The sequence below is a fragment of the Pleurodeles waltl genome, chromosome 8 (assembly GCF_031143425.1).
Source record: "Pleurodeles waltl isolate 20211129_DDA chromosome 8, aPleWal1.hap1.20221129, whole genome shotgun sequence".
NCBI classification, from domain to species: Eukaryota; Metazoa; Chordata; class Amphibia; order Caudata; family Salamandridae; genus Pleurodeles; species Pleurodeles waltl.
In genome coordinates, this window is record NC_090447.1 from 946,639,767 (window position 1) to 946,783,945 (window position 144,179).

The window sequence follows — 144,179 nt, forward strand, 5'->3', positions numbered from 1 at the left end:
TGAGTATGATCATAGTCCAAAGCTCTTGCCATCTCTTGGTTCTGAGGTCGTAGTTTATTCTTGTTCCATGATTCAAAGAAGGGGCTTTGCCCTCATTTCAAAAGGAGTCTCCATCTGATATATCGGAGACACATTTAGTCAAGAGCCTATTGATGAGGTATGAATGAGTAAATGCATATTTGTTCTAACCTTTTCTTTTCAGATCCCTCCCCCTGCTGTTCCCTGCCCTAATTCCCTTCCCCGACTGGCTTCATCATAACTCTGTGCGTGCTTTAATAGCTTTCTGACTTGTTGATGCTGGAACGTGAGCCTTTTTTTCAGCAACGTGCGGATCCCGAGGAAAGGACATTGTGACAAAAGAAGAACAAAAAGATGCATCCAGTGATCAACCTCAAAGTCTTCAATACTTTTGTAGTCTATCGACATTTCAAAACGGAAATAATTCTTCATCTCAGAGAGGCCCTTCTCTAAAACAATTGGATGGTTCATTTGGATTTGCAAGATGCATATCTCACTGTTCCTATTCATTCAGATTACAGGACATTCCTACAATTTCAGTGGTTAAACCAATTGTTCCACTTTCCCTTTTTTCCTTTTGGTCTTTCTTCAGCCCCACAGTGCTTAGCAAATTAATTAAACCAGTGGCAGCTCTTCTCACAGCTCAAGGAGGTAGACTGATAATCTACCTAGACAATATCCTTATAATGAACCAGAGTCCTCTTTTCCTTCAATCTCACATTTCCCTAGCAGGCTCACTCTTATCAGACCTAGGATTCATTCTCAACAAAGAGAAATCCTTTTTGTTTCTAACCCAGCAAAACAAATTTTTGGGTTTCGAGATAAATTCTGAATCGGCCACTCTTCGTCTCCCATTGGCAAAAGTCAAATCAATAAAATCAGACATTTTTCAAATTCTACGCAGTTCTTTGATTTCTCTAAGATCGCCAGCTCAAATAGTAGGACCTTCTCTCCTCCTCCATCCAAGCCATCTTCCCGGGTCCTCTGCACTAACGGGCACTGCAAAGACTAAAGATCCAACATTTACGAAAAGGTCCTCTGTATTCAGACACTATTTCTCTAGATCAGGACTCTTGTGTAGAACTTCAATGGTGGATAGACCATTTAGATGCCTGGAACGGCAAAACTATCTTTGCATCATCCCCAGATCTTGTATTAGTATCAGATGCAATCCGCAGGGGCTGTGGGGCCCGCTGTGGTCCAATATTGGCTGGAGGTACATGGTCAATAGAGAAGTCCATATTGCATATCAATTGTTTAGAGATGCTTGCCGGCTCCTTTACAATCAGAAGCTTCACAAAAAACAGGATATACTGTGCTATTCTTCTCAGAATGGACAACATTTCAGCAGTAAGGTATATAAACCACTTAGGAGGTACAAAATCCAAACCCTTAGCGGAACTAGCAAAATGCCTTTGGAAATGTTGCCTTTAAAACAAAATTTCGGTTAATGCACACTATCTTCCATACGATCTCAATTCCGTAGTGAATTGGCACTCTCGTCATCTTCGAGATTCAAGCAACTGGAAACTTCATCCCTCGATTTTCCAGTCAATTCAGAACAAGTGGGGCCCTTTGATAATAGATCTTTTCGCTTCTTGTCTCAACTCCCAACTTCCTCAGTTTTACAACTGGTGCCCAGATCCATTAGTGTTAGCTTCAGGTGCCTTTTTACAGGATTGGTCAACTTCTCTGGATTACGCCTTTCCTCCTTTCATCATGATCAGGTTACATGCTCAGGTGAGGCGGCAACTAGCTACCCTGGTACTCATAGCTCCATTCTGGCAATCCCAGGTATGGCTTCCAACCCTTCTTGAACTGTCCACAGACTCCCTTTCTTCTTCCTGCTTTTCCAAACCTTCTGTTGGACCCTCGAATCATCCTCACATCCTAATTTTAGACTATATTTGTACTTTTTCTGTTTGGAAAATTTCGGGAATCCTCAACCTTTCCCACTCATTTTGTCAGAGGCTTCAGAATATATAAAACAATCCTGGGCCCCAGCAACTATAAAAGCTTACAAGTCAGCTTGGTCTTTATGGCACAGCTGGTGCTTCAGAAGAGACATTAATCCCCTTTCAGCAGATGTAGTCTTCATTTTAAACTTCCTAGCGGCAGAGGCTAGCAAAGGTAAATCTTATCGTATTATCTACGTTTAAAGGTCAGCAGTTTCTTCTAACCATCCCCACATCAATGGGAAACCAGTGGGAGAACATCCTTTCGTCTGACGGCTTTTGAAGGGAGTAAAATTCTGTAATCCTCCTCTCCCTAAATACAGTCAATTAAGGATGTAAACATTGTTTTAAATCTGTTTTGTCTTGGCCCGAAAATTCTATGCTCTCTCTAAAAATGTTATCTGCAAAATTAACAATGTTGCTGTGCCTCATTTCTATTAAAAGACTGTCGGATGTTAGAGCATTAGATGTTTCTACTTGTCAATTTACTCCTACAAGTGTTTTGTTGACAGTGGTTCAACATAACAAAACTAACCTCACATTGTTTTCTTACACTTATTTTCCTGATAGTCCCAAACTGTGTGTTGCACAATTTTTAAAGATTTGCGCACAGAAAACGGCCGATCTAAGAACGTCCTCTGTGTCTCAACTTCTTATCTCCTTTAAAAAACCATACAAACCAGTGTCTTCCCCTACTCTGGCTCGCTGGGTAAAATGGATCATGTCCATAGCTGGTATTGATAATTCAATATTTGGGGCCCATTCTTCCAGAGAAGCTATGGCTTCTAAAGCTTTCTGGGCTGGTTCCTGTTTGGAGGACATTCTTAGATCAGCTGATTGGTCTAATGACGTGTTTAAAGTATTTTATTGTAAACCTGTTGGCAATGCTTCTGCAACTGTGATTAATTTGCTTTAAGCAAGAATAATAGGAGCCTCCAGTCTTGACATGAAATGCAAATTTTCCAAGTTATTTATGAAGGAAAGTCTTAATTTTATTATTATCCCACCACAATGAATGACCTATTGTTTTTTTTGCCATCCTGACAGCAATTCCGACTACTTCGCAATCAGTCTCATAACCCTGCTGGCAATTTTGTCAATTCCTAATGCAATGCTTCTTATTCAAGTCTGTCTGGGTATCCTGTTGCTTCTGTTTCTCCAGACAACCTACAGTTTCCTGGATTTATGGACTTTTGTCACAAACGTCTTTCTCTCATTATGGCTCTACTAATTTTACTGTCTATTTTGCCATTATTTCTTTCATATTAGCTTCTCGAGCAAGAAAAGAGGCCTGTTTTCAGTCAAGTGATGTCATTATACCATGAATTATGTTCTGGTTACTATTCTTGTTCTATGTTTCTCTTCCCATTGGCTTATAACGTTTGCCTTCTGGGATTTGTAGTTTATCTGTTGTTCTTGGCTGCTGCTAATAAATTTAAGCAAGAAAAGTAAAAACATAAGAAAAGCATAATACTCGCCTCTTTGTCTTCAATAAAATTAAGACTTTCCTTTATAAATAACTATGAAAATCTACATTTAGCACTCACAAATACAATATATTTGTATGAAACGTATTATAAACTCAAATAAGAATAGAGACTATCATATTAAGCTCAGAAAATAGTCTAGACATATTAACACTAATTATTGTTTCTCAGACAAAACACATAATTGTTATTTTCCCTCATTGAGTGTAGGCTCTAGTACGTGAGATGCATTCAATCTCACGGTTTCACTAGTTCAGCTGGTTAACTCATCAACACTGAATAATACTTTACTGAAATAGAGCAGAAGCTAAAGTCATGAGACTCTACAATACAAACTGATTACTGTGATAGCTTAGAAAATCAATACGTGTCTGACGACCAGTTTAAGAAATGCTGATGTCAAACGCTAAAGCAATTTGCGCAGAAAGGGCGAATTTGAAAATAGCCAGTGGGCAGGAAACAATTGCATCAAAAAAAATGTGCATTTTGGAGTGAATGGCGGTGATTGTTTTTTTCTCCCGCCTTAGTCTGAACTGGCTCAACAAAATCTTGTATAATGGCGTGTGCATGATTGGGTAGTCAACACGTTTGTGGAATACAGCGACCGCAGATGTTGTTTTGTCTTGCTTGCTTTTGTCACCCAGGCTGTCATGCTTTTCAGCAGCTTTTCTAAATGATGAATTATTTTTTATCTTGCTAGAGACTTGTTACTGTTCATGGCAGTATATAGAGCTGTTGCGTGCACATCTCTGTGCCAGCCGTGACAAGAGAGCTGCACGTACTTGAAGGTTAGGCGCGGCTTCATTTCGTGTAATACAGAAATACTTATTTAGGAATAAATACAATTGGCATCGCTTTTTGATTCAAACAGAGCTGAAAGACGTCATAGTTTTATCAAGGCGGCAAGGACAGCGAAAATCCCTCATTTACTGTTTTTTTCAATAACTGGGGGGTAGGATATGAATAGTGCAGCAGGTGCATTGGCACTGCGACTCAAAAGTGTGAAGAGCTGCGGGGCTCCAATTATGGCTCTCCATTACTACCAAGGTGTAAGCGGAAGGGTGCATTTTCCCTGACACCCTTTCTATGCTGCTGACAATATCCCCACATTGCTATACCTATGTTTGATGAGGACAAGGTATTCCTGTTTTGCTCCTTATTAGAAACTATAGGGCTTATTTATGGCAATTTGGTGTAGGGCAGAACCGCAAGTCTTCTTGCTGAGCTGCCCTATGCCAATGTGAAAGGGCACAAATGCACTGATTTAAGCAATACAGGACACTCCTGTCCTTTCTACCTGTGCTGGTGCACAATTGGCTGCCTACTGCCAATGCAGGCACACTCGCACCATGGTTCAGGGGTGTCTGCATTGTATGCAGGATTGCTTTTGTGCAGAAAGTGGCACCTTCCCGCACATAAACAATCCTGACAGGTGAAATAACAATATTTCTAAATGTTCCGCCTAACCTGGGAGGCATAAGGTTTAGGCACGTCACCAGGTTTGTGTGATTAAATAAATGTATGGCAGCATCAAAATACATGGGTGTTGCATTGGAAAATCCACAGCAACACATAAGGAATGCCTCCATGGCACAGTTGAAGGCAAAGCAGCATTTTGCACTGCTTTGTCTTACAACATATCTATGAGGCCATTCAAAGCCACACAAAGTTGCTTTGCTTGGCCTCATAGATGTGGTTAGAGGTTTGCAATGCCTGATCATCAGAGAAAGTGATGCTATAGTGGCACAAGCATCCCATAAATATCCTCCTGGGTTTCTGTTTGGCAGCACACTAAAATAATCCACACCAAGTTAGAAGAATATATCTCTATTTAATGAAAAAATACAAGACCAAATCAACAAAAATCAAATAAGCAGATCTTGAGTTAAGAATTATTAAAGAATATCTGCCATTGTAGTGCTTACAAACTTCAAGTGCCAGTGGGCTATCTGGACGTGCTAGAGAAGGATACATCCAAAGATCAGGCCAACTGCAACGGGGCACGAGTCAGCTACAGGGATCAACATTGTCCCTCTGAAACAGTACCAAGTGTGTAGGGCTGTATCTACGTCAAAGATCCGATGCGAAGAGCAGGCAAGACTATGCAAAGGCGATACTTCAGTTCTGACCCGCGCAGTCAGGGGATGCATCATCATCAAGCCACACAGTCGCCGATCTTCGAGCAGGGATGCAGCATCAAACCCCTTTGTGATGAATGCAGTGTGTTGTCATTGAATCATGCAGCCGCGATGCAAAGGTGATGTGTGAGGGCGGATGGTGATGCGTCAGTCCTGAGCCACACAATTGGTGATGCAAAGTTCTCATCCTTAGCCGCAGCAGCTATGTATCAGCGTCAAGGGGAGATGCAGCATTTCCGAACGGTGCAGTGACAGCTATGCATGGATTTTCTCAGAATGCAGCTCCAGAACCAACTTCCAAGAGCTCAGGACTGGATTGACATGAATTGGCAGGCTAGGACTCACAGTTAGCAGAGTCCAGAAGCTGTAGCAGAAGTCACTTTGGTTCTGGGGATGAACAGATTCAGGTCCAGTCATTCTCACTCCCTTGCAAGGAGGGCAGCAGATAGCAGGGCAGGCACAGCAAAGCAGGAGTCCAGCAAAGTCCAGCAGAGTGACAGTTCCTCTAGAAGCACAGCAGTCCTTCTTCCTGGCAGAATGTTCTCAGGCCCAGAAGTGTAATGATTTGGTGGGTTTGGGGTTCACTACTTATACCCAGTTGTGCATTTGAAGTGGGGGAGGCTTCAAAGAGATGCATTTGAAGTGCACAAAGTCTCTGTCCTTCCCACCCTGACTCCATAAAAACTATATAGGATTATGCAGCTCTTTGTGTAGGGACAGGCACAGTCCTATTCAGGTGCAAGTGTCAGCTACCCCCTCCCATCCTGCCCAGGAAGACTCATCAGCCTAGCGATTGGCCATCAGGATGTAAATGGCATATCTCTGCTCCCTTTGTGTGTGACTATCTAGGGAAAATACACAAAAGCCAAGCTGTCACTTACCTAGACGTATATTCAGAGACAGGCAGAGCCACAGTATGGTTAAGGTAAGAACACTTTCCAAAAGTGGCATTTTCAGACCTTGAACTTAAAAGCCAACTTCAACATCAGTTTTGATTTTAAATTGTGAGTATAGAGACACTAAACTCAATATATCTACCTTATCCCAATTGGAAATTACACTTATAAACTGCAATTGGGCAATCCCAATCTTAACCCAAGGGAGAAAAAGGCCTTGTAGTAGTGGAAAATGAATGTAAGAGTTTTTCGTTACCTGGACATAGAGAATTTAACATAACATGTCCAACTGTTTAAATACATTGCACCCTGTATTGAGGCTGTCCAGGGACTACCTTAGGAGTGACATACATGTATTAAAAAGGAAGGATAGGGCCTTGCAAGAAGGTTCATTTGCCAGGACAACATTGCAGTTTAAAATTGCACACACAGGCTTTGCATTGGCAAGACTGAGCCATGTTTAAAGGGGTCCTGAAGAGGGTGTCACAATCAGTGCTGCAGGCGCACCAGTAAATATTTACGTTACAGGCCTTGGTCATATGTAGTGGACTTTACTATGGACTTATAAGTTAATTATATATTACATTGTGGAAAAGCCAAGGTTACCATGTTTTTTTTTTAGAAAAGAGCACATGCACTGTAGCACTAGTCAGTAGTGGTAAAGTGCCCAGAGGCCCAGAGCCAGAAAAAACAAAGTCAGCAAAACAGGAGGGCAGGAGGCAAAAAGGTAGGGGAACCACTGCAAAGGTGCCAGGTCAAACACTCATGGTAAAAATGATCAGTGTTGATGTGTGTCCCTGTAGGCTTTACCACTGCTAGTCTGTATCTTCTCAAAGAGCACTTAGTGGATCTCACTTCCATACACAACATATTTATTATGTCTTTTCAATATCATTCAAAAAAATCTGTCCACGCTATTTCACCATTGATGAATGCTTACCTTAACCTAAAAATAGCAACATTTGCACTATACAAACTATCCACTTCCTAAAGTAATTACTCTTTGGGCAGTCACTGAAATCACGGGCAAACATTTTGATTGAAGCATTCATTTGAATTGTCTCTTACAACCCATTTGGTAGAAAAATACGTTTGCACCAAAACCGATCTTAGAAGTAGTGCAGTAATTTAGCATGAGACATTAGCACATGCAACATTACCAAACGTGTTTCTGGGCATGAATTTGCCAGATCATGCCTGGAGGATGGGGAGCATTGTTTAGATTTGGTTGAGTGTGAGAGAAACTGTAAAATTGAAGTTCTTATGCCTGCCAAACTTAGATTTCCCTAGCACTGTTTAGAGTTTAGAAAAACTCTGAACTATTTTCGGCAAAGCCTTTGCTGTATCCACCATTCGTAGCCCTGGCCAGTAGTTTGTCTGTCACAGGACTTCATGGTAGTGATAATCATCCCACTCTATTGAGGGTGGACTGCCATCACTCATTTTACATGCCTGAGATTCCCAGGCAAGGTCAACTCCTGTCTGACACAGGTAGAGAAAATAGATATATAGGCCAAGGTGCAAGGACAAAGCTCCCTGCACATAAGGACCACTTACTTCAGTTAAACAAAAATAAAGTCCTTGTTAGACTTTTCATCCTTGGCGTGGTCTCCCTTAACTTTTTGCCTCTGTTCCCCAGGTTATTGATGTGTGCTGGACTCTGATTTTGCTGTTTTTATTACTCTGGGCACTTTACCACTGCTAACCAGTGCTGAAGTGCAAGTGCTCCTGTTTGAAACATGTATGTAACTGGTTCTCCATGACTGGCATATTTGTTTTACTGTTAAGTCCCTAGTAAAGTGCACTAGAGGTGCCCAGGACCTGTAAATCAAATGTTACTAGTGGGCCTGCAGCACTGGTTGTGCCACCCACACAAGTAACCCTGCAATCATGTCTCAGACCTGCCACTGCAGTGTCTGTGTGTGTATCTTTACACTGTAAATTCAACTTGGCAAGTGTAAATACTTGCCAGGCCTAAACCTTCCCTTTTCTTACATGTAAGGCACCCCCAAGGTAGGCCCTAGGTAGCCCCAAGGCCAGGGTGCAGTGTATGGATAAGGTAGGACATATAGTAATGTGGTTTATATGTCCTGACAGTGAAATACTGCCAACTTCGTTTTTCACTGTTGCAAGGCCTGTCTCTCTCATAGGATAAAATGGGGGCTACCTTTAAAAATGATTAAAGTGTAGATTCCCCTAGAGAGTAGATGGACATGTGGAGTTTGGGGTCCCTGAACTCACAATTTTAAAATACATCTTTTAGTAAAGTTGATTTTAAGATTGTGCGTTTGAAAATGCCACTTTTAGAAAGTGAGTATTTTCTTGCTTAAACCATTCTGTGACTCTGCCTTGTTTGTGGATTCCCTGTCTGGGTCAGTTTGGCAGTTGGGTTGTTTTTCACCTCGCACTAGACAGTGACACAAAGGGAGCTGGGGTGTAACCTGCATTTCCTGATTAGCCATCTCTGCTAGGAGGGAGGGGTGGAGTGGTCACTCTCATCTGAAAGGACTGTGCCTGCCTCTGACAATGCAGACTCCAACCCCCTGGTGTGTGTCTGAGGCCTTGCCTGGGCAAGGCAGGATTTCACAAGTAGGTGTGAGACCCCTTTGAAGAAAGGTGACTTCAAAGACTAAAATGGGTATAAGAAGGGCACCCAAATCTACAGACTTTAGAAACCCTTCTGGAACCAAGAGGAACCTCTGCCTGGAGAAGAGCTGATAGCTGAGGAAGAAGTGCTGCCCTGCCTGTGACTGTGCTTTGTGGAGCTTTCCTGCAGTGCTGCTTCTGCCAGAGTAAGAGGGCAAAGACTGGACTTTGTGTGCCTTCCATCTTGTGAAGAAATCTCCAAGGGCTTTATTTAGAGCTTGCCTCCTGTTGTTTGCAGTCTCAGGGACAGCAAAGACTTCTCTCTGCCAGCACCTGGAGTCTCTGGAGAGACTCCTGCTCTGACAAGTGGTGCCCTAGCCAGTCCCTGGGCCCTTGAAAGGAAAGCTGGTGGAAATCCAAGGAAATCGACTTCGGACCGGTGCCGCTGCTGAATCCGGTGACGCCGCCTTGACCCGATGCCGTGACCTTCGCTGGAACGCAGCGCTATTCGCAGGCCCGACGCTGCAGCAGCCCCGCTCAAGTCTGCGACTCCGTGGAAGTCACCGCACCATGTCGTGACCGACGCCGCTCGAAGTGCATGGATTCAACGTTTCGCACAGACGCCGCGATCCCCGACTTCGCGCATCGGCTTGTTTTCACTCTTCACCAAAGGTACTGTACTTGGGGGTCTACACGACTCCGTGTCCGGCGCCGCTGGTGTCGGCTTGTTGGGAACGACTCCGTCACGACGCCGTGTTAACATCTCATCAAAGCATTTTTGTTTCTAAGCGCTATTTTTGAGTTTAATCTTTAAAAATTCATACCTTGACTTGTGTATGTTGGATTTTTGTCGTCTTGGGCTTGTTTTGGTTAGATAAATATTTCCTATTTTTCTAAACTGGTGTTGTGTCATTTTGTAGTGTTTTCATTAAGTTACTGTGTGTGTTGGTACAAATACTTTATACCTAGCACTTTGAAGTTAAGCCTACTGCTCTGCCAAGCTACCAAGGGGGTAAGCAGGGGTTAGCTGAGGGTGATTCTCTTTTACCCTGACTAGAGTGAGGGTCCTTGCTTGAACATGGGGTAACCTGACTGTCAACCAAAGACCCCATTTCTAACAGTCCTGCTTTGAGATTTTAATTTTCCTGAACTAAAATAAGTTTGGTGAGAGGATGCTTTGAACATGCTGCCTCCTTGGAAAACATCGCTGCTGTGAAGAAACATGCCAAACAGTGACTCTACCTCCCTAGGCTAAGCAGTTACTTTATCTGGGGAAAGTTGACAAGTTAACCACCAAAACTAATACCCAACTTTATTTGTGACTTTATGTGGATGTGCTGTAACTGTTCTCAGAATGTGTGTGGGTATGCCTCTAGACAGATAGAGATGTGATGACTTATGAGTAAATGGCACTTGATTCAGAATATGAAACTCAGTTCATGACATTATTTACTTACACTCATTTGCAGGCTCAGGCACACATAAGATGACACACAAGAGAAGGGTAAATTCTATTAGTATTTATTCAAATATGTCCACAAAATTAGATTAAAAAATATTCAGCAGTGAAATGGGACAAAGTCCAGTAGGGATTGGAAGGTTTGGGCAGTGACCAGATGATGAAATCTTTATGTGGGTGGTGGTTGCTGTCATACACTCATGGGTGTGGGGGGGTACTCACTGGACGTAGATGGTTTGGGATGGGGACAGATGAGGTGGTGGGGTGATTGCGAAGTGGGTCTTGAATGCAGTTGTTGACCTCCATTTGCCTGAGGTATAAGGCATGACCCTGCACCTTGAGATAGGCCCCTATATGAAAAGGCCAGTTTAATTGAAAAGGCCTTGGAATGGCACAGTGTATTCTCCAGTAACATACTGATGAGCTCCTGGTGTTACCTCACAAAATGGGAGAAGATGTTATGCAAAGTCTCTCCATTTCATGAATATCCCCACAAAGAGGGCCCCTGCTGAAAGAACATCTGGGAGGTTGTGAAGGAATGCGATTGTCAATGGGGAGGTGTCAGTCTCACATGGACTTTCTTGTCCATGGGAAAATGGAGAAAAGGCCAGGATGCAACCTGGGTTTGTGTAGAGAACTGAACAGGGGGGACAACTGTGGTATTTGTAGGCTGAGGAGTGGTTGCAGGTGAGGCATGCATAGCTGTAAGAGGCATCTGTGTGTTTTTTAGCTGATGCCCAAGGAGCCTACAGTCTGGAGGAGCTCCCTTGGAGGAAGACTGTTGACTGGCAGCCAACTGATATGAGAGTTGTCCCCCTATGTGGAGCCAACTATCTCTTCTTCAAATGCTGTAGAAGAGACTGCAGTGATGGCCTCATCATCAGGCTCTTTGGCTCTAGGGGACATAATTAAAAGGGGCTTGCGCCACCGATGCCTCAATTTGTTTGAGGCACCAGCTGTGCAGGCTTCAGGCCCATATCTACAAGGCCACACAAAGCCACTTTGGATGGATTTTCATGGCCTTGCAGATATGGAGTAAGGTAATACAGGGCAAGTCACTGCATTTCCTTACTCTGTGTCAAAGAGGCGTTCCATGGGCATTGCGGTGGATTTTCCCAGTACTGTATATTTTGCCTGATATGTATCCATACATATTAAATAGAAGGTCATATTACCTGTAACTTCCACATATATCTAATTGGTGCCATTTGTTAAACAACTGATTTTGAAGATGGAGGAGGATGTGTCTTTTGATGTTGCAGATGGAAAAAAAGAGAAAATAAAATGTTTTGACAAAATGTGTACCTGATGATGAACATAAAAAAAAGAGGTATGACATTTCCCAAAGGATAAATGGACAGATCATTGGTAGAAAGAGAGAAATTACAAACGGTTATAGATAGTAGTTTATGTATTATAATCGCTGACCGATGGTACAGTGCAGAATTCCCCGTTTGCAGGATGTACCCTGATGTGGTCTCATGGCTGGGGCATAGAGCTGATACCAGGGACTTTTGAATTGCTGCAGTAGAGGAGACAGACACATACAGAGTATCAACCATGCAAGCACAAACACTATGATTGTATGACAAAATTCTAGTATTCTAAGGTAATTAAACATCCAGAGAGTCAACTCATTAGTGACAGCTACTAAGAGAATGTTTTCACATTTTTAGTCTTGGCCCCTTGCTATATTTCTGTAAAAAAAATGTTGTCCAGAGATTTTCAATTTTGATTTGTGTTTTTGGATCATTAGAGAAGAAATTTATCCTGGGTAGACATAGATAATCCGGGCCAAATTTTTCTGCATGACATTTTTAAATGTTGGATATGTTTCAGTGATGATAATATTCCAGGAGCCATGATACCTATATACTTCATTTTGGTGTCAAAACATAGGTTTTGGGGGTCAAGTTGTCTTAAAGAGAAGGAAAATAACTCCTCAGAGCAACCTGTCCACCACTTTCCAAAATGGTAGCTCCATAATGATATGTTTTATTCATCAGATTGGTAATTTATTCCAATATTGTTTTTGTCTCAGGTTTTCCGTTGATTCAAATTCGTAAATATGAGCGAAGCAGATGGTAGCAGAGGATCTTTACCTCCTGACAGAGTGTTGCTAACTACATAATCTGAGGACTCCTTCAACAAAGAAAAATGTGTCATATGCAAAATTGATCTGGACAGAAGAGACTTTGAGATGCTGCAGAAATATGACAAGACAAAGTTCACAAAAGATTGAAACTGATGAATGAAGAAGATCAAATATTTTATTATTGTATCATTGTAACAACCAGTGCTACAAGTCATATACAGTGGGAAAAACTTGGAAAAAATGTGTCAAAAAATAGCAGAAACCAGTGAATCACAACAAGAATCTGAGTCTTTGAGAAAGCGATGGCAACCAAACACAATGCCATCAAATTAGAAGATCGATGGCTAACACTCGTCCACCTATAAAAACTGATCAGAAAGCAGAAGATCTTCAATGTGTTATTGTGGTTTAGCCAGAACAAGAGCCAAAGAGACTGATGAAAGAACAATGTACAGAGTATAGGCGTCTCAAAGGGAAAACATGTTTTATCTGCAGCTGGGTACTTCCAAGATGAAGTTTTCAGTTGAGTAGCTGATTTAAACAGCAAGGTGAATGCATTTGCAGCGGATTTGTATGCCCACATGAACTGCATGTGTGCATTCAGTAGAAAATATAAATGTACAATGGGCTTCCAGCAGCAACATAACTGCCAGCCTTCAGTTCAGTTTGCCCTCTTTGAAAAAGCAAATTAAGTTTTAAAGCCACTCTTGAGTGCTGGCTATGGGTTCACACTCAGTGAAAACAGAGAAACAATGGTCAACATTGATGAGACTGTATTATTCCATATGATAACATTTTGATTTTTCTGGTGAGACTGTAAAATGACAGAAATTATTTTTGTCAGTCTAACAAAAAGATTGAGGTACTTAAGGTGTTCACAGCTGATTTGACTTCTGAAGTTCTTGCTACCAACATAAGATCAGACGATGCAGTAAAATCAGCAGGAACCATTTTTAGAAATGAAAGAAAGCTTTAGATTTTGGAATAAATTACAACTTGTGTGATGCCCCTGAGCTCCACAAATCATAGGAGTCAACAAGAATGCCAGATGTTGTCTTAAGAATTTTTTACATCATTTTGTAATATCAGCAAGCTAAACTGTTACAATCAAAAGTTCTTGAGTTTGGAACAGAAGCCAACACCATTGATCATGGCTTTGAAGATATAAGTGAAGAAGTGGAAGACAATCCAAAGAACCAACAGGCTTATGCTGTGAAAATGTGCTGTATTTTCTAAATCATGTTTTATGAATTACATCACAGCAAAAAGAAAACTCCACTGTACATGATTGCCCATGCAGTCTATAACAAGTCCAAAGAGGAGAGCTAATCACTTCAATGAATGGGATTGGAATATCAACAAGATATAATGACATAGTATTGGGCAGGAACTTGTTAGCGGCTCATGCTGTAAAATCTTGCAAATCTGACAGCACCCTTCTTCCAAATAATAATTTTACCTGGAAAGGATTTACAATTGCTGCTCTTGATAATTTTGATTTTGAAGACAGCTCTTTTTTGCCTGGAACATCCAGCTCACATGATACTGCCATGGTGCTTTTTCAAGACTGTAGCAATGGAGTAGTTGCTGGAAAACCAACTGTGTCAGCTGTAGGCATAAACAAATGAAGCTCCAAATGTATAACCAAACTGCCTTGCCAACATGTGCAAAATCACTACAAGCCATCAACATGTCCCAGTCTACCATAAGGGTTCAAAGTGGCTGAGGACATGGATCTTCCTCTACCTGATGCTGTGGTGCGCAAAGCTGATTTAACTAAATTTATCCTATCACTTATTCGGTGTGGACTAAACGAGGAAGAAAAGCCACTTCCTCTGTGGGCTGAAATTTATGCCTAGATCTCCCAGAGTACCGTCCCACTGAAGAAGGTTGGGTTTTTACCAGTAATATCTCCAGTCACAAACTACACAACAGTATACACAGCGCTAACAAAATGTCCAAAATATGCGTGCTCAGCTTGAAGACCAGCGTATCCTGCCAATTTTCTGAAATGAAGCTGTTTTCCGTATGACAGCTGACACTTTTATGAACAGTCCAGTAGAATTTGATGGTCTTTTGGGCATTTTCCAACAGGACAAACGTTGTGCTGTGGTGTGCAGGAGGTTATCTCAGTGGAGGTGGCATAGACAATACACTTATTAAAGTTGAAATCTTTAGAAGCACAACTGTTTAGTCAGTATTGAGCGGAACTCATTATGTGAGTTCATTACAGGTTATGCTCATCGTAAGGGAGGCTATAGAAACATTGTATTGGAATGTTTTCTGGAACAAGAATGACGAGTTAGAGTTGCATATCTTATCTCAGAAGTCAAAAGACATAATGCAAAGCCAGGCATAGTTCAATACACTCAGTTCAAAATCAGAAAACCTGAAAACCAATGGGCATATTTAAGAAAAGTAGAGCTGTATCCAATGCAGCACCACTTTTCTAGCACCCCTTAGTGCCCCCTATCGCCTCCATGTGTGCTCCATATTCAATATACAACACACCATGGCGCAGTGTAGGGGCAATAGCATCAACATTTGTGACGCTATTGTACTTTGCAGGACTAGCGCCAAAAATGTTGGCACTCGTCCTGCAAAGCACATTGAAGCCCATTTTAATAAATGCCGTGTCTCCTTTTAATGCCTGCTCATAGCAGGCATTAAAAAATGGCGCAAAGAAATCTTTTAGATTTCATTTCCCCATTTTTCGGCCCACCTAACTGGGGAATTCCCCCCTTGCATACAATATGCCTGGCACATGCAGTATGTGGTGCAAGTGGTTACAAAGTGGTGCAATGCATGCATTGTGCCACTTTGTAAATATGGCGTGGCAATTTTTGAAGATTACCGTCACCTTAGCATAAACAAAATGATACTAATATACTAAATCTGGGCCCAAGTTTGTTGAGTTTATCAAAGAATGTGAAGAAAAAACAGAACTTTGCAAGTACTGGGGAAATGTTTTACACCTGATAACTCGAGTAAAAAAACTTGGTACATGCTGGTCGGGAAGGTGACTGGGAGCTGCCCATGAAGACTGTGGAGTCACTGACTACTGTGTTTTGCTAATTCTATTGCATAAACTACCTGAGAAATGGGTCTTGGAATTTGGAAAGAGTGAAGAAGCTAGCGGTTGAAAAACCATACCTCTCCAGAAAATTTATCCGAAGACATTTTGTGGTGAAAGACGGAGAGGGAAGGTTCAATGCTCTGGCTCCAGATATGATACTGGAACAGACGATCCAGTGATCTCAGAAAAGTTCCAAATGAATTGTTGGTTAGACACATAAAAGTGGATATGCTGCTCCATATCAGCTTGTTTACCATGAAGTCCTTTCTATTTGTAATGTTTTTAGAGAAATGACAGATTCTAAATTAATGGACCAATGTTAAACTGTTCCTCACGACAAACTTGTAGGAAAGAGAGGGGACATTTAATAAACATGTTGACAGCCTTCTTCATGTCATGCAGCATCAAGGAAACCCCTTTGAAATGACTGAGCCTGTGCAACTACACAACTCTGTGACCAAACAATATGTGGATAACGATGTAAAGACACATCTACTAGATGTTCTGGAACATGGATCAAAACTATTTTCAGAACTGAAGCAGGAGAGATTGCATTGAAAGATAAAAAGCTGTTTGACATTATAACTAAAGCTAAACTTCCACGCTTTAATTGCCACATTAAGAGTTTCATTCAACCAGTCACTACAAAACAGGTTACACAAAAACAAGTATTGCAAGCAGATAGAGATATGGATGTAGCAAATGAAAGGGGTGAATTTATCAAGGGCATTCTGTTGCATGATCTTCTATCACCAAACACATCATTTCATGGAGATCAATAACCAGTGAAGCACACACTCATACAAGAGCTAAAAAATAAAACTTTCACCTGAACAATTTCAATTTGAAAAGGTGTGCTCATTGAAAACTGCTGTTGTTGTTGACTATATGTCACAATTGTGAATGGTCAAGATTTCATCTATGTAAAACTTCGGAGAGGTCGTTCAGATTGTTCTACAGATATCAAAGTCAGTGTGCACCTTGGAAGAACTGCACATTGTCTTGGACAGTTATCTTGAACTGTCTGTCAAAGAATGTGAGAAAATCAGACGAATATCTATGAGGGCAACCATTGACCTTGCCTGCATAAAAAATATGACACCTATACCTGTGCATTTTGATAAATTCTAGTCATCAACATCAAACAAGATGAACTTGGAGATGCTAACTCGCCAAAACATTGCTAATGTTTCAGTGAACACTGAATTTTCACTTATTGTAAGTGGAATGATTGTCAAAGAGGTGTTGGTACCTGGAGACATATATTCAAAAGGTATGGGCCATATTGTTCAAGAACTTAACAGCAAATTAGAGGAAGCTGGCCTTCACATTGTGCCACATGTTGAGTGGGCTGTTCGAAATGGTTCTAGTAGAGTCATTGACTGTCAAATGACACAGATATTATTATTGTGCTACTTAGATTTAATGCAATATTCATAAGTCAAGGATTGTCAGAGTAATGCATACTTTATGGGACAGATGAGAAATCCCACTTCATATTCTGTACAAGAAACTTGACCCGGAGATGCCCAGTGTTCTTATCAAGGCACTTATCCCTGGGTGATGTCACTATAAGCAAAATTGGAACAAAGCTTAGAGTTTTGACCACTAAACCTGTGATGTTTCTAAAACAATTTGCTGAGACAGAAGAAGAATGTGACTCTAAAGACATAGAAAAATACCTTGTGCATGTGGGGAAGGTGAGTTGTGACTGTCACAAATTTAACAATCTTCAGTACAATGAGTTCAAGAGATCAGTCCTGCTAAGTTACCTTCCATCAACATCATGTTCTGTCCACGGACAAGTTCTACTTGATCAGATGATGTGTAAATGTTTTGGATCATGCTTATGTAGAGAGACATTTATGTGAATTTGGTTGGGAAGATATTGATGGGTTGCTAAAACATACAAAGTTTCTAATTCCTCTATCCACAGAACTTACGCTTACCTGCACTTGCAAAACCTATGCTACAAAAATGGACGAATTTGGCGGGTTACAAGGAACACACACTTATCTATGAGGCATCACAACAAATTTTTCTATTTTGTGACATATGGATGGAGACATAAGAGTTAACTAGTACACCATTTTGATCTGTTGGAGAGACATGTTGAACATATGGTTCTTCTTGTGTTATAGAATCACATTTTCACTATCCTCATAAGTGTTCAGCAGGAAATATGCTTAGACTCTTCTTACTACTGCCATCAGTGTGTCATGTATTTATGTGCTGAGAAGTTTAGAACTGCAGAAAAAGAGATGGTAAGAAGGTAGCAACTGCTGGATGGTAGGAAATGTCATGTCTAGGGGCTGACATAACAGGGCATGCAAAGTAAAAGAAGATATGATATTGATTAATATATTTTTGTTTTCATTCCACTAACAATATACTTTGTGATGGATACATTATCTCAGCATATAAATACAAGACACATTAATGGCAGTAGTACGCAATGTCAAAAAAGATGCATTTTTTTCAAGAGTATCTTTGTGACCTTAACCCCTTAGCTGCTGGGCCTGTTCCTTCCCAATGCTGAGACCTTTTTTGGCTATTTGGGGTAGTTTGCGCTTAGGCCTTCATAACTTTTGTGCAGATAAGTTATCCATGCCAAATTTGCATCTTTTTTTTCCAACATCCTAGGGATTTTAAAGGTACCTAGAGATTGTGGGTTCCCTGGGAGGAATCCGAGAAATGCAATTTTTTAAAGACAAATGGGAAAAAAGGGCTGCAGAAGAAAGCGTCTTTTTTTCCCTGAAAATGGTATCAACAAAGGGTTTGCAGTGCTAAAATTACCATTTCCCAGCTTTCAGGGACAGGCAGACTTGAATCAGGAAACCACATTTTTAAACACAATTTTGGCATTTTCCTGGGATATACCCCATTTTTATTATTTGTGTGCTTTCAGCCTCCTTCCAGTTAGTGCCAGAAATGGGTGTGAACCAATGCTGGATCATTTCGGAAAGGTAGACAAAATTATGAATTTAGCAAGGGGTCATTTGTGTAGATCTTTCAAGGGTTTCCTACTGAAAGTAACAGCTGAAATAAAAATATATTTTAATTGAGGTGAAAAAAACAATTTCTGTCCACGTTTTCTTCTATAACTTTTTCCAGCTATGGCAGATTTTTAAAGCAATATACTGTTATGTCTGCTGGACTCTTCTGGTTGCAGGGATATATAGGGCTTGTAGGTTCATCAAGAACCCTAGGTCCCCAGAGCCAGTAACTGAGCTGCACCCTGCAATGGGTTTTTATTGTATACTGGCTATATAGCAATTCATTTGATAAAATATGAAGAGTGAAAAATAGGTATCAAGGGAACCTATGTATTTCCAAAATGGGCACAAGATCAGATGTTCAGAAGCAGTGGCTATTTGCACATCCCTGAATTATAGGGTCCCCATACCACCATGTGAATTACAGGGCATTTCTCAAATAGACTTCTTTTTTACATACTGTCTTACATTTGGAAGGAAGAAATGTGGAGAAAGACAAGGGGCAATAACACTTGTTCTTCTATTATGTGTTCCCCTAAGTCTCCAGATACAAAATGGTACCTCACTTGTGTAGGTAGACCTAGTGCCCGTGACAGGAAACTCAATATGGACACATCACATTTTACATTGAAATCTGACTTTCTTTTTTTAAGTGCCTAGCTATGGATGTTGGCCTCTAGCTCAGCCGGCACCAAGGGAAACCTACCAAACCTGTGCATTTTTTAAAATTAGACACCTAGGGAAATCCAGGATGGGATGACTTGTGGGGCTCCCACCAGGTTCTGTTACCCAGAATCCTTTGCAAACCTCAAAATATGGGCCCAAAAAAATCTGGAATCTGATAGGAGATACGCATTTTCTTCTATACAGCATTACCCCAAGTCTCCTGATAAAAAGGGTACCTCGCTTGTGTGGGTAGGTCTAGTGCCTATGTCAGGAATAGATTACAAAACGGTCAATGTTAGTCCTTACATGAGGGCAACTGTTGACCCTGGGGTGATCCATTCCTGATGCAGGCACTAGTTATAGGCACTCAAATGGGGTAGCGTTTTTATCAGGACAGGTGGGTGGTAGGAATTTTGTGGATCCCAGCATATTCCTGTTGTTTGTGTGACAAAAATTCAAGAAAAACTAGGGCCCGTATTTATACTTTTTGACGCTAAACTGCGCTAACGCAGTTTAGCGTCAAAAAATGTTGCGCCGGCTAACGCCATTCTGAAGCGCCATGCGGGCGCCGTATTTATTGAATGGCGTTAGCCGGCGCAAGCAGACCGGCGCTGCCTGGTGTGCGTGGAAAAAAACCACGTACACCAGGCAGCGCCGGCGTAGGGAAAAATGGCGTTAGGGTGTCTTAAAAATGGCGCAAGTCAGGTTGACGCTAAAAAATCGTCTTAACCCGATTTGCGCCATTTTAAACGACGCCCAGACGCCATTTACATGACTCCTGTCTTAGTAAAGACAGGAGTCATGCCCCTTGCCCAAGGACTTATGTCCCCTGGGCATGGTCATTGGGCATAGTGGCATGTAGGGGGACACAAATAAGGCCCCCCTATGCCACCCAAAAAAAAATAATTTTTTATACTTACCTGAACTTACCTGAATGTCCCTGGGATGGGTCCCTCCATCCTTGGGTGTCCTCCTGGGGTGGGCAAGGGTGGCAGGGGGGGTCCCTGGGGGCAGGGGAGGGCACCTGTGGGCTCATTTTGAGCCCACAGGCCCCTTAACGCCTACCCTGACCCAGGCGTTAAAAAGTGGCGCAAATGCGGGGTTTTTTGACCCGACCACTCCCGGGCGTGATTTTTGCCCGGGAGTATAAATACGACGCATTTGCGTCGCCGTCATTTTTTTAGACGGGAACGCCTTCCTTGCATCTCATTAACGCAAGGAAGGCGTTCACGCAAAAAAATGACGCTATTTGCCCATACTTTGGCGCTAGACGCGTCTAACGCCAAAGTATAAATATGGCGTTAGTTTTGCGCCGAATTTGCGTAAAAAAAAACGACGCACATTCGGCGCAAACGGAGTATAAATATGCCCCTAGAGGTTTTATTCAACATCTCACCATTGCAGGGTATTCTGGGTAAGAAAACTTTAGGGAATCCACACAAGCCACACCTCTGTGGACTCCCCCGGGTGCCTAGTTTCCAGAAATGTCTGAGTTTGGTAGGTTTCCCTATATAGCGGCCGAGCCCAGGACCAAAAACGCAGGTGTCTGCCTAACAAAACCAGGGAATTTTGTGATAAGTAATTTTGATGTCTCCACAATATGAAATGAGCAGTGGAATTTGGGGCTGAATTAAATTGGGGAGCTCCCAAGAGAGCACTCTCTGTGCTTGCAGCCACATGAACCTGCTCTCTGGGTTGGGCTAACCCACTGTTGTCCCATTGCACAGACCGTGCTTTTGAGGGGACAGCAGGACAGTCCTCATCACCTCCCTCAGGATCAATGGAGGAAGAGTTACTAGATGAGACTCCTCTGACTGAAAAATCACTTCCAGAGTATGTGCCATTGTCCTATCCTTCAGATGTTGTCTCAGTATCTGCTATCTCAGTCTCTGACCATACTTCAGAGCTGTTCTCTATAACCAGAGTTAGAGCTTGAGCAGCAGTCATCCAACGAGATGCCATCTCTGCTACTGGCTACACTGTTGCTCTAAAAGACTAGCCTATGCAGACAGTCACAAAATTGCTGGTGGGTGTGTGTGTGTGTGTGTGTGATGCATGCAACATTAAAGGTCACCTTACCTTTGCTTCTTCCCTTAACAGCACGTTCTCTTAAGACATAAAAAAAAAAAAAGACACAATATCACTTCACCTTGTCACATACCAATTCTCACAGTCTTTTGCGCCTTTAGCGCCCAGTCCAACAATCATTATTGGTGCTCCGACTCCTATGACCTCCTTCTCGGATTCTCTAAATACCATCCAGCAAAAGTGCCCTTCATCTCTCCGTAGCCCCCCTCACACATACATTTGATCTGTATTATAGCACAGGTAATGGCTGGCTTTACTAATCCACTCAGCTATTCACATATAATACAGTTTTAATCTTTGCAGTAGGCATATAAATCTTCTGTGATACTTTATGCACCAAAACTGCCAATAGACAAAAGCCAGATCCTTTTCTAGCAGAAACATAATTACAAGAGTTACTTGACTTTTTTATTGCTGCTTAAAAGCTAAAGTTGAAACGCGCCAGTTGAAGTATGTGCATTGCTTTGAAAACACAAGCTGCAAGAGAACGAACTGGAGGCGAATATCTATATCTATATATATATATATGTAAAGAGATCACTTTTAAATGTGGGTGTGGTATCCCTGGGAGCCGATCACAGCCCCCAGGGAAAAATTTAGAAAAGTGATCTCCATACACATTTACATATATGTGTACATGGATAAATAGATATAGATATACATATCTATATATAGATATATCTATCTAAATAGATATATCTATATAGATATATATATCTATCTTGAAAAATATATCTATATATAGATATTTATATCTATATATAGATCTATATATATATTTTTAATAGCTGTACGGTTTCCTTTGGGGGGGCATAGTGCCCCCAGGAAAACCATACAGCTATTAAAAAAATTGCCCCCACAGGGGGTCAGTCTGGCTCACGGGCGACCCCCCTGTCAATTTCATCAGGTTAAAATGTGTATTTTTTAAATGTTGTAAACATTTTTTATTCTGGGGGGAGCGCGATCGCGCCACCCCAGGGGTATACTCACTTTATTTTTTTTTAAATGTGCCCCGGGGGGGCGGCCTGTTTTCAGAGGGGGCCGACCCCCCTAAGTGAAATCCCTGGTGTCTAGTGGGGTTTCCTGTCTCTGGATCACAGCACAGCTGCAATCCAGGGCCAGGAAACTGTTTCTGGAAGGCCTCCCCTTTCAAACGACGTGTTCCCGAATAATGGGGAGGCCCGTTTGGGCCCATTTTCCCCCTTGGATTAGGAAAGTGGCCTTACCTGCTGCTTCCTGCTCTGGGGGGGAAAACACTTATGAGGTTAATAGCAAGGAGGCATACCAGGGTGGGTGGTACGAATGTGTTGAAATATCGTGCATGGTTGCCATCTTGTCGCAGGAGTGTGCGCTAGATTTGGAGACTCTGAAAGGGAAAGTTATAAGGCATGAAGAATAGTATAGGCAGTTTTCATTCTAAAGAAAGGAGCTGTGTGTGAATGACTTGAGTGAGATAATTAAATATATCTGAGTGGGAATGTGTGCTGTTTGAAAACAGTGTAATACGTTTGGAGACAATATCTAGTTGAAAGATAGGTACTGGGACTGGAATGTTCCTGATATGTTGAGCATTTACGATGAGGTATGATTTTTTTGTTGATATGTCGTGCCCTTTGCATGAAATCAAGAATGCAATTATTGGAAATATGCTCCTTATTTTAAGCATACAAAGTGATGGGTGCAGTGCTTGAATTAATCCCATTCATGTATTTACCCAGGGTTGCATCTCAGTCAATTGTTTTGCACTCTATGCCACTACAGACATGACCTAACCATATACAAATCATTCTTGGTTTAGCTCTAATAGGGACACTCAAGCCTGAACTGTCAGGCTACTTCCTCTCCAAACAAGAACACATTCAACCCCAGATTATTTTCAGCATATTCAGACCTTTTCAGCAGGGTTTTGCTTGAGTCCTATGGCACATTGAACACAGAAATTATGTCTGGGCATTCCCATCTCTCTTAGGGTGTTGCAATGAGGAAAACAAAAAAACAAAACAATCAGTGGCATGCTTGAACTAATATCAGCTATCGGAAATTACTCTGGATCTCATGCAAGTCCCTATCCCATTTGAGACCATGCCCTTTCAGACAGGAGGCAGCCATTTGCAACTCAACCTGGATCATGCTCCAACCAGAGCAGTCCTGCCTAAACTATCAGGATAAGTCCCCTTTGAACAGGAGTACAAGTAACGCCCTAGGCCGGTTGGGTTCTATTTGGGTCTTGTGTGTGGTAGTAGCTCCAGTTTTATGGCACAGCTTATATGAGACCCATGCCTGGGCATACTTGTCATAGATACAGCCTTATTAATGTTTAAACTAATCTCTGCCATTAGTAATTACTCAGAGCCATATTCCAGTGCATCGTTTCTTTGTCCACCATGCCACTTCAGACAAGAACCTAGCATTTTCAAATCAGCCTTGTTCATGCTCCAGTAGGAACAGTACAGCCTAAAAGAGCAGGCTATCTCCCTTCTGAATAGGAACACAAACTGCCAGAGACTGGTGTTAACCTATTCGGGTATCCTCAGAAGACATTCTTAAGTCCTATGGCACAGTGTGAGTAGGACCCACATTGGGGCTTAACAGCTGCACATATGGCATCGCATTGAGCAAAGTAAAGAAGTAATGGGTGGAGTACTTGATTTCCGCTCAACCACTGCTGTGTCCTTGAGGCCTCATACCAGTCAATTTTTTGCCCTTCATGCCACCTCAGTCAGGACCTAGCCTTTGCCCTGTGTCAATAGAAACAGTACTAGTCAAACTGCTAGGCTAGGTCACCTTTGCACCAGAACACACGCACACAGACATATTCATCCCATGTGGCCTTCATCAGTAGGACATAGCTTCAGGTTCACAGAACAATGAGGTTATGGAAAATGTTAGAAATTGGGTCTTGGTTTGGCAGTCAGGTTACCACCTGTCAAAGCAAGGACCCTCACTCTAGTCAGGGCAAAGGAGAAACAGACCTGGTTAACCTCCATTCACCCCCTTGGAAGCTGGGCACGAGGAGACAGGCTTAACCCAGAAGCTATGTGTAAAGTATTTGTACCAACACACACAGAAATATAGTGAAAACACTAAACAATGGACACCATGCCAGTTTAGAAAAATAGGCAATATTTATTGAAATTGCACAAGACCAAAATGAAAAAAATCCAACCTACAGAAGTCAAGATATGGATTTTCAAAAGAATATGAATCTTACTCCATGGAAAACCATGGAAATGTTGATTTTACCCGAAATACCTGGTTTGCGTCAAAAATAAAGCCGCAAGGGCGACCATGCATCAGAAAAGTCAGTGATGCATTGATACCTTACATGCAAGTGAGGCAGTGCATTGTTTCTTCTCTGGTCCAGTCGGCTATGCATCATTTTTCTCCCTTTCAAGTGAGCGATGCATAAATTTCCGGATGGGGCACTTCAGATCCGTGCAGGACCGGGATGACTTTGACACCCCGGGACGATGTGTGAGAAATCCGGTCGCACAGTGTTGAAAAACTGCGCTATGTGGTGTTTGCATCAATATCATCAGCTGCAAGCGGGTGTGCATGTCGTTTCTCCAGCCGCAATGCATTGCTCCCCCAGCCGCAATGCAGGTGGAGCATCGATTTCAGCCGCGAAGGTGGTGGCGCGTCGTTTCTCAGCTGCATTGGATATGGTGAGGCGAAAATGTCCCCACATGGCATTCTATGCCCTTGAGAGGTGACGTTGGCAGAACAAGAGCCCAGAGACTGGATGGGACACCACCTGGCAGGGCAGGAGTCTCAGCAGAGAGTCTGGGTGCTGGCAGAAGAAGTCTTTGATGGCTCTGACATTTCAAAATAGCATGCAAGCTCAGTTCAAGCCCCTGGAGATTCTTCTCATGCAGGAATGCACAACAAAGTCCAGTCTTTGTCCCCTTTCACAGGCAGAAGCAGCAATCGCAGGATAGCCCAATAAAGCACAGTCACAGACAGGGGCAGCACTTCTCCTCAGCTCTTCAGCTCTTCTCCTTGGTAGAGGTTCCCCATAACTCCCAGAAGAAACCTTGAAGAAATCCAAAGTCTGGGGTTTTGGGTCCATTATTTATACCCCTTTCTGCATTTGAAGTAGGCAAACTCCAAAGGAAAATCTCTGTTGTTCACCAGATCCTGCCTTGCCCAGGCCAGGCCCCAGACACACATCAGTAGATTTGAGAGTACATTGTTTGAGGGCAGGCCAAGCCTATTCAGCTGTAAGTGACCACACCTCCCTCCACTCTAGCACAGATGGCCCATCAGGATATGCAGGCTACACCCCAGCTCCCTTTGTCTCACTGTCTAGAGGGCATTCACAAACAGCTTAGCTGTCAAACTGACCCAGACAGGGAATCCACAAACAGTCACTGAATGGTTTAAGCAAGAAAATGCCTACTTTCTAAAACTTTTTTCAAACTAACAATTTAAAAACCAACTTCACTAAAAGATGCATTTTTAAATTGTGAGTTCATAGACACTAAACTCCATATTTGTCTGCTCCCAAAGGGAATCTTCACTTTAAAGTTATTTAAAAACAGCCCTCATGGTAACCTATGAGAGAGATAGGCCTTGCAACAGTGAAAACTGAATTTAACAGTATTTCTATCAGGAATCAATCAGGAATTTGTAAAGTACACTACTCACCCTTGAGGGTCTCAAGGCGCTGAGGAGGGGGGAGGGAAAAGGGGGGGAGGTGCTGCTACTGCTTGAACAGCCAGGTCCTGAGAAGTTTCCTGAAGGAATGGAGGTCTTTGGTCTGGCGCAGGAGGGTGGGAAGAGTGTTCCACGTTTTGGCGGCGAGGTGCGAGAATGATCTACTGCTGGTTGTAGTTCTGCGGACGCGTGGGACGGTTGCGAGGGCGAGGTCGGCGGAACGGAAATACCGGGTCGGGATGTAAAAGAAGAGCAGTCTGTTGACGTTTTCTGGTCCGGTGTTGTGCAGTGCTTTGTGAACGTGGGTGAGGAGTTTGAAGGTGATTCTCTTTTTGATTGGGATCCAGTGCAGGTTTCTCAGGTGGTCTGTGATATAGCAGTGGTGGGGGATGTCCAGGATGAGGCGCGCAGAGGCGTTCTGGATGTGTTGTAGCCTCTTCTGGAGTTTGGCCATGGTTCCTGCATGAGGGCACTGCCGTAGTACAGTTTGCTGCTTACGAGGGCTTGGGTGACTCTTCTTCTGGATTTGGTGGGTATCCATTTGTAGATCTTTTGGAGCATGCAGAGGGTGTTGAAGCAGGAGGAGGAGATGGCATTGACTTGCTGGGTCATGGATAATGAGGAGTCTGAGATGAATCCTAGGTTGTGTGCGTGGTCGGTGAGTGTTGGAGCGGCTCTGAGAGTGGCAGGCCATCAGGAGTCATCCCATGTGGAGGGGGTGTACCTGAAGATGAGGACTTCCGTCTTGTCGGAATTGAGTTTGAGGCAGCTTCTCTTCATCCATTCGGCGATGGCCTTCATTCCTTCATGGAGGTTGGTCTTGGCGGAGTCCTTGGTGAGGGAGAGGATCAGCTGGGTGTCTTCAGTGTATGAGATGATGTTGAGGTTGTGGGATCGGGCGAAGTTAGCGAGCGGGCCATGTAGACGTTGAAAAGAGTCGGGCTGAGGGTCGATCCCTGGGGTACGCCGCACATGATTTTGGTGGCCTCCGAGCCGAAGGGGGGGAGGCAGACTCTATGGGTTCTGCTGGTGGTATAGGTGGTGACCCAGTTCATGGCTCTGTCATGGATTCCTGAATTACTGAGGTGTGAGAGTAGGGTGTGGTGGCAGACTGTGCCAAACATGGCTGAGAGGTACAGCAGGATGAGGGCCGCGGTTTTGCTGTTGTCCAGTATGGTCTGATGTAATCGGTGGCAGCGATGAGTGCAGTTTCGGTACTGTGGTTGCTGCGGAATCCGGATTGGGCAGGGTCCAGGGTGCAGTTCTCCTTCAGGAAGCAGGTTAGTTGTCTTTTGACAGCCTTCTCTATGACTTTTTCCAGGAAGGGGAGCAGGGAGGTAGGGCGGAAGTTCTTGAGATCCTTTGGGTCCCCTTTGGGTTTTTTGAGGAAGGTATTGATCTTGGTGTGTTTCCAGCTCTCTGGGAAGGTGGCGGAGTCGAAGGAGCTGTTGATGATCTTCCGTAGTTGGGGTGTGATGATGGAGCTTGCTTTGTTGAGGATGTGGTGAGGGCAGGGGTCAGATGGAGAGCCGGAATGGATGGTGTTCATAATTTCGGGTGTTGTTGTCGTTGAAGGGGGTCCAGGATAGCAGGCGGTTTGTCAGAGGTGAATCAGTGGTGTTGGTGGTTGCCGTGGGGGGGGGGGTCTGGGTGCTGAAGCTGTTGTGGATGTCTGCAATCTTGCGGTGGAAGTAGGAGGCTAGGCAGTCACAGAGGTCTTGGGATGGAGGGATGTAATTGGAGCTGGGGTTGGAGAGTTCCTTCACGATGTTGAAGAGCTCCTTGTGGCTGTGTGCATTGCTGTTGATTTGGTCCTGGAAGGCGGTTCTCTTGTCAGCTCGAACGAGTTGGTGGTGTCTGGGGATGGTGTTTTTTAAGGCTGTATAGTTGTAGAGAGTCTGATCTTGGTGCCACTTTCTTTTGAGTCTTCGGCAGGTTTGATGAGATTCGTGGAGGTCGGTGGTAAACCAGAAGGCCTTTCTGTTGGTGCGTCTGTTGGAGGGATTTCACTGTTAGGACATGAAAAGCACATCAGTACATGTCTAAGCTTTAACATACTCTGCACCCTGCCCATGGGGCTACCAGGGCCTACCTTAGAGGTGCCTTACATGTAGAAACAGGGAAGGTTTAGGCCTGGCAAGTAGGTACATTTACCAGGTCGAATTGGCAGGGCAAGTCTGCACACATAGACACTGCAGTGGCAGGTCTGAGACATGTTTACAGGGCTACTCATGTGGGTGGAACAACAAGTGCTGCAGGCCCACTACTAGCATTTGATTTACATGCCCTGGGCACCTCTAGTGTACTTTACTAGGACTTACTAGTGAATCAAATATGTCAATCATGGAAAGCCAATTAAACATACATTTTACACAGGAGCACTTGCACTTTAGCACTGGTCACCAGTGGTAAAGTTCCCAGAGTACCCAAAATAGCAAAAACAGAGTCCAGCAGACACTCAAATCATGGGAAGCAGGGGCAAAAAGGACAGGGGAGACCACACCAAGGATGCAAGGTCTAACAGAAAGGGTTTCCTAACACTCAAATTATTTGATTTAGGAAGAAAAAGAAAACCATAAAGGTATGTTTGCACATTAAAAATAACCAAAAACCCAACAATTATTTCACCACTGGAAAAAATGCCAGTTATGAAAAAGGCTGCAGAATGGAAATCAACAATTAGAGTAGAAATTCTTGTATGTTCTCTGGATGTTCCTGAGTCCTTTGACATGTGTTGCTCTATGCAAATGTATGTTTTAATTATGAATATTTTTAGAAAACGTCTTTTTGTATGAATGTCTACACTGTATGAAAATACATTATAGCCTGCCCAGGTTTGTCTAGTTGGATCTGCTCTATAAATTGTGCTTCTCTAAAGCTAGAACTGCAACAATCACCCCACACTCTATACATATATTTGTACATTTTGAGTGATTATTGCAGTTCAAGATTTTTTGTTGATTTCTGTTGGATTGCTTCTTTCATAACTAGCATAGTTTCCACTGGCCAAATATTTGTTGGCTTATGGTTTATTTAAGATCCAAGCATACAAGGAAGCATACATGGATCTCATCATACTGGATCAAAACGGCTTCACACTGTGGGCCTGTGTCTAATACTCAGAATCTGCATAAATACATATGCTTATATATAAAGTATGTGAAAAATCACCATGTCATAAACCACACATGCAGATGTGGTGATCATAATGTGTTATTCATTATTTCACTATTCATAGGTATTTAAGCAGGTTGAGTGCATTATTGTGCTGAATAGGCCCATAGTGTGAAGCAGCTCTGATCCAGGCTGTGATAAATTTCAGAAAACCTAGAAGATGTAGCTGTTTCAAAAACATGTGATTTTACCTTTTAACTGTGGTATTAAATTCCAGCATCTATTGTTATTGCTACAAGTGCTCTGAATAAAATAATTAATTGTTAATTTGGCCATACTTATTTCACTGGCATGGCATATATAGCCACTGACTTCTTCCCCAATGCCATCTGCCACATAGTTAAATGAAGATTCTGTCCGTCAGTGAGCTCTTTAGCTTTGTTAAAGTATTCCCATTCCTTTCAAGTCTTGATAACAAATAAATAGTTAGAGACCAGAATTGCAATCACAATTTATTGATTCTGACTAGCAAAGGAGAGGCAGTCCTCATTATTACATGTCCCATTTCGTTTGGGAGTCGGTTTGGGCCACTAAAGGCACTTTGAAATCGTTTTTTAACTTGCAGCTTGTCTTTAATACACTTGTTCGAAAATGGCCCTTTCCGAAGGGTCACCGAAAAACATTTGCCCTTCTCTTCCTCTTTTTCCAACCTCATTTTTGTTGACCTTAGGACTCTGGGTACTTTACCGTTGCTAACCAGCGCTAAAGTGCAGGTGCTCTCTCCCTAAAACATAATAACATTGGATCATACTTAATTGGCATATTTAATTTACTTGTAAGTCCCCAATAAAGTGCACTACGTTTGCCATGTGCCTGTAAATTAAATGCTACTAGTGGGACTGCAGCACTGATTGTGCCACCCACATAAGTAGCCCCTTAACCATGACTCATTGCAAGGCCTATGTGTGCAGTTGCACTGCCACTTTGACTTGGCATTTAAAACTACTTGCCAAGCCTTAAACTCCCCTTTTGTCACATATATGTCACCTCTAAGTAGCCCATTGGGAGGGTGCTATGTAAGTAAAAGGCAGGACATGTATTTGTAAGTTTTACATGTCCTGGTAGTGAACAGCTCCCAAAGTTGTTTTTCACTATTGCAAAGCCTTCTCCTCTCTTAGGCCAGCATTGGAAATTCACTTATATACTTTTAAGTGCAAATTTCTGATCTAAAAGAATTGGCATTGCCATGTGCAGTATGGTTCGAACTTACTGAGAAACCCTACTTACTGGTGAAGTTGGATTTCACATTACTATCCTAGAAATGGCACTTTTAGGGAGTAGGCATTTATCTGCACCTAGTGCTCTGTGTGCCCGACAACCTGTATCCAGTCTACGTTTAATCTGTGATGGCTGACAGCTCCCCTTATGCATTCCTCCCAGACAGCTATAAACACAGGACACTGAGGTGCATCTGCATTCATCTCCTACAACTGGCATCTGTCAGAAGGACTGTAGTGCTGCCAAAAGGACTCAACTAAACTGTTTTTCAGGAAGGACTGCTCTTCTGCTTGTCACCCTGCTCCTTGCTGCTCCCTGACTCTGCTAGAAGGACTTTGCCTGCCAACACAAGTGATCGCCATGGCCATCCCAGCTTACCTCCTGTTAAGAAGTATCAGGGCCATCAAATACTTCACCTAAAAGAGAAAATCTATGTCACAATGCGCTGCTCCAGAGACACCAACTCAACACCTATATCACTGGTGAAAAATCAATGCAATGCCTTCAGGATCGACACAGCCCCTGTCTTGTGGCTGAAAAATCAACACAGCACCAGCAGAAACGACGCAGCACCTGTTTTACCTTGGTTCCATAATCACAGCATGACAAATAGAGCGGGTGTAAGTTGAGGAAAAATGGCGCTCAGGGTGCCTAATCCACCCAAATAGACAATGGGGAACCCCAATAGGGAAACACCCAACCCTAAAGGTCAGAAAACCTTAAACTCAGACAAAAACTCAACGAGGTGCCCCTAACACATACAATAAACAACAAAAAATATAATTTTTAAAGCATCTACAAATTCTTGTGACAATCAGTCCATAATGCCATCAGTAAGTCTTGACGTAGATCAGTGCAAGTAATCGATCAGTCCAAAGTTTATTAAGCATATGATTTCATATTGAACAGTCCACACTCCAAAGCAATATGTATTTCCAACTTCCAGCCAACACGTGTTTCGTCTTTGGGACGAATTGACATCCCTTACGACTTCTTCAGGGCTTGCACATCCAATGACACCATTGGTAAAGCTTAGTAATGTCAGGTAATCCGTAATTGATATCTCGCAATGTCAAAATCACCATATATAAGTCTCAATACACCCAATACTCTCAAAATTTGAAGATTCACAGGTGCAGAAGTTGGCGGCTCAGTGTCAGGACGCCAAATGTATCTATGAATGACTGGGAAATCTCATGCCGGCGCCCCTCGTCCTGAATTGGAGGCATGAGATGATAAACTTTGGACTGATCGATTACTTGCACTGATCTACGTCAAGACTTACTGATGGCATTATGGACTGATTATCACAAGAATTTGTAGATGCTTTAAAAATGATATTTTTTGTTGTTTATTGTATGTGTTAGGGGCACCTCGTTGAGTTTTTGCCATAATCACCGCATGCCTGCATTTTCCGTGCATCATCCCTGGGCATCAATTTGTCATCAACCCCAGGATTTGAGGCTGCATTTCCAGAAATAGATCCATTGCCTTTCCTGTGGGAAAATAATCGATGCTTCACCTCCCCTGCCAGTAGGGAGTGAACACAATTTCTCAAAAGCGAGGAAAGAATCAACAAACTACCTCCCCTATCACGTAGGGGACTGATGCTTTGTTTTGCTATTCTGGCACCTCACCTCCCCTGTGGCCTGGATCGGCTTTGTTTTTTACGCATCCCAGGTACTTTGTGCTAGATAGATACATCTATTGATTCTTATGGTTTAAGATGTGCTTAAACCTCTAAAAATTAATATTTTGACCTGTATATATTGGACTTTTATCGTTTTGGTCTTGTTTTATTTGGATAAGTGTTATCTATTTTCCTAAACTGGTGTGGAGTACTTTTTGTGGTGTCTTCGCTGTGTTACTGTATGAGTTATTACACAAATACTTTACACATGGCCTTCTAAGTTAAGTCTGCCTGCTCTGTGCCGAGCTATCGGAGGTTGAGCACAAGATAATTTAGGGTGTGTTGTGACTCAGATTTTGGTCCCTACTTGGACAGGGTGCGTACGTCTGCCAACTAGAGACCCAATTTCTAACAATTGTAACACACTGTTTCTTATTCACAAAGAGCGTGATTTTGTTTAACACAGGTTTTTCCGGGCTGTAAATCAGGATAGTACACCGGGCTCTTCACTTCTGCACAATTGAATCCCTTGCACACAGAGATTTGCTCCTTGACATTTGCCACTTAATAAGAAATGAATACGTTTACTGAATTTTTGTCATTTACACATTGGGGGCCTAATTCACAAACTTCAATTAGTAGTATTTTGTAGCACCATGGTAGTACTACAAAATGTGCTATAAAGTGCTATTCACAAACTACTTTTTTGACTAAGTTTTCTATCTTTTGGTGTTCACAAACTGCACTTTTGGAGTAACTTAAACGTTTGTAGTGAGTCCCTGCCTTTATAATTTTGTAAAGGATGATGTTACAGTACTAGTGGTTAGCCATGTGTAGTGCTCAACTAACTCCAAACATGTAAGCTACTACAAAAATGTAGGCTACTACAAAAGGGTAGCTTATGAATACCGAAAAGAGGTAAATTTACTCAAAAGTGCAAGTTACCTTTGTAAATCAGGCCCACAATCTTGATATATTTACTTTTCACATCTGCAAGCTTTCCGTTTGTGCTAGGTGATCTCGTTTAACTTACAGTAAGTTTCCTCTATCACAAAGGGGATTTCTATGCATATTTTGATATCCTACTACACAGCTTTATCAAGGTCAATCAACAGAGTAGACTTTAATCTTCGATGTAAACTGAGTCTCAAAGAGTTAACTGAATGATTTGGTGGGCATCATACAAGTATGTAGCATTACACCAGAGTACGCATTTGCAATATGCTTCACGGGGTTGTTTTCATTAGTTCACTTCGACATAGGCACACAAAATTGCTTGGCTGTTAGAAGCTTCTCAAGTCTGTGCAATAAGACTATGGCACTCATTATGACATTGGTGGTAAATCCCACTTACTGCCATGCTGACTGCCATCAACATACTGCCGCCGAGGCGGATATCCGTTGACCATATTATGACTCACACACACTAATCCATCACTATTCAGCCACATACACAATTCTGCCACACCAAAGGTCAGTGATAAACTGGCGGTATCAAAACCCACACCGTTACGCCAACAGAACAACGCCCATCACATTATGGCCCACAAATCACCACGGCGGACATTCAATGGTGATAAACAATTGGTGGTACATACTGCTGTGCTCAAAATACACACACATACAAAACAACACCACATTGGACAATTCAAACAACACACACCTGACACCCATACACACACCACACACACCCACTTCCACCACTATAAAACACAAACCCACATCACCCACAACCCTTTACAATGTCAAACAATTGCCACCAGAGAAAGACAGCAAGACCACAGACACAACCAGAGCCACACACTAGTCACATCTATACACCACTCATGCACCCCACATCACATCCCCCAACACATTACCCTATACACCCTCACCTACACACCTCAGACAACACCGATGGCACCACAAAGACATACCCAATTCTCAGAGGAGGAGCTAAGGGTCATGGTGGAGGAAATCATCAGGGTATAGCCACAGCTATTTGGAGCACAGGTGCAGCAGATATGGATAGCTAGGAAGATGGAGCTATGACAGAGGATCGTGGACAGGGTCAATGCCGTGGGATAGCATCCAAGAACAAGGGATGATATCAGGAAGATGTGGAGTGACCTACGGGAGAAGGTGTGTTCCATTTCAGCAAGACACCAACTCGCTGTACAGAGGACTGGTGGTGGACTCCCACATCCTCCCCCACAACTAACAACATGGGAGGAGCAAGTCTTGGCAATCATGCATCCTGAGGGCCTGTCCGGGTTAGGTGGAGAACTGGACTCTGGTAGGCCAGCTCTCTACTACTACTACCCCCCTACCTGCATGCCATCACATACCCCCACCCTCACCCTCACACTCACTCCCATCACTCCACCACCTCCCACACACCCCACCATCACATCCAAATCATTCCAATGCCAAGCCCTGCATGCACTACCAATGCATGGACATCACTCACACCCCTGCATGGACACCTATCACCAAAGCATGCACACAAGAGAGAATCAGCTAGCCCACCACATACCAACTTACACAAGTTAAAGCTGCCAGGGCAAATCCAATCAAATAGGGCAACCCAGCGATGTACGATATGTCACAAACAGAAACAATAACATATCATCTACATCCCCACAGGTATCCAAGGCCAATGTCACTGGGGAGGAGGAGCCAGCACTATCCAGTCCCCCAACAGAAGAGGCCCACAGTGATGACAGCAACTCTGGTTGCCTGGATCTAGATAACCAACCTGGCCCATCAGGGAACTTTGGACAGTCGGTTACCCAAGCCCAGTCACACATCACCACAGAGCCTTCCCCATCTGGTGGTGTACTACAGCACCGACCCAGCGTACCCACACCTCTGTCCCAAGGACATGTCAATCAGCAGTGTGTCCACCTCTACAGGGACCCCAGGGCACTCCTCATACCCAAGACAATCAGGGACTTGATGTCAGTGGGCACACGGTTCAGGGGACAGAGGCACAGGACAACAAGGAAACTAGGAGGACTGCTGTGGCCCGGGGGAGGACAGGCCCAGGGAACCGACTCTCCAGAAGGCACTCACCGAGATCCTGGGAGCCTACCAACATTCCCAGGACACAATGGGCCAGATCCTGGACAATGTGCAGGAGAACATGCGGCTGCAGGAGGGACAATACCAGGGGATCAGGGAGGACTTGCAGGCCATCATCACCACCCTGGTCTCCACAGCAGGGGTGCTGGCAGACATGGCCAACATTATGAGGGAGGCAGTCTCACAACAGCGGACCCCTGCCACTAGCCAGACATCTGAAATACCTTCCACCTCTGCTGCCACTAGTGGACAGGAGGCCCCACCACAGGACTCACAGGCCACCAGCACTCCTTCCCCTGCAGAAGGAGAACCACCCTACAAACGTTCCCTGCGATCCAGGCAGACCACAGAGACTTTCCTGATTGTCACCCTAGTGTCCCACTCTGTCACCCTGTCCACCTTGAAATGCCATTGCTCCCCTTCCTATGTCCCCTTGGGCAATGTATCTGTGCTACAAATAGACTGGGACAATAACCTGAACTTTCCTCCATCATCACCCCATCCCTTTGCACTTGCCCCTCTTCTTCTTAGCACTTCAATAAACACCCTTGAAAAAATACAAGCATGGAGTATGTCACATTTTTCAAGTATGTATACGTTTAACCAGGTACAAACATTGGAATTCAACTGTACAGTAAATGTGCACATAGGAAAGACCTGTAGTTGGCTGCAGTGATCACACCAGGAGCTATAGTGGGGCACCAACATCTGTAAAATGAATTGCCAAAGGGTATAGTAAGTGGGCCTAGAAGTGGGAAATAACAGCATGCCAGTGCCAAGGAATTTCAAAATAATGACAATGAAATGTTAAATAACACGGTCTTACCTGAGTGTCACTGGAAGTATTATCACTGCTGTTCTGTTGTCCTCATCCTAATCCTCTGCCTCCTCATCCTCACTGTCCACAGGGTCCACTGCTGCCATACGGGCATCTCCAGCCTCCTCCTCCTGCAGAAAAGGTACGTGGCGTCTCAGGGCAAGGTTGTGCAACATGCAGCATGCCACTATTATCTGTCAGGCCTTCTTAGGTGAGTAGCACAGGGATCCACCTGTTAGATGGAGGCACCGAAACCTGGCCTTCGGGAGGCTTGTCCTGGCATTCCTCACAGGGGTCAATAGCCATGATAGGTTGGGGTAACCAGAGTCACCTGCAAATATCGAGGGACAACATTTAGCGACACATTATCCCAAATGGCCCAGACCATACCCATACACCAACATATACTGGGTGGGGACCAGGGCTCACCTATTAGCCACAGCCTGTGCCTCTATAGTTGGTCCTTCACATTTGGGGTGTTGCTATTCCTCAGGATAAAGGCATCATGCACTGACCCATGATACTTAGCATTGACATGGGGGATGTACTGGTCCTCCGAGCACACCATCTGTATATTCATGGAGTGGAAACTCTTACAATTTCTGAACACCTGTTGATTTTGACAGGTGGGGGACAAATGCAATATGTGTTTGATCAATCACCCAAATTATGTTGGGGATATGTCCCATTGCATAGAAGTCAGCCTTCACTGTGACAAACAGTTAGGAGCGCACCTGCCTGACATCCCAGCAATTAATCTGCCCCATGGCATCATGGTAGATGTAGTATCTTCAAAAAACGAACTCCATTAATTTTTAAATATTTCACCTTTAAGTAGGTACAGCCTTTACTGTGCATCTCTGGACACATGTGTTTCTGGGTTAGTCCCTTCTTCAGCAGAGAACATATTTGCGGGGTGCTGGGAATGCTGCCATAAATCACCCGGTTTCAGTACCTCTTCCCTGGCCTGCTGGTGCCTGCTCCAGAGCTCGTCAGCCCAATAGCTCAAGGGAGCCTTTAAAGTCACAAACAGTTAGGAGCGCACCTGCCTGACATCCCAGCAATTAATCTGCCCCATTGCATCATGGTAGATGTAGTATCTTCAAAAAACGAACTCCATTAATTTTTAAATATTTCACCTTTAAGTAGGTACAGCCTTTACTGTGCATCTCTGGACACATGTGTTTCTGGGTTAGTCCCTTCTTCAGCAGAGAACATATTTGCGGGGTGCTGGGAATGCTGCCATAAATCACCCGGTTTCAGTACCTCTTCCCTGGCCTGCTGGTGCCTGCTCCAGAGCTCGTCAGCCCAATAGCTCAAGGGAGCCTTTAAAGTCACAAACAGTTAGGAGCGCACCTGCCTGACATCCCAGCAATTAATCTGCCCCATTGCATCATGGTAGATGTAGTATCTTCAAAAAACGAACTCCATTAATTTTTAAATATTTCACCTTTAAGTAGGTACAGCCTTTACTGTGCATCTCTGGACACATGTGTTTCTGGGTTAGTCCCTTCTTCAGCAGAGAACATATTTGTGGGGTGCTGGGAATGCTGCCATAAATCACCCGGTTTCAGTACCTCTTCCCTGGCCTGCTGGTGCCTGCTCCAGAGCTCGTCAGCCCAATAGCTCAAGGGAGCCTTTAAAGTCACAAACAGTTAGGAGCGCACCTGCCTGACATCCCAGCAATTAATCTGCCCCATTGCATCATGGTAGATGTAGTATCTTCAAAAAACGAACTCCATTAATTTTTAAATATTTCACCTTTAAGTAGGTACAGCCTTTACTGTGCATCTCTGGACACATGTGTTTCTGGGTTAGTCCCTTCTTCAGCTGAAGAAGGGACTAACCCAGAAACACATGTGTCCAGAGATGCACAGTAAAGGCTGTACCTACTTAAAGGTGAAATATTTAAAAATTAATGGAGTTCGTTTTTTGAAGATACTACATCTACCATGATGCAATGGGGCAGATTAATTGCTGGGATGTCAGGCAGGTGCGCTCCTAACTGTTTCAGCCTTCACTGTGGCCAAATCCCCCACCTGGGGGAAAACAATATAGCTGCACATGTGTTTAATCAGGGCAGACAACACTCAGGTCAGCACTATTGAGAACATTGGCTGTGACATTCCTGCTGCCAAGCCCACTGTCACTTGGAAAGAACCAGTTGCCAGGAAATGGAGCACTGATAGAACGTGCACAAGAGGGGGGATCCCAGTGGGGTGACGGATAGCTGATACCAGGTCAGGCTCCAATTGGGCACACAGCTCTGTGATAGTGGCCCAGGCAAGTCTATAGGTGAGGATGATGGGCCTGTCCTCTATTGTTGTTAAGTTCACCAGGGGTCTGTACACAGGGATATGTCTCCATCTCCTATTCATCTGCAGAGGTAGCAATCTAAGGGACAAAAGAGTGAGAAGCCGGTCACAAACTGAACAATGGGGCTACAACAGTACAATGAATGCTGTCAATTTGTAATGGGTCAGTGAGAATTGTCCTGTATGTCCAAATTTTAACAGTGATGCAGTTATTATCCACGGCTTGCCCTCCCCTGAAATGCTGTCTGCCTGTCCTGTGTGGAGGGACAGGTGGAAGTGAGGTAATTCCGCTGACGTTGTGCACCATTGTGGGAGGCAATCGGAAACCGCTGTGCAACTCCTCATTGGTTAACATTGGGCCCTATGGGGTACAGTGGCTAATGGTGATGTACACTGGCGGTGACGGTATGCACCGCCGCGGACGTGACTGCCATTTTCTATCTGATCACTCACTTGCTACCTGACCTTCAACAGGAGAGGACCTACACTGCATGTGCTGCTGTGACCTGTGTCTGGAACCTATGATGGCCTGTGTGACTTTGGAAAGGGCCCATGCCTTCACCTCAGCGGAGCTGGAGTGACTGGTCAATGGGGTCCTACCCAGTGTGGACTGCTGTATGGGCCTCCAGACCAGCAGATGAGTACACTGTGGGCACAATGCATGTGGCATGAATGCATGGATTGGTGTGTGTGTGAAGGCCTCATGGAGGGGGGTGGGTGTGTGTCCTCTGGGTGGCGTATTGGGTGTGTGCTGGGCCATGTGTGTGTAAATGGTGATGTGGACGGGTATGGTGGGCCAAAAGTGTAACAGGCAGGACTGTCTGACTGATACTATTTTCCTGTGTGTATTTCCTCTGCAGGTCAGCACCCATCAAAAGAAGGGTATATGGCGTGCCATTGCCAAGGATGTGCGGACCCTGTGGGTCTACAGCAGGTGGAGCACCCACTGTCGGAAACGGTGGGAGGACCTGAGATGCTGGGCACGGAAAAGTGCGAAGGCCCAGCTGAGGATGGCCTCCCAACGAGGAAAGGGTGCCCATCAAACCTTGACCCCCCTGATGGCCCGCATACTGGGTGGGCACATGAGGGCATCACAGCTGCCACAAGGGGGTGAGTACTGTTCCCATCATTACAACTGACGCATGGTAGGGTTGTATCCAGGTGGGGGATGTGTGTCAGTGGGTGCCCCATGGCCAGGCCTGATATTGAAGAGTTTGTCCCCTTGTGGCAAGGGTCCTGAAGGGATAATCCTGCTACCTAGCTCGAAAGGCATCCAATACTGGTCAGGGCTGCGTGGGTCCCAGGTGTGCTGCATTTAGAGGTGTGTGCCCCTCCTTATGCCTTGGTGTCTCACAATATAACTGGCAGTTCAATGCATAGTGCGTAGGCTTGTTCCATGTGTGTGGGGGTGGTGTGTACGCCAATGGTGGTGTTGGTGCAGCCATTGTCCAAGTGTATCCTTTGTCTCTCCCCCCCTTTTTGTTTTGTCATCCTGTCCTTATGTGCATTAGCATCATCTGGTGGAGGAGTAGAGGCACCGGTGACGGAGGGACCTGCATCCCACAGGACCCAGGTGGCAAAGTCCACCGACGGTGAGGGCGCCAGTGGGCCTGAGGGCGAGGGGAGCACCATGGTGGAGATTGGAGGGAACAGTTCAGACACAGATACCCCCTCTGATGGAAGCTCCCTGGTGGTGGTGGACACCTCTGCGACCATCCCAGCTACAGGTACTGCCACCACCCCCATACCATCACCGCCCTCCCAGCAGCCCTTCAGCGAGTTGCCCGTGCCCGCTCATCCAGGAGGGTGGGCATCTCCTTCACCCCAGGCACGTCGGGCCCTGCCCCAGTTAGCCCTGCTGCCCTGAGTGAGGAAGCCATTGACCTCCTGAGGTCCATCTTTGTAGGGCAATCAACCATTGTGAATGCCACCTAGGGGCTAGCAGCCCAGATGCAACAGACTTATGCATTTCTGGAGGGCATTCACACTGGCTTGGCGGCCCAACAGAGATCAATCCAGGCTCTGGACTCCTCTCTGATGGCATCCATTGTCCCTGTTTCCACCCTCTCCCCTACAACTTCTTCTTCCCAGTCCCCATTCCCCTCAACCCCACCTATCCCAACCAAACAGCCAGATGAGCATGCACACAAGACAACACACAAGAGTGGCACAGGCAAACACAAGCACCACACATCATCTCACAGGCATTCACACAAACACCATCCAGATGCAGAAATACAAATTCCACAATTTCCACTGTCTCCCCCTCCTCCTCTTCCACCTCCCTCCCAGTTCAGTCTACATGCACACCTGCATGCACTACATTCTCATCCACTGCCAGCATCACCACCACACCTAGCAGAGCACACACGTCACTGGCAAACACCTCTACAACAGCCATGCACATGTCCCCTGTGTCCTCTCCCACTGTGTCTGTCCCCCCTCATAAAGTACACAAACGCAAGCACTCTGACACCCAACAGCCATCCACCTCACAACAGCACCCAGGCCATGCACCTGCACCTAAAATCAGCAGACAGACACCTCCTACAACCACTCCCTCTTCCTCCACTCCCAAACCTTCTCCCTCTTCCTGCCCCAATGTCCCTAAAAAGCTTTTCCTATCCACCATTGACCTCTTCCCTACCTCTTCCCCCGTCCTTCCCCTGTGGCCAGGGTGGCAAAAATCCAGGCAAGCACCTCAGCCACCTAGTCCACGGGCCCAGTACACCCATGGTGGGAAAGGATCCAGGGCACATGTCCTGAGGGTTAAGGAGCCTGCACCAGGCAGCCTCAAGGGTAAGGAGCCTGCCCCAGCTGCTGCCTGGAAGAGCAAGGAGCATGCCCCAGCTGCTGCCAGGAAGGGCAAGGAGCCAGCACCAGCTGCTGCAAGGATGGCAAGAGGCCAGCACCAGCAGGCAGGAAGGACAAGGCGCCTGGGGCAGTGACTCTGATGGAGCACCCACCGCCATCCATGGTTATGCAGCCCATCCGAGGCTGCAGGAGATGGGCTGAAGCCTCCCCCCACCAGCAGCAGCAGCAACACCACCAGAGGTTAGCCGTCCGAGGCTGCAGGGGATGGGATTGAGCCTCCACCCACCAGCAGCAGCAGCAGCAGCACCACCACCACAACTGAGCAGCAATCTGAGGCTGCAGGGGATAGGCTGGAGCCTCCCCCCACCAGCAGCAGCACCACCACCAGTGAGCAGCCATCTGAGGCTGCAGGGGTTGGGCTGGAGCCTCCCCCCACCAACAGCAGCAGCACCACTACTACCACTGAGCAGCCATCAGCGCCGGCAGATGTTATGTAGTCCTGCCTCCATGGGCTGCTGTGCGGCTTACAAATCCAGTGGGTATGACACCCACCTGAAAGACTGTGACCTTGCACTCCCCAGGATCAAGAGCACAGGCCACGATGCCCCCTCTAGAAGCAGTGGGTAAGACACCCACCAATCCCAGCCTCCCCAGGATCAAGAGCACCGGGCACGATGCCCCCTCCAGAACCAGTGGGTAAGACACCCACCAACCCCAGCCTCCCCACGATCAAGAGCACAGGGCACGATGCCCCTTCCAGAGCATGTGGACAAGTAACCCACTCGAGAGACTGTGGCCTTGCATTTCCAAGGACCAAGCACAGGGCATGTTGCCCCTTCCAGAGCATGTGGGCACATCACCCACTTGAGATACTGTGGCCTTGCACTCCCCAGGATCAAGCACAGGGCATTTTGCCCCCTCCAGAGCATGTGGGCACATCACCCACTTGAGAGACTGTGGCCTTGCACTCCCCAGGACCAAGCACAGGACATGTTGCCCCATCCAGAACCAGTGGCCCCCCTGAGGTTTCTGCCTATTTTCCAACGGATGCGCCTGCAGTGTTCTCTTCATGTTGGTGCAGGTGAAAAGTGAGGCCTTGGACTTTGGCCTGGGGCCCTGTGGCCCTCGCACACCGAGGACTGAGCAATGTCCCTTGAACTGTACAATTGTATATATCTGTTATATTGCATATTTCTTATTTATACTGTGTTGATCTCATTACACTCACTTTAGTAAATTCCTGTTGTCCTTGCATTATTCATCTGAGGTACGTGGTAAATATGTTTTAGTACTGCAGCTGATTGTGTGTATGGTGTTGAGGGTGGAGGGGCATGTGTCACTCTCTTTTTCCTGCCTCCTCCCTAGGTGGGAGGAAAAAGAGGCTAGGCGGCTGTACTCACCTTTGTCATCTTCACTGGCGTGGGTGTTCGTGGTGGAGCAGCACGTAGAAGATCATGGGGAAGACATGCAGCTCGGGCTCCATGGTGGTGTGGTTGTTCTCTGTGTCTCCAATGGTGAGTCCTTTCCCTTCTGTACAGTGTTTCCACCAGGCTTTTGATGTTGTTGGTACCACCGCGAAAAACATGGCGGATTGTGTTGTTGTAATATGGTGGGCGGGACATTGACTTCTGCCTGGCTGTAGGTGGCTACAGCCGTGGTGGATGTTGTTTCTGCCCTGGCGGTCGGTGTGGTACAGTGGCTCTCTATCTGAGTTCTCACCGCCATGGTCATAATTTGGTGGTAATTACCCCCAGCCTGTGGGTATTTCCGCCACTTTTACACCAACCGCCAGGGTTGTAATGAGGGCCATAATATTGTTGAAGCAGCAGGCTGAATATTCCATCGTTCCTTGAGATACGTAGAGTGCCAGGAGCATAATGCAAGTTTCTGCACCTGCTGCAGTATGGAGGCTCCAAACCCTTTCAGGGACCCCCAAACCATTCAGAGAGCCCCTATTCCACCCAAGGCAATACAAATCCGTGAGATACGGGACACTCAGGACCATCTGTTTCCAATTTTGGAGGGTGGGGGTTATCATTATACGTGATCCCACTGTAGAGTACAATCATGTGTTACCTAAGTTTAAATAGATTTTAGTCACTTGTTACTGAAAATATCAAGATGCAGGTCAATGACTGCAAATATTGGACTGCAAGTAGATTGCCAAGTTTTAGACCAACAATTTAAAAGCCCGTAGATTATTTTCCTTTTTCATCATTCGGTATGGCAAAGAGTACAATGAAGTTGGCAAATATGCTGACTTTTGACAGGCAGCCAAGTTTCAGAAGAACACAGCAACGTCATCCACTACTAAGTATGTGGGGGCATATTTATACTCCGTTTGCGCCGAATTTGCGTCGTTTTTTTCAACGCAAATTAGACTCTAAACTAACTCCATATTTATACTTTGGCGTTAGACGCGTCTAGCGCCAAAGTTCATGGAGTTAGCGTCATTTTTTTGTGTGAACTCCTTCCTTGCGTTAATGATATGCAAGGTAGGCGTTCCCGTCTAAAAAAATGACTGCGATGCTATTGCGTCGGATTTATACTCCCGGGCAAAAATGACGCCCGGGAGTGGGCGGGACTAAAAAACCCGCATTTGCGCCGGATTTTTGCACCTGGGTCAGGGCAGGCGTTAAGGGACCTGTGGGCTCAGAATGAGCCCAGAGGTGCCCTCCTAAGCCCCCAGGGACACCCCCTGCCACCCTTGCCCACCCCAGGAGGACACCCAAGGATGGAGGGACCCACCCCTGGGGAGAGAAGGTAAGTTGTGGTAAGTATTTTTTTATTAATTTTTTTTGGCATAGGGGGGCCTGATTTGTGCCCCCCTACATGCCACTATTCCCAATGACCATGCCCAGGGGACAGAAGTCCCCTGGGCATGGCCATTGAGCAAGGGGGCATGACTCCTGTCTTTGCTAAGACAGGAGTCATGTTAATGGCGTCTGGGCGCCAAAAAAAAATGGCGCAAATCGGGTTAAGACGTTTTTTTTGCCTCAGCCTGACTTGCCCCATTTTTGGACGCCCAAACGCCATTTTCCCCCTACACCGGCGCTGCCTGGTGTACGTGGTTTTTTTTCACGCACACCAGTCAGCGCCGGTCGGCTAACGCCGGCTAACGCCATTCAATAAATACGGCGCCCGCATGGCGCTTCAGAATGGCGTTAGCCGGCGCTAATTTTTTTGGCGCTAAACTGCGTTAGCGCAGTTTTGCATCAAAAAGTATAAATATGGGCCGTGATTCTTTAAATATGTATTTGCGTTTTAACAATCTGTGCCTTCATGTCACTTGGAAAAGTTGCTTGATAAATTGTTACGGGGTCAAACAATATCTCTAATGCAGTCAAAACCATATGTCCGACAGCTGCTCTTCTATGGCTGTTAGCATCGTTGGCCTTCAGGTTGCACATGAAGCTGTGCAGAGAATAGGAAAAGCTCTAATTAGCAAGTACCATGGCAGTTGCCACGTCCTTATTTTTATGAAATAGTGTTTGTTACACAATGGAAAATTTGTAAGAAAAGCATTTTTGATAAATCATTTGGTTGAATAATGCGTTTTACTTTTTCCATTTGGGAGAACTGCTCTTTTTGAAACTCCCTCGCATCTATTTTATTAAATATCTTTCTATTTCAACATAGAGTTTAACCACCCAATATGTACTCTGTGGGGATGGGTTAGGAAATGACAAAACTTTGTTGATGTTTATGTTGATTCAAGAGATGCTCTGAAAATCTTAACCGTTTCGCTGCTAGACTTTTCTCCCTAGAATGCTAAGCCTTGTTTTGGCAATTTGCGGTAGTTTGCGCTATTAGGCCTCCATAAGATTCTCCCCCAAACATATCCACGCTAAATATATGTCCTTTTTCCAAAATCCCTGGGATTCCCTGGCTACCCAAGGTTTGTCGATTTCCCAGGCGAGGACAGAGAAAATTGCCAAAAAAGAGATACATTTTGGGGCTTTTGTGGAAGACAGGGAAAAAGTGTCTGCTTTTTCCCTAAAAAAGACATCACCAAAAGATTTCGGGGCTAAAATGATCACTTTACGAGCTTTCAGGAACATGTGGAGCTGAAGCAAAAAACCTAGAGGCATATTTACTAGAATATTGGCGCAAGGCAGCACAGCAAATTACCTTGCTGCACTGCCCGGAGCCACAGAGAACGGGCAGGAATGCACCGCATTTACAAAATATGGTGCATTCCTGTATTTTCCCCGAGTTGGTGTAGTTTAGGCAGTCTAGTGCCACCACATTGTGGATGTTTGTCTCCGTTGCATGCATGATTCTTTTGTGCAGGAAGTGGCACCATCCTGCACAACAACAGTCCATGGAGGCGTATTACATTCTGCAGCACAAATAGAAAGGGGAAAAAAACTAGGAGAAATAAAGATTTTTATCCATGTTGTGCCTCCCATGGGTTTGTAGTCTGCGCCACTGGAGCATAAAAAAAATGACACACAGGCAGCACATGGGGCTTGTGAATATGCCCCAATTTTTTTTCCACAGTTTTGGCATTTTTCATAGAAGTAGACCATTTTTCCTAATCTTTTTTTTGTTTTTGACACATTCCCAGGTTTTTACGTTGTAAATCTGGGTCTGCATCAAAACTCATGGGTGTTAGACATGGGGTTTTTGGTTGGCAGTCAGGTTACCCTCTTTCCAAGCAAGAACCCTCATTCTAGTCAGGGTAAGTCACACACAATCCAAACTATCCTGTGCCCACCTTCTGGTAGCTTGGCACAAGCAGTCAGGCTTAACTTAGAAGGCAATGTGTAAAGTATTTGTGCAATAAATGATACAATAACACTATATAGCACCACAAAAATACACCACACAGTGTTTAGAAAAATATAGAATATTTATCTGGATATTTGTAGCTCAACACAATAAAAGATGCAATAAGAATTTGTAGAAATATTACTGAAAAGTGATATAAAGTGTCTTAAGTCTTTAAAAAGCAAACAAAGTCTCTTTCAAGCACAAAGTACCTGGTTTGGAGTGGAAAATCTCTGCAGAGGGCCACAGAGGAGGAGATGCGTGGAAAAATGGTGTGTGCGTCGGTTTTGCCCTTTCACACACAGACTTGTGTCGTTATTTTTCACGCGGCGAGACGTACATCATTTTGCGGGAAGAAAAATGATGTGTGCGTCAGTTTCGCCCCTTCACACACGGACTTGCGTCGTTATTTTTCACTCGGAGAAGACGTGCGTCATTTTCCAGCATGCGAGCTGACTCCTTCTATGGTTCGCAGGATTACCAGATGTCCCAGGGTCTGTGCGTAGATTCCTCGGCTTGTCATCCGGCTGCGTGTCGTTCCGGGAGGCTGTGCGTGGAATTTTCTTTCTCACAGCAGACGTCGGGTCGATTTCCTCTCTGGAAGTCAGGCGGCATTATCCATGCGAGGCCTTGCGTCGAAGTTCCGGTCGCCCCGTAGGCGTTGCGTCGAGCAGCGTTGGCGTGCGGCGATTTTCTTACCGCGGAGCAAGCTGTGCGTCAAATTGTTCGGCACACGAGGAGTCTAAATGAAAAAGAGAAGTCTTTTTGGTCCTGAGACTTCAGGGAACAGGAGGCAAGCTCTATCCAAGCCCTTGAAGAGCACTTTTGCAGCCAGACAAGAGTTTAGCAAGGCAGCAGGCCAACAGCAAGGCAGCAGTCCTTTGTAGAAAGCAGACAGGTGAGTCCTTTGAGCAGCCAGGCACTTCTTCTTGGCAGGATGCAGGTTCTGGTTCAGGTTTCTTCTCCAGCAAGTGTCTGAAGTGGTAGGGCAGAGACCCTGTTTTATACCCAAATGTGCCTTTGAAGTGGGGGAGACTTCAAAGAGTGTATTAGAAGTGCACCAGGCCCCCTTTCAGTTCAATCCTGTCTGCCAGGGTCCCAGTAGGGGGTGTGGCAGTCCTTTGTGTCAGAGCAGGCCCTCCACCCTCCCAGCCCAGGAAGACCAATTCAAAATGCAGATGTTTGCAAGTGAGGCTGAGTACCCTGTGTTTAGGGTGTGTCTGAGTGAATGCACAAGGAGCTGTCAACTAAATCTAGCCAGACGTGGATTGTAAGGCACAGAAAGATTTAAGTGCAGAGAAATGCTCACTTTCTAAAAGAGCCATTTCTAAAATAGTAATACTAACTTCACCAGTCAGCAGGATTTTGTATTACCATTCTGGCCATACTAAATATGACCTTCTTACTCCCTTCATTTAAGCAGCTGACACTTCAACAATGTATGAGGGCAGCCCCAATGTTAGCCTATGAAGGGAGCAGGCCTCACAGCAGGTAAAAACGAATTTAGGAGTTTTACACTACCAGGACATGTAAACTACACAGGTACATGTCTTGCCTTTTACCCACACAGCACCCTGCTCTAGGGGTTACCTAGGGCACACATTAGAGGTGACTTATGTGTAGAAAAAGGGGAGCTTTAGGCTTGGCAAGTACTTTTAAATGCCAAATCGAAGTGGCAGTGAAACTGCACACACAGGCCTTGCCATGGCAGGCCTGGGACAAGGTAAAGAGGCTACTTGAGTGGGTGGCACAACCAGTGCTGCAGGCCCACTACTAGCATTTAATCTACAGGCCCTAAGCACATACAGTGCACATTACTAGGGACTTATAAGTATATTAAATAGTCCAATTGGGTATGATCCAAAGTTACCATGTTTAAAGGGAGAGAGCTTATGCACTTTAGCACTGGTTAGCAGTGGTAAAGTGCGCACAGTCTAAAAGCCAGCAAAAACAAAGTCCAAAAAGTGGAGGGAGGCAGGCAAAAAGTTAGGGGTGACCACCCAAAGGCATGTCAGGTTTGACAATGGGAAAACCCACTGCAATGCCAATGGAACTCCTCCTGATGCACAGGCAACGCAGCAACTTGGGCTGCCTTGCTTTATTCCATATCTATGAGGCCATGAAAAGCCACATAAAGTGGCTTTGCATGGCCTCCTAGATATGGGTCTGCACTCTGCACCACCAGAACAATGAAAAAAGTGATGCACCAACGGGACATGGGGCTTGTAATTATGGCCCAAACTCTTGAAATAAAAAGAGTTGGAAAAAAACAGCGATTTACGACATTTCATGTGTAACTTCTTGTTACAATGGTCAATTTACATAAGCAATGGACCACTGCATCTGATAAACCCTTCTGGTGGTGAGGATATATGGGTTTTGTAGGTGTCCAAGAACCCGACATACACGGAGTCAACAACTGAACTACATCTTACAATGGTTTTTCATTTTTTACCATCTTTAAGGAAATTCATACGGTGAAATACAGAGTGAAAAGTAGGCATTGAAGAATTGAAGAAACCTGGGTATTTCAGATATAAAAACCCCATATACAGAGTTTATGAGCAGTCGTTATTTGTACATCTCTGAATTTGAGTGCACCCATAATATCATGTGATTCAGAGGGCATTTATCAAAATGTCTTCTTTCTTGCACACTGCCTTATATTTGGAAGGCACAAATGCTTTAAAATTCAATTGATAATAACAAATCTTTACTAATCAGTATTTCACATGTCTCCCAATAAAAATGGTACCTCACGTTTGTGGGTCTGTCTAGTGCCTGCAAAAGTAAAGGACCCTAAACAGAACATGGACAGATTACTCTGCTCTGACCCCAAAATATGTGTATCAGTCTTTCTGCCTCTCCCCACCCCCTGGTGGATTGAGAGTGTTTACTCAAAATCTGCCACTTGGGAACAGAAAGGCCACTAGAAACAAAGGGAAAAATATTCCCAAAAATAAAAAAGGGGCGGGCAGATTACCCACAAATTGTCGTTTGCTTCTAGTCCAGAATGGGCATAAAAGGTTTTCTGACCCTTTGGGCAGATTGTTAGAGTATACCCTCCAACCCCTTTTTTTATATGGCACAGGAAAAAAGTCTCTGGTATCTAGTGGACTTTCTGCCCCCCAGAGAGGCAGATTGCAGTAAAAGTTCTCCTAGACAGAAAGCCTTTGGGTCATATTTTGGGGCTCAATGTGTGGGCAGATGTGTGGACCACCCTCACACATTGTTGCAATAAAAACATGCCCTGGTGTCTAGTGGACCTCTTATCTGCCCCCTGGAGGGGAGGCAGAAAGACTATTGCATGTTGAGGCTAGGTCAAATGTCTAGGTGGGCCACCCCGAACTAATCCTTCACAAAAGGATCCTTGGGGGCAAATTGGAGGTATCATCCTCTAATCTGCCCCTGGGGGACAGAAAACCTTGTAGCCTGGGGGAGGGGAAGCATTAGCCGATTGCCAGGGGGCAATCCCCCTTTTTGATATATCTACTGGTGTTCTAGTGGGCTTTCTGCCCCCATTGGGGAGCAAATAGAAGGGAAACACATCCTATCGGCCCTTGTAAAGTGGCAGAAAGACTGTTGGGGTAATTTGAAGGTAGAGGCTAGACCCAATGCCTGGTTGGGCCTTTCCCACCCATTTCTTAAAAATAAACAATTCATGATGTCTAATGGGCTTTCTGACCCCCTGCGGGCAGATTGGAGGTAATAACCTCCAACCTTGGGGGAGCAGAAAGACATTTGGCCCGGGAAAGAGGTGAGCATTACCTCATTGATGAAGGGCATTCCCCCCACTGGAAGGTTGTTCAGAGGTCTTTCTCTCCCCCAATCGGGTGGCAGATTGGAGGAAAATGCCTCCTATCAGCCCCCAAGAGGTGGCAGAAAGACTACTGGAATAAACTGGGGGTTAGGGCTAGGTTTAATGCCTAGGTGGGCTGCATCCATCTATTTCTCCACAAAAAAAGTCCTGGTTTCTAGTGGGCTTCCCGCTCTCAGGGCAGATTGGAGGTAAAAAGCTATATTGTTCCTGGGGTGGTGGGGGCAAAAAACATTTGGGATTGGGAGGAGGTGGGACCATTAGCCCATTCTCAATTACATACATATGTAAGGTCCCCAATGGGTATTAACTCTAGTGCCTATTCCCCAGTGCCCTTACATATTTATGTAAGGGCACCAAGGGATCTGCAGTGGACACAAGTGCAGTTCATACCCCTCTAGACCTTTACATAATCATGTAATGGCACCAAGGGATTTCACTCCAGGACTGGATTGTCATCAACTCAGGAGTTCAGTAGGAAAGGCTATAATTTGAGGGAAAGTGGCAAAATTAAAAAATCAGATCAGTATTAGTATGCTGATAGGTGTTCTTCTGATTCTTTCCGGAACTCTGAAAGTAAAAGAGTTGAAAGGTGTAGGAAGATCAAGTATCACAGAAAGGACAAATGTGACAATGAAAAAAACAAATCAGTACATGAAGCTAAAGTTAGTGTTACGTAGAAAGAGAAAGTTCCCAACTGTAAGACACATTTTAAAAAGGAGGAAGGCAGCAAATGTCCTCTGTACTACAGACACTTCTGTGGAAGGGCAATAGCTCTTTTAGAAAAAAACAGCAGAAGTGACAGTAGTTTACCAGACTCTCCAAGATAGTCTGGTGGGTAATGCAACTAATGATTATATACAGGTTGAGGCACAGGAGGGACATGTAAATCCAGCAGATAGTGATTATAATTTTGAAATACAAATTGTGCGGGATATCCCACGCACAATGAGAATGATATTCTGACTGTATTTATCATATGAGGGTAAGGGGATTTGGGGCATCTTAAGGTATGAGACAATTATGAGAGTGCATACGAGAGATCCCTCACTTTCTAGGGAAAACTGTTTTTTAAACAAGGTTTTTAATCTCATATTGTTGAAATTGTTTCAAACGTAATGTATGCTATTTGACTTTTCTGGTGTTCGATGACCGAATAAAATATTTAAACTACTACTCTTGCACAGTAGGACTGGCCTCTAGTCTTTAAAGGGCTGCGCCATGAGATGAGAAGGTAATAATGACATTTTCTTCCATAGTAGCTGAAGACCCAATAGAGAGATATGCATGTGAGTGGGCTTTAAAACAAGATCCAGCATTGTATAGAAACCAAGCAAAGTGGGCTAAAGATTCTGTTTCATATATAATTCCGTTATGGAATGATCCCCAAATACAAGCTCCATAGTCTCTGATGTCAGTTGCTAAATGAGGCATAAACACTATTTTAGATCAACTGGAATAGCAAGGCTTTGTAGGGGCTTGTAGTTCTACAATGAGCATCCCTCTTGTTCCAGTTTTAAAACCTGATGGATCTTATAGAATATGCTTAGACTATAGAAATTTGAACTCAAACACCTGGACATATGCTGTGAAAAAGACGCTTTGCGCAGGACTCATGGAAAATCTACTGCAGAAGAAATACAAAGCACCTCTGGTTATTTTCAATGTTTTTAGTCAAAACATTGTGCCCGATTGGGAATATCTAAGAGCTTTCTCATTTAGCATATTTTAGTTCCATTTTTAATGATTGCTTATGGACTATAGGAATAGTCCTGGTTTGTTAGCAGCATGGCATATGAAGATTGTAATAATTCAGGCTACTGATTGAGGGGGATGAAAATCCCACTCAAGCAACAGCCAAAATCCATGTCAGGTTGAATGACAAAAGTCACTAAATTAACCTGTGCTTAAACCTCTGGTAGCCTGTCACAAAAGCAGCTAGGCTTAACATACAGAAAATGTGTAAGTGTCTATGAAGCACACAAACAGTAATAAAGTGAAAACACAACACAAAAAATATCCCATATCAAATTGGAAAAATAGAGAAACTTGTAATAAATATAATGTGGAACAAAAAAAAATCAAATCAGTAGAATCAGAGATTTGCAATTTTAACATTTTATGTAGGTATAGCACCTAAAAGCACAAAGCACCCCTTGCTGTAATCTGGTCATGCTAGGCTGGGGGAAAGTAACAAGTTCAGGCAGTGATAGAGCACACCCAGTTACAGGGATCAGATTAGTTACCTTCTCCAAGTCTGGTTTAAAGAGTTGTGTTCATGCAGGGGGCAGTGAGAGCATTGTGGATGGTTGTTGCTGTTGCCTGAAGAGCAGGTCAGGAGTTGCAGAGGGTCATCGGTGTAGAATGAAAGTCTGGCAGGGCATTGCAGACGGTTGTTGCTGGAGGTTTGTGTTGGCAGCCACTGAGGGCTGTTGTTACAGTAGCGCAGAGTACAAATCCCACATTGCTTGTCGTCACTGGCAGTCACTGTGGGGCAAAGAATGAGGATAACCGAAGCTTCCCATTGGGAGTCATCACGGATGGCAGAGTCTTGGCATGAACAGGCCTGTTCACAGTCAGAAGGAGTCCAAAACTTCAGGATTTCATCTTTTCTTGTGTTTTCTTGTGGAGACGCGCACTCTGATGCCAGCAAATGGTCAGGACCTTGAGGGACACCTCTTAGGACTTAATCTAGCAGAGGCCAGCAGGAATTAGCAAAACCCAGTTGCTCATCCAGAAAGATTCAGCAAGTCAGTTGGGCAGTCATAGGGAGGCCTCTGGAGCATGTAGTGTGCTGTAACTCAAAACAGGAGGTCAGCCAACTGCACCTTGGAGGCACTAAGATGACAAGGGATGCAGGGATCAGGTCCAATCTTTCTTCTCAGAGACCAGTGAAGGCTTCAGCAGCTTGATAATACTTTTGGGGACAAGGGAGGCCTCAAGTGGTAGGGCAGTCCTCTGGGGAACAAGGCAGGCCTCAAGAAGCAGGACAGTCCTCTGGGGAACAGGCAGTCCTTCCTCTCGTAATTTCAGCCGGTCCAGAAGTGTAATGAAGAGTAGTTCTGAAGGTTCAAATATTTTACCTGGTGCTATCCATTGAAATTGGGGAATCTTTTATACTACACCACATCAGGTTCTGGAATGTTCTTCCCTTCACCTGTCAAGGTGTCTTGAGCAACAAAAGAGTAGTGTCAGGTTTCTTTTTGTGTGTTGGAGGCAAGCCATTTGATATGTAAAGGTGGCAGGAAATAGCTCTACTTTAACTATCCTGGCAGGATGACCCATCCTTCCAACACATACTTCCCCTTTGCCTCTCCGACTGGGAGGTACGCGCAAACCCCAACAGCTAAGCTATTCACAGTCATGTGACCCAGAGCACTGGTAGCTGCCACTAAATTGTTAGGACAAGAAAATGCCAACTTTCTAAAAGTGGCATTTTCAGAATTGTGCTTTAAAATTTGATTTTACCTCTAAAAATGATTTTAAGTTACGACTCATTTGAGTCCAAACATGACGTTCTTACCTGTCACCAACCAAAAGTTATAACCTAATAAATGTGATCAAATAATCCAATATTAACCTAAGGGAGAGGTAAGTCTAACAGTAATAAAAAATTAATTTAGCATTTTTTTTACTTGGGAGGTGACCATGTAGTGAGGACCTGGTCCATCAGGGATCTTACAAGATCCCTTGGCGCTATCCTATATTGATGATATTTACATCATGAATGATAATGTAAATTAACACCTGACTAGGATGGATAGGATAGTGACAACACTGACCACAACCAGTTATAAAATTTACTTTATAATACCTGAAATTGTTTATTCGAATGTGATCTTTCTTGAACACAAATTTTCCATTGAGGGAAAAGGATTTGACATTGGACTTGTTGGAGAATTTTGCCAACTTACGGCCTCCAAACATGCTAAGATACTTAAACATGTGAAGTCTTTGTACGATTTCATTTCTCACACTTTTCTGAAAAACATTGGATGGAAAAATAAACAACTATCTTATATGCAGTGCAGGCAGACATGTATGAGACCAAGGGGCATACTTATGAGTGCCAATGCAGCCACCCTTTCAGCATTCTCTAAGGGTACTTCCATTGCAGGCAGGATTCATTTTTGCAGGAAAAGCCACCTTAGCTTCATAACTTTCATTTTTCAGTTGTGTCACTCTTGCTCTACATTGCATAGTGCAAGAGCAACGCAAAGGGGTTCCTAAATATGCTCCTAAATATTTACTGATCACTGATAACAAAACATACCTAGTTATTAGAATTTGTTTCCAGTTCCTAAGGCTACAAATAGGTAGTTTAGGTTGAGAGGCAGACAACTCCCAAAGCTTACAAATCACATTTGTATTCCATATCCCGGTCAGAGCCTAATAAAACTCTCTCACTCTCTCTCTCCCCCTTGCTCCCACTCAATTTTTCTCTGTCAGTCTCTTTCCTAAATATCTCTCTTATTCTATCACATGCTATCTCTCTCTTCCATCCCATAATGGGATGGAAGAGAGAAAGAGAGATAGACTATAATTCCAATGGTCTCTCCATACAATGACTTCAAAGTGACACACTAGCAAGATGTTCAGTTTTGGATTCTATAGTTAAGTTTTGATGCACAGGAGAATGGAGTCTTTTGTGGCTGTTTGGTAAAGCCCTTGAACTTTAACATAGTAGGTCGAAGGTTCAAATCCTGAAATCTCATAACAGTGTGTTTGTTTCTTTACTATTGTGAATGTGAATGAACATTTATGTATTATTCCCATCAAAATCTTTGGATTGAATGTCATTGAGATGTCTGTAAACTATACGGGGGCTTTGCTTAAAACAAACGTGGGGGACCAAGCTTTTTTTTATAAAACATTTTTTGCCAGGGATTCACAAATCTGCCATGATTTTGCAGCATAAATGTAACAAATAATATATTATTTTGCTCTGTGGGGTCCCAGGAGGATCCCAGCACCAACACTAGGGAGTTGGGGTATTCCTATACTGTCCCTACCTTTTGGTTTCCCAAGGCCGTTGCTGACTACTTAATGGGGTTTTGGGTGCAGGGCCTGGACCCCATGGCCTGCCACATTTTAAAGGGGAGGGGCCACAGTGCCAATAGTGGCCCGAGGACACCATCCATGGGGCCTGCCCAGCATTTAAAGGGGAAGGGGACATGCAGACCCCTCCCTCCTCCCAGGCCACCCCTGGGGCCTGCCCAGCATTTAAAGGGGAGAGAGGGGCACACCCCACTCTTCCCAGGCTAATATTGGCTCCTGAGATGCCATCGTTTTAGGGAGCAGACCTGGAGGGCAGTCCCCAGGGCCAGTAATGGCTCCTGAATGGTATCCCTCCCATTAAAGTGCATAGGCTTGCCCCGGGAGGTGGAGGTCCCTAAGGTCAAAAATGGCCTTGGAGGGGGCAGAGTGGCCCCAATCCCCTTTCAAAAATGAGCCTTGCAACACCCCTTAATTGACATTAGCCTAGCCCCTGGGAGATGGTAGCCCCGTGTCAAAGTCAGCCTGGGGAGGGGGGACGAATGCACCCCTTTCACAATAGATTAACATTTGCACCAAGGACCTGGCTACTATAATGCCACTGGGTGGGCCAAACCCCAGGGGCTTCTTTGTAAAAAAAAACAAAAAAAAAGAAGCACGAGGCTCCTGCCTTTCTGCCCCAAGAACCGCCACCTCCCCGGGGCTTAATATTTTAAGTGAGGGGCTGCATGTCCCTTGCAGCCCTGGGGACCACCACTTTTCCAGGGCTTTGTTTTAATATGCAGGGGGGTGCCCAGCCCCCTCTGCTGCCCATGGGACCTCCACCTCTGCAGCGCATTCACATAATGATATGTGGGGGGCCTGTGCCCCCCTTGCACCCGGGGAATCACCACCGCCTGAGGCAAAATGTAATTTATTTTGGGGGAGGCTGTGTGGTCCCCCCACTGCCCCAAAGACCACCAACTCCAGGGCTTATTAACTGCATGTGAGGGGCTGCTTGCTCCCGCTGACCTTGGGACTGCCACCTCCCCAGGCAGGGCTTTGTTGTAATATGCAGTGGAGCCACCGACCCCTGCCGCTGCCCCGGGGACCACCACCTCCCCGGGACATTCACATAATAAATTGCGGGGGCCTGTGGACCCGCGTTGCCCTGGTGACTACTTTCCTCAGGGGCAAATATTTAAAATTAGAAAGATGGTTCCTCTGGGACCACTATTAGCGCCAGGGACCACCCCCTTGGGGCTATAGCCTTGTTGGAGCAGGGATGTGTGGCCCCCCTCTCAGAGCCAAGGATGGCCCTGGGGACAGTTACCCTCCAAGGACGGCTCCTGCTATTTCTCAGGGTGTTCACCCCGGGACATAGCTGTTCACTGCCAAGCCACAGCAAACACTCAGGTTTTTGGCAGTGGGAAATGTAAAGCAGGTCCCACTGTAAAAAAACTGAGCTTTCATCTTTGTACCTGTGCAGGGGACAGAGATGAATTGCTTAAGCAGGGACTAAGCTTCTGTCAATATATAAATAAATAAATATAAATAAATAAATAGGCTTGCGGTTCCAGAAAGCCCTTAAGGGGCAAAAAAATAAAGTTAAAAAAAAAAACATAGCTCAGTGTGAAGGTCATAGACCTTCACACTGAGCTTTGGGTGTTTGAGTCCAGCCAATCAGACAAAAAAACAGAAAAAAAGAAAAGGAGGCAGGGTTAGAATACCCTGACCCCCAAGGCTTAGTCTTGGAGCCCGAAGGGACCCCACTATGGCAAAAAGCACTTAAAAAAAATTGCAACCAATGTGCAAATTTCCAGCCAAGAAAAGCCTGTAATCCCGAGCTCGTTTATACTGAAGACTCTGGGTGGGCTGCGTCTTGAGGGCATTTAAATATATTTTGAAAATAAAGGAGGGGGATATACTGGGCCCGTCTCCTAGGGCATTTTTATACCTCAGGGACCACCACCTCCTCAGGACACTTATGCATAAGATTGCAGGTGGGCCCAGTGGACCCTCCCATTCCCCACCCCTCAAGGCCGGCTCCTGCTCTGTCCCTGGCTGCCCACCCCAGGGACATAGCTGTTTGCTCTGACTGTGAAGGAGCTTTGAAAGTGTTTTACTTGCCTAATGTAATTGGAGGTTTTGTCTCTTTCTTTTCCCACAGAGATGTGGGAAGGGAAAGAGATGAAACAATTGTTGTTTTAGACAGTGAGCTGCATGTTTAGCAGCTCCCTGTGTGCAGAAGCAATGCCGGCACCTGCAGGAGCCAGAGAACAGACTGGGATGATGCGGGCCTCAAGCTCCCCTGCAGTCCTCATCATGCACACAGGGTGCACAAGACACCCAGGTGACACTGACAGGCCCCAGGGGATGGGGTCCCTATTGCTGAAATCATCCTGGGTAGGGAGGCCAAGTGGCCCACATCCCCTTTGAATAGAGTTGGGCCCCAGGGGATTGGGTCCCCAGGACTACAATTGGCTGGGGGAGGGTGCCTTGCAACCCCCTCACCCATTTAATAGTGGTGAACCCCAGGGGATGGGGTTCCTGGAGCCAAAATCGGCCCGGGGAGGGAGCCATATGGCCCCCTCCCCTACAATACAGGTTTCTTTCTTTAAATTGCAACACGTATGCAAACATGCAAATCACCTGGAAGTTGTACCCACCCAGCCCACACTGTTCACCTTAGTAGTATACAAAGGTCTTCCACCTTTTGTCAGGATGATGTGCAGCTTCCCAAAGGGCCACAAAGTGTGTTTCCTGGTGTTTTTCATGGCTCATTGTTGATGCCGAGGAATATGAGGACATCCCCACAAAACAAAGAAGCACTTACTTCAAATAGATAAGAGGAAGGACCCTGGTTTGGTGGTGATATTCATATCTGTAGCCTCTTTGGCCTCTCTATAGGAGAATTTATGTTATGAAAGAATTCCAAGGAAATAAGCAACAGGACAATCGCACACAAGGTCACTGGTGACATTTCCTTGTGCACCATTGCCCAGCTGTTTTGTAGAATAAACACTGGATATGTCTCCGGTTGGGTAGACATTTCATGCAAAGCTGTGGGCTTTTGTTGGATAAAAGGGCAAGTGAGGTTCTTTTTGTGGCAGTCACTCAGACAGCTACTGACACACAGACACACACACCCATTCACAGATGCACTCAGACACATCTGTACCCACTCACTCACTCACACTCACACAGCCACTCACTGAGCAACTCAGAGACTCACGCACCCACTCACAGACCTACTCCAAGACTGAAGCACACACTCACAGACCCACTCAGACACTCACCTATGCACTCATAGACCGACTCAGAAACTCATACACTCATACACCCACTACCAGACCCACTCAGACACTCACACACCCTCTCACAGACCCTACTCAGAGACTCATGCACTCACTCACGGACCCACTCCAACATTGACACACACTTACTCACAGACCCACTCAAACTCTCACACATACACTTAGGCCCTCATTCTGACCTTGGCGGGCGGCGGAGGCCGACCGCCAAAGTCCCGCCGTCAGGTTACCGTTCCGCCGTCGAAAGACCGCGGCGGTAATTCTGACTTTCCCGCTGGGCTGGCGGGCGGTCGCCTTCAGACCGCCAGCCAGCCCAGCGGGAAAGAGGCTTCCACGATGAAGCCGGCTCGGAATCGAGCCGGCGGAGTGGAAGCCGTGCGACGGGTGCAGTTGCACCCGTCGCGTATTTCACTGTCTGCGCAGCAGACAGTGAAATACATTTAGGGGCCCTCTTACGGGGGCCCCTGCAATGCCCATGCCAGTGGCATGGGCACTGCAGGGGCCCCCAGGGGCCCCGCAACCCCCCCTACCGCCATCCGGATCTCGGCGGTCCGACCGCCGGGATCTGGATGGCGGTAGGGGGGGTCGGAATCCCCGCGGCGGTGCAGCAAGCTGCGCCGCCGCGGAGGATTCAATGGGGCCGCGGTACACTGGCGGGACCCCGCCAGTGGTGCCGGTCCGACCGCGGCTTTACCGCCGCGGTCGGAATCCCCATTGGAGCACCGCCGGCCTGTCGGCGGTGCTCCCGCGGTCCTCCGCCCTGGCGGTCAAAGACCGCCAGGGTCAGAATGACCACCTTAAACACCTACATACACTCTCACACCCACTGTCACACCCAGAGACACCATTTGATACCTACTCTCACAGCCAGACAGACACTATCACACCCACTCTCACACCCACAAAGACACTCTCACACCCACTCTCACACCCAGACAGACACACTCACACCCACTCTCATTCTGAGAGACACCCTCTCACATTGACTGCCACATGCAGAGAGACAGGCCCTTTGGCCAACTCCCCCCATGCACTGCCACATTTATCCTCTAGTGCATAGCCATAAAGGACATTTTATATATGAGTGTGTCACTATGATCATGCAAGATGTGTTTTTTAAATAGTGTGTGCCACTCACTTAAATATAAATGTAATTTTATCATGAAAAGTAACTTGCAGATGGGTGCACTCTCTTTGTTCAAAAAGGAGTATGGGCATGGTGTAATAATATACCAATCATAAGCCAGAGTTTAGTGCACCACTGGCCAGGGCTCAGATTTATTACAATTTTGTGCAGGGGAGGAAGACAACTTGCTACTCTTCCTGAAAAGTAGAATCCAGATATGTGACATTTATTTATTAGGATGTGTCATTCCTGCTCTCTCACTGTGCTGCCACACTGAGTGCTGCCTTGCACGGCAATGCAGGCACCCTTGCAAATTGAGGGTCCAAGGATGCCATGTGACATGGCAAAGCACTCTGGATTGTCATGTGCAGAAAGGTACACCTTCCTAGGCAAAATCAATCACTGGAGACAAAGGAAACACAAACCGTAGATACAGTACAGTAGTGGTGCATGGTGCCAGCCTGGCGGGGAGGATGTAGGAAGTTAGGAATATAGGAGAGAGTGGAAGTCAATAAAAGTATACTGCCAGGATTCTGTTCTGGAGAGAGCTATGCAAGTCCTTGCTTGGGCTGATTTAAGGCATAATGGTCAACTCATTTTGTCACTCACTCATGCAATGGGAGTATATCAGGGATGTTGTGTAACTTGTGTTCTTCTCTGTGGCTTTATGAAGCTTATAGTCTCAATCTCTGGGATGTACAGCATGCACAGGCAGGCCAAATTAACTCGTCCTACGGGGTGAAGAAGAAAATATTCTTTGGAATGTATTATGCATAAATAGTACAAAATGTTTATCTTTGAGGTGTAGGGTTGTGAAACAAGGATAGGCTATCTAATTTAAAAAGTACAAAGCTGTGCCTCTCAAAATGTTCTTTCTCTAGAAGAGTAATACCAATCATTGATTTTTATCTTCTTTGTTATTACCCAAAGGAAAGAGTGCATCCGGGCTGGCTGCCACCACCTCTGCTGTAGGTATGTCTGGTAACACTACCACCAACACTGCAGCCAATGTTTAAAAATGGAGCATTTTGCCATGTTAACTTGATCATAAAGAAGACCCAAACTGGGGAGGAGACTTTTTTTTAGTGTGCAACTGCCAATGCCTGAAGAATTGGTGGTAGGTGGGTGTGTTGATTGCCTTCCTTCAGTGTATACTTCGACTGAGATAGTGGTGAATGCAGGTCTCAGAGGGAGCCTTACAAATATGTCACTAGTGGTGGTGGTTGTAGAAGCAGTATCACACACCAATGAGCAGGTTGAATAGGAAGGGTATTCTCTGTGTTCGCTGAGCCACATTCCTTACTGACATTTACTGTTTTGTCCTTATCACTGTCACTTTTCATAACATAAGGCTTTTCAGGAACTTTCCTTTTCCCTTGTCTCTTGCGGCACATTTCAGACTCCAGGGGTTCAGTAAATGTCCAGATCATCAGAAGGAGAGCTTGGGGAAGATACGGGAGTACCCTTTCTTTTTCTGCTCATACTTAATGAAGAGCTGTTGTTGGGTGCATGTCCTGTTGTTCACTTTGCTCAGTTTCCTGTGACAATTGGGTACTTTGTGGCTGAGACAAAGGTGATTCAGACTCACTACTCATTGCCATAATTTCAATGGCTGCCTTGTTGAGAGACATGGCCTTGGGCTAAGAATGGGGTGGTGCAGTTGATGCGGGAGTGCTGGTCCCGGCTTGCTGACTAGAGAACGGTGTGGCAGGCACATTACTTTTCCTGAAAAAGGTGGAGGGTGGCACACCAGTGGTGACAATCTACTTCTTCTTCTCCTCCTCAGTGGCCACTTTCTTGGCAGAAACACCCTTCTGTGGGGTAATCTTCAAGATCTGTCAGTTGGCATTAAGCTGCACAAGCAGAAGCGGCCCGAGAAGGTCTGAACTGATGTGCTGGGGTGTCACTTTGTTCTGGCCTTCTGTCTACCAGTACTGTGAGTGTACTTAAAAGCAAACAAACAAGAAAAACATTCAGTTAAATGTGACATTTTTCAGTTGAAATTATTTTTACAGCCAATATAATTTTGTGAGGTTATCCTGGATCATTAACAATAGTGTAGCCATTGAACCGTTCCAAATGAAACCATAGCATAATATTTCAATCAGGATAACAACATCATACTGATAGTATCATATGCTTAGTGGATGTAGAGCAGGCCGCAGCTCTGATCTTGTTGGATCTGTCCGCAGCCTTGGATACTATCTCCACAACCTTGCTGATTAAACGTTTATAGGGACTGGGTATCACAGATAGGGCTCTGAAACTGCTGTCCTCAGTTTTAAGGATAGATCTCAAATTGTGTCTGAGAATCATTTCCAATCAGACACGTTCTCCATGCCATGTGGTGTGCTGCAGGGCTCACATTTGGGTCCCATGCTATTCAAACTCTACATCTCCCCACAGGCCAGACACATACGCTCATTTAGGCTACAAGCAGTGTCATATGCCGATGACACCCAGATAACCTTATTGATTCCTAAAGACAGAGATGCTACTGCAGACATCTTTAACAATTGTAAAAATTGTATGACAGCAGTAACTGGGAGCATGAAAAATAAATAACTATCTGGAGCTTTATGGTAAAAAAAAGACAGAGGTGATGTGCTTCCAAACACAAGACTCTATGTGGAACAATAATAGGTGGCCTGTTACACTGGTTATCACACCAGCTCCAACAGACATGGCCAAGAATCTAGGGATAATTCTGGATAGTGAGCTCCTACTGGACAAGCAGTTGTGCAATGACAACCTGTTTCAGGGTCCTTAGAATACTGAGGGAAATCTTTCAATTCATCCCCCTTCCGGCATTGGTCTCCTCAAGGATAGGCTATTGTAATGCACTTTACTTAAAAACCAACAATAACACTCAAGCCAAACTGTAGTTACTGTGGAATGTGCTGGCAATGCTCAGCCTGGATATTCCAAAACAACATTCGGTGGCAGAAAACTACATGACCTACATTGGCTCCCAATAAAGAGGCACAGACTGTTCAAGGCACTCAGCATTGTGCCAAAGCTTCTGTATTCTGTCAGTGTGGAGGGAATTAAAGTTATGCATTATTTGTATACTCCTAGGAGAAATCTTTGTTCAGCTCATTACAACTTGGTAACTGTGCCAAGAGTTCGGAAGAAAAGATGGGGAGGCAGAGCTTTCTCATCATGGCTCTAAGGCTCTGAAACTCACTTCTTCTTCATTTGACTTGCATTTCACTGCACTATCCCTTTAAGAAAGCCTCAAGGACCTGGCTTTTGGTCCTGTAGAGAGAGTTCATTAATTTTGCATTCCTTTCTAACCAGCTTGTTTGCTGAGCAGTCTACTCAGAGTACAGCGCCTTGACACCTAGGAGCATTTGTTGTGCTTTATAAATTCTGTTCATATCATATCATAAGTCAGCTTTATGTTCCTTTAAGGTGAGACCCCTGTGGCAGGCAGGTCATTGCAGGGGAAATGGAATAATCCTTATAAAGGCAAATGCTTGTGTGCACCAATGGCTGAAAAGACCTATGACAGGCGGGTGGGGGGGGGGGGCAGGCCAGGGAAAAATCAAAAAAGGTGAATTCAGGTGTGTCCCTACATCCTAAGACACCTATGGCAGGAAAGGAATGCAGGCCAGGGAAAAATGTTCTAATCCTTAAAAAGGTGATACTAGTGTGCGCCAAAGGCCTAACAGACCTTTGACAGGCTGGGGTGCAGGGAAAAATTGAATAATCCTTAAAAAAGTGAATGCTGATGTGTGCCTGTGAGCTAAAAGACCAATGGCAGTCAAGGCATGTAGGCCAGGGTCAAATTGAATAATCCTTCGCAACACTATCAACTGCTCCATCAGCAGGGGCACCTTCCCTTAGGACTGCAAACACACCAAAATATGGCCTCTCCAGAAGAAACATTCAGCCGACCCATTAGAACTAAGGAATTTCCGGCCCATCTTGCTGCTACCCTACCCCGCCATAATACTAGAGAAAGCAATCAACGCAGAACTATGAAATTTCATTGAGGCCAACAATTCCCTGGACAGCTCCCAGTCTGCCTTCTGCAGCAATCAAAGCACAGAGACAGCACTCCCGGCAGCCACCGACAACATCTGATTACTCCTAGACTGTGGCCACACCGCAGCACTCATACTCCTCGACCTCTCAGCAGTTTTCAACACGATCTCCCACAGCACTCTGTGCACCAGACTCCATGTCATAGGAATACGCGGAAGAGCCCTGGAATGGATCCAATCCTTCCAGGAGGATGCAGAGTGTCAGACTCCCGCCCTACACCTCCAGACCCACAGGAGTCAACTGCAGAGTCCCCCAAGGATCCTCAATGAGTCCCACGCTGTTCAACGTATACATGGACCCTCTTACTGCCATCATCAGAAGCCACGGTATGAACAGCGTGTCATATGCCAATGACACACAACTCATCATTTCCCTCACCGAAGATCCAGACACAGCCAAAACGAACTTTCATGCAGGAATGGAAGCCGTCACCACCTGGATGAGAGAAAGCTGCCTCAAGCTCAACTCCAGCAAGACGTAGCTCATCATAGTCAGAAATACCATATCAGCGTGGGACAACTCATGGTGGCCCACATCCCTCAGCGCATCCCTGTGCTGACCGAGCACACCAGCAACTTAGGAATCATCCTCTACTCCTCCCTATCCATGACCCACCAGGTAAACTCTGTCACCTCCTCCTGCTGGCACACACTCAGCAAGCACCGGAAGATCTTTAGATGGATCCCAGCAGACAGTCACAGGACAGTCACCCACACCTTAGTCACGAGCAAACTAGACTATGCCAACACCCTCTACGCTGGCACCTTAACTAGGAACATCAAAAACTTCAACTCATCCAGGAGTGCCTCCAGACTCATTCTGGACCTCCTCGCCGAGAACACATCTTCCAATACCTGAGGACCCTCCACTGGCTACCGGTTCAGAAGCGAATCGCCTTCAGGCTGCTCACTCACACAGACAAGGCCATACACAATGCAGGACCAGCCTACCTGAACCATTGTGTCTCCTTCCACACCCCCATCAGATCCCTCTGCTCTGCCCAGATGGTCTTGGCCACCATCCCTCGCATCCTCAAAACCACTGCAAGAGGACGATCTTTTACCTGCAATGCAGCGAAGAGCTAGAACAACCTCCCCCTGTACCACAGACAAAGCCCATCGCTCACCATCTTCAGGAAGAACCTCAAGACATGACTCTTCAGATGACACCTCTCTCCTTCCCCCCCGGGCCTTGAGACCTTCACAGATGAGTAGCGGCACTTTATAAATACTGATTGATTGATTGAAAAAGGTGAACACTAGTGTGCACCTATGGCTTAAGAGACCTATGGCGGGTAGGGGCGCAGGGAAAATTTGAATTTTATCAAAAAAGGAATTGTTGATGTATCACTAGGGACTATCAAAAATCATTTTGGAGACAAGGAGTTGCAAGTGAAAATGGAAAAAATGCATATAACATGATATGAGGATGTACATACATGCTACAATGACCCTCAAGTATATTAAACTTTTGAATTAAAGATATGTAAAAAATGAAGAAAAAAAATGCATAGCACTCTTCAATGTCCCTAGAAAATGCCTTTGAAATCTGGAAAAACAGATGTAACAAAAGTGTACATGTTCAAACACCAACAAGCAGGGAGGAATGAGGAACAAAGAACACATATGGTAAAAGCACCCTGGCTGACTACACAAAATAGACACTGGCATTAAGGTTAAACAGCATGCAAGGAGGAATGGGCAACAAAGAATATAAACATGCAGGCCTATGGTAAAATGTCGCTGACTGACTATACAAAATGACCACCGGCCACAGATTCTACTACCAAGGCAACGGGCAACAAAGAACAGATGCAGACCTGATGTAAAAGAACACTATCTGACTACACAAAATGGCCACCAGTCACATGGTCAAACAAGGAGCAAGGAAGCATTGACAATCAAAAACACATGCAGACCTATGGCAAACGCAATTTGGGTGACTACATAAAATGGCTGCCAGTCACATGATCAAAGAACAAGCAAGAAGACATGGACAATAAAGAATACATACAAGTTATTTCAAAAGGACAGTGGCTGACTACACAAATTGGATGCCAGCAACATGGTCAAGCAACAACACGCAAGGAGGCATGAACAACAAAGAATGCATGCAGGCTTGTGTCTACACAAAATGGCCACATGGCATGGAGAACAAAGAAAAAAGGTGGCCTACAGGAAATATACACACAGATACACACATACACACCCTTGCCAGACAAAGGAGACATGGCAAACAATAAAGAAAACACTCTCATTAATCCTGCTATGCCATAACTTAAAATTAAGTTAGCTATAAAATTTTACAACAACACATGCTCCCAAGACATCAAAATATACTACCCCACCAAATAAAAATACACTTTTTGAGGGGAAAAAATGAAATACAAAAAAAACACATTTTGCATGATTTCATCCAATGGCATTCCTGTCATAAATAATAGATATAAAGACAATTACCATATTTTACCACAACCGTTTCATACACCCAATGACTCATACTGGCTGGGTGGTCTGTGGGCAGCCTAGGCCACATGGCAAAATAAATGAGATACTGCACATGCAATAAAACATGTAGAAACTATACTTAACTGTGCAACATTTTATTCTTATAAAACCCCAAAAAATGAAATGCAAAAAATACTCGGTCTCTACTGCAACTCCAGGCCACCCACCACAACCAATTAAAAAAAAAAAAAAAAAAAAAGGATAAATATATTCTGGTGCATGCCCTATATCTAACAACACCCTTATGTAGAAGAATATACTTGTGATGTCACAAAACAAAGTCCTGACCAAAATCCAATAGTATTTATGTAACACTAACTGCAGACAAAGAGGGTGATCCTTTTACTTCGAAATGAAAAGTGACCAGGAGATGGGCAAAGCAGTGGGAGTAGCCTTGTGGACAGGAAGAGGAAGCTGGAGTTTCTGTGCACTTTCTTCCTGTTGGGAAAAAAAAACAATAATAAAAAAAACGACTAAAAAACAACCTGAACCATCGATTTGAGTGGACTATCCACTAGAAAAGGTATTTTCAAGTTGATTTAGCTGCTTCTCAAGTAGAAACTCTACTCGAGAAACATCCGCAGCTGTTCTCCATCGCCGCATCACAAAATGGCACCAGAAGGCTTTGTGGCAAATGGAAATTGCCCTAGGAGCCGGCATATGTTGCTCATGCTCAAAAGCTATTGTTACAGGAGCTTTCCATTGTTCATGTGAGCACCACTAGGCACTAATTAGCAAATCATTTCACCATGTCTCGATGTGCAAAATTTGGCAGGAACTCTGCATTACTCATGTGCGTTACTAAATTCTGACATCTCTGCAAGCAGAATTACATTTTCCGCCCAGCCCCAGTGTTAAGTACAGCACTAAGGGCCTGATATAGACTTTGGCGAATGGGTTACTTCGTCACAAACTTGACAGATATTCCGGCGGCCATATGAGAATCCCCAAAATCTATGATAGGATTTTAATCCGTCACATTTGTGCCAGAGTATTCCCCTCCAGCAGGCCCTAAGTTGATTACATAATCTCTATGGAGTTCAGAAAGTTTTACATGATTTGCCTTCCTATGAGATGCTGTTCAGAGTATCTATGTATGTGCCTGTTAGTCGTGGAAAGTTGGAAGAAGAGAAAAAGTTCAACCTGGACAACTGTTTACCTGTCTTGGGGAACATCCAAGAGATCAGAGACAAGCTGTCTAATTTTAACTATTCCAAGTCTGCCATTGGTGAAGATAAGGTATCTCAAACTGCTGAAGGGTAGCTCCCCAAAGTTAGGATAGCTAGTTCCCAAAATATCCCCGATACTAAAGTGAATGGGTCATCTAACAGACCGCTCATTCCGGTTCCTGGGGTAGAAGGCACACAAACTATGGTCCTGTATCCACTGTATGGATCACAGAAAAACAGGAATATGTTTATCAGTCATGTTAAAAAGCATTATGTGGCTGATTCTTTTCAGTAGATTCCAGTTGACACCAAAGTGTCGTTGGAGTAAAACCTCAGAGACTACCCCTGCTCTGAAAGAACTATCTCTAGTTCTGTACAGTCATGCTGAATATTTGTGGTCCATTACAGGGAATATATAATCTTCTGTGTCTGCAGCTTTACACTATAAATCAGATTTCATGGAGGAACATTATAATGATATTTCAACAATCCCAACAGCCTCATTGACTGCTGTAGCTTATTATGAGCCACTCATTGAGCCGCCCTAAATTGAGATGTTTCCAGGTCAAGAAATTATAATGTGTGAAAAGTATTGTGAGGCAGCTTTTGAATTAGTTGACATACCAACACCCAACATCATGAATGGCTCTCTGGTACTGTTGAAGTGTTTTTTACTGTAATTAGCATGATGATCCACATTAATAGTTTTACTGCTAATAAACTGATATTACATTCCTGATAAAATGTGCTGTGTCCTGTAGTTCAGGATTTGCAATACATTTCTTCTTCTCAAAGAGCAAGCCAGGACATCATGCCGTGAAGATCACTGCTTATCCTGTGCTGGATGATGTGGTTGGAGAAAATGCTCTCCATCAAATCTTGAGACCGACTGAATTCTTTCAAGTCCCATATATTTTTAAAATATTATTAGATTGTGTAGTAATACGTAGTTTCTTTTCAGATCAGTTGTCGGAAGTATGATTAAATATTTGCAGCTGTATGCTACTCTTTTTAAAATTTGTATTTATTTAAAACACTTAATATGAGTCGATAATGATGTGATAATAATGACAAAAAGAGCAACATTCAAAAAATATAAACAGATGAATATATAACAGATAATATGGAAGAAAATTGAAACTTGAAGATTTGAAATAATATATCATCTGCTGAGAAACAATATTATGAAAAATGTTGATAAGGAATAATGTAAAAAAAGAGACGTAGGTTAGGGAAACTGATGGATATATGTTAGCAAGTTATTTATACAAAACAATTATGATAAATTATAGATACATTATAAAACTTATTGTACATTATATAAATACAATAGTAAATCCAATCCAAGTATAAAGCCAAAGAGATAATATATGAAATAATTTAAGGTGGTGTCTTAACTTCAGTAGGCAGAGGGATGTTCTTACATGTAAATCAACTAGATTTGGATAAAAAGTTAGAAATTGAAAGCCATAACAAATCTCTTTTGAAGGTGTATCCTACCCTTCATAATCATGATCATTATTTAAATGCTGACATTTATTTACTGGTATCTCTCTCTCTCTATCGTATATAATATACTCAAAATGGTCCCCTGTCTACAGTAACTACCTGGGTAAGAAGAGCCAATAGATCTATGGGAAGGCTAACTTCAAAGATCAGTTTTCTATTTATATAACGATAATGACACACTCCAATAAGTTTTAGATCTCTGTTTCAACCTTCCTACTTCTTCACTCAACAACCTATTACCCTATAGCCAGAAGGGCCATTATCATCCAGGTAGGGCCTTGATGACTCCTGTTCACACTTTTTCTTAATCTCAGTTAGAGTAAAGACTCACTGGGTCACCTATCTAAAAATTGGCCGACGTGTTTCTGCCCTCTACTATGAGCCAAGGAAGGTCTGGGGGCATTCTTCAGGGCCTAGGATCCGTAAACATCATGCAATGTGCAGGTAGACAGGCCACCCTCAATAAGAGTGTGGGAAGAAATTTTTAACAATTGAAGGGGCCTACCAAGTGGCAAGGAAATACCTCGCGGAGGCCTGGAAGAATAAAAACGTGGATAACGGTATGTGAACACCAACAGCACAACACAGCAAAACACACAATGAGGGGTGCTACAGCAAGCCAAAGTCATGCAATAAATGCAGTGAAACAAATATCTACTGACAAGATAATACGTTACCCCAACAACTGAGGCTACTGGCCTCAGATTCCAGGAGGGGGAGAGTCCCCTTATAGTCACACTCTAGGGGGAAAAGGAAAATAAAGACATAGGCATGGATGATAGTTAATATCAGAAAACAGAATCTTAATCCGTGGGATAACCCCCATGGACAGAGATTACATCTGTAAAAAATGCCAAGGGGATAACAGTTGGTATCCACATAGCAGATGAGAAACTGTAGAGAGGGTAATTCTCAATCAGAGTAAGGAAAACCTTACACTTCTAAACCTGGGGTCAGAGCATAGCGTCTTTAAGGAAAGCGGGCTGCACAATTTACTTATTGTGAGAACTAGGTTTTTCAGCATTCAATTAAGATTAATTATGACATGATTGAATGCTGAAAAACCTAGTTCTCTCAATAAGTAAATCCCCTGTAAAAGATAAACTGGAACCCATAAACCATCCTTGTTTTTAATACACCAGCAGACACCACTATTAAAAGTGTAGATTACACACTGGTATCTGCCTAGGTGTTTTTACATCTTCCGTTAGCTTAGCTGGATCCCACTAACTCCAGATAAAAATATATTTATGCACTCCCTCCCGTTCCTTTAACGTTGAGGTTGAGTCTGCCCAGGTGGCACTGTCCTACCTGGGTGGGGCTAGGTGGTCAAATGATGAAGCATGACACTATATAGTGATGAGACCACCTAGTCCGTAAAGGAAATACCCCCTCTCCTTCCTCATCACCATCCCACAGCACTCACACTCCACTTTTTGACACCCAGCGAGGTCTAGGAGCCCGTGGATAATCTCCCGTGGTTATAGCTCCGTATCATTGGTGAACCCCATACTTTTTTTTGTGTTTATTGGTGATGTGAATAAACCTTTGTTTTGAAAAGTTTTTTACAGGTTGGTCAGCTAACACCAGCATCTGGAAACTCAGTGGCAGCAAATCTACTCAAGAAGCAGCCCTCTGACTGTGGCTGCCCACTTTAGAAAATCGTGCTGGGGCATCAAATGTCGCTCGCATGTCTGGAACTTTGTGGCCATAACTTCTGTCATGATGTGGTTGGTGGACTTTGGCTGGAACTCCGAGTTACTTGCCAAACTCCGCCCACCCATAGAATTTATATATGCTCACACATACAAATATATATGTATGTATGTTTAGTTATAATTAGGTCTGCTTTTCCATAGAAACAGACTTTTTTTGGTTTGCTAATAACTTTAACCCGGTTTGACAATTGTGTCTAAAAATGTAGTTCATCCACCTCAGCTCTTTCCTGGAAAGTTTTGGGGTGATCAGTGAAGTTGGGCAGAGAAGAATGTGGTGTCCCAAAACATAAAATCCCCACGTATTTTCCATACATTTCTTTAACACTGGCTACAGAAAGCTAAATCTTGATATGCCAATTGTGCTTTTTGTAATTTGTTGTAAATCCATTTAGTAAGTTTTTGTATGATTAAGGGTCAACTAACCATACATATCTGGATGTTTTGGCCCGTAAAAGTCCAGAGAGACTCTTGTGGAATAACTAATTAAAAAATGAAACATTCTGCTTGGCCTAGGGCGCTTTATTTCCCTTGGGCCATCTCATTCCTGTGGGAGTCAGACTACTACAAGCAGTCTGATTGGCTGCCAGCAGAATGAAAATATTTCTGCTGGCAGCCATTAAGGGACTCATGGACTTAGTCTCCTGTCCTGAAATTAAGTAAAAAACTATAAGGGGGTAGGGTAGGTATACCCTGACCCTCTATGCCCGTGGGACCTCATGGGACCTCTCCAGGGGCAAAGGGAGCTGGCAAAGTGTGTGGAAGCACAGCGATGAGAAGGTGTTGACTTGGCCGGCCTTGCACATCAAGGAGTTGAGAATGATGCCAAGGTTGCATGCGTGGTTCGTGTGGGCAAGGGCGGTTCAAGGGCTGTTGGCCACTATGAGTCGTGACAGATCGTGGGTGTGGGGCTTGAGACAGATGTCTTTCATCCAGTCGGCGACTGCTCTCATTCCATTGTGGAAGTCGCTCCTGGCTGTTGATGGTTCATCGGTAATAGATAGAATTAGCGGTGTCATCAGCGTAGGAGATGATGTTGAGGCCGTGGTGTCTGACGATCTTGGCGAGTAGGGCCAAGTACATATTAAAGAGGGTGGGGCTCAGGAAGAGCCCCAGGAACTCCACAGCTGGTTTCTATTGGTTCCGAGATAAATGATGAGAGTCTGACTTTGGGTTCTTGCCATTAGGAACCAGCAGATCCACCCCAAGGCCTTGCCACACATGCCTGCATTGTGTAGTCTGGTGCATAAGGTGGTGTGGGAGGCGGTGTTAAAAGCAGTGGAGAGGTCAAGGTGGATGAGGGCAGCTTCTTCTCTGTGATCCAGTGTGGGTCAGATATTATTCGTGGCTACAAGAAGAGCAGTTTTGTTGCTATGGTTGCTCCTGAATCCAGATTGGGAGTGGTCTAGGATATGGTTTGTCTTGAGGAACTCCATGAGGTGCATGTTGATAGCTTTTTCGATTACCTTGCCCGGGTAGGGAAGCAATGAGATTGGTCTGTAGTTTTTCATATCCCTTGCTCAGTCGAGGGTTTCTTCATCAGAGGGTTGATCTGTGTGTTTCTGGTCATCCAGGAAGGTGGTGTCTCAATGGAGCAATTGATTGTCTGAAACAGTTCGGGGGCAATGGTGGCACTGGCTTAGTTAAAAATGTGGTGTGGGCATGGATCCGAGGGTGCCCCTGAGTAGCTAGAGCTCATGAGTTTACAGGTGTCTTTCGTGGTGATGAGGGTCAAGTGGCTCAGGGTCAGCTGGGGGTTGGGGTTCATGGAGGTACTGGGAGGTGGGGGGCTTGGCTTTCAAATCCTTCATAGGTGTCCTGGATTTTTGGGTGAAAAAAGGTGGCGAGGTTGTTGCAGAGGTCCTGAGAGGGGGATGTCTGTTCATGGACATTGATGCTCCAGCAGAGCATGCCTCTTTTACATGAGGCCCACAGTGGCTTAGCAGGTCTCAATATGTGTGAATTGGAGGCATATATTGCACATGTGCCATGTAGTATGGTTCAAGTATGAGGCTCACAACTGCTACGTATGCACTGTCTTATTCATCCAACACAAATATATCTATTTTATCCAACATAATTTTCTGTCATTTGGTTGAGCTTCAGATGTACTTACCAACCAGAAGGCCCTTCCCATATTTCCCATTCTGGAATCGCTTGTTTATGATGGAATGTTTGAAGGTGTATGCATCATGAGGACTGCTAGGGTACTTCCCCTTGATGGAATATGTGTGTTTCTAATTTTGGTATGGGGGGACATAGCAGCCGGAGGCACCGGATGCACATAAGTGCAGTCCATTGCTACCAACACATGTGGAAATTCAGCAATGGCCTAGAAACTCTGCTTGTTTTCAGTTGTTTCTGTTGTGTATTGGGGAACATGAGTTACTAGGGTGTGGGGCTTATGTTGGCTTCAAGGATGGTGGGTAGGTATGCAGAAAAGGATGGCTGAGATGTTCCTGCCACTCTGGCTGTGGTGGTTTGGAATGGAATATATACTAGCTTGTGCATTACTCTCAACAGCTTGACCTGTAGAGGGATGTTAGTGCACCTCTTGGATGGTGCAAACTGGTGCAGGAGTTGGACAGTGGACTCCGTCCTGAGTCTGTAAAAGGTAATGACCTTCTCCTCCCTAAGGTCAATGAGAGTAGTCCTCTGCTGGTTTGTTTGCTCCCTTCTCCTGCACGGCCTCTGTGGTGATGGGGAGGTGGTGGTGGATGTCTTCTTCCTGCCTCGAGATGCAGTATGAGTAGTTCCATGCTATAGTTGACCTTGCAAAAGTGATTTGGATATTTTCTGCTTATGTACCAGTGCCAATGGGTCATATTATGCCTAGGTTGCTGAGGTGCAAGAATTTTGCCACATTTTAGACTCTGTGTGTAGTTTACCAATGATGCACCACTTTCCTAAAAACTTGTAAATATGGATGCTTCATTTCTGCCTTGGATTTTGAGGGGGAACACCTACCTTGCATATAATGAATATTAACTGACGCAGTCAGTTGTAGTACAAGTAAAAAATAGCGCAGGACATGAAAGTGGTGTATTATACCTAATACGTCACTTTGTGAATATGGACCACTGAAAGCGCCACCACTGCATAAAAAAACATTACGCAGCAGGGGCTGCTTTTGAGTGGCTAATGCACAACATGCACAGCATGATAGTTACTGAAAGTCAGGCATGTTTTGTGTTTTAGAATGTGCAACATGTACAATACGTCAGAAAGACTGAACAAGTATTTCTGTGGAAATTCTTAAACGTATAGCTAAATGAACAAAGTATCATGGTAATGCCTTACTCTGGCTAATAATTTGAATTCTTGACATTCTTCAAGAACTGGGAATCTTAACTACACACTTTTTAATGCATGGTTTAATAAACTAAAATGGACTTTAGGCTGCGACATGATCGATTACAAATGAAGGGATCCACTGAGTCAGTTTACTGGTATCTAATGTTCAGGATAGATTAGCGTTTCATTTGAGGTTCATAGACAACATAAACCTGGCTTCCCATGAATTGTGTGGTGTAGGGTCAATGTTGCAAAGAAACACAAGCTTGCTTTAACTGTGGGGTTGTATGTTTGATAGCAAGAAAGACACTTCATATTTTTAAAGGCTATTCTGCACTTACATTCATAACTCTAATGGTATACCCATTTGAAGAGCAATGTGTACAAAAGAACCTTGGATGATATCACTGATGTAATCAATAATGTAATTTGAGATGTCATCAGTGATGTCATAAATGATGCCATAGAACATGTCAGGAGTGATGTCACATATGAGGTCATAAGCACGCTGCTAACTATAACTGGTGAATTTCTGTGTTTTTTTTAACTGCAAAATGCTATTGTTATCAATGACATTCACTTATTACTTTAACTTTGTTTTTTTTCAGTGAATTTCCAATTTTTTTTTTTTTTTTAAATAACAGATCCCTTATCACACTTAACAATAACATTTCTTTAACATTCGTTTTTCACTGAATTCCTGCTATTTTTTAATGTGAAGTAATACTTAATTCCCATATGTAAATGCAAAGCCTCCTGCACATGGCCTCTGGTCATGTGCTGGTGGTCTTTGGCTTAAGGGCCCTGCCATGGCCTTTGTTAGGCCGGTAGCCAACAACCCCCATATAGCCAACCCCATGCTGGACATGGCCAAAGGCTGTGTGCACTAGGGTGTTGGTCATATGAATGCACCCTGGGGACCCAATTCCCCAGGGCTGTTTTTTACATAAAGGGGAAGGGGCATGAGCCAGTACATTTTTCATGGTGAGGGATGCACAACTATCTCTTCTGGCCAAGCCAGCTCTCCACATCCAGTGGGAGCCAGCATTGCTCCCTCCCAGAGGGAACAGCTCCTAATGCTGCTTCCTGTGGTTGGGAGCACTATTTAGATCTGTTTCCATTCCTGCCTAACTGTGGGCAGTGAAAGAGATCTAAAGTCCCCTCCCAGTGGGCAGAATCATTTTTTAAGCTCCTGTCAGCTTGAGGCAGACTTGGTGTTTGCTCCCACTTGGAGAGGTTTGAAAATGGTCCTACCAAGCAAGAGCAAGCACAGTTTTCCATGCCTGGTCTGCTGCAAGGAGAGAAACCACTATGTTCCAGTTTTCCATGCCTGCCCTGCTGCAAGGAGAGGAACCACTATGTTCCAGATGGGCTCCCTGTCGGATAGGGTGTCTAGGGCCATTAATGCTAATGGGGAGGGGGCTTTCACCTCAGAATATCAGCCCTGGGTCCCCGGGCTCAAAGAGAGGGTGACTTTTGTTCCCTGTCCCCATTTTATTACATTTTGGCCTTGTTAGTGGGCTCCCTAGGGCCTCTCGAGGATTTTAGAGGGTAGCTACAAGGCCTCCTTTCCATAAAAATGAATTTCTGCCCTAAGGGAGGGCTTTCTGGGGCCTCTTGAGGTTTAGTGAGTGGAGCTGCATGGCCCCCTCCCAATAAAAATGTAATGTCAGCCCTCTGTGGGTTGGAGGAATGTGGATGGGGACTGCACTGCCCCTCCCCATTGTCATAGATTAAGGCCCATGGGTTGGCTCCCTTAGCCCTCTGGGGGCTAGGGGAGGGGAATGCTGCAGCCCCCTCCCATATATGAAGTTAGCCCCAGGAGTACGCTCCCAAGGAATAAAACAATTAAATGCAGGATTGCACAATTTATTTTGCTGACTTAGCTCCCCAAGATCTTCAAGTGGAACCACATCAAAACAAGAAGGATGGTCAGACACGCGCTAGTCAGCAGCAACTCGTCTACGGCAATACACTCTGTGCCAGGATCATGAAGAAACTGCCAGCAGCCAGACTCACCCTGGACATCCCCCACCACAGCCACATCTCCGCCCACATGAGAAAGCTTCACTGGTTCCCCATCAACAAACCATCACCTTTAAACTCCTGACACATGCTTACAAGGCCCTGCACTGCATCGGATCATCCTACCTCAACCACCGCCTATCCTTCGACACCTCCTACAGACAACTCCGCTCTGCTCAACTGGCCCTCTCCACCACCCCTGGAAGCAGGAAGAACACATATGGAGGTGGATTATTCTCCTACCTCACCGCTCAGACCTGGAACATGCTGCCACTCCACGTCAGGCAGTTCCCCTCCTTGAATCAGTTCAAGAAGGACCTCACAACCTGAGACCCCATGGGTGAGAAGTTGCGCTATACAAATAATTGATTGATTGAAGCTGCAAACCCAGGACACTGCATCATGTTGAAAAATATGTCCTACACTGTCCTCAATCAGTGAGGCAGTGCAGTGGTGATAGTGTAAAAGTTACACTCTACAGCACAAGACTCATTCATATTTCCCCCCTTGTGTTTTTATCAACATAGTGGACACAGTGCATTGCCATGTGTATACTACTGTATCATGTCCCACATTGACATGCACTCACTAATCTCTCCATTGCAGTAGCTATTGAACAGCAATGACTACTGTTGTTACATCTAAATATGTGTAAATGAATGAGATATCATCTACACCTGCTGCACTCAGACATGTTTTAGTTCAGAAATGCCAATAGTAGTCCCCAACAAATACAATAGAGGAATGTGAGAGAAGTGTCTCTTCAAAGGCTAACTGACTCTCCATACTAGTAAACATTCACCAGATTCATGGAATTGGCACTCACAAGTATTACAAATAGTATGAGTATCACACAAGCCAGTATACTGGTATTTGTAGTACAGTGTCAGTCACACCAAAAATTAAAAGTGCATGTATGCCAAATAATGTCTGTGTGTGTCTCATACTCATTGAAAACTGTATGAGTCAATCACAACACATAACATAATATTCATGAATGTGGGCACATCAACCATCATTAGCAATAACTGATTGTTCCCTTCATAACTTTTCAATTGACCAAGAATACAGTCTGCAGTCTTGGATCATGACCTCATATGCACAACCCCAGACAGATGCTCAGTGGAGCTACAACCATGCACTTAGTAGGACTCAGTTCATAATTGAGCAGACATTTGGATTCCTGAAGTCACGCATTTGCTGTCTAAACATATCTGGGGAAGTTTGCTCTACTCCCCCCAAGGTATGTAAAATCATACTTGTGTGCTGCATATTGCACTACATATGTGTGTGGACCAATGTCCCATGGTACAAGGGAAATGAGGACCATGAAGGCCTGGAGGATGATGGCGAAGAAGATGAGAACCAACAACAAAATGTACCTACAATTGCTAGGACACTGCAGAGAGACCAAATTGTGCAGACTTTTTTTGTAAACGCATGAGCCACATCAATCACAAATACATGGACTACATGAAAAAAGTGTTCTAAAATCACAATAAATTTAGGAACACTACCATTCTGTAGGCAATCTTACTTCATAGTCACTGTAAACATCGAAACACTCACATCATACATGCTAGCAATTGGCACACAACAAAGGTGTGCAGCAGTGTATAACAAACACCAGTGGACAACATCTTTTAAATCTACAAAATGTGTGGATACCTACAACCAGTGCCAAATGCAGCTCCATTGGGAAGACAGACACCAAACAAAGATAGGAATTTGGCACAGTTTAGACAGGTAATGATAATGTGCGCTGTTGCAAATTACTAACCGGCAGACGTCCTACTACAATGCAAATGGTGTGCTAATGTAAATAGTGTGCAATGATTGCTTGCATGTGTTAAACATCTAGCCATTTGCACAGCCTCATACTTGTGGAGGATAGTCAAGTTAACCTATTGTCTAATGACTGTGAGCAGAGGCACATAGGCCCTCATTACAACATTGGCAGCAAAAGTCGCTTACCGCCGGGCAGAAGACCGCCAACACACCGACGCGGCCGTGGAATTCCGCCACAGCTATTACGACCCACAGTTTGGAATCTGCCAAAATCTAGACACCCACACAAGTCCGCCACACCAAAGGTCAGTGATAAACTGGCAAAAACAAAACTTCCACCGTCACGCCAACAGAAATCCGCCCACACTATCACGACACACGAATCCACGCAGCGGTCTTTCAACCTCGGTATTCCATTGGCGGTACAAACCGCCGCGCTCAAAATACACACACTTTTACAAAACACATCCACATTGGACAATTAAAAATACGCACACCTGATACACATACACACACCACACCCACACACCCATTACAATATAAAACACACACCCGCATCACCCACAAACCCCTACGACCAAAAATTCAGAAAGAAGGCCAGAGAGAGTCAGCACCAGCAAGAGCAACAGCATCCACAGGCACACAACACCATCACCCACAGAACTTCCACGCACCTCACACAACACACCACTACATATCAGCACAATTATCACCACACACTCCGCCCCACACATCAGCTACACCACCCCATGGCACGGCAAAGACACCCCAGGTTCTCGGAGGAGGAGCTCAGGGTCATGGTGGAGGAAATTGTCCGGGTAGAGCCACAGCTATTCGGATCACAGGAGCAGCACACCTCCATTGCAAGGAAGATGGAGCTATGGCAAAGAATAGTGGACAGGGTCAACGCAGTGGGACAGCACCCAAGAAATCAGGAGGACATCAGGAAGAGGTGGAACGACCTACGGGGAAGGTGCGTTCCGTGGTCTCAAGACACCACCAGGTGGTTCAGCGGACTGGCGGCGGACCCTCACCTCCTCCCCCACAACTAACAACATAGGAGGAGCAGGTCTTGGCCATTCTGCATCCTGAGGGCCTCGCAGGAGTAGGTGGAGGAATGGACTCTGGTAAGTCAAATATTAACTATTACATCCCCCACCCTACCTGCATACCAGCACATACCCCCACCCTCACCCCCAGCACTCCAACTCCTCACATATGTCCCAACATCACAAACCACACATCCCAACACCAAGCCCTGCATGCAACAACAAAGCATGGACACCCATCACTAAAGCATGCCCACTGCACATACAACCCCCTAAACCATCATCACACAAGGTCCCACACAGGAATGCAAGCACTGGGGTACACGGTCACCCACCCATTGCACACCATGCCACACACAGACGTAATAACCATCCATTTATACCCCTGCAGGACCCCTACCCAACGTCACCGGACAGGAGGTTCCACACATGTCCACACCACCAACAGAAGAGGCCCACAGTGATGACAGCAGCTCTGTCCAACTGGATCAAGATGACCAGCCCGGCCATTGGGGACCTCTGGACAGTCGGTTCCCCTCAACCAGTCACAGGCCACCACAGACCTTCCCCCCTCTGGAAACACCAGCACAGCACCCACCCAGCGGGCCCATACCTCCGTCCCCAGGACACGTCAATCAGCTGTGTGTCCACCACTACAGGGAACCAAGGCTAACCCACCACCCAAACAACAACAGGGACTTGGGGGCAGTGGCAGTGGGCACACGGTCCAGGGGACTGAGGCCCAGTAACACAGGGGAACTGGAAGGGCTGCTGTGCAACAGGGGGCGGACAGGCCACGAGAACCCACTCTCCATGAGGCCCTCTCCTCCATCATGGGAGCCTACCACCACTCCCAGGAGACGATGGCAACGGTACTGGCCAACTTTCAGGAGACCCAGCACCTGCAGAAGGAACAGTATATGGGCTTCAGGGAGGAACTCAGAACATCAGCTCCACCCTGGGCACCATCGTAGGGGTGTTGAAGGATTTTGTGAACACCAGGAGGGACATTGTGGCACTACAAGGGGCCCCTGACACTAGCATGGATGATGAACTGCCCACCACCTCAGCCGGCGCTAGTGGACAGGATGCCCCGCCACAGGGCCACCACACCAGCACCCCACCCCCTGCAGAGGGAGAACCACCCCGCAAACGGTCCCTGAGATCCAGAAACAAGACAGAGCACGATGCCAAGACCCCCGCCAAGAAAGGAGACCACCCTGATTGTCATCCTACTGTCCCACTTTGTCACCCTGTCCATACTTAAACTGCCCAAGCTCCACTTCCTATGCCCATATGGGCAATGCACCTGTGAGACTAATAGACTGGACTCTGCCATGGACATTCCTCTGCCATCACCCCTCACCATTTCGCTACCCCCTCCAATATTGAGCACTTAAATAAATACACTTAAAGCACAAAACAATCTGGAGTCTATCTGTGATTTCGAAATAATGTATTATCAATTACAGTTTCAAAACGCTCTTTCAATTGTAATGTCAACATACCCATGTCACACAGCTCTAGTCCATGAGGAATCTAAGCAGATGTCACACAGTGGGACCCACATCTGTGAAATCGTAAGGGAAAGTAACAACTCAGTGACCATACACTGGGTGAAAACGACAGACAGTAGAGAGGTAGTAGTGTTAAAGTACATGTAGTAGGCAGGTCTGTACTCTTACCTGTGTCTCACTGGAAATATTGCGGGATTACTGAGTCCCTGTTGTTCATGTCTTCTTCCTCTGCTTCCTCGTCTTCACTGTCCACAGGCTCCATAGCTGCCACAACACTGCGATCTGGACCATCCTCCTGCAGAAAAGGCACCTGTCGCCGCAAAGCCAAGTTGTGAAGCATACAGCAGGCCACGATGATCTGGCACACCTTCTTTGTTGAGTAGAATAGGGATCCATCTGTCATAAGGAGGCACCGGAACCTGGCCTTCAGAAGGCCGAAGGTCCGCTCGATCACCCTCCTAGTTCGCCCATGGGCCTCATTGTAGCGTTCCTCTGCCATTGTCCTGAGATTTCTCACTGGGGTCAGTAGCCATGACAGGTTGGGGTAACCAGAGTCACCTGCAAATGATGAGGGACAACTGTTAGACACACACTAACCTGTAGGGATATCCCCAGACCCAGAAAAACCATTCCCACTGACTTGCTTCCAGGTGCTCACCTAATAGCCACACACGGTGCCTCTGGAGTTGACCCATCACATAAGGGATGCTGCTATTCCGCAGGATGTAGGCATCATGCACTGAGCCAGGGAACATGGCATTCATATGGGATGTGTACTGGTCTGCCAAACATACCATCTGTACATTCATGGAATGATAACTCTTCCGGTTTCTGTACACCTGTTCACTCCTGTGTGGGGGAGGGGGGGGGGGGGGGGGCGGGGGAACCAAAGCCACATGTGTCCCATCAATGGCACCTAGGATGTTTGGGATGTGTCCCAGGGCATAGAAATCACCTTTCACTGTAGGCAAATCCTCCACCTGAGTAAAAACGATGTAGCTCCGCATGTGTTTCAGAAGGGCAGACAACACTCTGGACAATACGTTGGAAAACATAGGCTGGGACATCCCTGATGCTATGGCCACTGTTGTTTGAAAAGACCCACTTGCAAGGAAATGGAGCACTGACAGCACCTGCACTTGAAGGGGGATTCCTGTGGGATGGCGGATTGCTGACATCAGGTCTGGCTCTAACTGGGTACACAGTTCCTGGATTGTGGCACGGTCAAGCATGTATGTGATAATCACATGTCGCTCCTCCATTGTCGACAGGTCCACCAACGGTCGGTACACCGGAGGACGCCGCCATCTCCTCACATGTCCCAGCGGACTGTGCCTATGAAGGACAACAGCAAGCACAGAGTCAAACAACTCAGAGGTACGTACCCACAGTTTACCCAGAACACCATTCATACACAAAAGGTGGCCTGTATGTGTGTTGAGTCTAGGCCTAGGTATGTGTGACACAGTTGAAAATGAAGCCATGTGGGCCCCTGAAATGGCGGCTGCCTGACTTCTAAAGTGCGACAATGGGATGTGAGGTAACAGCGCTGGTGTTGTACACCGTCGCGGTAGGCGGTCGCAGACTGCAGCACAATGCTGCATTGGTTAACATTGGACCCTATGGGTCCCAGGAGCCATTGACGATGTACGCCGGCAGTGACAGTACGCACCGCTGTGGACGTGACCGCCATTTTCTATCTGTTCAATCACTCGATACCTGATCTTCAACAGGAGAGGACCTACACTGCAAGTGCTGCTGTGACCTTTGTCTGGAAGAGACAATGGCTCGAGTGTCTGGGGAAAGGGCCCCTGCTTTAACATCGGAGGAGCTGGGGAAACTTGTGGATGAGGTCCTCCCCTAGTACACGCTACTCCACGGTCCTCCAGACAAACAGGTAAGTACACAGGGAGCATGTTGTATGGGCTATGCCTGTGTGGAGAGGGCTGGATGCAAGAAGGATGCGGGGAGAGTGCTGCGTGCATGAAAGACGGTGAATGCATGTGCCACATGGAGAGGGAAGGGATGTGGGCCAATCAGTTTGACTGTGCAGTTGGTAATTACTTACTCTTCCCTCTGTACATTTCATGTAGGTCAGTGCCCACCAGAAAAAATATATTTGGCGTGCCATCGCCAAGGACGTCCGGACCCTGGGGGTCTACCACAGACGGAGCACCCACTGCCGGAAAAGATGGGAGGACATTCGCCGCTGGAGCAAGAAGACGGCGGAGGCTCAGCTGGGGATGACCCCCCAATGTGGGAGGGGTGAGGGGTGCCTGTCGCACCATGACCCCCCTGATGTTCAGGATCCTGGCGGTGGCCTACCCGGAGTTGGATGGACACTTGAGGGCATCACAGCAGCCACAAGGGGGTGAGTACACTCTCATTCTGCTGACATTGCGCGCAGTGGAGGTGTCTGGGTGGGGGAGGTGGGCTGTGGGTTCCCCTAGGCCAGGGCGAGTTCTGTAGGCAAGGTCCCTCCGTAAGGCAAACCATGTGGCACCCCACCCCACCCCATCTCTGTAGAGTGCCAAGTACACCTAGTCATGCCCCTGTGTTATCTATGTGTGCAGATGTCGTCCATAGCCTTGTAGGTCATTTCCCAGGAATTGAACAGTGGAGGCCAAGAGCGCGGCGTACTGCAGGGGGCTTCTGTGTCTGTCATGTCCGCCAACGGTAGTGGTAATGCATGCACTCAACATGTCTTTCTTCTGTCGTTCCCCCCCCCCTTTTTGTGGTCTCCCTGTTCTTGTGTGCATTAGCAACATCAGGCGGAGGAGCAGTGGCACTGGAGCACCAGGGGGCTGCATCCCACATGGCCATGGAGGGCCACACTATGGACTCGGACTTCACCAGTGGGACGGAGGGCCGGGGAGCTCCACGGCGGGGACAGGAGCTGACACCAGTGACACAGACTCGTCCTCTGATGGGAGCTCCATTGTGGTGGCGGCAACATCTGTGCCACCCCCATCTACAGGTACCGCCGCCACCCCCTTCCAGCACCGCCCTCCCAGCAGCCCCTCAGCCTTCGCCCCGTGCCCGCTCACCCAGGAGGGTGGGCATCACCTTCGCCCCAGGCACATCAGGCCCTGCCCCAGTCACCCCTGCTGCCCTCAGTGAGGAGGCCATTGACCTCCTCAGTTCCCTCACTGTTGGGCAGTCTACCATTTTGAATGCCATCCAGGGTGTAGAAAGGCAGTTGCAACAAACAAATGCATTCCTGGAGGGCATTCATTCTGGTCAGGTGGCCCTTCAGCGAGATTTTCAGACACTGGCCTCAGCACTGATGGCAGCCGTTGTCCCTGTGTCTAGCCTCCCCCCTCCAACTTCCTCCACCCCGACCCAATCCCCTGTACCTCAGCCTATCCCAAGCACACCTACAGACCAGCATGCACACACGTCAACACACAAAGGAAGCTCAGGCAAACATAAGCACCACACATCCCACAGGCATTCACCGCCATCTCAAGCACCGCTGGCCCATGAGCAGCAAGGGCACTGACGCAACTGAGTCCGTCACGGGGTGAATGATGCACTCTGGGCACCATGCCCCCTCCAGAACCAGTGGAGACTGTCATCCACTACCTCTGTCCTTAGCAGGATGAAGCAGTCTGGGCACGATGCCCCCTCCAGAACCAGTGGAGACTGTCATCCACTACCTCTGTCCTTAGTGGAGACTGTCATCCACTACCTCTGTCCTTAGCAGGATGAAGCACTCTGGGCACCATGCCCCTTCCAGAAACCACTCGAGACTGTTATCCACTTGAGAGACTGTGGCTTTGCACTCCCCAGGATTGAACAGTGGGCAACCCACCCACTGGAGAGACTTGAGAGACTGTGGCTTTGCACTCCCCAGGAATGAACAGTGGGCAACCCACCCACTAGAGAGACTTGAGAGACTGTGGCTTTGCACTCCCCAGGATGGAACAGTGGGCAACCCACCCACTGGAGAGACTTGAGAGACTGTGGCTTTGCACTCCCCAGGATTGACCAGTGGGCAACCCACCCAGTGTAGAGACTTGAGACACTGTGGCTTTGCACTCCCCAGGATTGAACAGTGGGCAACCCACCCACTGTAGAGACTTGAGAGACTGTGGCTTTGCACTCCCCAGGATGGAACAGTGGGCATGTGCCCCCTCGTGGATTTGGCGTCGTGCACTCAAGCGGCTGAGGTGCCCCCCCTTTAACTCCCCCTGAGGTGCCTGTTTAGTTGCTCTCTGATGCCCATGCAGTGTTCTCTCCGTCATGGTCGGGGATCTTCTGTGGGCCTCGCCCATACCGTGTGGTCCCAGTGTTCCACGGACTTTAGTAGAGCACTACCTGGACTACTATGCTTGGTATATATTTTGTACATGGTGTATATATATATTTCTGCCTACTTGCTTTTAATATATAACAATGGTTATACTCATTTTCTATTGTCTTTGCATTCTACTGGGGGATTTGGGGGGTGTAACTGTGATGTATTGATATGCATTGGTGTGTGTGTTGTAGTCGGTGGGGGTGTTGCGTGTTGCGTGGGGGTGTGTCTGTTTTTTCCCTCCCCCCTCCCCTGTGTCGTAGGTGCATTACTCACCGTGGTCTTCGCTGCCGGCGTTCGTGCTCCTGTTAAAGGAGCAGGAAGACTATTGCACGGAGAATTTGGAGTTCCGGATCCATGGCGTCCTCGTGGGGTATGTAGAGGTGAGTGTTTTTCCTTCGAGATTCCTGTTTCCGCCGTGTTTTTATCCGTGGTGAATCCGCCCCGGAAAAGGTGACGGATTGGCCTGTCTTAATAGTGTGGGCGGTACATTGTCTCCCGCCTGTCTGTTGGCGGTGACTGCTGCGCTGTTTGTTTGTACCGCCGTGGCGGTCGGAGTGTTAAAGTGGCTGTCTTTGTTGGCGGTTTCCGCCACGGTCGTAATTGCAATTGTTTTACCGCCAGCCTGTTGGCGGTCTTACTGCCACTTTAACACCGTCCGCCAGGGTTGTAATGACCACCATAGTATGTACATGGAAACACATTCCAAACCATACAACCTAGGTATGCTAAATAAATGTCTGCAGGCACATGTCAAATCCATTGTGGCATCTCCCATCACACATATAAATGTGGAATTTGCAACTGTGCCAGTGCAAGATTGTCTACCAGGTGTCAATGCTGCCACACTTACACTACTAGGCAAAGATGCAACTGGAACAAGCAGGGATGTAGCTTACCATGATTGTGTATTGCATTCAGATACAAACAATGAGTTCACACCTGCAGCTAGTTATTTGTGATTGTAAGACCACAACACAAAGAGTTAGAAAAAAAACATTTGCACAGAAGCAACGTTTAAATGCAAGGTGAATACAGCCAAGGTACGATGCACTGATGCATTCCAGGTCATTGTGGCAGAATGTGTCAATACATTCCCAGGTGACCATCTAGTGTAAATGCATACTCACATCCTCAGTTCAAGTAACTCCTCAATGTAGCAACACAATATGATGCATGCCAATAGCAAGTATATGCCTCCTTGGAATAAATAAGGCTCATTTTGGCAAACCAAGATGGCCTTGTGAAAGAATTGAGGCAAACACTATACAGTAGATGTGTGTATAGCACCACATGATATGGTGGCCATTGGTTATCACTCTATGGTAACTTTTGATATGCACATAACAATATGTGTCATATATACCTAGCCACATCCATAACAAATGTAGGCAGTCAATCTTTTCCCTGTATTCGACATACACTCTAGACTGGCTGAACCAGCCTTTGTATGTCACTCCCTGAGTTGGTAATGCATCCACAAGACATCCTAGGATAGCAATGTATACAGATATGGTCCTGTGCATCACTGGCTGGTGCTAATAGATATATCAATACTTTTGGACCTTGGGTGGCATAAGTCTCTCATTCATATCCATGAGGCCACGCTAAGCCACCATGTATGGCTCATCATGGCCTCATAGCTATGGAGTAAATCAAGGCACTGCAACAGGCTGCCTTTGCTTACTCTGTGCCATGGATGCATTGCAAGGGTCTTCCAGAAAGGTTTTCAGTGTAACACCAATGGATATTCAGGATGACTCAGGTAAACTTATGGATGTAAACCTTGTGCCATAGAACAGGCTTATGCCTTCACCCAATCTGATGTCAAGTTGTTTCATAGTTCTCCATTCACCTTCCTGCACATCAACAATCCATGGAATGTTACTGCTTGTTCTATGTGTGCTACTCATTGCTGCACATATGAAAATGGAACCCGAAAGAGAAGGTTAAACATTTCTCCATGTTACACCTCTTCTGGGAATGTCTAAGGTTTTTGGCCTGCACCAGTTTTATGGGAGTCTGATAATCTGGGCCAGTGTCAAACTCCATGGCTGCTGGAAGTGAACACCTGCTGCAAGGCCCATGCAACACCTCCTCGATGCAGAGCAAAACAATGTAGTGCTTTACGCTGCCTTGCCTTACTCATTAATTATGAGGTCATGCCATGCCATGCATGGTGACTTTGCATAGCACCATTAGTACAAGTGAGAGTCCTGCACCCCTCAAACTTCAGGAAAAGTGGCGCTACAGCAGGGCATGACCCTTGTATATGGGCCCCCTAATGTAAACTACTCCAGACCACTCATGGCTATATTTTATACTATTTTGCATCATGTTTGCACCACTTTGTTGTCCATCCATTATACAAAATGCTAGTAGAGAAATACAAATCCAGGCAAGGTGCAATTTGCACCATCTTGTGTGGTCGAGGATATAAATATAATACAACTCAGCTGCTTATGCTACATTGTTACATTTTATACAGAAAGGCGTTGAATGTGAGAACATGGGCATTCCTGTACATCCATCCATTAATTTCATGCAACCTCAGATTTACAAAAGTTAGTACACCTGGGATTGTATATTTTCTCCATGCCTCACAAAGGATGGCGCACTAAGGAGAAAACTATTTTTTGGTCCTTATTACTTCCTCTAGCTACATGTGCTGCATTCTGCAGCACACATAGGAATGAGAAAAAGGTCACAAGAGATTTCTATCATGCAGGGAGGTATCCCTTCCCACACAAACAATTCTCCTCACTATGTAGGCACCCTGGCATCATGGTGCAAGGGTGTCTGTGTTGGTGCTAGGCTGCCTGAAGTGCATGAGCACAAGTAGAGAGCAGAAATGCTCCATATTTTTGTTTATATGGGCCAGTTCTGCCTTCTAATTTTAATGCAAGGCAGTGCATCAACTAGGATTTTTGCCCTGTGTTGCATCAAAGAATAGTTAATAGGCCCCTTAACATGCCAGGCAAATTAAAGCCGTATTTTAGAAGTGCCCTGGGAATGCAGCAGGCATTTGCATTTGCTTTGTTTGTCTCTGGGGCACTTTGGAATCACTGAAGGGGCTGCATGTGCTTGTGCGGCCCCTTATGTAATACCAATTATGCTGGTGCACTTATAGTTCCTACCCTATCACCGAGGTTGTTCCCTCATTTGCAGGAGCGCATCGCCCCATGCAAATGAGGTAATTCTTTTGCCTTTGTGTCTGCAAAGCATTATAGATGTGGGTTGAGAGTGAAAGAAGACTTTACGAGAAGCACTGTCAGTGTGCACCCTCTAATGGCAGCATTCTGGAGAGGAGGGGTCAGTCCTATGGCCCCACCAGACATCCCCTTGCAGATGGGTGCAGACACTCTTTGCGCCCACCTGCAAGGTGATCTGTAATCCCCTATAAAAATGCAGATAGGTTGCTGGCTGTACAGTGAAACATGGAGTTGCCTTACAAAAATTGCTCAGTTTTACACTTGAATGCTCTTCCCCCAGGGCAGTGCAGGTTTGCAGTAGCCCTGGGGGAAGTGTATTCAATGTGATAGGGTGCAGTTTATCAGTTTGCACAAGGTGCACCTCTTGTAAGGTGCGCCGTGGTGCAAAAAAAGAAAGGGCACCCTAGGCATAATATGGCCTCAGTAATGCAAGTAGTCACATATGAGAACTGTCATCATACAAATGCAAAACATTCAAAGACATCAAGCATGTCACCTCATATATCCACAGGTAATACAATAAGGGGCAGATGTAGTAAACATTTGCGAGTCGCAAATGTCCTGATTCGCTATTTGCGACCGTGCAAAATCCGTAATGGGATGCAAAAATCCCATTTCTGAAGTGCAAATAGCGATGCGAGCCATTACCGACTCGCAAAATTTGTGACCTGATTTTGTGACCTGCAAATAGGAAGTCGCACATTGCGAGTCACAAACCTTATGCAAAACCCAGTCGCAAATTGCGACTAGTCGCAAAAAGCCCCTTTTCCACATCCAGATTACCACTGATTCAGAGCAGGTGGTAACCAGAACAAAGTATAAAAGGAGACCCAGAAGGCATCTGGGTTACTCAAAATGGCTGAACTGTATGTGATAGCATGGAGGAGGAGAGTCCACGCCGCCCAGCAAAGGAGGAGGAGGAGACAGAGACAGGAGAGGATATACCGAACCAGGCAGACACTGTTTCAACAAACTGAGGAGGAGAATTATGACAAATATAGACTGAGCAGTGCAGCAATTTTAGAATTAATTGAACTACTTAATCCTCAGCTTGAATGACAGACAATGCCCGGCAGCGCCATCCCTACACATGTGCAAGTGCTATGCTTACTGCACCTCTTGGCCTCGGGTAGCTATCAGGGGGTGATTGCCGTAGAAGGTGGGGTATCCCAGAGTTCACTCTCACGATTCTTCAGATCATTCCTAGATGCCATACTCACACACACGTCCATATATATATACCTACCCAGGAATGAGGCAGAAATTAACGGCACCAAGTTGGAGTTCTACAGAATTGCCAACTTCCCACATGTAATAGGGTGTGTGGACGGGACACATATACAAATCTGCCCTCCTGCAAATCTGGAACATGTGTTCAGCAATAGGAAATGTACTCACTCACTAAACATCCAGGTGGTATGTGATGCACATAATGTCATTACTGACATTGTAGCTAAATTTCCAGGGAATACACATGACTCATACATATTCAGGCACAGTGGGATACACCAAGAATAGAACGTGGGGAGTTTGGAGACGGATATCTATTAGGTATTGCTGAATACACCCTGAAGCCTTTCATACAGGTCACTGTGGAAACCATTCATGCCCTGCTAAAATTGCTTATTTTTGTCAAACAGGTGACAGTGCATATGCTCTAAGACCATGGATACTTACCCCGTACCTAACACCTGGCAATGAGAACGAGAGGCAATATAACAGTGCCCATCAGCGGCCCAGAACTGTCATTGAGAGGACATTTGGCTTGTTAAAGGCAAGATTCAGGTGCCTCCACAAAAGTGGTGGTGCACTCCAGTATGTCCCAGAAACAGCATTCAAGATTGTCGCCGCCTGTGCAATCCTACACAACATTGCCACCAGACGTGGCCTAAATCTCACCCCTGAAGACACAGACACGGAGGATGAGGAGCAAGAGCTACCACACCTACAGCCTGGGGATATAAGCATCGCAACTCAAGACAGACAGAGACAGAACCACATTGCAACCCAACACTTTGGCAGTTACGTGGCAATTGTCACCACACTCACTGATGTCAGACAAACATAGCCCAGTTGTGTAGTGAAACAAACAAAACCTTTTTATTACTAAACTATATGGGAAAGGAAAAGTGCTGTCTGTCACAGTCTGTAATTGTGCAAATGTAATGAAGACACATTATAAGTCATGTGCTTCATGAACAGTGCTGTATGATGGCTCACACCCTCCTCCTTGAGCGGCCAGCATGGCTCATCCCTGGTGGGTCCCCTGACCCCTGCCGTGCACTACCACTTCGTAGCACACAGGACTCACTGGCAGACAAGCTACTGATGGTTGACCCCCTCTTCGCTGTCCTGAGGGGTCTCCCCTGTGCCCCTTGCAGCATGCCTACTTTCCGTCAGGTCCACAGCACAGCATGGCTGATGCGGCCAAGTCCTCGCGCCACATCGCCACATCGCCAGCAAAGTGCCCAAGTTCCACCTGTAGGCTGACTGTCCATCTAGAGAGGCCTGTTGTATTGGTTGGAAGACGCCCAATGGATGCAGCCAGGCGGTCAAAATGTGCTGCTCAAAGCCCGCGAAGCCTGCTTTTCCTACCTCCTCCTGGGGCACCGACTGAACTCTGCGCCGGTGTCTGCGCATTCGTCCTGCTGCTGGCTCTGATTGCCTCTCTGTGGGGGTGGGCCCTGGGGTTGTGTCAGCTGCCCCCATGTCCTGTGCATGTTCCTCAATGAGCCCTGGTGGTGTCCTGCTGGGCCCAGCAAATTCAGCAGCAGCCTCCTGCAGTGTTTTTGGCCCATGCTCTCCTCTTATGCCTCATAATAAACATGTGCCTATATTCTGACTACTGTACTACATTTCCCATAATGCACTATTCTAGAGGTTGCTAGACTGGAATGGAGCTAGTCTGGTGGTGCCTGCTGCTGTGTACTGGAAGAGTGTGTATACTGCATTTGTGGGTGTCAAAGCATATCTCATGGTACTCACTTTTGGATGCCCCTGGCGCTGAACTGTCCACTTCTCCCATGCCAATGACGGCCTCTGGCTCCGGGGTCTGCTCAACCATGATTTCCATGGCTGTGGGTGGTGGGACGGTGGATGGACCTCCTCCGGTGCCCCTCATCTCTCTCAGGCGCTCTGCAACCCTCTCCTTCCCAGAGCGCAGGTCATACCACTGTTTCCTAATTTCCTCAAGGGTGCGGTGGCTCACCCCTATGGCATTTATCTTTTCCTGGATCTGCTGCCATATCATTTTCTTTTGAGTGTCTGGGACACTCATGGCTGCCTTCCCAAAAAGTTTGTTGTGGTGCAGGCAGCATTCTTCAGTTAGAACCTCCGGCTCTTTATCAGAAAACTTCAACTTCTTTCTCCTGCCAGCACTGCCTGTCTCCTCCATTTTTGCAGCAGCTCTTCTCGCCTGGGTGTGGCACAGCAGTTTGGAAAGGGTGTGATCCTCCCTCCTCCCAGGTGTATTTGATGACTTCCTGGTTCTTATCTCATCACCAAGAGCCAGGATGTGGGTTTCCAAACTGTTGTGCAGCACCTGTAGGCAATTTGCGAGTCAGTCGCAATTTGCGACCATGCTTTTAGCGGAGGTCGCAAATTGCGGTGCGCCACCTATGCGACTCGCAAATTGGTATCACAATTATTTCTTGAATTTGATTTTGCGAGTCAGAAATAGCGATTCGCATTGAGTCTCTATTTCTGATTCGCAAATTTTTACCTACCTACATCTGGCCCTGGATCTAAATCCTGGTGTTGCTTCCATGCCTTGCATAATACACTACAATGTAAAACACACATTTGGCCCTTTGTGTCATTAAAAAAACTTAGCATAATGTATGATGCATTGCACCCGTCATGTGAGACAGATGTCACACATCTAAGTGGATGTGTATAAAATACAGCTTTGTGTATTGTCATACGTTGTTTTAAAAGCACACATTGCCTATTTTTCCCTGGATGCACATAAAAAAATGATGCATCAGGTAAAAACATGATGTATCTGCCCAGAAAAATAGGCAATGGCTCTGCAGTGCTGCAAACCAGGAAGTGTGAAGTTACTTTCACTTTCACTTTCCTTCACATGTTTCTTTGTCTGTGCTTGCTGGAGGTTGTGTCTTGTGGTTGCTGGAGAGTGTGGTCCTATTGGTGTCTGTGCTGCTACTTTTTTGTCCTAAAGTCCGTTTTTGTACTGCAATTGTTATTTGTATTGTTTATTCCAGTATATTGTTGGGTGTCTTTCTTTTCAGGGTTCTGTATTGTTAGGGGTAGTTTGGGGTTCTTTTTTAGGTTATTTGTATTTGGGAAAGTTTTGGGGGGAGGGATATATCTAGGAAGAGCATAGCATGGACTATGTAAGCGCAGACATTGAGGAGATTCTTGTGGCTGGTAACCCACTACCTCCCCTTACATGAATGCCAGTGATGATCAGGTATTCCAGGGCTACCCAACACAATACTAGAAGATGCAGTAGTTGAAGGTGCCGCAGCATGTAAAAAGTATATTCAAGAGTAAGCATATGATGCATCAGCTCAAGAATTACTGGGCAGATGTGATCAGCCAGTAGGCTGACCTCCTTGATTACATTGGAGTTAAATCGGGAGGACCTGCTAGTAAGTATAAATATGCTTCGAGTTTCAAACTGAGTCTCCTTTGCTAATATATGATTTATCATCATTGAATCTAAGTGTAACATATGTATTATGATCGGAATGCCATGCCTTTGCCTTCCTATGTTGAAAGGAAGAAGCATGCCACAGATACATTTTAAAGCTGAGCTGGAATTACTCCACACAGACCATGTAGTGCATGACAGGCCGAGAGGTGCTTCTTGCCCCACCAGCACTATGGAGGTTGTGTTTTCACCAGGTACTCCAGGTCATTACACAATACCAAATGTGTGTGCCTAATCTATGGGCCTTGTTTCAAAAAATTTGGCACAGGGAAGTTTCTGCAAAGCTTCTTATTGCATTGCTCTGCATCTAAAGGAAATAGTAGTAATGCACTGTATTAATGACATATGTGACATTCATGTCTTTTCTGCCTGTGTAGGGGCACAAATTGGTGTCTTTTGCCAATTCTGGCACCTTTGCACCATGGTGCAATGGTGTCTGCATTGTTTGTACAATTGTATTTGTGCAAGAAGGAAGGGTTGCTGATTTACAAGGAGCCGTGAACCAGGAAATGAGAGAAATTATTACACCTCCACAGGAGAGGAGTAACAAGGGGTAATATGCTTTTTACTACTTTTTTTTACCTCTTCCCATGTGTGCTGCATTCTGCAGCACATATAGGATGAAGACAAAGTCTGACATGATTGTTTTTGTGCAGGAATATATACCGTTCTGCATGGGGACAACTTTATCTGTGACACAGGCATCCTTGCACCATGGTGCAAGGGTGCTTGCTTTGGCGATAGCCATCCCAATATGACCCAGTGCATGGGTAGAGGACAGGGATGCACATTATTTTGTAGGTATAGCCTATTTCTCCACTCTCCATGTGACACAAGGCAGCACAGCAAGGATAATTGCAGTGTTGCCCTGCACAACTTAGCTAGTGATTGGGCTCCCATGTATTTTACTTTGTATTGCAGGATTTGTAGTTCTGGTGACTCATTCCACTACACATGCCAATATGCAACGGTGAACGTGGACTGGTGCTGCACTTCACATTATGTCATGGAAAACGTGACGGAGCCTGGCTGAGCTGTACAACATGCAACTGGGCAGTCTGACTGACATTTCTGTGCCATTTAATGGCACATGATCAAGATTCCTGCCCTTTGCCCTTCACACAGTGCAGTGGAAAACTGGGCCATAGCTAGCTACACCGCTTTTACCTCACATTGCTCCTTGGTAATATTTACCCTGTATCTGCAATTGTTCCTTGTTTGCTATGTCCTGGTACTCCAGCCACAAACATGTCTGGGATGACGGCTGCCACCCACTCCTCCAAGGCATTCAGCTCCTCCTAGGGTGTAGGGCTCCCTCCTATGGTCTGCATTGCTGCCTTTAGGTTGTTAGCCAGTTTCTCCATGGCTCAGCACTTACAATTTTGACAGGGCTTCTTGCAGTCGGTGACAGTACCCTTTGCTTGACCCACACTGTTGACCTTCTCTACTATGGACTGCCAAATGGCCTCTTTACTCCGCAGTGGTAATTCTGAGGTGACAAGGAGCTGATGTTGATGCTCTGTCACTTCAGTGATCAAGATGTTATTCTCCTCCTGACTGAAGTAGCACTTCCTCTTCCTCTTCCCTTGGGAGTCTGACTGGACTTCCTGGTTGTAGCTGGGGTTGTTGTCTTTGCCTCTGCTGCCTGATCCATGGCTGCCTTCTGTGAAGTGCGCCATTTTTTCCCTGATGCATCATTTTTTTACTTTTTTGATGCATTCCGCTCTCAAAAGTGGTGCAGAGCTTATTAGAATCACTTTATGTGCTGCAAGTCAGCCCTGTGTTACTTTTGCACGAGAACTGTCAGAATTCTCTACGACATGGAGCACATGGATCCATCTTTTTTTTTACGCAGCCAGGATCCATACACCATGGCATGCCATAGTGTAAATACGATGTATCTATGGCATAGAATCCTGTAGAATGGAAGCACAAGTTTTTTTTACGCATCACTGAAGCAAAGCAGCGCTGCACTATTTCTTGTAAATATGGCTCTTTCTCTGTAGGCATGAAATCACTGATTCAAATAATCATGCCAGAGATGGCCAAGCCCAGTTTTCAAACAAAAATTGCAGCCAAATAATCAGTCTCCGAGAGGGCCTAACTACCCACTACTATCCAACCTCAATGAGCTGATCACACTAATAAGCTTACTGAAAAAATTAGTGGATGAAAGCATAACAAGATTTAAAAATGAACTTTAAATTGTAATATTTATGCAGATTCCCAAGAACAGGGAACGAGGATAAATCCTGCCCACTTTTGGTAAAAATAAAATCTGCCATTATTGAATCAACAGGGATTGCCATCCTCAGCATTGATCCAGATGCCTAAATATCAGGAAAGCTCTCCTACCTCACATAATTGTGAGCTGTCAGGGAAATTAGACATAATGGCATTGCACATATTAAACCCCACTTTTGTTATTACAGTAACCAGCCACTTCTGAAAACATATGAACTGAATTAAGCATCTGTTAGAGACAGCACATACTGGTTGGCTGCAGCAAGGCCCCAGTCAGACAGATTTGTACCACTCCCATCAGAAGTGGGTGATTATATCACTTTGTAAGCTGCACTCACCCTTGGGTAGCTTGGCACAAAGCAGCCAGGCTTTTCACAGCGGCAATGTGTACAGTAATGGCACAGCACTTCCCCACCAGAACCACTCTGAGTGGCACAAATGAGACTTCACAAACTGTGTAGGTATATGAAGATTGCGTTCAGCATACACATTGTCAACACAGCATGAGTATCAAGGAGATCTGGGCATAAATCACATTTAACAACAGCGTTCACAATGTTCAGCCCACCTGTGTAACACCAAAGACAGCATTTATAAGTGAGAAACCAATAAGTTCCCTCCCCTTACCCTCATGCTGTACTAAACGTACTCAGCACAAGACCCACACTATAGTTTCCCAACTTTGATGTAACCAGGAAATTTGGGGTGCACCCTGGTTCTCATCACTTGCAATAATATGTAACTAGCAGGGTTGTACACTTCCACATAGCACTGCAGCCTAACCTGCACTATTAAATCATAATTGCCAACCTCAGGACCTCCCTGGTGACCAGCAACACTAAAGTGCTGCCTTTGCATTCACTCTCACTCACTCCTGCATACTCACTCTGCACTGCTAGGCGGTGCCACAGTATCAGTTGGCTCATACGCATACACACACACACAAACACTCACTTGTATGCATGCACTCCTGGCACCCTAATGCAGGTCCCTGATGTCCAGCTGGTGGATGCCACTGTGTTCGTAGGAATACCAGGTCCCAAATCACCCTCTACCAAGCAGCTTCAGCTATCCCACCCTATCTAATTTTATAGATTGCATCAACCTCCCCAATGTGTACTAGGCTGCTCACAGCCCTAGTGACTCTACGCAGGAACCCGGGGACAAGATAGGTGTGAGGAAGGAAAAACAGCAGCCTATCAGGCAACAATTAGCAAGGAGACATTTGGGCTCCCAGTAGGAGGTTCACTCAGTTCACTCAGAGACCTGAAACACCCAGAAGGAGAATCACTGTGACCACCCATTAGCCAACACAGCACACAGCCCTACCAGGCAGTCATCATTACCAAATAGGTGCTAGTTTTGACACATTGGGTAAAGAGTTACCCCGTTGGGGCAAGTTAAGTTGAATTGCCATTGACAATTCCAGTTACACACAATGAGCTATTAGGTTTGTGCCCCCTTTACAGCGAGGTGCCATGTCTGGTGGACAAAGACTGGATTTGCACCAGATGGAATGAGGCTCAACATCTAGGGCTCAATGACTTGAGTCAAACTAGACCCTCTAGTCACATCCGGAGCTTCATTTCCATACCTCCCTGGAATGAGGCACAACGTCTGGTGAGCGATGACTTATGTTGCATCAGACTCCCCGGTCACACACTTAAACGCAAGTTCTGTTATACCATACAAGGCAGTACATAGCACGACTCTGGTTGCACCCCCACCTCCAAGGGTAACCACCTATGAACAGGGCACAGCATGCAGTGAGCTTGCAGCTGAGGATCACCCAAGAGAAATGCGATTCACTTGACAACAGTGCGCCATGCGGAGTCCCGCAATGGATTGTCCTGCTCACACAAGATGACTTGGCATGCAGTGGTCTCCATGATGAAGGGCCACTCACCTGTATTGAAGGCAGTACTTCCAGGCTTTGCACTAGGTAACTCCAGTCACCAGACACAATACTTTGTCCAAGCTCAAGACACTGCTTCCGAGTGGGGTCTAGCATACAATGTAGGCACTAAAAAAGGCACTACTCTCCAGATGGTAAGGGCAGACAATATAAATCACTAACAGGAGGTCTTTAATGTCGCTCGAGGCCTCTACAGAGAACAGCTCAGGCCAGCCACAATATAGGAATAGCGTGCAGATCCCTTCTTAGGAAAGTTAACATCCTGTGGACAACAGATTCCTCTGGCAGTGTGCACTGCATGGTCCAGAGGCACATGTCCACATCACCATAGATGCAACTCTGACTTACTGAAGGATAGTGCCCCTAGTTATACTACAGTGTGCCTTTGAAGTTAGGTGTGGTTCAAAGGGTTCTCCTTTCAACCACAGATGTTTCCCCTAAATTTACTCTCCATCTGCTCAGATGACGTGGAATATAGATCTTTATATTTGGAGGGGCCAAGTGTCAGAAACCTCTCCCTCCAATTGATCTATCCCAGGCCCCAAATGGCAGAGGTCTGTCATTCTGGATGCCCAAGTTTTACAGTCATCGCTTGGGGAATGCACAGATGTGTTCTTCCCCCACATCCAATGGAATGGAGTCAGATTTATAAAACAAATGAAACATTTTAGAATCTAGAAATGCCCACTTCCTAGAAGTGGCATTTCTAGTGCATTACTAATAAAGCCACATTTACCATTGGAGGGGGTTTGTCACTTTGACTCCAATGATACCAAACATCCTAAGTCTGCTCCTCGGCAATTCACTATTATAGCCAGACCTAACTGGACTCTTGTCTCCCATGTTACTTTATGGGCAGTGCAAACACACATAGGTGTTCTGCACTCCCTGGGCACATGTACCGTGGCATACATATGAGCCTGCAGAGGCAGGCAGGGCACTTTTGGCTACAATCACCACATGGAGGCAAGTGCACCCATGCTGGCCTACAGTATCAGGCCCCGCCACTACTTAGTTACCCGCGTGCAAATGTGCACACCATGCCAGAAACAATATCTACATAGCAACCCACGCATCTGCCAGTATGAGCATATGTGCTAGCACTCCTTTCAGGTGGATGGGAGGATGGCCCCAGCACTTTCACACTGCAAAATGACAAGGGCTGGTTGGCCCCTCAAGTCCAGGTATGCCAGACTCACTCTATAGAAAACCACCACTATGTAAGTGGGCACACTCTGGACTTTTTAGCCACATGCTGCGCCGCTGAAGGTCCTCTGGTGCACAAGCACAGCCTGGGGCCTGCCATGGCTGGTCCCGCCCAGGATAATCAGCGCCAACTCTTACCAGGTAGAGGACATGCATGCATACTTCTACCCTGCACCTAAAGGGGGACAGTGTCCAGGCCCAATGGTCCCTCATAAGGGATCGGCTCATCCAACGAGGGAGGCAGACCCCCCTAGGTAGGGGACACGCAAGTGAAAGTCTCCTCTACCAGAACAGAGTATCCTTCATATACCTGCACTGTCCTATGCCTACCATCTGTCTTGTCTTTGGGGTCCTCCCAGTCAAGTGTAAGGCTGGCTCAGGATTGGGCCCCCACATAACACAGGCGCACTAGCACCGCCTTTACTAACCCACCCAATAAGGCCTACAACATGTGTGAGAGGGTCTTCTAGGGAGAGCACCCACAGTGTAATGTCCCTGGGTATGTGGGGTACTTTTTTTACAGCCCATTGAGGAACTTTGGTAAATGGAGAAAACCAACATGGTAAACTGAAATTTGTAAATTCATTTGTTCCATCATAATTCTAATATTCTCAATTTACCAGATTAAATGCAATATTGAAATCCACGACTAAACAAAGCAAGAGGTGAGACTGACTTTCACTATACTAGGTTGTCTCCAACAAATAATGAGTGCTTGAAGCTTCGCAATAGTGGATAAATCCACTCTCATCTTCATGAATGACTCGACGCTATGGTTTAATTTTTCATCAAGACTTTATAATATGTTTTTAACAGTGTGGCTGACAGGTATCACCCAAAGGCTGACATCATATTTTTGTGACAGCGTATTAGTTGAAAAAACTTGACCCAACATCCACAGAGGTTTGAAAGTGTTTAGAAGCACAGATCACGTTAAAGGGTTCAAAATTACTATAGCTGCAATGTAGGTAGCATTGCGACATAGCATTTATCAACAAAAATCACTTGTTGCAATATCACAGTAAGATGCACAATCACCCTTGGTAGAACATTAACAGGAGTGCAAAAACACTTTAGGAGCACCGATGAAATTTTGAAATAAATAAATATAGAGTCAGGTACAAGATCACCCTGGGTGGATCATCAACAGGAAAGTGAAAAAACCGTTATGAATACAGATTACATTTAGAATCAAAACACATTTAGGTGCAAAATCAGCTTTGGTGAAACATTAACCAGAGTATGAACACATATTTAGATTAAATAAATCAGACAACGACTAGTTACCTGGCAAACAGCTGTAAAAAGAAAAATGAAAACAGTATTTACCCAGCTATTAGCTAATTAGTACGGATTTTATATTGATTGGCTGGTGGCCATGCAAATATCAGAACAACTTAATTCTTTACCCAGCTGCTGGCTAAATAGTAGGGATACTTCACTGTTTGACCAGTGCCCATTCAAATAGGAGAAAAACCCTACTATTAACCTGGCCACTAGTCAAATAATGGAAATTCTGCACAATCCAGCTAGCGCTGTTCAAATAGCAGCAAAACTTCAATATTCACCCAGTTATTGGAAATGCTTCACTCTCTGTCTGACAGTATTGTAAGTAGCCTAAAACCTTCACAATTTACACAGCCAATGAGATTAGAGATTCTGCATTCTGCAGATGGCAGCAGTGCAAATAGCAGAAAAATGTCACTATTTTTCCAGCCAATGGGTAAGGAGTAGATGGTTTGCACTGTTTATCCGGCAGTTGTGTAAATAGCTTCTGGCTGCATAGTAGAGATTCAGCACTGTTCAGCTGGCAGCCGTGGAAATGCAGAAAAACTTCACTATTTACTTGGTTGCTGGATAAACAGTAGAGATTCTGCACTGTTTGGTGGGCAGTGGTGCAAATAGCAGGTAAAACTTCACAATTTACCGAATTACTGGCTAAATTGTAAAGATTTTTCATTGATCAGCTGGTCACTATTTACCTAGACACTGGCTAAACAGTAGAGATGCTGAACTGTTTGGCCAGCAGCCATGCCAATAGCACGAAAAAATGCAGTATTTACCCAGCCACTGGCTAACTAGTAAAGGTTCTGCTCTGTTTGCCTGCAGCCCTTCATATAGCAGAAATACTTCACTATTTATCCAGCAGATGGCTAACTATTAGAGATTTTGAACTGTTTAACAGGTGGTCATTCCATACTATTTGCAGGGCTATTGGCAAAACAGTTTAGAATCTCTATTATTTAGCCAGTGGCCCAGTAAATAGTGGCGTTCCTTTGTGGATTTACTAAGCCAAATAAAGCCACCTTGTGTGCAACTGTGTGGCTTAGTAAGGCAGTGTAATTTGCTGCCTTGCATTACCTTGTGTTGAGAAGGAATTCCATGAGCGGAGAATTGGCATTCAAATACACCCACCCATGGATTTTGAGGTGTAGTGTGGCCATTTTTAATGTAGCTTTCTGCGCGTTTGCTTAAAGTATTAGGCCTCTGTGCACTTTGCCCTAGATGCATTTTATTTAGCCTCGCACTGTTATTTTACAATAACCAGTTTCACGGTCTTGTTTTATTTTCTTCTATCACACTGTTTAGCTTACTTCAGCACTGAAGTTCTCAAACAATACATTCTTGCTCGCTCTGTTCTACAGTCAAGGATACAGTCTGGTACATGGCCGATTGACGTGGTAGAAGTTTAGTCTTTAGGGTTCGTAGAAAGTACACATTCTTACGTAGGGACGTTTCTTAGAACACCGACGTGTTAGTTATAAAAACACTTCCTAGTCCTGGTACACGTAAGAGGGAGATTCCGACCAGGAACCCACAACTAGATGCTGACTGCCCTGTTGCAGATGCTGATCCCGATCACAGGCCTTTGCTCCGGAATGAGGGTCGATGTCCTCCCGGGGGAACCTGAAAGGCAGGCTTAGAGCTTAACATGCTGTGCTCCAAATATAACTTAGAGAACTAACGTAATCTAGTTGCACTATGATAGCATTATTCTTATGTTTCACTCTCCTCGTTACTATTTCAATCCTACTGTGTTGTATGGTTCTGGTTATTGCGGCTCACACCTTGTTATCTACAATGCAGTCATTTTATTAAAGCAATCTTTAACACTCAAACTGCCTTTGTCATTTATATATGAGACCACACTATGTATGAGAGAACTGGTTGGGACCTGAGTGACCACGACTTCCCTGGGAAGCACTAAGATGTCATGCGCTCAGCTGCCCAATTGTCTCTTCCTTTTGGGAGAGATAAGGCACTGCTTGTTAGCCGGAGCTTACCCCGGATTTGGGGTGACAAGGGTCCTCTGCCGTGGGTCAGACTTAATCCCCCACACTGTGAACGATCTTGCCGTCCAAAAATCCAGTAGTCTCATTAGGATAATGAGAGCCTACGCGACATGGTTCCGCCAACGATTGGTCTGGCTCTAATTTTTGGTTCCACCAGTCTCTCTCGGTCTCATATGCTATAATGATCCCTCAGTTCCTTTAATGGAGACGTCCGTGGCACTGAGGACTTCCATCACATCGGCATAGGTAACCCTAATTATAGAGGATGGTTGTTCAAGCTTGAACCTTAAAAGGAAAGACCCCGTCTTGGTGTGCCTCCTCTGAACTCTCGCTGTTTTTCTAATGGTGAATCCCCAGGTAATACAAATAGCTATTAATATGAGACAACCGCTCACAGCACATTTGCTTGCACATGGTCTTACGATCCAGGGTGGTCCAGTCACGTTTGTGGTGACCGCCCACGCAGCATATAGACCAGATTTTTTTTACTCTTGCATCACATTTCCAGCAGTTGATGGGAATACAAATACATTTCACACATATACGGTTGCGAACACGCCTGGCCAGTACAGGGCGTACGCATACCTAGAGATACCTTTATCTTATCAAGAACATAATAATTGGCTTGACGGTACCCTACCCCATACAATATTCCCAGTAAGGTTAGGTCCACTGAGTAATGATGGTCCGACCTGGCCTTTATTGGCCACATATACACCACATCCTGCAGTTGCAAATATGCCGGTGGCTGAAGTTTGTCGTTTATATACAGACTTAACGGCTACATATAGACGCTTAGTACAATTTGTGATGCAGACACTAAATACAAACCCAGCGCGTGCTGCTCCAGCACAACCACAGGCAGTAACACCAGGTATGAACCCGGTAACTGCACACTCTATCATGGGTAAAGTTCCAGCAAAACGGGAGGAGACTCCATTTTGGCTGGCACAGAAAATAAATACGCTGGAGGCGGTATATCCCCATACAGGACCTCAGGACAAACATAGAATATTAACTATGTGTTTACCATTTGGCATGGTTCCCAGAGTGGAACATTGTAATACATGGGGCACGTGTTTGCCACGCTCTATACAACGGCACACGGTACACCGACCTTGGCCAACCTACCGGAAGTGCTTAAACAAATTCAGGATGAATACGGGGCTGCCCCGGCCTTAGATTTAGGAATGCAACTGATGGGCAACTTTGCCACGGTTTCTTCAATAATCCTTAGTAATCTTAAAGGGGAGGCAGTTGCACTTGCGGTGCGTATGCGTCTTCGTGACGTCCCACAACTAGATCAGGAGCGGGAACTGCTAAAAATAATAGCGGAAACATATTCCAGTATCGGTCGAGATAGCTTGGGGGTAGACCGCAAAAACCTTAGTTTCAAGGAAAAATTAGTAAAGAAAATGCTAAACAGCAACCTGAGGGTAATAAGAAGCGCTGGGAGAAAAAACAACAGACACCTAAAAAAGAAAGGGGAGAATCTCCACGCACGGAGACCCCGCAGAAGAGGTATAATCTCAGAAATAGGGATAATCTGAAAACGCTTGATAGATATCAATTCACTGATACACGCCAATCTCGTTTCATTCAGGACTCATCATAAAAGAGAAATGAGAGAGGTGGGTGGTCAGAGTGGAGAACAGAGTACGTGAAACCAAGACAGGAATCACAACGCTCTTCAGAGGTTTTTCTCAAGAAGGAAGAGAAACCGATACAACAAAAACAACAGTTTAAAAAGAAAAAGGTGGCGGCAGTCTCAGTTAGACATGCCACTCAGGAAGAGAGTTCTCTTGAAGAACAAGACATGGGCACTAGCACTGCTAGACAGCGCGGCAGAGGTCACAATAGTTCACTGGAATCTTCTAGAGCATCTGGAGGTGAAAGCAACTGATGACTTCATACAAGTTGAAACAGCAAATATGCGTGTCTCTGAACTTGATAGGGTGTATACAGTGACTTTACAATTGGAAGGAGACATTGAATTCACTATACACGCAATCTTTTGTGATCGTGTAGTCAAGGTATATGACATTTTGCTGGCTGAACAGGATTGGCTGCCTGATTTTGTCTGCACCTGCCCAGTTGGGGAGGAGGTTACTAAACCTTTGTTCTCACCCCTTGTTCCAGGGGAACTCGCAGAGTCCTATTGCATCAAATGGGCTCTAGCACAAGCACCTGCCTTATATAGAAATCACGTAGGGTGGGATAGGGATTCTCCATATCATGTAATTCTGATTAAAGGTGAACCTGAGCCACAACCGCAATATCCCATAAAACATAAAGCAAGGGCACCGGTGAGAGAAATACTTACACAACTGGAATACCACGGGGTAATTGAACCCTGTGTCTCACTGATGAATAATCCCTTATCCCCTGTAGCTAAACAGGACCATTCATATAGAATAGTCTTAGACTACAGACATTTGAACGGACATCACGTACATACGCACAATTCGCATAGCGCTGCACTAATGAATAACATTGTGCGTAAAAAATATAAAACGTCTTTAGACATCTCAAATGGATTCTTCTGCCAGAATATAGCACCGGAAAGCAGGGATTTAACAAGCTTTAGCGCGTTAGGCTCAGAGAAAAAAATTAGTCGTTTGCCTCAGGGGTATAAGAATAGCCCGGGACTGTTTGCGGCTCGTGTGACTGCAATTTTACACGTGTTGGACCCTGAAGCATTGTCATATGTAGATGATATATATATCTCACGGATGACGAGTTGCTACAACATTTGAGACGGGTAGCCCGCATTGTTGTAGGATTTACCAAAATTAGCTACAAATTTAACTTAAAAAAATCTAAAATTGCCTTCCTCAGCGTCATATTCCTGGGATATGAGCTGTCGAATGAAGGTAAGAGCTTAGCGCCACAATTTTTAGAAAAGTGTGCACAATTGCAACCACCTAATAATATTAAGAAACTCCAATCATTGTTGGGCTTTCTAAATTTTGGGAGAACATACATTCCTGATTATGCTACACGCATAAAACCTTTATATGAATTAATACGTCCTGATTTTTCAGGCAGATTCTGGACGATTGAACATACACATACTCTTGGGGTGTTACAAGCAGATCTCCTAGCAGCAAAACATTTACATACACGGGACAATAAGACACATTTGGTCATCAGGGTAATAGCTGGGGCCATTGGGTTTACGTATGTCACATTTAATAAAGGTGAGACAGTCCCGATTGGGTACAAGTTCCACTTGTATTCGGCTGCTGAACAACGATTTGCACCGACGGAGAACATTCTCACTGCTGTACAGATGGCTGTTATTAAAGAACAACCTCTTGCCCAGGGTAAACGCATAATTGTCATTTCCCCTATTCCGGCCCTGGAGGCTGTTACAAAAGGTAGCGTTCCCAACGCAAAAGCACTGCACCCCCGATGGATATAATGGGCTACGTCTTTAACAGCCACTGATGTAGATTACATTTTTGACCCAAAATTACAAACTCAAGAATTTCTGCAATATGAAGTTGAATATCCTGTTCCCTCTGACACGTTGCCTATTGATCAATATCAAGTAGTCATGTACACCGATGACTCTAGGCAACCAGCGGTAGGAACAAAACACCAATATTCTGCTGCATGTGCGGTAGTGAGCGGCCATATGGAGGGGGAGAAATTCTGCCCCAACATACTTATACATAAACCTTAGGGGATTGTACGGCACAATTGGCTGAGCTAAAGGCTCTACTAATGGCACTAGAACGTACAGATCCAACGCAGTTCACACTGATTGTTTGTTATTCGTATTATTGCGTCCAGTCTTTTAATGAATACCTACATTACTGGCGCTTGAATGGGTTCAGAGATTCAAAAGGCAACACCATAAAACAGAATACTGTGAGGTAGTAGACGTGAAGGAGACGCAACCCAAAGTCCATGTGGTACATACTCTTGGACACCAGCGCGTTGGAATACACGTTGCTGGGAATACTTTGGCTGATGAAGCCGCAAAGTCGGCAGTGGCAGTTGGCACTGTGGCTGCAGTGACTCGTTCGAGTTCCAAATCAGACACAGAGATTCAGGCTGCCATAAAAGCTACGGTTGATGGCACGCTCTATCCTAAGGGATTTCCTAATAAATATCAATACTTCATGGGAAGTATGCTCAACGCTGAGGTTAAAATACCTAGCATAGGCATACGCGAGATCCCCAATAAAGTTGTAAGACAACAATTGATTAATGCAGCGCATGAGGGAGTGGCATCTGCACATGCTGGCGTGGCTGCCACAATTTCGCTATTACAGGCCCGTTACTGGTGGCCTGGTCTCTATAAGGAGACTAAGCAGTATGTCCTTTGTTGTGACATCTGACAACAAATTAAAGTTTCAACAGCTCGGCGCCCACCGCAGACACCCCTCTTAATATCCAACAGACCATTACAATGTGTGTACTTGGATCATTGCGGTCCACTAACACCGGATAGGGCATACAAATATAAACAAGTCGCTATTGATTCTTGCTCCAGATTTGTGTGGGCGTGGCCACAGCGCTCGGCTGACGCTCAAACTGTTATTAAACATTTGCGTGTCTTTATCAGTACATATGCAGTTGGGCATTCCATTCGGACCAGGGCCCTGCTTTTGCCTCAAGGGCATTCAGGGACACCATGGCTTCATTGGGGGTCCAGCTCCAGTACTCGTCTCCATTTCATCCCAAGGGAAATTCTGTTGTGGAGCGATTAAATGGCGATTTAAAGCAATCCTTAACAGCCAGAGTTTTAGGTACGGGTCGTAGTTGGCTAACCCACCTATATGGAGTTCAGAGAGCACTAAATAACCTGCCCAGAAGGACCCTGGGGGGTCGTACTTCATATGAGTGCCTGTTCGGAACACAAATGTTTGTTCCGGATCTTGATGGTCCTGGTGTGGAGGCGGCAGAAACGCCTTTTGACATAAATGATCGTGTCACTGTTTTGCAGGAATTACAACAGTTCCGTGAAGATAACTCTTCTAAAAGTGCTGCCTCCACAGGAATTAAGGATGTGCCAGTAACACCTACTGGTTGGATTCCCAGAGTTGGGGATCTTGTGCGTGAAAAGGTCGCAGTGAAAAAAGAATTTGGCCCTTCTTATCGAGCACCAGTCCCTGTGTTGGGGAAACACGGAACGAGAACTGTTGTTTTACCGCCGTTGCCAGGTGGCAAAGAAAATCGCTTTGTTTCTATTGACAATGTCAAGTTACAACATGTGGCCGATTCTGCACAGCAGACCAAGAGGAACGTCCAGTAGTTCCCGAATCCCTCTCACTACTGAGGAAGATGTCCCGCTTCAAGTTATCTATACCAATACTGTTGCCTCTCCGAGCTTGGGGAGGGTGGATGATGATCTTGCATTAGTTCCACTGACAACAAATAACTTAGAAACATTTGATCGAGTCACCATGACTACAGACGTGACCGATGGTGCTATGTACAGTGTACCACCGCGAGAAACACCAACTCCTCCATTGAATACGGCGACACCTTTTGCACGAACTGCCTCTGGGTACTTTGCCAACAACAACGATGGTCTATCGTACTCGTTTGCCCCTTCAACTACTGACCTGTCAGGTCCATGTAAGCTGATGTGTTGGCTTAAAGATACTTATTTTGTTTTTCCTTGGAACTGTCTGTGGCTCTTATTGACTATGTCAGCATTTTGTCTCTGGATAGGGTTTGTCATTTCCTTTTTTCTGTTAATACATGGTCATTTTCTTCCTGAGAGATCAGTGGTTGAACAGGTGGAGGAGGTGTTGAAGCCACATTTTTCATCACATAGGGTTCGAAGAGACTTGTCCTTTGTGAACATTTCTGCAGTGCCAATTCCGGTTGGGATTGTGTGGGATAAAGTAATGTTTGATATATACGGTCCCACTGAGATAATTCAAATACCGAAAGTACTAAAGTTATCTATGAATGATATAGTAATACCAGGCATTAAATCTGATGATTGGGATGTGAAGCCAGTTGATTCCATGATGACTGAATTACAATATTATACTGACTATGAAAATGAAGATGATTACTAGTTTAAAGACAATTATGGTGACATGTTTTGCTGTAATCATTATGGACACCATTTTATACACAAAGCAAGTAGTCCAAAAATTATATTTGACTATACGCAATAGGAGCATTGCCCAACTCCCCCGCAAGGGAGTTCCAAAACTTATTCTGACAAATTTACGTATTTTTCTGGGCATCCTCAAATGAATGCTAAGTCATATTATTTCAAGTTAACTCCGTCTAAAGATAAGCAAATGTTGTTGACTAATACGAAATTCATATACTCAGATTCTTTTGTTTCCCGACTGTCGATTGAAGGTTATGAATGTTGGTCAAATAATGTTGATTTGAAATTGTTTGGGGAACAAAATATTGGCAGACAAAGGGTAGAGAAACATTGTTTAGAGCATGTCTCATTCCTGTCCAAATGATTTTTTTAAATGAAACGGTACAACAGACTAGCTGTTTGGGCTTAGCAACGATTAGAGAATTGAACATGCCTAGTATACCTGTCCCTGCAAAAATTAATAACTAGCAGAAATACATAAATGCCACTTTTAGTGAGCTTACAGACTGGGTCCAGAATGGGCACATTTAACACTTCATTGACATGTCCGGGCGGGTGGTTATTGTGGCCTATAGACACCAACGGGTGTCATCAATGTTTTGTCACCTCCTCGGGTGGTTTCAGGACGAGTCGGGCAGACCCTCGCTATATCACCAGAACATGCTGAAATAATTACTACATATAGTGTGGGAAAATTGTGCCAAGAATGGTTAAAATTATCCTCACTAGATGCAGTCAAGACACATCTCACTCTCCTGTCTAATAACACTGACTTACAAGATTTTTTGTCAGGCCTGAAGACACCACGTAGGAAGCATTTCTTGTACGAAGTGTACAATGAAATATGGAAACTTTCCCAGCAGGAGGCTGCAGCCCGGTTAAGGCAGATAGATCAGGAAAATTTTAAAAAGGCATTAGCTGTTGTGGATAATGGAATTCACACCTTGTCCGACCAAAAATATACGATTAACAACATTGATTCTTCTGCTATCAACATTATACAATCTGATATGTCTTCTTTATATCATGGACAAAGTCAGACCCGGTCGATTATGCAGTTGGGTTGGACACTTCAGACATTGAAGGAGGGTCGCGTTCTGTGGCAGCACATCAGTGCCAGGGAGATATTTTTTTCATTTAATTTAACGCGACAACAATAACTAATGGCTGAGAAGGAGGTCTCTTATGTCATGCTCAACATTGAAAAATTAGAAAGATTGCATTTTACCGTGGCCGAAATCCTGTCTGCAGAGTGGTTGATACACAGGGTTATTAATCTGCCTATTTCTACGTTACAATTCACTTCTTGTTTGAAACATATTCTGGTAGGCAGATATGAGAAGGTGGGGGATAGTTATATCCATGAGATGTGGGAGCTTCCCTTTTTGTACAAATGTCTCAATGGCATGACAGAGGTCTTTCTTAGGGGTAGTGAATGCGAGACTTCAGTCAGCCATTCGATGATTTGTAAGCAGCTGTCCTTGCATGGGGCATGTAATGCCTCCGTTGCGAACTTGGCTTGCTATCTGAAGGGAGTTCCGGTCCCCTTGATTAAACGCACATTCCAGGTGCTTTCAAATAGCAGCTACGTCCTCCTCAATAATGAAGACTGTTGTGGCATGCGGACCGGAATAGTTTACGTTGTTTCGGTCACTAAGGTCGTTACTTGCTGCGGGAGTGTGTTGTTTCCCCCCACTAAATTAAGGGAGGTAGCAGATATCTGGCCTCACATTGCTACTTCCAAGGTGAATTTCGACAAGTTAAGTAGACTAAAGGCGTTATTGTTTCAGAAGCATGTGGCCCTTACATCTGCACGCGAGACCTACGCACTTCAGGTGGCAAGGTCATCAGCAGAAATACAGTCCCTGTTAAATACCAACTTTCTGAGCCACTTTGGTGAACTCATGGGACGTATATTTAATGCGTCCAGCACGGCTGGATTAGCACATTTTTTCAAAGCCGTTGGTGTTGGTTTCGTTCACACCTTCTCTTCCATATTCGGTTTAATACCTTCGGCTACTCATTCAATTTTTAGAAGCTTTTTGGGGGGATTTCCGATAACTTTGGTTTTATTAGCCGGCATTTTGTTGTTGCTATTGTTTTTCCACAATGGCTGTCCCGTCGCAACAAGGACGAATGTGGGCGCTCCCATCAGCGCAGCTGTGTCGTGAACGCATGATGCAGCACTTTGGAGCAACACTCCTGGAACATTTGGGGTGTGACTGGTGTCTGTCATTCAGACCAGTTTTGAATTGTGTAAAGCCCGTGTTTTGGTGCCGTTGGTGTGATTTGGAATATGACTGGACGTCTGCCTCTCACAGCAACGCCCCCCAGTGGTTGTTGCTGATCTGTTGATGTTCCCGATTAGGGCTCATTACCAGACATGCACACTGCGGCTGCCTTTGCTTCGTGAGGCTGATTACTAGATACCCTTCCTGGAGGGAGTTGATATTAACTCGTTCACTGGCTCTGTACGGCATGCAACCTTGGTTGACACTGGGGCTTTGGAACACACCTGCTCCTTGACAGTCTTTAGTGTGGATTTTCTGGTTTTGTCATCTGCCGAAGTGGAGAACCTCCTGCTTTCCATGACCACTGTTTAAATTGGATTTGGTATCAATTAACACTGTTACATGAATTTGGGTCTTAGCCGCCTGCTTATTTTTAAATTGAGGATTAGTGTGCTTTGGTGTCCTCTTGACTTGTTGAAATTCTATAGGGTTTTAATTATCTTTTAGCTTAGGGCATTTTTAGCTTCGGCTTAAACCACTTTCTACCGACAAGGGGATGGTGTAGTGTTGCCATTTTTAATGTAGCTTTCAGCGCGTTTGCTTAAAGTATTCGGCCTCTGTGCACTTTGCCCTAGATGCATTTTATTTAGCTTTGCACTGGTATTTTACAATAACCAGTTTCACGGTCTTGTTTTATTTTCTTCTATCACACTGTTTAGCTTACTTCAGCACTGAAGTTCTCAAACAATACATTCTTGCTCGCTCTGTGCTACAGTCAAGGATACAGTCTGGTACATTGCCAATAGACGTGGTAGAAGTTTAGGCCCGTATTTATACTTTTTGACGCTAAACTGCGCTAACGCAGTTTAGCGTCAAAAAGTTTAGCGCCGGCTAACGCCATTCTGAAGCGCCATGCGGGCGCCGTATTTATTGAATGGCGTTAGCCGGCGCTAGCAGACCGGCGCTGCCTGGTGTGCGTGGAAAAAAAACATGTACACCAGGCAGCGCCGGCGTAGGGAAAAATGGCGTTAGGGCGTCTTAAAATGGTGCAAGTCAGGTTGACGCAAAAAAATCGCCTCCACCCGATTTGCGCCATTTTTAACGACGCCCAGACGCCATTTACATGACTCCTGTCTTAGTAAAGACAGGAGTCATGCCCCCTTGCCCAATGGCCATGCCCAGGGGACTTCTGTCCCCTGGGCATGGTCATTGGGCATTGTGGCATGTAGGGGGGCACAAATCAGGCCCCCCTATGCCAAAAAAATAATAAAAAAAAATATATATATACTTACCTGAACTTACCTGAATGTCCCTGGGATGGGTCCCTCCATCCTTGGGTGTCCTCCTGGGGTGGGCAAGGGTGGCAGGGGGGGTCCCTGGGGGCATGGGAGGGCAGCTGTGGGCTCATATTGAGCCCACAGGTCCCTTAACGCCTGCCCTGACCCAGGCGTTAAAAAGAGGCGCAAATGCGGGGTTTTTTGCCCCGCCCACTCCCGGGCGTGATTTTTGCCCGGGAGTATAAATACGACGCATTTGCGTCGCAGTCATTTTTTTAGACGGGAACGCCTACCTTGCATCTCATTAACGCAAGGAAGGCGTTCACGCAAAAAAATGACGCTCTTTCTTCATACTTTGGCGCTAGACGCGTCTAACGCCAAAGTATAAATATGGCGTTAGTTTTGCGTCGAAAAAAACTACGCAACTTTTGCGCAAACCGAGTATAAATATGCCCCACAGTCTTTAGGGTTCGTAGAAAGTACACATTCTTACGTATGGACGTTTCTTAGAACACCGATGTGTTAGTTATAAAAACACTTGCTAGTCCTGGTACACGTAAGAGGGAGATTCCGACCAGGAACCCACAACTAGATGCTGACTGCCCTGTTGCATTTGCTGATCCCGATCACAGGCCTTTGCTCAGGTATGAGGGTCGATGTCCTCCCGGGGGAACCTGAAAGGCAGGCTTAGAGCTTAACATGCTGTGCTCAAAATATAACTTAGAGAAAGAACGTAATCTAGTTGCACTATGATAGCATTATTCTTATGTTTTACTCTCCTCGTTACTATTTCAATCCTACTGTGTTGTATGGTTCTGGTTATTGCGGCTCACGCCTTGTTATCTAAAATGCAATCGTTTTATTAAACCAATCTTTAAAACTCAAACTGCCTTTTTCATTTATATATGAGACCACACTGTGTATGAGAGAACTGATTGGGACCTGAGTGACCACGACTTCCCTGGGAAGCACTAAGATGTCATGGGCTCGGCTGCCCAATTTGTCTCTTCCTTTTGGGAGAGATAAGGCACTGCTAGTTAGCCGGAGCTTACCCCGGATTTGGGGTGACAAGGGTCCTTCGCCGTGGGTCAGACTTAGTCCCCCATACTGTGAACGATCTTGCCGCCCAAAAATCCAGTAGTCTCATTAGGATAATGAGAGCCTACGCGAAAGAGGCAATCCCAAATTTAGTAACATGAGTAAAAGTGGGATTGCGTCTAAATGGTATGCCTTCTCAAGCGAGACATAATTATGAGAAATATCTAAATTTCTTGTTGTGATTTCATCTTTATATGTGTTCTATATTCTACAGCACACATAGAAAGAGGAACATGCCTTAAAGGATTGTTTTTGTGCAATAAGGTGCCCCTTAATTCACAACAACAATCCCAATCTTAATGAAGGCATTGTTGCTACAAGGCACAAGGGGGCCTGCATTGATACCAGGTGGAACACAGTGTGCCAGCACAGGGAAGGAGCAGCAATGCATCATATATTAATAGATATGACAGATTTCTGTTATCTCCCTTTCACGCAATGCAGAGCAACTTGATCTCTTGCATTGTGTGACTTCTTAGTAAATCTCTTTCCTGCTACATAGCCACCTGACATATTCACATGGAAAGGCAGTGCAAAGATCTGGGGGTCACACACAATACCTTTTGGGCAATCTGAGATTATACATCTAAGGCCTTCATCACCCCCCAGTTCATCAGAACCTTCTTATAATCTTGAGCTTGTGCTTATTGCCATTACTCTTTGACCAATCTTTAGTCATTAATAATTTTTCCTGACTTCAGCCATCTGAGTTTTTCAAACCGTTTCTGCCAACCTTCACAGACCACACTAATTTTTAGCCATCCACCACTCCTCTGACACGTTTGAGCCCATATCCCCTAACAACCACACTAAGACAACTGTGTCAGCATCAGACCTTGTGTTTTATACTCACAGGCCAGAATGTAACAGTCCCGGCTTTTTATATACTTTGCATGCTCTGATTTTTCAGGAAATGTATTTTCTATACATGGTCTGAAGAGATGGGGTTTCTAGGAGTTGACAGCATGATGAGAATGAATAAGAAACATTTTGATCCCCATTCCAAACCCCCCCCACCCGCATACATCCACGCAGGCATAGAACACACATATATACATGCAAGCACACATACACACACACTCATTCACACACACATGCACACACGGCCACAACACCCCACACCCCCAAAAACACGCATTCACACATGCACACATACACTTGCATACACATGCACACAAACACACACAACACTCCCCACCCTCCATTAACACAAACACAGACCCTCATTCACGCCCACAACACTCAACACTTCCCCTAACCTGTCGGGCAATCACCTTACCTGGTGGTCATCCAGGATGGAAGGGGGTCCACGGTGCTTGCTCTGCCACCAGCGCCCCCACCAACACAACACCGCCACACCTATTACTAAGTTGTATTAGGCGTGGCAGTGTTGTGTTGACAAGCTTGCTGGGGTACAGGAAGTAAAAGGTAGGGCTGTAGAATCTAATTTTTTTTCTAACACACCTTAAACACCTTTAAATGAGCAAAACACATTTAAAAATATTTCAGTAATTAGGAGAGAACAAATGAAGCATATTTGTTTGTAATTCTGAAGTGTGATGAAAACAAATCAAGACACTTTACTTGGTGATGTGAAAATGATAACTATAGAATGAAACCCAATCTTCACACATTATCAGTTCTATGTTATTTAGTTTTGCTAGTCAAATTAAGTGGCATTTCAATGGAAAATGTACAAGCAGAAAAGTGTTTCAAAATGCATCACCAGCAATATTACACACCCTTAAAGAGCACTGCATTACCAACTCTGCAAAACAATCATCAATAAAGACTACTTGTCAAGCACTTACCTGATTCAAACCATTGAGATGATGCTGGACTTCTCATTCCACCTAGAGCAGCAAATGAAACAATCAACAATAACCTTAATTCATTCTCAGCCTCTGATGGGGAAGGAGAGTTAGGATAAAACATGAAAAGATACACTTGTGTCTCTTATGTCTTGCGACACTGCACATGAAGGTTTGTACTCCCTGGACCTTTTAGTGTTGATGCAGGTGCGGTGCACTAGGAACAAGAAGAAGAGTTGTTTACTAACAGTTCTCAGCATAACAATGTTTAAACAGTTATTTACAACAATATCATTTACATTCTTCATCACAAATAAAGCTGGTGAGCATGTACAAACCAAAGGAATACTGGAGTTTCTGGTACTCCACAGAATGTCTTAAACAACAATGTTCAATTCAAAACTTGAAAATATAGATTATGCACTCAAAGTCTTTCCGTATTCTCAATACAAAACTTGTCAATAAATACAATCAGGAAGACCTCCAGTTCTGATTCAAGTAAAGGTCATAGAGCCTACGAGGTAAAGTGTGCGGAGCACTTGGTCTTTCAAAACTTAGAAATAAATCATGTCTGATTTACAAGAGCAGGATTTTTTTCCTTGAAAGAACTCAGTCTTAGATCAATCTCAAAATTTAGGTAAGGATTAGAGCAGATTAACCTGAGGATGAAGTACTTAGTCTTGTCTTCAATTATTCAACTGGAATCCAAAGGAAGACTGGATCGTAGTTTGGATGCAAAGACACTGGAGGCGTAGATGGAGTCAGGATCACAGGCTAAACATACAGGCTAGGAAGGTTACAGCTCATGTTAAAATAATGGTACATGATCTTTGCTGATGGCAGGTACAAGTGACAGTTTGAATCAGTTTACCAGTGCAGCCAGAACCAAAGAGCATTAGCAGTTCAAGTCAAAAGGTAACAAAAGTTGCCATCAATAATGAAGGCAGGTAGAAAAATAAGCCTAAATGGGTACATTCAGTGGGTAATTGCTGATGGAGCTAATTATCTAGGAAACATGTGATACTCTTAAGAGTGCAAACAGGGGAAACAAGTGTACAGGAGGTTCAAGGGGGTGAAGAGCTCTGGGGGGAGGACCATGGGTTTCAGGAGGCCATGAGGAGCCAAAGGGGAAAAACAATAGCCCTGTGCAAAAAAATCCACAGTACAGAGGGTACAAGACGGGGTCATGACAGTTTTCCCCTGCAAGGAACAACTCACAAGACGTGGTTTGTCTGGGTGTTGTGCATGAAAGTAACAACCCAGGTGAGGGGCATGGACAGTGCTTTGTGGTTCCCATGACTGCTATTGAGGACCATACCCTTTGCAGTCAATTAAATATAGCAATCGGCCATGAACACATTTGAAGTCAATGATTCTCTGTACCTCATATTCAGGATGACCATCCAGGGTTATAGGTGATAGAGGAGGCGAGGGATGGGTTTGGCTGTGATAGGGATTTAGGAGAGATACTTGAAACACAGGATGAATGGGTACATCTTCAAGTAGTTGGAGTTTTACTGCTACTGGGTTAATGATCTTATCTATAGAGAAGGGAGGTACATACTTGGGACCCACATATCTGGGTTGCAATTTACGGGGACCTTATAATTGCAGGTCTTTTGTGGCCAGCCAAATCTGATCTCCCCTGCTTGAAGGTAGTTGTTGTTGGGGATTTTGCCTGTTATAAGAGTGTTAATACCCCATCCTGTTGTGAGTTAGAAAAATGTAAGAAGTCTTGTATGGGGGATACATTTCCTGAAGGTATGACAATATTTTCAGGCAACATACATGGATGGGTACCTCTTACACAATAGAAGGGGGATACCTAGTGGCAGAATGCTGTGAGTTTGTGAGAAAACAGGGCTGATTGCAGAAGCCCCATAAATTGTTGCCCCCGGTTTGCACTTTTTGCTGATGTTTTCCAGATTCTGATGGTGCCCTGGGTACTGCTAACCAGTCCCAGGGCCTGTGCTTTGTGCAAACTGAGTATGCAAATTAGGCTAATTATAAGTGGCTATGTCAACCTACCTATAAGTCCCTAGTATATTGTAGAGCATGTAGATTTAGGCACTCTGGCATAGGTAGTGCACCCATAGGTGCACTGCTGAGGTGCTCAGGGTCATTTTAAAGGCATGCCTGCCTTGTTGGCTGCTTTTAAATTAAAGTTACTTGCAAATTCAACTTTTGAATTAAAAGTACTTCCAAAGTCTTAAACTACCTAATTGTTACATATAGGCCATCCCTAAGGGGTGCCCCGGGTGCCCTTGGGGTTGGGTGCAGTGAAACTATAAGCAGGGACCTTATAAAATATGTTGTATAAGCCCTGGGGAGGAAAAACAGCCATATTTGTTTTTCCCTCATTGTAGTGAATAGGCTCCATAGGCTAAAATGGGGAAATTTTATTTTAATTTATAAAGTCTCCAAAGGAGCTAGGTATGGAAAGTTTGGTCTTAAACTGATTGTTATAATAAATGCAACAACTTGCTATTGTTGGATATAAGATAACTTTCACCTAGAAAGAGCTTTAGAACTCTTCCTAAATGTTACCAGTTTCGCTCTGTAGTGCCCTTCTCTGATTGGCCAGCTTCAACAGGCTGCCTTGATGAGGTGTGAAGTGGCCTGGGCTGAACACAAAGGAAGTGCATGGGGACGTTCTGCCTCAGCAGATGGTGAAACAGGAAGGTGGGAGACCAGCCAAACTGGTCTTCAGACGAGGGAAGGACATTTGGAGCAGCCCAGGACCTCCCCTCTTTCCTGCAAACCCAGACAACCACACACCCTCTTGATTAGATTAGGAGAGGGCAGGAGAGAGGTGTGTTAAGGATTTTTAGCCCCACAAGTGGGTGGGCTCAGCCAGACCAAACCTCCAAAATTCAGTTTCTGCCATTTTGGGATTTTTAAAGAATGTTTCTCCCTGGAATTGTTTTTTTGCCACACTTCCCAGGAAGGTGTGGTTGGAGAGATTCACCCCCCCTGTTTTCCACCCTAGGAGCAAGGATTATTTGGCAGAGCTGCATCCACACCTTGGATCCCTACAAAGAACAGCAGAAGAAGAAGGACTGTCCTGCTGGACCCTTGCACTCTAAACAACAACACTGGCTGCATACTTGGGCTTCACCACTAAAAGGACTTTGCCTGCTTCAACTGGTTCAAGAAGGGATACCCTGCTTGCTAGAGGTGAAAAATAGCTAAACCTGAAGGAACTATTCAGCTGACCAGTGGCTAGTGGTCATTTTTGGATTTGAATGAGGTGCAATCTGGGAGTTGGAGTCCTAACCCTCAAGGAGCAACTCAGAGCTTCTGGAATATTGGGGTAAGCTGTGGACTCCTAAAAGAACTTCAACTACCTTCTGGAAGAAGATCCAGAAGTTTGTAGAAGTTTGAAGAACTTTTGGAAAAAAGCTCCATAAAGAGACCGACCCACAGTAGTGAGCCAAGCCGGCTTACCTCAACCGCGACCCAGCCTGACTTGAAGGGTCATCCCGCTGAAAAGCTCCAGAGCCCCAGACTTCCAGGATTTTACTGGGGGCTCCTGGAAAAGTTATCTGACAACCATGCATCGAAATCTGCTTGCTGTGGAGGGTTGACCCCCGTCGAAGGAAAAAGCAAAAAAAAGTGATAACGTCCGAAAGTAAAAAGTTGAGCTGTACTTCTCATGCAGCGTATCCGAGGAGGGCTCCAGGGACGTTGGCTCAAGATTCAGCTTTGGCCCAGACGAAGATTTATGTCCTGAAAAATCATCTAAGTTCTATAGCAGAATTGGTATCTGAAGAGGGCTCCAGGGAGATCAGATCGGATTGGTGTCTTCGTCATGCTGAAGAAAATCTTCAAGAAAAAGACTAAGGCCCATATTTATACTTTTTGATGCAAAACTGCGCCGATGCAGTTTTGCGCCAAAAATATTACCGTCGGGTAATGACATTTCTTTGCGTCGTGCGGGTGTCAAATTTAGACTTTGACGCACGGCGGCGCAAACCACAAGTGTGAGTCATTTTTTTTTACTCAAGCCACTGCGTCACGTTGTAAAGGAAAACTACGTTAACGTGGCGAAAATGACTGTGAGCTGGTTTACGACGTCGCAAACCGGATACACAGTTTTTTGCCGCAATTGCATCAAAAAGTGCTGCAAACACTGCAAAATGTGCATAGGAGAGCCAAAATGGATCCCAGATGCTTGCACAGACCCCAGGAAGATGACAACAGACCAGGAACCAGCCAGGAGGATCCACAGAAGACCCAGGACAGGGAGAAAAAGAAAAGAAAGTGTCGCTTCAGTGCAGAGGAGCAGGAAATTCTGGTTAAAGAGGTGACAGAACACCAACACCAACTGTTTGTCACCTCAAAGTTGCCAATCAGTAGGAGAGAGGCAATATGGCAACAAATTGTTGACAAGATCAACAGTGTGACAGAAGTACGGAGAACAGTCATCGAATGCAAGAAACACTGGCATGACTGCAAGCGCAGGACCAAGGAAAAGATGTCCAGGAACAGGAAGGCAGCACTGCAGACTGGAGGTGGGAGTCCAGCACTGCAGGAGGCTCTGGACCACATGGAGGAGATGGTGGCAGCCGTCATCCCTGAGGAGATCGTCACAGGGATTCAAGGACAGGACAGCGCAGACTACCAGGAGACAACGCACATGCAGGGTAAGTCGCATGGGGAATTAAAATGCACAAATGTTAACTGTAAGCAGGAGGTGGAAATACCTACTACACAATGCATGTAAGTTATGGTATTCAGGGAGTGGAATGGGTAAAGGGGCATGGCACGGGGGCATGGCCCGTTCTGAGGAACCCTGGGGCACACTACTACACAACACCAACAACCTTTGCATGGGGGTATGCTGCCATGCCAAGGATGTTGCAAAGGTAAAGCCAGGCCAGGAAGGCAGGGTACAACGTAAAACTGGCAGCCCGTCACACGTCAACCAGTATTCTCCCTATAGTAACTAGGGCCCAATTAACAACCTCCAAGTGGAATGTAACATTGACAACAGTTGCCACTACCACCTCTGCTGTGTGTGCAGGTCAAGTAGCTAATGGCAGTAACGTCCCCATGGATCAAACACACCCAAATTAGAGGGTTCAGGATGACAACGTCATCAATCCCCTGAAATCAAGACAAATGTTCAAATCCAGTCAAGTCAAATGTGATTGTCCAAAGTTGCTACAAACATCAGCCATTGTCATTAACATTAGGAGGTACACAGCACTAATGCCATAGCCATGCTGCATATGTCAGGTTCCACCCTGTGCCTGGGTCACAAAATAGCTCCAATGACACCATGCAACATCCCAAATGTCATACTGCTCAGACAACAGCATTGAGGGAGAGGACACATGTAACTGGTTACAGAAATACACCTGCACAGTCAGAGGAGGAAATAGAACACTGCTACGACTATCAGTGCAATCCAATGTGCCACACATTCCCCAACATCAGCAGCACACATTACCAATGCTGACATCCATATTGTGCCATAACAAAGCTAGACATAGTGTATGCTACATCTCAACTACATATAGGTGGATGTGAAAGATCAGAGACTGGGGCAGGTCCAGATTGTTAAGTGTGGTGCTAGTGCCATCAGAGCACCCACACCCAGTAAAAGGCCTCACCATGAGAATGGAAGTAGACGGAGGGTTGAGTAGGACAAGAAGGTGGGAATTCACAATTTGGCCTGAACCAACACCTAGAGGATGTGATGCTGACAAGTCCACAAACTGACCACAATACATGTGACATGCAGGTGGGGCATGGGCCTGGGAAAATGCTAATATGAAAGACAGGAACAATGAACAGGAACCAAGATCACAATGTTAAAATAATCGGAAAGCAGGCATGTCACATTACAAAGCCCACAACACAGACACACTAATTGTACTGTATCTCATTGCAGAGGACGATGGCTCTCCTGCGGATATGCCTGTCCAGGACAACCCTGATGACGAGCTGACAAACATCAGCCAGCAGACCCTCTAAGATGTCCTCCGAACCCTCCAGACCCCACCTTCAGTCACAAGGAGGAGCACAGATACAGCGGCCATCACAGAGGAGCCACCCACCACCCCAATTGTACGACCTGCCAGCTCCAACTCAGCTGAGGACTCTGATGACCCTGGCACCAGCTTTGAGCGAACTGTAGTTGGAGTACAGCGGGAGTTGGCCAAGGAGGTGCGGGTGGGGATGCAAACTATGGCAGCCAGCCTACAGGGGGTGCGTTTGTGCATGATGTGAACTGAAGAACAGGCAGCAGCTACGCAAGGGCGAACAACAATCTTGCAGGAAGTTGAACAAAGGTTGAAGGAAATCAGCACAGCTGTAATAGAGTTGACCCAACACCTACAACAACAATCCTGTCAATGCATGCACAAATGCAATATTGAACTCCTCAGGGCCGACCTGGCTGCCTACCACCGTGATGTGGCTGGTATTCTTAAGAACCAGCAGCTCCTCCTTGCTGCAGTACTGCCATTAAGACCCCCACTGTTAGCAGCTACCGGGATGTCTGACTCCAAGTCTTCAGACACTGAGGTGTGTGTAGCCCATTCACAACCACCACCACCACGGACAGAGGAAACTACACACACATCAGAAGATGAAGACTTGGAACAGATAATTTTCACCCGTAAGAGTACCAGGTATAACTAGTTCCTGCCACATGGCCACCTATTACCAAGGTCCTGTGCTTTGTAACATGCCAGTCTTGCAACAACTGTACTCAAGCACTGTTCTTCAACCCACTGTTTATCTTGTCAGGCTGCCCTGTGATTGTCTCTCACTAACTGATTGGCAAATCCTGTCCCTCTGCACTGTCTGACACGTCACCCCAGCATGTTCAATGACATGTCCTTTTGCACTTGAGTAGGATCAGAATGCAAGATGTCACACTAATGGACTCACAATCATGGACAAAGTACATATAGCACTAAAGCACTTTTAAATAAATAGCACTCACACAACAACTTTGTCTCTGTGTAATGTGACACATTAACCGTGATGGTCATCAGTGATGTTAACCTCAGGCCGATGATCATTGATTGTCTATACACCTGACCTGAATGAATCTTGGCTGATAACTATGCACAGTGGCCTGGATTGTACCATCATCTGCCCTCCCTGAGGGTTATTTCTGAGGAAAATATAAACTATACATCAAAATGCTGTGTTGTACAGAATAACGCCTCCTCAAGGGATGTCTAAGCCAGAAAATAGTGCCTTTGATTGTAACTCAAAGTCAGAACTTACGTATCAGACATTTTTCCCAATTTTTACCTAACACACACAAAACAGCATAAAAGGATGTGTATGAGTTTCCATACAAATAAGTAACCATGCTGAACATTGTAACAAATGATATGTGTGAGTTATGTATACCATACTACATGAGCGCATACTACCACTCACCGTATAAGGATTTGCTTGGACATCAGGCTGCAGAAAGACTTAACACAGTAGCCCCAATACCAAATCTGGTAGCAAAGTATGTAACATTGAAAACACACAGCACAAAATAACCACACTTTGGGATCCATAGTAACTGTGAGTGGTGTGTGCAATGGATGGCCGAATCTTAGCTAAGTAGCTTTGCTGTAGCTGCCAATGTAACAGCTCAGTTGGGATATGGTTGCAGCATGGGACACAAAAGCCGATACAAAAGAGACACTGTTCACTCATGGCAAGGCCCTGATCTACAAGCATTTGACACATACAGTAAAGGGTTACCTAGATATGTATTAAACAGTAAAAACAGAAGCTAAAACCAGGGGACACACCTTGCCTAACCTAATCTACTCTAACTGCACATTACCCACAACTGTCCTTAACTAACCTAAGCTAAACTTACTTATCACATTTAACGAAATGATCTAAACATCAACCCCCCACTCCCCCTTATAAGACAGGACACATGGAGGACAACACATACTAACCTAAAAACATACTATCTAATACTAAACAAATATATATATTTTTTGTATTTTTTTAAAACCCCAAAACCCCAACATTGCCCATACACACAATAAAAAACAGTTGAAAAAAGTATGAAACCCCCACCCACTACTACTAACTAAACTTACAGCCTATACTAACCTAACACTACGCCCCCTAAACCCATTAAGTTAAAGAACCAGGAAAGAGGAGGGAGGGGAGGGAATCATGTCTGAGTATAAGCCTTCAAGTTGGCCCTCCTCAGAGTCTTTTTGAAGGCACATACCCTCCGGTTAACTTGTGCCACCTCCTGCTGCAGTCTGGTCATTTTACGTAGGACACGGTCCAAGTTCCTTTGCATCTGGGCAAAAGCTGCAGGGTCTATGGCTGCAGCAGGGGTGGTCTGGGTGCCAGTTGATTAAGTATGGGCCCTTGTCGGTGCCATGTCTGTAGGCCGAGGTGCAGGTGGTGCTGTGACTGGTACTGGAGCTGTTGCTGTAGATGGTCCAGCAAAGATCCCACCTACTGTTGGTACCACCTGGGTGGTAGTGGTGGTGCTGGTTGTGGTGGCTGTGGTGGACACGGAAGGGCCCCCTTGGGCAAACGCCATCCACACTCCGGAGGCTCTTTCATGGCGATATCGTCTTGCCATGTTGCGGTACCCAGACTCCACATCCAGAATGTGGCAGTAACGCATTGCCCTGCGCTGAAACTCTCAAATCTGGATGGGAGTCATATTGGCAGCTGTTAAGACAAATAGAAAACCAAACATTAGGTACTTCTTTGTGTGAAGTGGCTCAAGAAGTAAATCAGACAATCCATCTAATGTACCTGTAACAGCCCATATCATCATACAGATCACTGATAGTCCCTGAGGAAGTACATGGCAAGCCAGCCTACACATGTCCTATCATCAAACAGCACATCCCAACCCTACAAGATGGGTAACAACTGGAATGACTTTGGCATCATTGTTCTGCCACTTGTCAGGTAAACATCATGCTGCAAGTCCTCCACCACTGACAGGCCAATACATTTCTATGTTCTTGATGGCAAGCTAGTTCCACAAGATCTGCAAGTTGTGAATGGAATTGCATGTGCTAATCATGAGTGGGTATCGAAGGTTTGGACAAGTGATTTACTGATTTACATGTCTGTGTACCAAACTTGGATCATCAGTCCTAGGTACACTATTCACAATCCTACGCCTGTGCCTGAGAGGGGGTGGAAAATCAACTAATAACTTCTAACAACAAGGACGCCTAGGAAGCTTTGGAAAGCTGTACATGGGTTTGGCCAGCACACCACAGGTAAGGAGGAACTCCAAATAGGATGCACCCAAACCTTGGACAATACTATCAACACTTATCTTTGGAAATGCAGACCATTGTCAACATCCTTTCCTACCAGTGACCCATGACTTACAACAAACAGATAGATGCAAGCACACCTCTGGCCATGAGCTGCATGCACACCTAGGCCATTGTACTCAAATGCCTCATACTCGTAGCACAACATGTGGAGCTACATGTTGCTAGGAAGTTAAACATTCAGTCAAACATGTTCATTAGTGAATAGGGGAGCTGAAGTCTGTGGGTTAGACTTTGGCATCCCTATTCTGGGAGAATCGGGGTCTGACTGGCTGACTAATTCACTAATATGGTCCACTGCTACATTTTCTGATTTCATGTTTTATCCACATAACTCATCCCTATTCACATTGCCGTGCCTACAGGACTGACCTAGAATCCAAAAATATGACAATACGATAAGGATTGGCCAACTCAAAGATGGGGAAAAAATTATACTCCACTCAAGGAACAAAACAGATCATTGACCAGAGCATCACTCCTTGCTATGTGTCCAACACACAGAAGTCAATCACACATCATCAGCAAACACAACACAGAACAGAAATATCAACACTTACTGGAGATGTCTGGGTCCGGAATTCGAGCCACCTCTCCGATACTGTAGGGTGCAGGTCCACCTGTAAGGCATGGAAGGGAGAAATGTGCTCAATGTCTGTCCACTGTACAACACTTCAAAATACAAATACTATGTGTACTATTAACTCAGAAAGTAAAGCCTCTCAGACATGATGATACTGCATCCTACATACCACTGCAAACATGTACTGACTCGAGGACTCCAGTGAGTGATACACACATATCTGAAGACATGCAGTGGCCCTAACTATCATGTGGTGCAAACATGCTCCTTCATTAGTGAACTGACAAAATCATGGAGTGTATTCCTCTCATCATGTGTATCCATGAGAGACATGCAAAGCCACTTTCCGTGAGGACTGTAATACTAGTCACCCAGACATTGTAACTAAGACCAATTTTAGACACACAGGTACAATGTACAGAGGACCAGGGGCAGTTGTTAGCCCTCAATTTGTATCCTTTTCTTCATTTGATGTGCCACAGCTATGGTGAGTTGCACCAACCATAGAGATATGCATACCTTTTGCCAGCCATCCCTAATTGAAATGTGGCACTACAACCTCAAAATATCAGTCTAAGATGTTACCTGACGTAAGCTATAACTTATTACGTGTGTGTCAGAATCCAGTTCAGACATGTATCTGAAAACAATTGAGGGACACAATATTTCTTGAAAATTTCTGGAATTCCAAGATATGTTTCCTGACACACTCACCGACCACACATGAAACATATGTTTGAGCCACATTGCCATCATCAATTGACGTGAAGCCAGCACAAATTTTTTAGGCTCCTGTTATGTTTAGAAAGTTAGTCTAGCTGATGCGTCAACAAATGACGGTAATGTGTAGTAAATTTGTATACCTCACTGGCAACTGTGTCCCATATCTATACATATTTGGCACCACATTTGTGTTGCTGTTTGACAAAAAGGCAGCGCAAACTTACAAAATACAGTCGTGTTTTGTAAGTTTGCGCCGCTCTTGCTTCAAAACAGGTCGCAATTGCGGTGCTAAGAAAGTAGAAAAATGGCCCTGTATGTTTCACTAGCATTCTAATTGTTCAAAAACATTGCCGGCAAAATATGAAAAAATCAGCTACTGTCACTACAGAGCATTTAAACGTGCACATTACTCTGATTTGTACTCACCAACAGGGCCACCAATCACAGTTCCCAGGTGGTCCAGCAGGTCTTGCTCCCTGGCAACAAGGTCAGCCCAGTGGTGCTTCAGCTGGTGGTCATTTTGCAGTGTGTTATATATTCTCTGCAGATGGTACAACACCTTTGCCCACCGGAGCCTCCTTGCCTCTGTGTGATAGCCTTGGATCACACAACTACCTGCCTCTATCATCAGGGGTAGGAAGTGGCACACCAGCCAAATAAACCCACCAAGCTCCTCCTCTCCATCCTGCCAAGATGAGGCCTACCCAACATTATTGCACCACAAATAAAGAGGGGATAAAGGGGTACAAAGGAGAATAGAGGGAAAGTAGGACAGGAAAATGCAAAATAACTAAGAACACAGCCCAACTAAACCCAAACTACCACTACCCACAACAGACTCCCAACACAACAAAGACAAATGTTGACAACACAAATGACCAAAAAAACACTCAGGAAGGATACCACATACAGTTATTATACACAAAAAGACAATTTAAAGATCACACTGGAGACAAAATCACAAAATGCACAAAGAGACAAGTCTAAACACAGCCACACAGTCAGGAAATATGACAGACTGCAAAGTGAAAGTGAAAGTACACCCACTGTACCAAATCTGTAAACAGGATATCCTATTACATCACTTTCTGCCTCAAATGCGGTTCGTTTTTCTTGTTTTGCGTCAAAATATTATGACGCTTACAGTCTGCGTGTCATTTTATTGATGCACATGATTAGAAATAACCCGCATCCATATTGTTAAATATGTTTCATACTTCACCAATTTCTGGGGGTACAGTGTGGGAATTACCGCTCAGGGCCAATGGATGTTTCAGGGCATTGTGCGTCATATTTCAACGCATATGCGTCATTTTTAGATGCATGTGCGTTTTTTTCACGTGTATGCTCCACAATTTCTTTCATTAACTGGGTTTGGGTCATTTCTCATTTTTAATGGGACATGACAGTTGTGACAATACAGAGATAGGCTGATTGTGCCCACATTGGGCATTACGGTGTATGGGCACATGTGACAGATCATACTACTGCGGACCATGATACTCTACTTGGTGTACCGGATTTTCACTCTTTACTGACGCAATAGATGGCCAAACTTGTGGGATACAATTATGTATTACCCAGTTTGGGCATGTTTTGCATCAAGGGAGGATAGCAAGGCGACACAACTCACTACAATAACTCAATGCCTATGGGTCAATGTGTGTGATTTGGCTACTACTATTGTTGTTGACCCACTGTGTGAGCATCACAAGATGCATTTTTGCTAATCTGCTTGTATGCATGTGGAGTCAATGTGTCCAACCCTCAGATGCAAGTCAGTGTGAAAATGAGAGAGGACATTGTTAGTCATACACATAGCAACAACTGCTGTGTGCACTTCCTAGTTTTTTTGGAACATAAACACCACCAATGACAAAGCATGCGCTGGATAGATAGCAGACGGTTGTTTATGTCAATGTTCCAAAACTTAGCCATCAAAGGTCCTGGAATGTTGGATACTACTTCCTAGGCATTTGTTTGTCCTTGCAAAGATAGGTGATGTAAGACTTACTGCTGTCAAGGGTTTGGTCATACATTCCTGTTGCCGAGGCAATAGCACATCCACTGCCTCATGAATGAGGCATTTTTTTCACTTATTGACTGATGGTGTCTTAGTTGTGTGCCAAATGCTGCGATGAACCATGTTGCCAACATGTATGTGTGAAATAGGTGTAGTCCTCTGCTATTGCCCTTCAAATGTGTGACATGTACAGGCTATATGTTATTTACAGTGTGCGTGAATGTGGCTGTACATTCATACATATCAAACTAGTTTAGGAATGTTGTGTGTCTTAATCGGTATTTCAGCAATGCTCCATGAGGCTACACTCAGGTAAGGAGGAACTCCAAATAGGATACACCCAAACCTTGGACAATCCTATCAACACTTATCTTTGGCAATGCAGACCATTGTCAACATCATTTCCTACCAGTAACCCATGACTTACAATAAACAGATAGATGCAAGCACACCTCTGGCCATGAGCTGCATGCACACCTAGGCCATTGTACTCAAGTGCCTCATTCTCGTAGCACAACATGTGGAGCTACATGCTGCTAGGAAGTTAAAAATACAGTCAAACATGTTCATATCGGTACAGCCTCAATGATTGCACGTGACCTTCATTGGAGTCATCATCATGCTATGTGTGTCATGGTGTTTGACCAATAGCAAAACACATTACACACCCCTTACACAGTACGTATTGGTTTGAAGGGTGTTGGATTGAGTGTTATTGATGTGATATTGAAAGATTAATCTTCCCAAATGTACTGCCAGTTGGGGCCATGTCTTTGAAATTGTGTTGTTTTACAATTTTCCCTTGTGGCAGTGGAGTGGCATCTGTTGTTATTTGGAACTGTCATTTCTCCCTAGGTGTGTCTCCCATTGGGTGAGGATATCAAACACGCCTGGCGGTGTCACAACCTCAGTGTGTTCCTGTCCACGTATTGATGTTGTGGTGTATGTGTTGTGTGTCCTAGAGGGTTGCTGTGCAGTGTGTATATAAGTAGGTTTCTGCACTTACCAACAAGTAGGCCATTTCCATATCGTCCATCCTGGAAGTGTTGATTGATGGTGCAGTGACGGAAGATGAATGAATCATGTACACTCCCAGGATACTTTGCCACAATGTTGGTGATCAAACCCCAGTGATCAGCAATGGCCTGCACATTAATGGAGTGTGTGGGCTTCCTGTTGCGGTATAGATGTTCGGTTGCAGCAGGTGGCATAATGCGTACATGTGTGCAGTCAATGGCACCAAGACGTGTGGCAAGCCATTAATTTGGTAAAACCCCTGTTTTGTCTCCTGCTGCTTCTGCTGTGTACTGGGGAAGCTGACGTGGTGGGGTGTGAGGGAGATGATGGCATCCATTACCTTGGATAGGAAGGCGGAGAATGATGGCTGTGATTTCCCAGCAACCAGGGCACCAGTCGTTTGAAAGGAGCCACTTGCCAACATGTGCAGTTTAGCTAGCAGCTTGGTTTCTGGTGGAATGGGTGGGGCGTCTGCAAGCTGGGTCCCAACTGTGGCTCAGTGTTGCGCAGCAGCGGATAAATGGCTTGCCACTTCAGCATGTACCTCTGAATGATGTCTTGTTGGCGGAGTCCCAGAAGGGTTGTCTTGGTGCGGAATATCCTCTCCTGCTTTCTGCAATGCCTTTGGGGTCCCTGCTGGTGTTGTGGAAGCTGCTGTTGTTGGTCTTGTGCTCTGCGTCTGGGTGCATGCTGGATGAAAAGCACCTCCATATCTTCCTTTTGGAGCTCTGCTGTTGCTTCCGAGTGTTTTCATTAAGTACAGGTGTGCTTGCCCCATTTTAACGCCTGCCCTGACCCAGGCGTTATTTTTTTACGCAAATCGGGTTGTGAGTCATTTTCTGACTTCGCCTCCCGGCCCAGCATCATTTTTGCACGGTAGCATAAATAAGGCGCACGGGCGTTTAAGTCATTTTTTTGTCTGGAACACCTACCTTGCATGTCATTAATGCAAGGCGGTTTCCCCCATCCAGAAAATGACGCACACAGTGGGATTTTGGCATTCACTGGCTCAGGTGTCAAAGTTTAAGTATGGTGCACGGTTTGCGCCAAATGTGCGTCAAAAGTTTTGATGCACATTCGGCGCAAACAGAGTATAAATATGCCCCCAAGTCTGAAGGTAAACTTTTGACGGAGGAATTTTGCTTGCTGTAGCCAATCAGGGATCCATCACGGTTAGCCTCAAACTTTGACTTTGCCCTGGTTTAGTGCAACCAGATGACCAGATTGGGGCTTTTAGTTTCTATGCGCTAGAAAACATTATTTGTTTTTTAAGTTCATATCTCCCATTCCCCTTATCTGATTTTGATCATTTTGGTGTCATTTTAAAAATAAAAACATACTCTATTGCCATAAATTGGTATTGGATTTTCATTATTTTGTGGGTTTTGCTTGTTTACTATTTTGTGATTTTTAAATGCTTTGCACACTTGTCTCCTAAGGTAAGCCTTCACACTCGTTGCCAAGCTACCAAGGGTTAAGCTGTGTTTAATTTATTGAGACCTAACTGGACCTACGCCTGCAACGTATTCAAAACGTATTCAAAACGTATTCAAAACGCCTCGGCCCGCCTCATCCTCGACGTACCCCGCAACAGCCACATCTCCGCACACCTGAGACACCTGCATTGGCTCCCAGTCAGCAAACTGACTTCTCACCCATGCACACAAAGCCCTCCACAACAAGGGACCGGATTACCTCAACCGTCGCCTCAGCTTCTACGCCCCCACCCGTCTCCTCCGTTCCTCGGGCCTCGCGCTCGCTGCCCTCCCTCGCATCCGCCGCTCCACTGCGGGTGGGAGGTCCTTCTCCTTCCTGGCAGCCAAGACCTGGAACTCCCTCCCCACCAGCCTCAGGACCACCCAGGACCACTCCGCATTCCGGAGACTCCTAAAAACCTGGCTTTTCGAGCAGCAGTAACCCCCCCCCGCCCTTTTCCCCTAGCGCCTTGAGACCCGCATGGGTGAGTAGCGCGCTTTATAAATGTTAATGATTTGATTTGATTTGACCTGAGTGGGGGTTAGTGGCCTATTGCCAGGTGTAGGTACTTACCTGCCCTTACCAACAACCCACTTTCCAACAGAGGTATTGTGTGCATTTTAAGAAAATGGTAATAGGTATTCCCACCCTTTGGGAGTTTTTGTTAAAAGACAATGCAGTGTCTGTTCCAGCACCTGATTCCCCCATTCTGTCTATGAGGCTATGCCATCGTGGCTCATACTCTGCCTACCCCACTTCAGAAATTTACATTATGTCCGGGAGCTATGATGTTTTGAGGTGCCTGTTCTTTAGAGTTCTAACTTCAGTAACCTCACATAGATAACATATCTGCCTTAGCCTGCTGTGTACCTGGATGGTAGGTGATGATGAAATTGTGTTCACTAAGAAACAATAGCCACCTTACTGGTCTAGGAGTCAATGCTTTATTGACCATAGGAAGAAAAGACTCTTATGATCAGTGTACATAGTGATGGTGCATTGAGCCCTGAGCAGTTTTTTTCTACCACTCCTGGAAACATAATTTAATTGCAAAGAATTCTCACTCAGCAACCATATAATTATGTTCAGCTGGCAATGAAAAGGAAGAAAATGGGTGAATGTGTCCTGTCGTGCTGTCATTTTGTGACAGAATACCACCTATTGCTACCTGAGAGGCATCTGCCGCTACAAAGTAAGGCAGTGTAAGGCCTGGAAGTCTGTGTACAGGGGCCATTGTAAATTTCTTCTTAAATAGATCAAATGTATCATTAACTTCCTAGGACCAGACAAAAGACCTCTTTCTTCACAGAAGTCTTATAATTGGGCTTACAATGTCAGAAAATTGGGGGATAAATTGTCTATAAAAGTTTGAAAAGCCCTTGAAACTTTGTATCTCTTTAACTGTGGTTGGTGCTGGCCAGTTCAATATTGCCTGAACCTTGTTCTTATCCATATTTATGCCTTCCAGCGATAACATGTACCCTGGTAGTTCTACAGACTGAGTATGGAATATACTTTTTTCCAGTTTGAAGAAGAGCATGCCCTCAGAGTCTTTGTAGGACCTCCCTGACATGATCTATTTATTCTGTCATGCTTTGTGAATAAATGAGAATGTCGTCAATATATACTACCATGCAAATGTCCAGTATATTTCACAGAACCATGTGTAACAAGTACTGGAAGGCTGCGCGACATAATTCAACATTATAGCCTATAGAGATCGTAATATGGCAGATGGTATTTTCTGTCTCGTTTGTGATCGAGTAACCCGTCTACCAAACTCTAAATCAGGCCCTTAGTTTGAAAGGCTGCTTTCTATGGCCTCCATTTACTCGAATGAGATGGTAAGCATCATGCAGATCTAACTTAGTGTACACGAAGGACTTCCGAAATTGCTTTAACAAGACTGATATTATTGGCAATGGATATCTGTTCTTCACAGTAACTTTATTTAATCCTTTATAGTCAGTGCATGCTGTTAATTCGCCATTCTTCTTAAGAACAAAGAAAAGCAATGAAGATGCAGGAGAGATAGAATAATAAATAAATCCCAGGGGTAGCAACTCATCTAGGTGTTTTTGTTGGAGTTCTGTCTCATATTCAGTAAAAGAACAGACACAACTTCATAGGAGCCCTATGCCCAGAATTAGGTTAATGCAGCAATCATATTCCCTATGGAGAGGTATTTGCAAAGTTTTTTGTTCTTTAAAGACATCTCAAAAATCCTGATCATTACGAGGAAGTTGTTTCATAAATTCTGATTTAGGGCCACACATGTCAAAGGAGATAAAACGTCCTATGGCTCTTTATAATAATGGATGCGACAATAGTTGGAACCCAGAGTGACAAGGCAAAGAGACCAATCATTGAAGGGATTGTGAAGTTGAAGCCAATGAACTCCTAATATTGCACCAAAGGTGGATGTATCAATGAGATCAAAGGTCAAGGTCTCTGTATGTCCATTCTCACACACTAGAGTTATAGAGGCTGTTTTATATGTGATGATCCAAGAAGAGAGCTGGGACCCATCTACAGCTCTAACCACTTCAGGTTTGTCTTTCTTATTGCATAATATATGTAACAAGCTAGTCAAAACTAGGCCTAAGAAGTTTACAGTAGCCCCACAATCTAAGAGCATAGGAAATGCCTTTGGCTGATTGATTGAAAGTATTAGAGTGATAGAATTGTGAAATGTCATAGAACTTTACGTTAAGTGTTTTTTGAGTAATGGAGGACCACATCTGACTGGTTGACCCCAGTGTCAGCCAGTGTTAGAAGTGTATTGGAGTTTCTGGTTGTCAGAGTATGTACCCCGTACAAGCAGGCAATACCACTTCCAATCAGGGTAAGCTAAATACACACTTAGGGATTACCTGTGTTAACCCTCTGGTACCTTGACACAGAGCAGGCAGGCTTATCTAAAGATGCAATGTTTAACATATTTGTGCAACACACACATATAATCAAAATGAAAAATATATAACAATGACTCCACAGAGGTTTAGAAAATAGAAAATATTTATCAGAGTAAAACAAGACCAAAACAACAAAAGTCCAATCAGTAGAATTTAAGATATTAATTTTTGAAGAATAAACTTAATATAGTGCTTAAAAGTCACTAGCAGTCAAAAGGTTTCTTGAGGTCCAGATGAACTGGTTTAGGCTAACTGTGATGGAGGGTAGGCCAGCTAAAGAACTCTTGCAGGGTGCATTAAAGAAGTACTTTGTATGGAGCAAGCATTGACGCTGAGGAGAAAATGTGAAGGCAATGTGGATATTTTCCATTGGGTCTCGTGTTGGCGTTGAGTTCCATGGAGATGAACGCAGTGCATCATCATCAAGCCACACAGAACATTGTCGCTGGACTGCGCCGGCTGTGAATCTGCTGTTGAACAGCAGCCTCTTTGTTGGAGTTGATGGGGAAATGCATTGGATCGACTGATGCTTTGGTGACAATGAGTTCTTTTTTGCTGAAATCAGCTGCCGAACCCACTTCTGAGGACCAGGACTGGAGGGGGTACCTCAAGCAAACTCACAGATGGCAGAGTCCAGCAGTACCAAGAGAGTTGTAGGCAGTCTTCGATGTCCCTGAGACTGAAGAAGAAGAGGGGGCAAGCCCTTGGAGTCATTCTGGATTCAAGTGAGATGGTTTCAGTCCTTGTCCTTAGCAGGGCAGAGATCAGCAGACAGCAGGGCAGCTCAAACAGAGTGACAATCTTTACAGCACAGCAGTCTATACTCCAGCAGAGGTCTTGCCAAGTCCAGTAGTGTACTGATTTGGTGGGGGCAGAGACCCAGTTCTTATACACAAATATACCCTTGAGGTGGGGGTTGACTTTAAAGAAGGGTCTTTAAAGTGCACAGAGATCCTTGCTCCTTAGTCCTCGTTTCAGACAACTAGTAGGGGGTAATCAGCCCTTTGTGTGGAGACAGGCACTTCCCTTTCGAAGTGTGTCAGTTTCCCTGTACCCTTCCTGCCCAGCAAGGACCATCAGAATACACATGAATGCAGATGACACCTTCCGGTGTTTGTGGCTGTCTAGAGAGAACCCACAAAGTGTAGCTGTCACCTGACCCAGACATGTACTGGAGACAGGCTGCAAAGCACCCAGTGGAGTTAGATCCGAAAAATGCCAACTTTCTAAAAGTTGCATTTTTAAAATTGTAATGTTGAATCCAACTTTACCAATAAAGAATATTTATCAGTACCATTCCAATGATATGAAACATGATGTAGCTAATCCTTTCTGATCAGGAACTACAGCTTAAAAGTATGTTAAGAAATTCCGAGTGCTGGCCTATGAGAGGTGTAGACCTCACAGTAGTGAAAAACAACTTTGGGAGTTTTTCGCTACCAGGATATTTAAAGTTTAAAAGTGCATTTTCTACCTTTTACTTACATAGCACCCTGCCCAGTTTGCGACCTAGGGCCTACCTTAGGGGTGACATATATAATGAAAGAGGAGTTTTAGGAATGGCAACGGTATTTGAATTACAAGTCAAAGTGGCAGTGAAACTGCCAACGTATGGTTCCATAATGGCTTGTCTGAGACCTGTTTAAAGGACTACTTAAGTGGGAGGTGCAATCAGTGCTGCAGGCCCACTAGTAGCATTTATTTTACAGACCCTGGGTATATGGTATACCGCTTTACAAGGAACTTACAAGTAAATTAAATATGCCAATTGACGATGCATACACCAATGTTACTATGTTTAGGGGAGCAGCACATGCCCTTTAGCACTGGTCAGCAGTGTTATATGGTCTAGAGTCCTGAGTTCAACAAAAAGACACAGCAGAAATGTAAGGGAAAGAGCCAAAAAGATTGGAGGAAGACTACCCTAAGGCTGAAAAGTCTAACATCCTGACTCTTTAGTTTTTCTGCATTGAATGAAACATCACAGCAACATTCTTTCAAGTACCTTTTGGTTTGGCTTTGCATACACAAGCAAAGTGCTTTGCCTTACTACAATACAAACATAGGTTTAACTTTGATCTTCTGTCTTTTCCCCTGCAGTCAGAGTACGACACAAGCCCCCTACCTGCAAAGGTTCTGCATTATCCTGATTTGTAGACTTGATATATTTTTGCTTGGGATGCACTACTTACAATGTAATTTCCCCTAAGGATGTTCTCCCTTGCGTTCCATTAACCTATGATCTAACCGGACAAATAAATCAATTAAGTCAGATCAATCTGATGGGGGGTCCATAATGTGTGCTAAAAAATCTTTTAAGTCATCTCTTAGTCCTCTATAATAGAGGGATTTTCCTTTTCTTCTGACCACTGGGTATCTGTATCTAGTCTATGAAAAGTTGTAATTTAAGTCAGAATATCCTTATCGCCCTGACATAAGTGTAATAACTCATTATCACTAGTCTGAACAAAGGTGTGTTTATCAAGGATGCAGTGCATCGTCTCTTTATATCTTCTGAAATCACGCAAGACTGGGTCACTATTTTCAATGAATGGGATAGTCCAGTTAGAAGCTGTGCCCCCAAAAAAGGATATGATAAAGGCAATCTTAGCTGTGTCTTATAGAAATGCTCCCGGTTTTACAAGACATTTCAACTGGCATTGACTCCTGAATGCATAAAAATTATTACTAACCTCAAAGAACATTTCCGGAGGAGCTAGACGTATAGGAACTGGAGTGGTTACAAGACATGAACTGGATTAACAGTTCCAGTGGGGGAAGTGCTAATAGGATTACCCAGATCACCAAACTGTGCTGTTTGTAGAGCAAGATGTGTACTTTTGGGAATCACTCCTTCCTTTTCATCAGATAACCAGGGTGAATTGCAGGGAAAATAATGAACTATCTTACAACAGATTCTTATGTCACAAGAATTGATCTTCAATTTGTATATCAGACAGTGCCCTTACTTATTGTAATGCACTTGAAGTGTCTTCTGACATGGTCTGAGCTAAGTCTTGAACAAGCCATTGATTGTCCATACTGTTTGAGCAGTCGAAAGTGCATTGCTTGGCCTTGTGTCGTGTACTCACCTGATTCTGACTTCAGAGGCAATGCTACAACATTAATTCCACCTAGAGCAGTGAAAGAGTCAACTAACCAAAACCTAATTTTCTCAAAGATAAACAAGAAAAGTAAGACATGTTACTGGTTCTGCTCTACTGCCTTGCAGCACTGAACAGGAGGGGCTGTACTCTCCAGACCTTTTAGAATTGATGTGGGGGCAGTGCACTAGAAAAAACAAGAAGAGTTGTTTACTAACAGTACTCAGCATATAGCGTTTAAATAGTTATTTACAGAAGTATCACTTACAGGCTTCATCACAAATGAAGCTTGATAGCGAGTACAATTCAAAGGAAAACCAGAGTTTCTGGCACTCCGCAGAATGTCTTAAACAACAATGTCCAATTCAAAACTTAAAATTATAGATTGTGTGTTCAAAGTCTTGTCATGTTCTTAATACAAAACTTGCCAAGCAATACGAACATGAAGGCCTTCAGTTCAGAATCAAATAAAGTGCCCACGAGGTAAAATGTCTAAAGCACTAGAACTTTCAAAACATAGAAACAAATAATGTTAGAATTCCAAGAAAAGGATTATCTCCTTGAAAGAACTTCGAGCCTAATTTAGATATGGGCGGATGAGTTATTCTGTCACAACGAATATCCTGTCCGCCAAAATCTAAATTCCATTTTATCCAATGAGATTTAAATTTTGGCGGATGGAATATTCAATACTGTTGTGAGGGAGTAACCTATCCATCAATATCTAAATCAGGCCCTCAGTCTTAAATCAATCCCAAAACTTAGCTAAGGATCAGTGCTCACAAAGCTGAGGTTCAAGTACTTTGTATTGTCTTGATTTATGCAGCTGGAATTCGGAGTATGACTGGAGGCTGTGGTGTAAGAAGCCCAAGAGGAGGTGGAATAATAGCTCTGGAGTCAAAGAAAGTGGAGACATCAATGTGGTCAGGATCACAGGATCAACAAAAAGGCTTGGAAGACTAGAGCGCTCGATGTTCCTGGTGACTGAGAAGGTGAGTGCAGGGAAGATACATGCACAGAACTGGAATGAGGCCACGCTCTGACTCCGGTTTATATGGGGTATTTATACCCGATGGAAGACACTGTTCGAGAAGGCTGGAAACCTGGGAGAGAGCACATGTTAAAATAATGGATGTGACCTTTGCTGATGGCAGGTGCAAGTGATAGTTGGAATCAATTAGCCAGTGTAGCCGGAAACAAAGAGCCTTAGTCATTGGAACCAAAAAGCATTAGCCGTGGAGTCAATAGGTCACAACCGCTGGTGTCAACAGAAAGGCATGAGGAAAAATAAGCCTAATGGTTACATTCAATGGATAAAATCTGACTGGAGCTAATTAAATAGGAAACACTTGACACTCTTAGGAGTGCAAACATGGAAAACAATTGTACAGGAGATTCAAGGAGGTGAAGAGCAACAGGAGAGGGACCATAGGTTACAGGATGCTGTGAGGCGCCACAAGGAAAAAAAAACAACATGAGGACTGTGTGCAAAACCTACAGTACAGAGGGCACGAGAGGGGGTTGTGACACTACTCGCCAGTTAGGAGCTACCTACTTTCTGCCTTAGCATCTCTTATCTTAAATTAAGTATGGGACTAAGTAAGCAGATATTTCCTAATCAAGGCAATTGTAAATAAAACAATCAACTCCTCCTCTTTACTTTCCAACAAATGGGTATTTTCCAAATTATGATATGCCTGGCAATAGCAACCTATGATACCCTAGCACAACAATCATATCTGGGTACGGGTACTAATGGTCAGCTCAAAAGATCCCTTTTGAAACACCGTCTGAACTGACTGTCATCGCTTTTACATCTACCACCATGGAAACGTTCTGTCAGGATGGAGACGTGTCAACTATGCGGGAAAGGCCCTGAAACTATAGTACATCAAATCTGCATATGCAAATCAACCTTGGAGGACCGGAAAACTATATCAAAACCAGCAATCAAAGTCAGAGTGCTACATCACTGGAGGCAGGCAGTAACAGCCTGCTTTAATCCTTCTGATATTCAGATTATTTGGGTTTTGGTGAAATAATTAGCAATACTCAAAAAGAAAAGTAGCCGCTTATCAACTTGGAATGCTTCCAGGACAAACCTGGAATCTTGATCTTCCTTTGCACAAGACCACCCTTGCACTGCCACTTGACTGTAACTACTCGCACAGTTGAGATTGGGCACTTTATGCCGGTCCCCAATGTGTGCAAGATGCTCTAAAACCTAGCTCTGAGTTTCTCATCTTGAAATTTTAGTATTGAACTACAATGACACTGTGAAATATTACATTGCAGTAGCTAATATTGCACAGCTTTCCCTACACTATACTAGTTGTTTAGTAGTATCAGTATTGTTGTTATTCTTAATACGTTCTATGCACAAAGCTTCTTCAAATATTTTTATTTTAAGTGATAAATGCATATCATACAGGCACTTCTTACATTTTAGCTTTCTCTATTTTTCATAAGCAGTTTCTTCCATATTTTATTGTTTTAACAAATGTATTCGTCTCACTGTTGGATGCAATGTTTTTTTAGTTAACTATGAACTCAAATAAGTAAACTTGAACACACCCTTACCAATCTCCTGCTGAATCGATGTGGTGCATTTGCTACACTTCTTTTAGGGTGACGGTTTGATTTTTCATAATCCCTATGGCTTTAGTGCTGTAAAATTAATGATCGCACCTCCACTCTGAAAATTGTCCTAGCACTATGGACTGTGACTGTCACTTTCTAAGGAGCACAAAACAATTGTTTCTGTTTTGATAAAAACACCCTAAATATTAGATGGCTCTATGTCATTGGGATGCAATGCTTCCAGTTCTGGCTTTTGCTTTCACAAATCAATGTTTTTAGCAGTGGCGGTTTCTCTTCAAGGGCGTCGGGGCTTCGCCCCCTTTACATTCTCAGTGAAAAATAATGCATGGAAGCAAAGCTGAAACTGCTTCCTTAAAACAACTTGTGAACACAGTGTATATACATGTTGAATTATCTTTCTGAGGCTGCTCTACACTACGAACTGTACTCCTTGCAGTGATGACAGTGGAGTGACGCTTTCCTGGGCAGGCACAAAGTCTAGAGAATGTTGCTGGGCTGACAATCTCACATCCCTGAGGCCTGTGAGGTCAAAACTCGGCAAATACACTGCATCAAGGTTCAGTCTCCAACCCCTGATGACGTGGAGGTAGAATTAGCTCTGGGCGTTTCAGATTCAAGCCCTGCAGCTCTCGGCCTCCACGTCAATCAGTGAGAGGAGACCATTGTCACCACACCCTTTTCCAACTCGTCACAGGGTGGGGTGGTACCAGACCCTGTGACGAGTGGGGTAGAGACTACAAGCAGGAAGCCATGAAATCGAGTGTGCGCAGTGTGTGAGCTGGACTTTTGAAGACACACTGCGCAGACTCGAGGTGCTGCTTCCCACGCTGCAGTTCATGCTGGATGCCTTTTGAGCTCCGGTATGCCTTAGATTTACTGCCAGCAAGCAGACTCGTGGGGACAGTGAAGCAAAGAGCAAGGTGTTGCACATTGCATGTGTGTGTGTTTATTTTAATTAGTCAGTCCCGACTCGCCTGGCTTGAAGCTTCCCTCCATGTCACCAGGTGAGGCAACAAAAATGTCAGCTGGGGGTCATAAATAACGTGAAAGGGTGAATGGGTGTATGTGTGAGTGAATGGATGGATGGCTGATGGATGGATGTGTGAGTGAAAGGGTGGGTGGATGTATGTATGAGTGAAAGGGTGGATAGATGGGTGAGTAAACAGTTGGAGGGTAAAAGTGAAAGGATGGATGTAGGATGGATGAGTAAAAGAATGGATGGATGAGTGAAAGAGAGGATGGATGGGTAAAAGGGCGAATGGATGATTAAGTTCAAGAATGGATGATGGATGGATGAATGAAAGAGAGGGTGAAAGGGTAGGAGGATGGATGAGTGAAAGTGTGGATTGATGATGAGAGAAATTATGGATGCTTGAGTGAGTGAAAGTATGGATGGTTGAGTGAAAAGTCAGATGGATGGATGTGTGAGTGAAAGGGAGGATGGATGGATGGATGAATGAAAGGGTGGATGGATGGGTGAGTAAAAGGGTGGGTGGGTATATGAGTGAAAGGATGGATGTAGGATGGGTGAGTAAAAGAATGGATTGGTGAGTAAAGAAAGGATGGATGAGTGAAAGAGAGGGTGGATGGGTGGATGGATGGATAAAATGGTGGATGGATGAATACATGAAAAAATGGATGGATGAATGAAAGAGAGGGTGAAAGGGTAAATGTATGGATGGGTGAATGAGTGAAAGGGTGGATGGATGATGAGAGAAGGTATGGATGGTTGAGTGATGGTATGGATGGATGGAGTGAAAGTGTGGATAGATGGATGAACGAAGAAATGCACAGATGAGTGAAAGGATGGATGAGTAGAAGAATGAATTGATGAGTGAAAGTGGGTTGATGCATAGATTAAAGGGTGGATGGGTGGATGAGTGAAAAAATGGATAGATGAGTGAAAGGGAGGTTAGATAGATTGATTAAAGAGTGAATTGTTGGGTGAGTGAAAGGTGGATGGATAGGTGGATAATGGATGGATAGATGGAAAGATTATGAGAGATAAAATGATGGATGGATGAGTGAAAGGATGGCTGAGTGAAAGTATGGATGGATGAGTGAAAGGGAAGGTGGATTGATAAATGGATTAAAGGGTGGGTAGATGGATGAGGGAAATAACGGATGGATGAGTGAAAGGTAGGGTTGATGGATTGATGAAAGGGTGGATGGATGAATGAGTGAGTGACTGAAAAGATGGATGTGTGAAAGGATGGATGAATGATAGGTGCATGGATGGATAGGTTTGATGGCTACATATTGAGATGAATGGATAGACTGGAAATGTATGGGTGTTCGGACAGAATGGTGAAAGACTGAATGATGGATGAAAGAATGAATGAATGACAGAATGAAATTGTGGATATCAGCAGGCGAATGGAAGGAGGAAATGGGGAATGGATACAATTAAAACAGGAGCGCTCTTTTGGGAAGGGATGTGATGACTTGCTTTGTTTGCTTGGTGCCATATAGTAAGAGCTTTTGTTCGAAGTGTGTGGTGTTTCAATTTTCTGGCTTCTCCCTTGAACCAGCCACAGAGCAGATAAAGTGAACGCTGGGCCAAAAGTCCCCAAAGGGCATACAAACCCATTAAAACTCCTGTAGGGGAAGGTGCCAAGTGTGCGCACAGTTGTGACCGAAAAACATGCCAAACATGGTATATGTTGAAACTGCCCATTAACATGTTTAGGGGGCAGTGATGGATTCATCCATTAGTGCAAACATGTTGTGTGGCCAGGGAAACAGATTCTCTCCAGACACCATCTTAGTGTTGGTGTAAAAACAGACAGTACAATTAACATGATATATGTGATTTAAAACCATGCTAACCAATGTAGTGCACATAATACGCTATAGGATAACATGTAGTGGGTGTACTAAAGTAATCACGTAATATTGCAAAGGAAAGCTGATTCTTCACTAGCCCCCATCCGCTGATCAGTGTTAAGTAGCCCACAATAATGTGGAAATAACATGGATTGTACTTAGAAAAATGGGTTGGTGCCAAATTGAAAACACTGAAATGGTGACTAGCATCCCAAAAATTGCCATGCTCCCCACCCCCCACAATGTGAACCTCTTCCTCCCCCGACCCCGGGCCAAGCCCAGCCCCACCACTCTCAAACTTCACCAACCGCCACTGGTTTTTAGGTGTTTTAGTCAGATTTGTTTAATTGAACCGAACCCGATTTAGTAATTCCATCATTATGTACAGAACCCTTTTTACACGTTAGAAATTTCTTTGACTAGAAAATGACTAGGAGAGTTCATTAAAGGGCTTTCCTCCCTCCTCTTTCCTATTCGGAAAGGAATTTATTGCTAGTTTCTGACTGCAATCGCTGTTGCAAACTATTGATGAGCTAACGACCCCAACTTGGGATGGTAACTAATTTACAGATAGGGATGGGGTCCCCTTACAATCCCTTACCCTTTGACAGTCATGTTGGCAGCCTCAGAGGGGAGAGGGTTTCCAAAAGGAAAACCTTTTTTTAGTCAGCTCTGTTTCCTTTAACCCCTTAGCTGCTGGGCCTTTCCCCCCCCAGTGCTGAGCCCTTTTTTGGCTATTTGGGGTAGTTCGCGCTTAGGGCTTCATAACGTTTTGTCCACATAAGCTAACCACGCCAAATTTGCGTCCTTTTTTTCCAACATCCTAGGGATTCTAATGGTACCCAGAGTTGGTGGTTTCCCCTGGAGGAGACCAAGAAAATAGCCAAAATACAGTGAAAATTTTGTTTTTTCCAAAAAAATGGGAAAAAAGGGCTGCCGAAGAAGGCTTGTGGTTTTTTCCCTGAAAATGCCATCAACCAAGGGTTTCTGGTGCTGAAATCACTATCTTCCCACCTTTCAGGAACGGGCAGACTTGAATCAGAAAAACGAATTTTTCAACACAAATTTGGCATTTTACTGGGACATACCCCATTTCTACTATATTTGGTGCTTTCAGCCTCCTTCCAGTTAGTGACAGGAATGGGTGTGAAACCAATGCTGGATCCCGGAATGCTAAACATTTCTGAAAACTAGACAAAATTCTGAATTCAGCAAGGGGTCATTTGTGTAGATCCTACAAGGTTTTCCTACAGAAAATAACAGCTGAAATAAAAAAATATTGAAATTGAGCTGAAAACAACAGCCATTTTTCTTTATGTTTTACTCTGTAACTTTTTCCTGCGATGTCAGATTTCTGAAAGCAATATACCGTTTTGTCTGCTGGACTCTTCTGGTTGCGGGGATATAAAGGGCTTGTAGGTTCATAAAGAACCCTAGGTACCCAGAGCCAATAAATAAGCTGCACCCTGCAGTTGGTTTTCATTCTATACTGGGTATACAGCAATTCATTTGCTGAAATATGAAGAGTGAAAAAGAGGTATCAAGAAAACCTTTGCATTTCCAAAATGGGATCAAGATAAGGTTTTGAGGAGCAGTGGTTATTTGCACATCGCTGAATTCCGAGGTGCCCATACTAGCATGTGAATGCAGGGCATTTCTCAAATAGACGTCTTTTTTACACACTCTCTTATTTTTGGAAGGAAAAAATGTAGAGAAAGATAAGGGGCAATAACACTTGTTTTGCTATTCTGTATTCCCCCAAGTCTCCCGATAAAAATGATACCTCACTTGTGTGGGTAGGCCTAGTGCCCGCGACAGGAAATGCCCCAAAACACAACATGGACACATCCTATTTTTTTTATAGAAAACACAGCTGTTTTTTCCAAAGTGCCTACCTGTAGATTTTGGCCTCTAGCTCAGCCGGCACATAGGGAAACCTACCAAACCTGTGCATTTCTGAAAACTAGAGACCTAGGGGAATCCAAGGAGGAGTGACTTGCGGGGCTCAGACCAGGTTCTGTTACCCAGAATCCTTTGCAAACCTCAAAAAGTGGCTAAAAAAACAAGTTTTCCTCACATTTCGGTGACAGAAAGTTCTGGAATCTGAGAGGAGCCACAAATTTCCTTCCACCCGGCGTTCCCCCAAGTCTCCCGATAAAAATGATACCTCACTTGTGTGGGTAGGCCTAGCGCCCGCGACAGGAAACGCCCCAAAGCGCAACGTGGACACATCAAAATTTTTGGAAGAAAACAGAGGTGTTTTTTGAGAAGTGCCTACCTGTAGATTTTGGCCTCTAGCTCAGCCGGCACCTAGGGAAACCTACCGAACCTGTGCATTTCTGAAAACTAGAGACCTAGGGCAATCCAAGGAGGGGTGACTCGCGGGGCTCGGACCAGGTTCTGTTACCCAGAATCCTTTGCAAACCTCAAAAAGTGGCTAAAAAAACAAGTTTTCCTCACATTTCGGTGACAGAAAGTTCTGGAATCTGAGAGGAGCCACAAATTTCCTTCCACCCGGCGTTCCCCCAAGTCTCCCGATAAAATTGATACCTCACTTGTGTGGGTAGGCCTAGCGCCCGCGACAGGAAACGCCCCAAAGCGCAACGTGGACACATCAAAATTTTTGGAAGAAAACAGAGGTGTTTTTTGAGAAGTGCCTACCTGTAGATTTTGGCCTCTAGCTCAGCCGGCACCTAGGGAAACCTACCAAACCTGTGCATTTCTGAAAACTAGAGACCTAGGGCAATACAAGGAGGGGTGACTCGCGGGGCTCGGACCAGGTTCTGTTACCCAGAATCCTTTGCAAACCTCAAAAAGTGGCTAAAAAAACAAGTTTTCCTCAGATTTCGGTGACAGAAAGTTCTGGAATCTGAGAGGAGCCACAAATTTCCTTCCACCCGGCGTTCCCCCAAGTCTCCCGATAAAAATGATACCTCACTTGTGTGGGTAGGCCTAGCGCCCGCGACAGGAAACGCCCCAAAGCGCAACGTGGATACATCAACATTTTTGGAAGAAAACAGAGGTGTTTTTTGAGAAGTGCCTACCTGTAGATTTTGGCCTCTAGCTCAGCCGGCACCTAGGGAAACCTACCAAACCTGTGCATTTCTGAAAACTAGAGACCTAGGGCAATACAAGGAGGGGTGACTCGCGGGGCTCGGACCAGGTTCTGTTACCCAGAATCCTTTGCAAACCTCAAAAAGTGGCTAAAAAAACAAGTTTTCCTCAGATTTCGGTGACAGAAAGTTCTGGAATCTGAGAGGAGCCACAAATTTCCTTCCACCCGGCGTTCCCCCAAGTCTCTCGATAAAAATGATACCTCACTTGTGTGGGTAGGCCTAGCGCCCGCGACAGGAAACGCCCCAAAGCGCAACGTGGACACATCAAAATTTTTGGAAGAAAACAGAGGTGTTTTTTGAGAAGTGCCTACCTGTAGATTTTGGCCTCTAGCTCAGCCGGCACCTAGGGAAACCTACCAAACCTGTGCATTTCTGAAAACTAGAGACCTAGGGCAATACAAGGAGGGGTGACTCGCGGGGCTCGGACCAGGTTCTGTTACCCACAATCCTTTGCAAACCTCAAAAAGTGGCTAAAAAAACAAGTTTTCCTCACATTTCGGTGACAGAAAGTTCTGGAATCTGAGAGGAGCCACAAATTTCCTTCCACCCGGCGTTCCCCTAAGTCTCCCGATAAAAATGATACCTCACTTGTGTGGGTAGGCCTAGCGCCCGCGACAGGAAATGCCCCAAAACAGAACGTGGACACATCACATTTTTTCATAGAAAACAGTGCCTACCTGTGGATTTTGGCCTCTAGCTCAGCCGGCACCTGTGGAAACCTAGCAAACCAGCACATTTTTGTAAACTAGAAACCCAGGGGAATCCAAGATGAGGTGACTTGTGGGGCTCGGACCAGGTTCTGTTACCCAGAATCCTTTGCAAACCTCAAAATGTGGCTAAAATACCACGTTTTCCACACATTTCGGTGACAGAAAGTTCTGGAATCTGAGGGGAGCCACAAATTTCCTTCCACCCAGCGTTCCCCCAAGTCTCCCGATAAATATGATACCTCACTTGTGTGGTTAGGCCTGGTGCCTGCGACAGGAATAGATCACACAACGGTCAATGTTGGTCCTTACGTGAGGCAGCTGTTGACCCTGGGGTGATCCATTCCTGACACAGGCACTAGGTGTAGGCACTCAAGTGGGGTAGTGTTTTTATCAGGACAGGTGAGGAGTCACTGGGTGGTAGGAATGTTGTGGATCCCAGCATATTCCTGTAGTTTGTGTGACAGAAATGCAAGAAAAATAGAGTTTTTTCTCAACATTTCAGCTTTGCAGGGTATTCTGGGTAAGAAAACTTTGGGGAATCCACACAAGTCACACCTCTGTGGACTCCCCCGAATGTCTAGTTTCCAGAAATGTTTGGGTTTAGTGTGTTTCTCTATATGGCCGCCGAATCCAGGACCAAAAACACAGGTGCCTGCCTTACA